This window comes from Lepisosteus oculatus, chromosome 2 (assembly GCF_040954835.1).
Source record: "Lepisosteus oculatus isolate fLepOcu1 chromosome 2, fLepOcu1.hap2, whole genome shotgun sequence".
In the NCBI taxonomy this organism is placed as follows: domain Eukaryota; kingdom Metazoa; phylum Chordata; class Actinopteri; order Semionotiformes; family Lepisosteidae; genus Lepisosteus; species Lepisosteus oculatus.
In genome coordinates, this window is record NC_090697.1 from 5,569,314 (window position 1) to 5,713,492 (window position 144,179).

Genomic DNA, 144,179 nt, shown 5'->3' on the forward strand with positions numbered 1-144,179 from the left:
AAATTCACATGTTTGAATTATATATGTTAAATTCTATATTCATTAAGATGACAATTTTAACCGCTTTAATACGTTATTTTTATTGCTTCTTTTTTATATCCGACGTAGAGAAATGGATACATATTTATTTCATTTCATCCGAACTGGCCAAATAATTTCCTTTGTGAAATCTATCAGAACACACACTGTTTCTTCAAGACATTACTTCTGACCTTCGTGGCCCTAAACTGAAATTCATTCGACACACATTAATGTGAGTGTGAGGTGAACGTGTGTCCGAGTCTGTAATGTTTTTTTAGAAAACACAGATAAAAATCTCAAATGTTGCTTAATCTATTCAAACTAGTTAAGAAAGCATTCCTTGTCTACTGTGGTTTAATGGGTATCCATCTATAAATATTTCAAACAGGAACTTTTGAAAGAAATCCTGTAACAAAATTGCTAGTTTTATTGTGAGCACTTACAGTACACCACATTAAGATATAATAGCACCTTTCTCTGTCTCTACTTAGCAAACAAACAACGACAGCTATCACTAGTATTAAACAGAACAGACAAATACTATACATATGGTCTGAGATTTTCTATAGAATATGGAGAGAGAGAATGATGTCTGTTTAACGTTGACGGATACTAGCCTACTTTCAATAATGAATTTCCAAATTAACTAAAAGACGGTTCTTATTGCTCTCGCAGGCCGTTTCTTAGTTGTCAGATACTTTCGGATCACATCAGGATTGTGAAAAGGAATAGTAAACATACACAACAAAGAACAAACTATCAGAAAGTACACCAAGCAAACTGCTTCTCCATCACAAATAAAATGCACACAGTTTAAGCTTTGTAAGAATTGTGTAGTCAAAACTCTTCTGCTGGGATAAAATAAACTCATTTATTATAATGAGTATTATTTTGCAGGAATTTATCAAAACTACTTAATGGTTATGCAAGCAAGGCATCATGTTTCTGTTGAAATGGAAAACTCACCACTCAGACTGTGAAAAATAATTTTTAAAGTATGTTAAGAATGCCAAGGACATAAAACACCAGCTAGAGAAAAGCAAGTTGTGATTTCATGTGAGAGGAGCCAAAAGGAAAACTGGAATAAAGGGGATTGGTGGGATGGTTTTAAATCTAATTTTAGTGCAGGATATGTCAAACATCTCATTGCTATTAACTGCTATCTCTTATGTTTGTGAAGTTTACCAAAGTGCGAAGCATACTGTACATCTGTGTAGGTAAACTGGAGAACTGTCAGTCTTTCCCCTCATGTTTGGTGTTTTTCATAAGTTTAAGGTCTCAGTTTATTAACCCTGTAATGCAAGAAACATTTATAAACACCTGAAAACATCTTCTGGATGCTTTAATCCATGCAGTAATTTGTAGCTAAATGTCACATGACATTCTCTTCTTAATCCATCTACTCATTTCTGCTGTGTTCAGTTGGGTTAAAGAATGTTTTGTACTGTGGGCCCTGTCAGCGACAGTGACTTATTTACTGTATTTAAATGATGTGCATTTTGTATTTACTTTATGTATTATTGCAGGGAAAGGGTAAGTCCAGGCCGTCCGCTAAGCAAATAATTATAACTGGTGTGATTGTCTTCCTGCAGTCCTCACAATCTGAATTACTTGTGCAGAATGTCTGACACTGTGCTTATAGAAACAGTTTCCCAAAATAACCGAGTCCTGTCTGAGAAAACAAACCTCAGGATAGTGTCAAATTAATGTTGTTCACACATGTCTGGAAACAACTAGTTTAAATGTCAGTGCCTTTCTGCATTCACTCACCCTTTTTGTAATTCTATAAAAAATAACTCAATTTTAGTCCTCAGACAGAATACCACGTATGTACTGCTGCTTCCCTTCTTCAATGATGCGTGCAGTTGTTCTTATTTTCTATGCTTTTTTAAATAATACGGTATTAAAATTCCAGATGAATCTAATCACACCAGTAGTCTCCGTTTAGAATAGTTTCACTTCAGAAGTACATTTTTACATTGGACATTTGTGAATGTCAATCCTCAGCAGTTACAGAGAAAGGAGCAATACTTTTCACTGGGTGTAAAAAGACTGGAAAGCCACATACTGTACAGACGAGGGGCAGAATGGGGAAAAAACATTTTTTGAAGTATGCTTCTGTAGTTGTTGCATAACACTCTAGTAGTTAAAGGGAACAGTGAGCAATTCAGAGAATTTATTTTTGGAAAAGGAGCACAGATTTGACAGCAGTGTTAACAAGCCAACTGATGACACTGAAAGGCAGCCAAGATGCAAAAAGCAAAACTATACAAACAAACAAGTAATAGGTTTATTCCATGCTGAAAAAAAGAAGAAAGAGAACACAATGTTTTAGCCGTGGAGCCTTCTTCAGGTTCTTCACTATACAAACGTCTAATGATCATTCAGGTGATCTGCAGAGTGCACAGGAAAAGGTGAAACTGCTCAAAACTCCAGTCTACATGCAAAACACGTGTAAATAATCTGTTTTGATTGACTGCAATATTGTACTGCAGCACCTTATAAAAACAGTTTAACCAACCAGAAAAAGCAAAGATACTGCCGGCACGATGGTGTGTTTGCTGTAATTCTCGAAGAGATGCAATCCTCTGAGGATGTACTGTACAGTATGTGGCAGCTTACTGAAAACTGAGAGTCAGCAGCGCTCGGCCGCTTTTCAAAAAGAACTATTTGCAAGTCTGAATTTGTGTGCGGAGGAAAGGTGTGTTTAGATTGGAGACAGAGGAGAGCTTTGTGCACTTTCACATCTCATACATATCAGCTCCTCTCTCTTGACACCTCACTGCCTACCTCCCTCCCTCCGTCCCTCTCTCACAGTTTCCAGACTTCTCTCACAGGGAGCACAGATATGATGCTGGGGTTCCTCTCCAATATCTTTCTCCTCATTTTGGCACAACAGGTAAGATCCACAGCTCCATCTTTTCTCGAACACATTCAACAGAAAAGCAGTGTTCCCAGGGTATATTCTTGGAAGGCAACACTTCCCTGCTCGTGTTCTCACGACAACCTGATTTTATATTCATGAAACCAGAAAAAACAGTTTAAACAAATGAAACCGTTTCTCCACTATGTTCCACATAAAAATGCGCAAGGCCGTGGGTGAGTAGTTTAATTTGTTGTTTTTTTTTCAGGATGGCCCTGCAAAAAATACTCACAGTATTAAGTTATAACTCATTAAATGACTTATTGAAGCAGAAGTGTGACTTTTCAGTGCTTATGTGAAAACTAGTCATGAAACGACACACTCAGTTGCTTAGTTTCAGAGATCACTGTGGGGTGAATGGCTGACTCTGCAAATTGTATGTGCCTGAAAATGCTCAAGAAATCCATGCATATTCATGGAATTGTTGAATTTAGCCAAATTATTGAGATACTGTACAGTGCAGCTATCATACTGTGTGATTGTAGCTCTTATTACAGTACGTAATGCTGAAAAGCTGGGCGTTTCTGAGCTACAACTATGTTTTTTTACGGAGTTTTGGTTAGGAAAGAAATACACCAAAGCTAGAAGACTATCTTATCTTTAATCATTCCTTAAATTCACCCACATGCAGATGAAATGAAGTGCCTCTGCCTGTAAACACGACAGAAGGGCTTAAGATTTTTATTCACAACCTACAGACCTTTGGCCGTGCCGGGGAGCTGTGGGAGTTTAGTGCAGGAGAGTCGCAAGTGTCTTGGTATTTTCAATCTGAAACTCCTCACTTTCACAACTGAGCGCTAAACACAGCAGTGCTGTCTTCACATTCAAATAAACCTAAATCTGAAATCGCTGTTTGTGAAGTGTTATTGTGGCGTTACTCTACTGGTGTCACTGAGATACAGTAGATTTTAATGGAAAATACGGAATAAGTGATTTCCTCATCCTCAACGCTGAACTATACATTTCTGGACCTTGTCCCTGTAAGAAATATTTTATTGCATGGGGTGCAAGAGACAGAATTCAGCAGCTTTTGAAAAGAGCTGTTTTTGTAGCCTTATGATCATAGGATTTTAAGGGATGTTTCTGAAGTTTTGACTGTTTACTTCAGAAAACAGACTCACAATTTAGATGATTGCATGGATTGTTTAATTTTAATAGCAGAAAGTACACACTTGAAATACTGTGTATGGTTGCCTTGAAAAACAAAATTGAGAACTTCATGATTTTCTCTGTTTTACCTTACTTGCTTGTGGTTAAACTGCACTGTGATATCATTCATTTTGTTTTACTTCAGCTTTCCTGTTTGCACTTTACATTCTTGTATCGCGTAATGGAAAACTTAATTGGCGATGGAATTTTTAGCAATAATCAGTAGGAAAAGACACTCAGCATGAGTACAAAGTGGGGTAATTGCCTCTGCTTTATTTTTTTCTCTCTAAAGCCTTTGCTTTGGTGGTCCATCAATCAACAAAAGCCCCAGCCCCTCTCCCACAAAGCTTCTCATCACCAGACCAGCTCAGAGACCACTGAAGTCCAGTGTATGGGAGGACTGGTGGTAAAAAATAGCATTAAAAATGTGCATATCATTTTTCAAGGCGACACCTTTGCAGGATTTATTTAATAATGTAATTTGAGTCCCACTGTTTTCAGAAGAAATGGATTACAGGTGCAATCATCACAGATGCTTCCCTCTGTCATTGCTTGATGGGGTAGCACAATCACAGGACATGCACAGTTAACACAGCCTTGTGCTTTGCGGAGCACAGCAAAATCCTGTCGTTTTTGCCCTTTGTCCTGGCTGCCCTGGGCGCTTGTGAGTTTGTTCAACAAAGCGATCCAAAATCAAACCCGCTGAAATCGGGTTTTGCTTTTAAAGATGGTTACTTGCTCCTGAAATTACATTAAAAACGGGTAACAAAAGTCTTCTGTGGTCATAACCCAGAAAAAACATTGTGATCCGAGACTGATGGTGGCCCAACCAGGACGATTACTGGTGACTGTGTCCAGACAGTGTCAGAGTCACGCTTATCGTACACTGGGGCATAAGTAAAGAAAGCACTCCTGTTCTTAGTTTTATATTATACCTCAAGTTTTTCTACAGGGCTCAGAGCAATGGTCAATTAGCAGCTCCGAGGACCGGGGCAGGAGGCCCCGAGCGCAGGCAGTTCTGTCACTGGCCATGCAGATGTCGCAGCAAGCCCCCGTGTGCCCCAGGGGTCAGCCTGGTCAAAGACGGTTGCGGGTGCTGCCCGACCTGCGCCAAGCAGGCTGGGGAAGCCTGCAATGAAGCCGACGTCTGCGATCCTCACAAGGGGATGTACTGCGACTACGCTGCCGACAGCCCTCGCTTCGAGGTGGGAGTCTGTGCCTGTAAGTGACCACACTCTGTAGCGGCTTCTTACCGTATGTTCATTCACACACATCGACAACACAAAACCAGCTCGGAACCGTGTCTTTGTTAACCGAGTTCACGATAAAGCCAGTAACTTGTGACACATTAGTTAGAGATCAAGCCCAGTTTTAAGGGGTCAATCCTCAGTAGGTTTCTTGTTCTGTCAATACCACGATATGGTTCTGAGATCAGGGCTTACTGATGCTTCTGTAACATTATCTTTCAAGTCAAGCATGTCATGTAAACTTTCATACACGTCTCAGTATATACATTTGAATATTAAGTACCGTTATTCAGTTTTATTATAAATGCCTTACTAATATAATGTTGCCATAACAAAATGGCTAGTTGCTTTACATTAACTCTTCAGATATTTGTAGCTTGCATATAACTGAACCCGATCATAAGCAACATGGGTCTGTACAGTGCAGTATTAGTAGGTGCTTTTATTATGACTACTGTATCTGTCTCTCTTTGACCCTTGGATCTGCAAACTGTGCAATCAACAGAATCATTCATCGCCCACCAAATGATCACTTGCACTGCGCCCTCTTTCCCTTGGTTGTACGTCGAACGTCACCCCAGCAGGGACCTTCTCTCACTTTCTCCAGACATGATGGCCGTCGGCTGCGAGCTCAACGGGGTTTTCTACAACAACGGCCAGGCGTTTCAGCCCAGCCCCTCGTACAAGTGCATCTGTGTGGCCGGGGCGATTGGCTGCACGCCAGCCTTCACTCGGAAGCCTGCCGCCCTGGAACGAACTGCCCCCACCGGTGGAGGAGGGCCAAGCCCGTTCAGAGGTGCCAAGGACTCAAGGAAGCACCAACAAGATACAACTTACAGAGCCATGCCAGGTGTGTATTTGGAGCAGATACAAGTAGAAAGCAATGCTTGTATCGCCAGGAATGATAATTGCTGTAAAGAAAATGGAGCTGTATAATTACCTTGGCAAAGGAATACAGGGATAAAGTGATAAAAATCGTCTTCAATGTGTAGCTGAGCACAGATCACTTAGGGCAGCAATTCTCAGTCAAATGTCTCGTTTTCATTTTGAAGTTGGAGAGATGTTTTCTTAACACTGCGTTTTAAAAATGAAAAAATAAAAAATACATTTCCGCAAAAGAACACAGAACTTCAATCTGTCGCAAGAAACTTTAGTAGCCAAATGATAAAAATGTTACGCCATTCCCTTTAACTGCAATACTGATAGCTTACAGGAATCACCCTTTAGCATGGAAAAAGAACTGCCTCATCCAGACCACAGCATGGAGCCCCTGTTCCAAATCCTGTGGGATGGGCATCTCGGTCAGGGTCAACAACGACAACAGCAAATGTGAAATGAGAAAGGACCGCAGACTGTGCATACTGAGGCCTTGTGATGCAAATATACTCCAAAATGTAATGGTAGGTAATTGATTTCTTGCAAAAATGTGTTACTATTAAAACAATAAGTAATTTTCTTACTTCACTTAACTCCACTGTCTTTCAGAATAAGGTATGGGTCCTAAAATGAGCTGCACTGCTCTGTGCCAGTTTTATCCTTAAATTCATTCCGTTGATCACAGCTGTAAGTTTTTCAAATTCCTGTTAAAAGCGCAGTTATTTGAAAGTTTCTTTCACCCACCCTGTTTGAACAAACAGTAATTATACGAAATGCTAATGCATGCATCTAGAAATAAAACCCCCCAAAAAAGTGCAAAAACAAGGTGATAAATAAATTCTACACATTACTACTTACACTTCAAATGAGATATATCTCACATTTATTTCTAGATACCAAGGGGAAAAACCTGTCAGCCGAAGTTCCAGTTAAAGAAGCCAGAGAAGCTGACTCTGTCGGGCTGCTCCAGTACTCGGAGCTACAGGCCTGCTTACTGTGGGGTTTGCAGTGACAAGCGCTGTTGTACCCCCAGCACATCCAGAATGATCACGGTCCAGTTTGACTGCGCCGACGGGGCCCGGGTGAAGTGGAAGATGCTGTGGATTTCCTCCTGTGTGTGCCAAAGGAATTGCAGAGATCCCGGCGACATCTTCTCTGAACTGACCCTTCTCTAGTCTTTGAAGCGCTATTACATCAGAACCAAGTTCTCAAAAACATATCAATAATCAAGATGGAAAGTGGTATAAAAAAAGTCCTGGAAACAAATGCCCAATTTCTTGCCGATAGCGTTGACTACACTTGTAGTTCTGGGTGGTATTTCAGTATTTGATAAAGTAGACAAGAAAATGATTTGCTGGAGAAGCACTGATAATTCTTTGGCAAATGACAGCTAATGATTATGTCACCACAAATTCACCATCAGGAAAACACACATTGAAACACAAAAATATCAATGGACATTTGAAGCACAAAGGTATTTTTCTGATTGGTTTGTTTTCATGACGCAATGGGGTAACATAACCTGGATTATTTTACATGTATGTGTTGTTTTAACGTTTAAGTTGCTTGTCTCTGACTTTAGATTACATATACTGTTACATTTTTATAACCAGGATTTTAAAGTGCAAATAAGGACAAAACAATGGTGTGCGTAGCTTCTGTTTATAAACGCTTGATAAGCAGTCATTCAAAATTGAAAACACACTCTTTTACTATAAATATTACATCAAAAGCAACACAGATTCCTGTATTATTTTCAACTAGCAGAAATGGTGAACAATTACCCATCATTTTTCAAATAAATCTAAATCTAGAGACAGGAAGATTAACTATTGTCCTTGAATTATTTAGCTTGTTAACTCCTGTCCAATTCTATTTGTTTTTAAAGATGATACACGTCTTGAGCCACACTAAACAAAGAAATAGTATTCAGTTTTAGAAAAACTATAACTGCTACAGCATGAAACAATTTTATTATGCCTTATAACACGTTTAATAGTGCAGTTTGTTTTATGTTATCGATTTGAGCCAGACCTCAAGGAGGGCTGTGGCAGATCAGAGCCTATCCCCTAAGTATAGGCTGCATGGGGGGACTGAGAGCAAGTAACTGCTCATCATGTGAAACGGGACATCTGTCTAGCTCAGAGTCCTTCCTCCATAGTCCATTTAGGCCTATTCTCATAGCCTTTTTTAGATAGAAACACAATAATCTGCACCCAGATTTCTGCTACTTCTCATTTTGGTGAAGGTAAACATTTTCTTCCTGTGGTCAACAACCATATGTATTCATATTACCACTACAAAATACACTTATACTTTTATTTATGACCAATAACTATAGATGAGCAATTGTCTAACCAGTGAACTAGGCAGAATATCCATGATGGCTTTCTGTACAAATGGTCCTGGACATTTACAAAATGCTTATATAGTAATCTTTGGGAAACGATAACAACATTTACAGCAGTATACTGTATAATTAAAATATTACTACCCCTTCTGTAGCGGTCTTTGAATCTTAGACTCTAATGGTGTCATTAGTCTGGATGTGAACTACAACATAATATTTAACACAAAAAACAGATATTTTAATTCTTTACATAAATGTTCATTACATTGTTAGAATATATGTTTAATATAATGTCACTTGAAAGAGCATTTTTTGATTGAATTAAAAATATGAATTACTTTACATACATGTACAAAAAGATTATTATAACAAAGTGCAATTAGATGTATGTCCTATTTATGATCATTATTATAATAAAAGAGCATGAAAACCTTTGCCTATGTTGTTATTTAGAAAGGATCGATTAAAAGTAATTTATACAGCTATGTTGAGTCGCGGTGCTTCTGCTGCTAGCAAACCCTTTGTTGCATCAAGCTGTTCATATTCCCCTATCAGTGAAGTCAAGGATGAGACAGCTTCTGTGAAACAAGCCTGCTCCATCCCATCTACATTTAAATAGTGGTGGAGATGAGCCTGCAAACAAAACACCCACCATTAAAAACATACATCCAGTAAGTAAGATGAGAACAAAACGTCATTTGCAACGATGACCTGGGGAATACCCACTTATACAGGAAGGATCCGTCGGAGGGCTTAAGGGTACAAAAGGAATGCTTCACCCAGAACCTGTCACATTTCAGCTACATGGCCAGCCACTACCGCACACTCCAGAAATCTGGCATATTCATGTGTGAAGCAGGAAAATGTTTTGCCATATAGTCCCTCAGTGCGGCTGCCACCTTTTTCAGACCATCACAAACCGAGGCGCTGGACTACATAACTATGCCTGGGGATCTCATCTGCTTCTAGAGGAATGTTGATGAGGTTAAACGACAACTGTATAATCACACGCTAGTAATTGATGCACAGAGGTGCACTGTATAAATGACTGATGTAAGTACTCATTCTTGTAATAGCCTGACGATCAGTCAATTATCTGAGTTGAGAGGGGTTCCTAAAGAAAAAAAACAGCTTGATATGAAAACGAAATGCTTGTATTTAGTACAAAAGCAACGATCACTTACTATTGTTAAGAAGTGCACCATTAACATAAATTGACATAAGGCACGTGATGTGATTTGAGTTTACAGGCTGGAGTTAAAGAGTAAAATAACCATTTCAGACGTGTGTCAGCGACACTTACCTTCTTCCTGTAGAGCCTCATGAACCTGTCCTTGAGCTCAACGAGTGTTGGCTTGATGCAGGTGTTGTTGGCCAGGGCCAGTAAGGAATGGGAGTGCCCCACTGGGGGAACCGAGCACAGACCGGTCTTCCAGCCTTCTTGGTTCCAAGACACAAACTGAAGAGAAGGCTTCAGCCTGGAGGAAGGTGAAGCAAAGCCAGTAAACATATATACTGTACACACACACATATATATTAAAAAAACATATTTTACCACCATTAATTTTATATAAAATGCAGTGTAGCAAAGTAGAACGTGACAATGGTTGAAAGGCTGCTGTTACTCAGGACAGAGTACCATATAAGAACATAAGTGAGGCTGTAAACGAGAGGAGGCCATTCGGCCCATCTAGCTTGCTTGGTAGTTAGGCAGTAACGGATCCTCGGCGACACAGCGCTCTCACGCAGCTGCGTCTTGAAAGACCAGGGATTCGCCTTCAACAACATGGCGGGGAGCAGGTTCCACAGCACCACAATCCTTTCGGTGCAGAGGTGCCTCTGGTACTCGGTTTTAAAAGATAAAACTTTCTGTCTGATTCCCTTAATATTTTTAAAATAGAAATTGCCTATTAAAATGATCTACCAGTAAAGGGATTCTCCGTTACTTCTTCATTCAGTATCCCAAGTTTCATTTCCCAGGAATAATTACTCTACATGAGTCACTCCCCTGGATCAACCTGCAGGTTATTTGCCCTGCTCAACATTCCAATGAAATATCTTTATTTTCCAAAGCTATTTTTTTCTTTTAAATTAGTTAGGGTGGCTGACTGTCTAAACAAAAACAGAACACACAAAATGTATACGGTGCCCTCCAGATGAATCCATACCACAGGGAAATAGGAACACAAAATATCAGAAACAGATAGGTCCTTCAGACACCATATCTGTGTTCATGTGGATGTATCCCTTGAATCGCTGGAAAAGTCTAATTTAGGCCAAGCTTGAGGTTCTTGGCAGGAGGAATCAGGTGTTTGGCTTAAATGTCCTGGTACGTGTTGGAGTTTATGATTACTGCTCCAAGACCCGAAGATGTGAAACAACCCCAGGAGTCTCCCTCACCTTTTTTTAAAGCAAGCTTGAGGGTTTTCTCAGCATGGGGTTTGCCTTTTTTTACACCAAACATGGTTCTGAGACACATCTCCAAAGACCTTAAAACATTGTGCCAAAATTCATTCAGATGCAGTTTAACCTATCTGAGTCACCTTCTGTGCACACACTGTGTACGCATTTTGATGTTGATGTTGACGTTTTGACTGAATGTTTTTGCAGTAGATTAAGAGAAATAGTCTGACTGGCCTCTTACCTTTCAATGTTCCTTCTAAGGTCAGACACTTGTACGTTGCCACGGACCATGAGGGCACAAGCCAAGTATAAGCTGTGCTTTGGGTCCGCGTGGATCAGCTGATGATCTCTACTGAAAGCATCAGTAAACATCTGATCCAGCCTGATTTACAAGAGCAGGTCGAGAAACACAATAAGAACATTAACAGTAGGCCACAGTTACTGTACAAGCAGTATACCAAGCATTGTATATGAATAAAGAAAACACGACAATCTGGTGAACTCAAGTGGATTGTACATTCGCACTGCTGGTGATTTAAAATGCATACAGCAAGACCTTAATGAGCCAAAAGACTTGCAGTTTATTCTATTATTTCTGCGTTTGTTGCTTTGGATTTCATTTTCAGGCAGAGGTTTCAGGGTTCTGCTCTTGACTGTCTCTAGGTGGCTCGATCTCTCTTTATCACGCAGTGCAAATGACCCCATGTGTATAAATTTCCCCCTCGGGGTTTACACGTAGTTGAAAAATTGCCTTCACAGTAAGGAGTCAGTGACGTACAGCACTGCACACATATCATATGCATTCCTCTCACGGCACAGGGTTTAGTCACTTTCAAAACTTGAAACCCTGCCAAAGAGTTCAACGGCAAGTAGTGTACACAAACAAGAATGGAGCTCTCCAAATGTAGTCTCAGAATCCAGTAACACTGCCCTCTTGCCATTAAATACCTATTCAGAATTTGACCGGTTCTGGTTTCTGCTAAACAAAACAAGACCAAAACAAAGTTAAATTGAATATTTTGTAGCAGGTTAAGATTTGGTTTAAATTGACTCAACCATCAGTGGAATTTAATACAGACGAATTGAAGGCAAATTCTTTACTAAAAGAATTCTCTCATTCATAGCAGCTGAAAGGGCTCTTTATGGGCGCCCATGGAAGAGCTCCAGACTCAAACTTAATATCCTGAGCTGCTGAAAGTACAAACAAACAGTGCAGCAGTAAAAATAGCTCAAGAGTGCACTGTACCTCCTTGAAGGAATATTTACATCCGCCAGTGTGTACAGAGGAGTTAAACTGGGTACCAGGTAGTGCAGCCGTGGAAATGGAACAAGGTTCATAGCAATTTCATTGAGGTCCATGTTGAGGGACCCCTCAAAACGTGCAGAGCTATAAAAAAAACAAAACATTTTGTCTGTGGATCTTAAAACAATCTTCCGCAGCTGCATAATTTACTCTGCTTTCTTATTCCTCACTGGGAGATGCTTCCTTACATTTAATACTAATGTTTCACAAGGAAATGCTAACAGGTTAAACTCTGCCCATCTTAAACAGCAGTGGGGGAGAAATAAAAAAAAATAATTTTTAGAACTAGGCACATTTATAAGGTGCAGTAGAAAAAAAGATGTTCCACACTAAAGGGCTTCTAATGTTTGAACATACTGTACCTGGTTAAGTTTAGCAGTAGATTAGCTACGATGTTGTTCATGGCATCAAAAGGCTTCTCCAAACTACTGACTCCTCCGCGGCCAGAAATGATGGTGCTGTCCTGTTTAATTACAGCTCCAGGCTTTCCTGAATAGGCCATCTGCTTAATTTTGTTGACTATGTCAACTAAAGACTGCAATAATTAATAAGAAATAATAAAAGGAAAGACAAAATATCAATGAATGTCAAGTATCAATGTCTTACATCTTTAAATACCAATTAGCTGGATGTTAGATTGTTTTGTACTGGCTTTACATCTTTCAAATTGCCCTTTTTCTTCAGTTCTGAAAAATAAATAGCTTTTTAAAGGGGATTACTTTGAAATATGCAACCAAAAGATTGTAACTCTGTGAAAAAGAAAAGAACATAACAGAAAAAGAAAACTTCCAAACAGAAGGAAACACACTAATATACTATATTAATAATATCAGAGAAGGTCAACAAAAGTAATTAGGCTGAAACATATTTAATAATAATCAGTCGTATCAAACAATGAAAGGAATAGCAACTACGGACATCAAATTGAATTTTATTTTTGGAAGGTTTTATTTAGTTAAAATTCTGGGGCAATCTCCGATATAATGCAAATTCTCTTTTTTTGCCCCCCACCACTGTCTTCCAGACTCACTTGATTTTCTATGGGAAGAACACAGTCTGCATGCTCGGTCAGCTCTCGCATTGCCAGGACACTGTTATAGGGGGAAGTGATGACATCGTCTTCAGCAGAAGGGTACACTGAAGTGACTATCCTGTAAACCTCAGGGAATTCATCCTCAAGCAGGTTCAGAACAAAAGTCCCCAAACCAGACCCAGTCCCTAAAAGGCATTAATAAAATCAGATTACCATTAGTAATATCATCCTAATCTTTACAGAACACTGCAGAAATTGTTGAATGTGTCTTTAAAATGTCATGAGCCAGGGATTTTCACATTTCTCCTTCTGCAAAGGAATAAAGGCATGCCTTTTCCTACAGGTGTCATCTTTCCTTCATGAGCAGAAAGAAGTCTATGATCTTGTACAGAAAAGTTGGGGCCTCCTCATACAGAAAATGTATTTTTAACAATTATTTACCTATTATTGTTAGATTGACACTTACACCCAAAGTGTCTTACAGTTGCGTCCATTTATAGAGCTGGACATTTTATCTAAGTACCTTGTTCAGGGGTACAATAGCAATGGCCCACACTGTAGCCACACCTTTCCAGCTCTGAGTCCAGTCCTAACCACAAAGCTACACAACTAGTAGGCAAGCTTTATAATCATAGAAATTAGCCACAAATGAAAGGCTATGGAAATCCACAGCTCACCTCCCCCCATAGAGTGTATAACAAAGAAGCACTGCAGGCAGTCACAGTGCTCTGCAGCCTTTCTCAGATTCTCCACAATCTGCTCTCGGTAAGTGCAGCCGTATACCTTGTGTCCTACAGCCCTATAGAAAAAAAAAAACAGAACATGGGTGTCTTTGTAAAATAGTGGCTCAGCCAAACACCAAATTAGCAATGAACAAAAGCTTTCATCAACAATATCCCTTACTACACAAAAGACACCTTACTGTGGACTGCAAGATGACCGAAAAGATTTAATCTTGATTTTGAAGCAAAAAGATTCTCTTAGAAAACATCTTCAAAATAAAGTGGATAGTAATAGGCTGAAGGAATCCACAAATGAAAAAGCATCCAAACCAGTCGTAATCACAAAGATGCTTCTTTCGTTAAATCATAAAGGCCGATAAAACTGTTAAACTCTCTTGGGTTTTAAGTGGCGATTCCTGATGTTGAGTTCTTACCAGTTGTTGCCGGATCCTGAGACATCTGTAATGAGCTGCTTACTGTCAAACACTTCTCTCAGTGGTCCCTGGAGTATTTCATTGACAACACCTTCCTCCATGTCAATGAGAACAGCCTGGAGAAAAGGCGATTGCAGAAACTATGTGAGAACCCTGGTCACAAAATACACCGGGCATTAAAACACTACAGATAAAAAAAGAAAGGATGATTTTACCCTAGCTTTTAGAGAACTGATTTTTCCTCCACGAATACCTTCTCCGGCACTTGTCCTAGATACAGTATACACACAATCAATATTAGATTAGATAACCTTTATTAGCCCAAACTTGGGAATTTCTTTTGGCAATATTGCTTCACAACTTTCACCAATAAAAAAAAAAACATGCATTACAAGTGCAAAACAATACCATACATGTTACTCAAACATATGAAGTACTTCGAACTATGGACATTTTTTAAATGACAATAAGGGCTAGAATTAAAATTATACTGACTGAAGAACAAATGAAAAATAAGACAAATGCAAATGTAGAAGCAAGCTGTACAGTGAACGGGAAAACACATTTTAAAGTAAAATGATAAAAAAAACCTACCTGGTATCCACGTTCCTAAAGAAACTACTTAAGGCTTCATCATAAATCCCTTTCTAAAAAAAGAAAGATGTTCCTTAAAACACAAAGGCAATTGATATCATGACTACAAATTACATACATTTCAAAATGCAAAATATATTATTGATTTTTTTAGGTCATGCAGAAGAGGGAGATGAGATTTTAACACAACAGAGTTCTACTGCTTTCTCATATTCTCATAATATTTGGTAGATGCACTGAAAACTCAAGACTCCAAGTGTGACATAGTGTTTGGCAGGTCAGATACGAGCAGCTAATTATCATATATTCTTTAAATAGGTACTAGAGCTTTGTAATGTATACCGTACAAAGTCAAAAATGTACCCCACGTTCTTTAAACAGAAAAAGCTATTTGCACAAGTGTTATTCTGTGATTATTCTTCTATACAACAAATGACAGTACTTTCGTTGGAACAGGTTTCCAGAAGTAAAAGTACTGTTTTGTGTTCCTGGTTAGATTAGGAAGTGTGCAGTGCTGCAAAGCATTTGACAGCTACAGTACCTCCTAGTGAAGGCCTTGTTCATAATAACTGAGTGGCTTTTTACCTACTTATATTAATAAAAGAAATCTGGCTGCACAGTGATATGAGTTTTGACAAAAGTACATTTTAAACTGTGAGCACGTCTTTAACACACTATCTCCACTACATCTGCTTGCACACCAAGAATGCATTAAAGCTAAAGATGCAGTTATTTACCTTGTTCTGAAATTGAAATTAAGTACAAAATACACCTGTATCATCACAGAGATTAGATCAAATATTTCGATTATATTAGAAAGACACTAAATGTCAGGGTGCTGATAGCAGTAGTGAAAAGGAGGTGGATGCTGCACACTGGTGGTGGTGGTGGAGGAGGGGAGTCCCCATTACCTGTAAAGCGCTATATAAGTGTAAGCAATTATTATTATTATTATTATTATTATTATTATTATTATTACAATTGTACATTTTCACTGCTAATTAAGCAGCACCATATTGTTTCGAATATCGAAGAGATAGAAATCTCTATCTCACTAAATGTCAAAAAATAAAATCAACCACTGATCAGGATGACCACTAATCGTTTTTTAAAATTAGTTTTTTAAAATAAATTACACAAACTCCATGTGCATGTCTTTATACTTACTTTATTTACATGTGCGTGTTCCCGTAGAGCCAGGTCCCAAAATCTGCACCCCACCTGATTGCCACACTGTCCCACTGGAGGAAGAAATAAACACTGTAATTAACGAACAATCCAAGAATTAGCATAATAACTACAATTAGCCTGGGGACAGGGTTCGTAGAAGAATTGTAAATTTTACTACAAATCTAAAATCTTAAAGCCACTCGAAGCTGAAACTGATAAAAGGTGTAAATCAATTATGTTGTATTTGCTTCAGTCTCCCATAACTGAAGATGACGTCTGTGGAAAGCTTTTGAGGAAAACACTTGTTAAAAGCTGAATATTTGACCTACATGATTTAACGGTTAAATATTCCATGAGTGTGACTGGGAGTAAAGCTAGCATAATTAAACACTGTGAGCTAAACGTTATTCAAAATTGAAAATATGAAATATATACGTAGCGTTTATTGAAATCGCAGTACGATAATTTCATAACAGTAGTAGTTACTGTAGGACGACTAACAGTACTTTCCTTCGATTAGAAAAAAATAATAGCTACTTACCTTGCACTACAATAGACTGTGTCATCTTGGGTGAACTATTCACATGCACACACAAACAGAAAATAAACACATAATGATTAAATTTCTTCTACTTTATATCTACCGGTGAGGTACCCCTAAACTGAACGGCTTTGGTGTCAATCCTGGGTCAGATTATAGGACTACACGGAGTTTCTTTACAATATAATAACGTAAGCGCCAACACCGCTTTCTCGTTGCATTAAATCATATTCAATCTCGATTTACTTTACGAAACAGGGAGGCGAAAAACATTCAGTTAAAGTTTCGGCGCCTCTGCACCTCTTCGAAAAAAAGTTTGTTGGTCGCTTCCTGATGACGTCTCCCTTAGAAACGAGAGACGCCACATTTCTTTCCGTTAGCCTTGGCGACGGCGCGAGATCGGAAGAAGAGAATGCATAGCAATTTCTTCAACTCCCTCGATAGTTCCGTCACTATCTTCCCACGCTTACTTTCCTGATGCTTAACACTGATATCTGGATGAATTTAGCATTCCCTTTTCTTGAATCAGAACTGAACAGAAATAGATCCGAGGCATGCTGCTGTACAGAACGTCGTGTGATGGTTCACAGTCACATCCCGCCAGATATGTGAGCAGCATAGACGGAGTGTATATTTAAATACACCGATCTAGACTGTATGCAGTGCACAAGTCCAGGTGAGGGCAGCTACAGTACATAAAACGTTATTATTTTAATACCATGGCGGTTATAAGACATTGCCCCACAACAGTTGCCTTTTAGAGATTTTGTTTTAGTATACTTTTCATAAGAACAGACGGGAGATTCATGCCTTGGGCATCATATGCTATTTTTTATATAAAAAAGGGATGGTTATGTTCATCCTGGTCTTCTGGACCTGGAGTGTCTGCGAATTTTCTGCGAATTTGTCCTCAAAGCACGAGCCCCAGCCCCACTGCACTGAGATCAGGTAGAGAAATAAGACATTCCTTTACTAAGGAACGAGTAATAGGTTTATTCCATGCTGAAAAGAGAAGAAAGTTATATTCTGGACTTTCTTCTCTTTTCAGCAGGGAATAAACCTGTTACTTGTTCCTATGCAGCCTACGCATGCTGACACAGCTGCCCACCTGAACTATTCCTTCACTAATTCATTCAAGGGGGTGCAAGCCCAGACTGGATTTTATCTGGGACACCAGGGCTAATACTCATGGTGTGATGTACAATGCCGTGGGATTTTTAATGATCTGATGTTTCATTTCATAGATGGTGTCTCCTACAGCACAGAGTCCCTAGTCACCATGTTAGGATGTTGGTTTTGATATTCTGGTCCAGAGAAAAGAGTGCAACCAACTGTTCCAGCACCACATACAGCAAAACGGGTGTTCCTTGGCAATCTGCTGTTCCAGTACTGACCAGACCCAGCTTTGCTCACTTATTGATATCTGAAGTGACCAGGTAAGAAAGTGTCTCCTTTCCTGTCAACATACCCGAACTGTCCATTTCCACTGTTTCACCTCAACTGTTAAGGTAGCCTTACAAAGCTTCTTCCCTTTATATGCTGCATTTGCAGAGTCTTACTTAGGCGTGTAATGATCACTCTAGCTCCCACAGCACCACGGCCAGAAGTCAATCAACCAACCTACTGTACCAACCTCCCACTCAATCACCCAATGTGCTCGTTCCCTTGACAACACGATCAGGTGGGTTGTCAATACCGCCCATCCAGTTCATCCCCACTTTGCCGACGTTGTTGTGTTCCATCTTGTGCTGTTCATTTGATAACGTTCAGGATCTTTGGATTCCTCTTTTGTTGTTCACTTCTGAGCTCTTGTTAAGTCCAAAGCCACACTCAGCCTCCTGCTGTCTTACTTTGTCTGTGATTCGGAAGTCATTCTAAATGCAGAACCACGAGGTTCTGCTGTCTTGCAAAGGCAGCAGGACATTTAATCTACACTTGTTTTGGCTCCTTAATCCCACCTTTCTTTTCCCACTTATGTGGTGCATATTAGTGGGACTTTGTTTGATAGCAGACAGAGAACAATGGGAATCCTTTACTTCCTGCTTCCATATAATCACTTGGCCAGTTGCCTTCCTTTGACTAGTCACAGGGTCGCATTGCCCACACCCTTCTAGGGAATGCTCGCCTTTCAGATGAGATTCGATTCGATTTGATTCAAGCTTTATTATCCAATGTGGGGACATTTGTTTTACAGCACACTCCCAACATAACAACACAATGGCAGACAGAATTGTACCAACCAAGACTTCTGTGCAACACTGTTACAGCAAGAGAAGGGAGAAGATAGTTCCGATACATTGTTTGAAAGAGATATTGCAGTGGGGGTGAAAGATTTCCCGTGTCTGTTAGTGTTACACCTGGGGACGCAGAGGGAGAACCCAGATGGAAGAAGTGTGAACTCGTGTTGGAGGGGGTGGGAGACACAATCCACAATACACTTTGCTTTCTTTGCCACCCTCTGTTTGTAGAGTACATTCAAGTTGATTTGATTTGCCCCAATTAATTTGCTACGTGTTTTGACGTTTCTGAATTTCCGCAGCCTACAATCAATGTTACTGATGTTATCAAACCAGCAAATGAGACAGTATGTTAAGACATGTTTAATAAAAGACTTGCAGAAAAGTGTTAGGATGCTTCTACCTTGCAATAGCTTGGTTTCCTTGGAAAAGAGTTGTCCTTTTTATAAATGGTGTTGCAGCATCCTCCATCTTGTTTGAACCTAGTGTCCTCCTAGAAAAGCTATCTAGTTACTCATGGTATGACTCCACTATACAGTATACTTGATTTACTGCTCAAAGTCAGCTAGTCCAGTTGATGAGCACTGTGATTAATTGTGATTAATTGCACTAATCAACTTTGACTTTATTTCTGTGAATCAGAATTAGCAGTCTATTTAGGTTTTCTCTTTTCAGTATTGTGAATTGGTAAGAGGTCATTAACATGCATTCCCCTTAATTCATCCCAATCTAGAAATATATTTGGTTGTCCAGATTGTGATGCCGCCTGTAATTCGTACATAGCATACCAAAAAAACAGTAACAAAAGGTGTAGTGGATTATAAAACATCGCTCTGCAGCTTTTCCCAAAATTAACCACTTACTTGTCAAGGGAAGTTTCTGAAAACATTTGATTTCCACTTGTTATCCATGATTATGAGTTGCTAAAGGATGCTCTATGCAATCAAATTACATAGTGCACAACTGGAAAACTATTTCTGCTATATACAATGTTGTAGTCCAAGGCAATTTAATCTTCCCCATCTAATCACCTGTTGGCCATAAATTCTCCAGGATTTCATGTGTTCCTTTTTGTCACGCCTATTGGTGATGAAGAAATGATGCTACCACTTGTTACATATCTCTGATTAAAATGAGACATACTGTACTGACATAATATAAAAAAGACATACTGAATCACATGGACATTAACCAGTAGGGTTGAGAGAGCCTTGTTTGGACAGCAATTCCTAAATGAGAGGTCCCGGTAATGACAATTTTCTGAATTAAAAAATACAACCATGTTGGCAAAATGTTCTGTGCAGAAATATGCAGCCTATATTGCAGATATTAGAGCACAAACATAAGGCCTGAAGAAAGAATGTGAGACACTATCAGCAGAGTGTTTGAAATGTGTGCAAGTAAACAGCTCACAAAGACAAGTGAGCTCTTCTTGCTGACACTACAACTTAAGTGTAATGTTTTCCTCTGTAATTAAAATTTAGTTGAATTTATACATATAGTAATATGAAATACTAGAATAATAGGATCTGTATCTGCTGTCAGTGCAGATGAACTTGTGCTTTGTGTACACAGAAAGGACGAGTCTTGTTAGATAACTTAGCTTGGTAGAGGTAGTACTACCTGAAAACTGAATGGGAAAGTCAGATCAGTCATCTGTACCAGACAGCTGTATGCCTACTGACTGCCCTTCTTTGGAGATCTAAAATTATACTGGTGTCTGCAAGGCTTAACACAGTGAGCCTTAAATGAGAACAAATGGAACATTTTCTCTCCAAGTCGATGCTTACAAATCAGTTTTTTGTTTATAAATGCTTTTTTCTCCCAGTTTTTTTATACAATTATGCAGCACACAATAGAAATGAAATGCTATTCTTTTTATTGTCCACACAAATGATAGGTTTAGCATATCTTTAAAGCAAAAATGACTGCATATAAATTTGCCTGGTGTTAACAGTAATACAGTGTGACAAAAGACATATTCAAAACACATAAAGGGTCTTCCCGTGTTTTCATTTTAAGTAAAAAGGGCCGTGGCATTTTTGCTTTATATTGTGATTTTAAGTGATGATGCTGGATCTGCACTTATTTTAAAGAAAAGAAAATCTAGCTCTCACTGCAGCACCAGTAAAAATGGAAGATTTTTGCAAGGGAATATAGTAAGAAATTCATGATGTAGTAATGGCCATGAAGGAGAAATTAAAGTTACCCAATTAATCAGTGTATTGAAACTCAAAAGATCTACAACAACTTTTAAAAAAAAATAATCTATGGCATGTTTTCCACTGATAAACCTGTATAGAAACATCTCTGAGCGTCACGAAAAAGAAATGTCTCCTCCCCCTGAAGGAAATTAGGGATCTTTTACAGTTTTCTTTTTAAATTACAAAGACTCGACAGCCAGATTATGAGAATTACAAAATGATTATTCAGGATGATAGGCTGCGCTCTGAGAGCCAGAAGTCTTTGGTATTCTTTAATCGATGCAGGCGTAGGGAACACGTGCAGTGAAGATGCCATTTTATTCTCTTGCTCAGGGAGACAGTAGAGAGATAGTAAGACCACACAGGTCTGGCTGTGCCTTGTGGCCGCAGTGCTGTGGGCCTTCTGCTACTCCGCTGGACAGGAGCCGACACCGACAGCTCCGCTGACGAGGGCAGCTTTGCCGAAGCTCACTGGTGTCTCGTTGACTGCCAGGCTCCTCATGCAGCCTGTGTACGGCCGGTGGGTGACCAGGCTTTGTGGAAGCAGAGATGCTGGAACACAAGAACGTGTACAGTAACACAGTTTTAATGCGCAAAAACCGTGTGGAATACTACTGCATATTATCATAACAGAGAGCAGCAGTATAAACACAGACTGTTAGGAAAAAGTAGTCAAAGGCGTGTTATTGAGGTTAATTTATTCTTGTGCTCAGCTACATTTTTACTTTTATTGGGGAGTCGTAGATCAATTATTTTTTAAGTAAGGCCTCACTCCTCATTTGTACTAGTTCACATACAGTTTGTTTATAATTTTGTATTAGCTTTAGCCAGTGTGTATTTTATCATTCTATATGATATTTCTCAAAATGACTGTATAACTGCAGAACTCAGTACTTCATGTTGGTATATTTAGTCACGTAGTTGGAAGAGAATTATATTATTGCTGCACCGAACAATTTATTTCACAATTGATAATATTCCTTTGCCTGGAATTCTTCAAAATATACTCTAGCTGTTTTTCCAAAACGAAAGCTTTCCATCTTCTGCATGTTTAGCAGATAGTGTGTCATGTTTCAAGGACAAAAATATTAGCGATCTACATGTATTTGGTGTTACAATAGTTTAATCTGTTCTGAAAGTTGGACATCAGTAACATCCTGACAACCAGACAACACTAAGCCTGATTCAAGGGAGCTGCAGCTCAGTGATAAGTTGCACATGGACAAAAGTGTGGCACTGTGAACTGACCTGGTGCTCCTCCGATAAACACTGGGGTTCTGCTGTCAACTGCTCTGTGGTTGAGAGGTCCGACCACGTGGTTCACCTCAGAGTCCACATCCAGCTGCACCACGTTGGCATCTCTGATAACTAAAGGGACAGCGTTGTGGCATTTAGCACAAATATAGAAAGAATCTATAAGGAGAAACGGGAGGCACTGTGGCATGATAGTCAGGAGGTGAGCTGTGGCCTCTCAGCTTCTGGGCTCAATGTTGGATGAGCTTATCTTGCCTGTGGAGTTTACAGATCCTCCACATGGCCACATGGTTGCTCTCTGGGTTCTCCAGTTTCTTCCCGTCGTGTTCAGGTTAACTGGCATCTCCAAATTCTGCCTCACTGTGACCCTGCACTGGGCAGGCATAACACTGACATCCACTCACAGCACATTTCTGGATCTCATGATCCTCAGTGATTGCCTTCCACTCTTTTATTTCTTCCCACGCGTGTTTGTGGTTCTACCTCTGCCTGTTTGTATTTTTCCAAACGCCTCATCCCCGCGATCAAGATGTCATTTCCCTCACCTGCAATCCTGTGCCATCGGCCATCACAGAGGCTTTGCTTCGGAGTCACACGAGTTGCAAATTCCCGGATTCCGTTGTTGACTTGAACAACAACCTGAAGAACCAAAACCAAACGCTAGAAGTTAGTGTCTACTGATATTTCCCTAGAATAACTCCACAAAACATGAAATAAAAATTAATTTCCCACTAATTTAATTAAATAAGGTAATAACTAAAGAAAATGGACCAAAGATACACATTATTATTTATTAGTACTAACAATTATAAAGGAAGATAAATACATACAGTACATTAAAAAACATATAACCACTTATATATAATAATACATGAATAGCCGTGGGCTGAACTACTTGTTTAACAGTAAAACTTTTCTTATTAAAACAAACATAAATTACAATGTTACAAATGACTGAAAAATGAAAAAGAAAATAATACGGCTCTATAGAACATCGACAGGTGATGATAAACTGTATTATAGTAGGAATGAGTGACGAAATAATAATGTTATCAGGATTTGAGGCAGATGACTGAGGATGCATAGAAGACAAGCTATTATGATATAAAATTCAGAAATTGACTAAAGATCTGAACAGGCTACAATAAAGATCTGAACAGGCTACTGTACACAACAAACAAGACGACAATACGACACGCAGGACTGGCAATACACACGTGGTTTGACAGGCTTTAGTTGATGTGAAAATTCATGAAATGTACAGGAAAAGGGTATTCATTTTTCTAATGATTAAAGAAGAAAACTAACATTAATCTAACATTCCTAAGACACCAAGCTGTTTACAGTATACTCATAATAACCCACAGTTGTGGCAACAGTTGTTGATAATGTTCTGTGTGGCCAATAGCCTACCCCAAGACCCTATTTCATGTATTTTATGCAGACATTTATTAAGAAATATGAAACAAAACTTTCCCCTTTATAGAGAATTAAGGTACAATCATAACTAATTATAATAATGACGACCTTTACAAGTTTACTTCATGATGTGTTCACAGTAAAATGGTCTTTCCAGGATGTTTGCAGAGCATTCATCAATTTGTGATACAAACAGAGCTAATAATCACTGGGTTTAAGAGTAGGTGCTCAGTCCCCTTAGCAGATAAACCTAATCAAAGGGTAAAAGATCCTGCATGATAAAATCTGATGTGTGGTTCAGCTTTATGTGTACATTGTGTACAGAACTGATGCGATTTATCTTTTAGTTCATGTAAAAGGAGGATTGTGCATCACTGCAAGCATGTTGCTGATAACAGACTGACTCAATTTTTGGCAAATCTCACTTGACACCATGGTAATCGGTGAAACCATATAACCATCTCCCTGTTATTCATAACACAGCAATTGCAGAAAACATATATCACCACACAACTGACAACCCACTGAAGCTCTGCAGGTGTGAGCCTGGTCGGTACCTGGATGGGAGTCTCCTAGGAAAGCTAAGGCTGCTGCTGGAAGAGGTGTTAGTGGGGCCAGCAGGGGACGCTCACCCTGAGGTCTGTGTGAGTCCTAATGCCCCAGTATAGTGACAGGACACTATACTGTAAACAGGCGCCATCCTTCAGATGTGACGTAAAACCAAGGTCCTGACTCTCTGTGGTCATTAAAAATCCCAGGGTGTTTCTCGAACAGAATAGGGGTGTCACCCCAGCATCCAGGCCAAATTTCCCTCTCCCCTTTACCAATCATGGCCTCCAAATAATCCCCATCTCTACACTGGCTTCATCACTCTGCTCTCCTCCCCACTAATAGCTGTTGTGTGGGGAGCGTTCTGGCGCACTATGGCTGCCGTCACATCATCCAGGTGGGGCTGCACACTGGTGGTGGTGGAGGGGAGACCCCATGACCTGTAAAGCGCTTTGAGTGGAGTGTCCAGAAAAGTTGTAAAGAATTATTATTATAACAAAGTGCACTTTGTTAAGCCATTCCCGCTCTTTTGCATCGACTGTATGTGAAGGCGGAGTCTGTGCTCTTACCTGCCCTTGGTGAAGGTGCATGTTGAGGTAGTGTCCTTCAGCAGTGTACAAGTGCAGGAGCACCCCTGAAGGAGCTCGGGGACGCACTTCGAATACCAGCTCAAACCTCAGTCCCAGGTTGTAGGAGTCATCTGGAGCAGAGGAAAATAATATCATGAAAAAAATACACCTCTGTGATTGTCTGGAATTCTGTCTCTAACGAAGAAAGAGCAGCATATCTGGAAGAAACAGTATGCAACCATGAAAAAGAAAAGCACGGACAGTGTTCTGTGTTTGTTTCAAGGATTTATCTCTTCATCATTTGGAGGTTCAAGTCTCTGGTGCAAGACTATGACTTAAATAATGTCCACTTTTCTAAGGAGGTGTTTAGAAAAGTTCACTCCATCTAATTTAGAATATATAGAAGTGCAAAATTAACGTTGTGTAAATTCTCCAAAAACAGAAAACTGTTACTAACACCTAATTAATTACAGTGAGGGCTCACATAGTCTATCCCAGCAGAACACATCCACTCTGCCAACCTCTCCGTCAGACTGACAAGTTTATTTAAACGAAAGGAATAGATTCATTTTTGGTTATATTCACAGTTTTGTGTATATTAAACAGGTTTATGTTTTCACGAGATAGTGTGAAAAGCTTACTTTAGCACTGAACTAAAGCTGCGCATTACCCAAAACTAAGTATCCCCCATCCTCTGAGAAATACGTTCCGGATTCAGAAGGTTCCTCAAAACAAGGTGTGACGCCAAATGTCTGTGTGATTGAAGACATCCATTCTCCATTCAGCTGGAAGTCCTTTATACAGCCAGTGAAGCTGTATACAGAGCTTTTCTGAAAGACAGCAACGCAGAGTAGAAGTCGTTCAATGTGCACATTATACCCTTGCTTACAAAATTATAGTGTTTCAGGTTCTGCTGTTTTAAGATTTTAATGTTTGTTCTTCTGTTTTTGTAGTAGGGTATACCCCGTCTAAAAACATAGCTTTCATTTAAATAAGCCATTCTGCAATAAAGAATAAAGAGCACCATTTACGAGAAAATGTTCAAGAAATGTTTATCTTAATGTACATTTAAAATTCTGGAAGAGCCTTGCTGGCACAAAAGAAAAAATACTTCATGTGTATCTTGTTATTATGACACAGTAAATATGTCAATTGATAGTAATAAGACAATTCGCTACCTTGTAATAACAAGATAATTTTCTTGTAATTACAAGATACACGTGCAATATTTTTTCCCTCGATGGCAGCAATGCTCTTCTGTCTACCATGGACCCTAACAAATTAGATTTGAGTTTCCGCACTTAAAAAAAAACATCTCTTTAAAAAAAGAAAATGACTTAATGTTAATATCTGAATATTCAACATTCACGAACAAACATCTGTTGAATCCACCTACGTACTGAGTTACATTTTTATTTTCTCAGTCTTCTCCCCCCTCTACAATGACCTTTTAAATGACTGAGGAAGAAATACTCGTTCCGGAATGAAACTAACGCTCTTTTGATACCAACAGAAAAAGTAGAATCTTTCATCTTTAATTGGCTAATTTTGTTTTGGAATAACCAGAATCGCTGCTTATGATCATAATTAGTACGACTAAAGAACACTTCTACAGTAGTTTTGGTGTTGGAATGTGAAATATCACAAGCAGAATGCCACGTGCTCTGCCCGATACGCTGGACTGTTGTCTTGCTGGATAAACAGTACCTGTATGTTCTTCAGCGATTTCCCAGGTGGGACCCCCCCCACATAAAACGGGCCAGCGACGCGCCAGAGGGTGTCAGCTGTAGGGATGCGCTCCTCCAGCACTCTGAGACCATCAATAATTAAACGCCCTTCATTTCCACTGCGGGTAAAAATAACCTGCGGGATGAATCACAGTAATGGGGAGGAAAGAGATTATGTCCACTGACCTGCGCAGAAGGAAATCCATCATTCCCAATGCATTCCATTTAATATTAAAATGTATTAAATATAGATAATCCATCAAAGATACCCAATCTATCTACTTTAGACCTATTAAGTCATTTGCTGGTGGTAGAATCTCTGCCAATGAATATTCAGGGAGATTGGCTTACGTTGTGCCACATGCCATCGTTGTATTTCTCCTGGCTTTTGATTTTCAGCTTAGAGCTTCCAGCGTTGAAGGTGTAAATTAATTTCCCGTGAGCGAGGAACAGAGCCATGTAGTTGTCCTCCGCCTCGTCTGACACATAGAAGATCAGCCCAAAGGAGGAGTGAGTTCTCAGGCTGAGGGAGAAGTGGGACCTACAGGCCAGAACACAGGAATATCAGCAAGTCATTACCCATGCAAACAACAGATCTTCTGGGTTTTGCCCACAGATTAAGGAGAGTTCCCCAGAGTTGCCAGAAAGCAAAGGGGGTGTATATCATGAGACAGCCCCCTTTCTCAAGTATTTCCTTGTTTACAGCCTTTTCATTCCATTGCTTGAAGTACAGACGACAATGCCGCATTGCATTTTAAGGCACATCTTTCCTACAAGCGACAAGCTGTCGCAACAACCTGATAATGCTTAGTGGAAACTCTGGGGTATAAATGAGAAGGGGTTTTAAAATGATAAAGTGTCCAAGCCATCTGGTCAGACCGGAGCGGTTCTGTGGCAGAAACACAGTCACCTTTCATTGAAGAACTGAGGAATGCGGCCATACTCCTGGCGGCTGTTTGCTATTCCTCCATAGTGATGAGCGTGAAGGGTGGCTCTAGGCTGGCTTGACAGATAGCAGTGTGTCTTCTCTGACCCGGGGTGTTCTTCTGGGCTGATCTTCAAGCTGATGGGATCGTGTGGAATGCTCAATTTGTCTCTACCCACCTTTTAAAAAAAAACACATTCAGTAAGCATTGAAATTCCATGGCTGTTTAATTCCTTTTTCATTTTTGTAGTTGCCAATTACTTGTTTTATCATACCTGTTTTATTCTAAATTTGGAATCACAAATTTTGTATTGATGTCTCGGCCCTCTGGAATGACCTCTGTAGCCCAAAAGACCAGAGAATGAGAGAGCCACTTGTCTTTTGTTATACTGCAAGCTTTACTGCAATATGCAGAAGGTACAGCGACAACTGGAAAAGACGTGTGTTGCTCTTGATGTCACTGCAAGCCTGTAGGTGCCTGGCAAATCGCAGGGGTCATTAGGGTACCTTTTGTAGCTTCTCCTCTAGAAAAAGGACGAGAAAGCGGGTCCTAATAAGAGCTGCGGAAATGCACTCCTGTCTCCATCCAAGTCCGTGATGACCCTCTGGTAATAATCACTTCCTTGTCAGGTGATCACTAGGAACCTGCAGACTGAGCTGCTCCCATTGCGATTAGCTGCTTGCCAAGGGACTTGGAAAAAGTGGTGAGGATGGAGGATTGTGGAGAAAGGAGATCTTGTATTGTGGAGAATGGAGAATTGAGAATTGAGATGGACACCAAAGCAGCCGGAGGACTAAACCTGCTGCAGCTACAGAAAATCCATTGAAATATTCCTGATGGTACATCCTTTTTTTTACCAGTTCTGCCGCTAACAGCTTGGTTGCCACAGCCCTCTTTGCTAACCTAAGCAGTTACTGGACCGAACTAGTCATTCACCCTGTGGATGCTGACTACCCGTTTCTGTAGCTAAGGATGTGGGATTGGACTCTGAAACCCATTCAATCCATTAGTAGTACAGTATCTCCATTAGATTAGATAGACCAGAAATCCTACAACAGATAAACGTACGATATGTTAGTACAAGCTGGTGGTGATATCTGTTTTTACCTTCTTTGTCTTGCCCTTCTTTGATCTGGAAGTATTTCTTCCTTGTTTCAAATGCAGTGCAGCAGGGGGTTTCTCAATTGGACACCCATACAGTGAAGTCTGGACTTTCTCGGTATACTTGAGAAAATCTTCGACTTCTATATCTCTGTCATGCCTACAAGGTAGAGAGCACTGTTATGCTCTGGTAATTATCTTAAACACAACAGCTTCGTTTCCAAGGCAACATTCCCAGCATTTAAAGCAAATAAGCCTGCATTCTTAGCCACATCATTATCTGCATAATTCATCAAATCCAACTAAAAAAACATATTTAGTCATTACTGAGATGCAAACCATTCAAGCCAATCTGGTCCACTGCTGTAAACATTTATTTTACTTTTGTTATTCATAAATAAAACCCCTATTTTTTTAACATATGAGGGTTGTGATGTAAAAACTATCTACTGTATAATGTGCTCAATGATTCATGAACCACATACCTGCTAAAGTATGCATTGCTAATGCAGCCCGTGAAATTCAAGAACTGACTGCTTGGTGTCCCTCCAAAATAGAATTTGTTTGGTGCTGAGGCTGCTGACTGTGAGGAACCTGCATGACTTCTGGCTTGTTTATCTTTGTCATCAACTATCAACTGATACCTAAAAAAGATGCAATTATAAAACAAGACAAATAATCATTTAAATAAAAACAGCAACACTGACAATGACAACAGCAGTTGTTGAGAAACAGTCGTTGTTGAAGTAGTGTTAAGTGGGTAAAACATAAAAATAATGCAAGGCTTACTTTTCAGGTGTGACTGATGCTACAAGAAAATGAGTCTTCCCATCACTGTAATGCTTCTCATCAGACTGTACTTTGACTCCTTTGGAATTAAGAATGATTGCTCCGTTTTCCAATGAGATGGCAAATTCATCAGGCTAGCAAAGAATTATATAAAGTTGCTTTGGTTTATTTTCACAAGGAATACATACAGTATAAGACTTTTCTGAGTAAATATTTGCATGTTGAACTCCTATTATACATATATTGCTGGTTCAAGCATGAGCCGAATGAGCACTGCGTAGGGTTGGGCGAGCTTAAATCGGTCTTCTGTCTGCCTCACAAGAGCAAAGCCCTGTGACTTTCAGGGGACCTGGGAGCTTGCCATGCAGCCACTGAATCCTGCATCATGCATCCAACTGATGCTAAATGTCGTGCACGGCACTCTGAAGCTGCTCTAGTGCAAACCAGCATATGCCTTTGAAAAGATGCCTGTTTAAGTGTATAGTGTGCAGTGTCATGTGATGGCTTGAGAGTGTACCGCAATATTCAGCCCAGCCCATGGTAAAGCATTGAGACTAAAATGGCACTGGAACAGTAGAGGGATGTTGAGAAGAAAAAGTGACGTACCCCGTTACTGTGGTAGAAAAGAAGCCCATCGGACTGCAGGGTTCTGAAATTAAAGCCTCCTTCAAAACTGTGAAATGGAGAAATTTTTGCACTGGAGCTCAAGAAGCTTTCCCCTTTGAAATATGCTTGATGGGACATCTGTCAAAGATTAGAAATAACAGAAATAGCAACATGAAACAACATTAAAACAACCTCTCTTTAAAGCCTTGAAAATAGGCCACAAGAAAAACTTCAATTTTTGAATAGTGATCTATTAACAGAACGTTATAAACAATATCCTGCTCCTGACTGTAGTTAATGGCAAAGCCAATAGTAAATAGTAAAGTAATAGTAAAGTACAAAAACAGTAAAAAACAATAAAAGAAAATCAAATTATTACATTTTCCTCCAGCTTCTAAAGCTTATAATGTGAGCATCTGTAACAATGTAAAACTCTGTATTTGAAATACCTGTCTCTTTTGCTCAACAAAGCTTAATACCTGTAGGTGTCATTTAAGAATGGCTTCCAAAATCCAATCCAAACAGAAATTTGGTTTAATTTGCATAAAATCTCGGCTACTTTAGGCAGACAGAACTATTTTAAAAGTTTTTTGTAAGTTACTTATTTAAAGCATTTTAAAATACTGTCTCACTTTTTGGTTTGGTAACATCATCACCATTAATTGTAATCGTCTAGGAAGAATAGTGAATGTACTGTAAGCTGCAAAATCAATGGGGCAGATCAAATTAACCTAAATGTCCTCTGCAGACACTGGGGCCTAAAAAGGCCAAGAGCATTATTGGAGTGTGAGGTACACCATCTCCACTGTGAATTTACACTGCTCTTACACTGTGAGAGATGCCTCTCTGTCCCCAGGTATAAAGGTAATAGACACAGGGAATCTTTTATTCTCTCCAATCTCAGTCTCAAACAATGTAAAGCAATGCTTATCTCCTGAAACACTCTTGTGCTATATAATTTGTTGATGATGTTTGTCTGTTTTTGTTTTATAGCTGTGTAGGACTCTGCTGTAAAACAAATTTCCCCCAGGGGAAAATAAAGCTTTAATTGAATTGAATTAATACATAATGGGGCATGCAGTTTAGGACTGAGAGGATATTTAGGACAACTGAAACAATATTTTTGTTCTTCCTTCGGTGCCGCAGAGAACGTGCTCCGGGATAAAGGACAGAGCTGATTTCAGGAGAGTGGCGTTGCTTGATTTTATTATTGGGAACATTTGGTTAAGTATTCGGTGACCATGGTGTGCATCTGTTTTGTGTGTGTGTCTCTTGCGGAAACTTTTCCTCTAATAATATTTTAGTTCTCTGAAATTGTAAGCTACAATGGTGAGGTTCTGACTCTCCTGTGCTGGCCTGTGGGTGCACTGGTGGTGCTGTGGGATACAAAGAACCTGTTGTGTGTAGAAGATTCCTAGCTCCTTAAAATTGCTAGATAGTGTAGTTGGCTGGAAGTATTCTCCTAATTGTGGTGGTCACCTATGAGATCCCATATACTGTATATGTGTATGTGTGCGATATAGCTGTGACTCCTCATACAGTCTATGCAACACTAATATTATTGGACACACGTACAAATAATTCCTCTGGACACCCATAGCTGATTCCAATGCTGCCTGGCTCCTCCAGCAAGTTGAAGTCCTTCTTCTGGAACTGGAAGCCTCTGAGACAACCTTTCAGGCCCACAAGCGCAGCTAGTTCAGGTCTGGGGCAAGAATAGCAATCGAAGCAGAAACGTGAAGCGCAGCATAGAAATAACAACCTGACATTTTGAAAGCAGTGTGTTAGACTGGGCTTCCTGCCACAGGCTTGCTTGGGAGAACTTGGCACACCCTTCTGAGTCCCGTGGAGTCATGTGACGCTTTTCCCACATTAAGCCCAGCAAGCCCACGGGACAGATAGTGCTGAGTTCACCATGTCCTGATGACACTCGATGATCAGTTTGGTGCCACCACTCAGGCCATCCTGGCCACTGTTGGCTACACTCACATGACCAAGGATGGGCAACTGAACTCTGAACAAGTTCACCTTTACCACAGGTGACACTCAAGAGCACTGCCTCCCTAGCTTGATCAATCACTTCTACTCAAGTAATTTAAAAAGCCAAGTCCGTTACGTTCCGGTTCCGCGCGGGCTCGTGCCCTCTGCCGCCCGTTTCGTCCTGCAACACCTGGGGCGCGAACCCGGGTCTTCGGCGTAACGCAACAGGGAACCAGCCGCGTGAGCTAAAGGAGACCCCCCCCAGTCCAGGCGGCTGAGCACCCTGCTACGTGCAGGGAGGGCGATGACGTCACCGTGCCCGAACGAGCTCCGCTACATACTCTTCAGAGCACTTGAAATCTTGCTCTCAGCACAAACCAAATTACTGGACAGGTCCCTTCCCTTTGTCAGCTGTTCAATACAATTAAAACTCATGACACAGCTAACCAGGCACAGGAAAACATTTCAGTTCTGTATATTGCTCTCGAAATACATTACCAGAATTTACAAAGGATTTTAATTGTGAAATGCTTTTCACTTGAAATATCATTAACACGGGTAAGTGAAAATAGTTCTAATGAAGCATGTACGGATAGACAGATACTGTATTGATCTGCTCGCGTGAGGGACAATAGAAAGCATTGATGACTCTGCTCTCTGCTGAGTGGCTTTCTAAGATGCAGTTTGAAAAAGGTTTACCTGGACATTAAGATGCTGGAGGGAGCTCCTCCAATATAGATATCTGAGAAAGGCATTTGCTTCTGCTCACTCTCCAAAGTTTTTATATGGCTTCTGTCCACCAGTAAAATAACTTTCTTTGACTGATGATAAATGACAGAAATCTGAAAGAGAACAGGGTGGTTTCATTCATTATGAAGCCAGCGTGCTATGCTATACATAGTACGTACATCCTACATACAGTACAGTATGTACTGTACAATATTAACCTTTAAACACAAATGCATTACTTCAACGAGACTGAAGACATTGCATAAAGCACTGAATATATGATACTTATGTCTTTATACAACACATGTGTCAAAATGACAACTTGGACATAATGTTCTAAATTACCTCGTGAGATCTTGCATCATTAATTCGCAGTTTTGTTGAGTTGCTTTCCAGGGTAACAGGGCCCTTGCTGAACCCAAAGTCATAAACAAGGCTCAGGAGGCCATCTTTTATCTCAAGTATGAAGAAATTGGTCTGGAAAAACAATAGGAGAGACTTGACATTGGTTTTTTAACAGTTCCCAGCTGTATTTCCTGGAGCTGCTTTCTAGCAGAGCCAGACTAAGGTCCTTACAGCCTCTCTAGCAGAAGCATTTTCATGGGTGTAGAGATTTCAATCGGTAGATGGGTGATCAAAATGATCTTGAATATTATTTTTCAGATAGCATATCCTTGCTTTACATATATTTATTCAAGATGAGATCTTTGTTACAGCTTGTATCATAAAACAAAAACATTGTTAGATTTTGTTCTTATTTTTTCCATGAAACCTACTTTGCCTATTGGGCGATACAGTCCATTCTGTTAGTAAATACAGTAAATGTTAAATGTATAAGTATTTTTTTCAAAAGCAAAAAGTTTACAGTGAAGAGAGGTTCACAGGAAACTTTTATTTCATGAATTCCTTTCCTAAAACAGGCACAGCCTTTCATCTCGGTTTACATCCCATTACGTGACCATAGTAAAAATGAGAACAAAGTATCTGGCATTGCACTTACCCCATTGACCATCAACAAGAGAAGACCATTGTCCACCACGGTTCTCACTTCAAAGTCAAATCGTGTTACAGCTCCAAATTTTCCCCTTCTTCCAATATTGTTGATAAGAGCAAAGCCAGTTCCGTCAAAAAGGTAGCTGGTTATTTTGCTCTGTGCAAAAGCAAGTTTGTTTCTGCCAGAACAGAAATGGAAAGAAAAGTACAGTAGGTATGATCAGTAGGAAGACAAGACAACTTCAGGGCTTTGTTTTCATAGATGGTGGTATAACTGAAGGTTTTTTTTTTCCTCTGATGAAAGAACAGAGAAAAATCAAATGAAACGGTATTTGATTTACCTGGGACAAGGAGGCGTGGCTGTGGTGTCAACATTGTGTGTTTGCTTGAAGTGGTACAGGCTGACCACCTCATTGTTCATGGTGCCCAACTCAATGCATCCAACAAAAGCGGGAAGGTTCAGACTGGATGGCAGCTAAACACAGAGAAAGAAAAACTATTCATGCTTGCAGTTGTGAGTGAGGTGAATGTTGCGGCCGTTGAGGAAGATAACTGCCGAGAAGCAGTGATTGCAAGCTTTGAATTAATTAGCACCTTCTTGGGCACTGAAAATGCTGTGACTAGCCTGGAGCTTTCCTGAGAATACTGTAGGCTTTCTTTTGGCACACCGTTAACCTATAAATTCCTCAAGAAAAGCAGAAAAACCTCACCTTTGATGCTAGTAAAATATGCTCAAAATAGACTGATCCTTTAACACATGCTATCAGAATCCATAGATGCTTTGACTCTGAGTTCAGGCTGTACTGTACAGGTACATACTGTGCTGTACATGTCTTTGATGTACAATATATACCACACAAATGTCTTGAAGGTACAGCATTTTTTTAAAAAGGAAGCAGCAAGAGTGAAATGTCCTAAGTATGTGTTTAAAGGATCAAACAAAATAACAGTCAACTTTTTAGTGGAAGAACATCTGCACAATTTAAAGTACAGTATTGCTTTATACAACCATATGCAACAGAATCAAAAAGATTTTAAAGATATTTGAAAAAGATGTTATCATTGTTGTTGTTGTTGTTGTTGTTGTGTTGGTGGTGGTGGTAAATAATAAAGTGTGAAATTGTGTATGATGTGTGTGCCCCAATGCCAAGCCGGACCGACACTCGGGGACACAGAGGGGCCTTCTGTCCTGTGATTATACAGTATCTGGGTGTGAAGAGGCCCAGCCGCACTGCAGGTGGAGCAACAGCTGTACCCTGAAGTCTGGAGGAACGCCCCCGACAAAGAGGACCGTGTTGTCAGGGTCCAGGTCAAACAGAGACTCCACCCCAGGAGCTTCCCCCTTCTGAATGAACTTCTGCTCGGCCGTGCTCCTGACGGTGCTCGGTACAGTGAAGAACACCTTCCCATGTCTGCCGAGCCTGCCGGAAGACCAAGAGTGTTGTCACGATCTGTCAGAGTCTCACCCTTATCAATCTGGCACCTCTTCTTGTTGACAAAGGGGGGTGTGTCCTAGAGCTACTTTGGTCTACCCAAGACAAGAGTGAAAGAGAGAAGCTGGGGGTCTTACAAATCTAGCACAGTACACAGAACTGCACTGGGAAGCTCTGGAGACGGACTTATACAGTACTTAACAAGAACAGCTAAAAACAACAGGACGCCATTCAGCCCAGCTACCTGTAGGTCATTTGATCATAAGTATCTCATTCATCCAAAATTCACGTCTGGTTATTTGTTGAAAGAAGCTAAGGAATTGGCTTGTTTCAAACTCCCACCACTGTTGGTGTAAAGATGTGCGGCACTTCCCTGTCGATTTCACGTGTATCCTCTCGTTGGGCAAGAAAGATAAAATTAGCATTACATAAAGATACAGCATACTTAGCCTTGATCTTGAGTATTGAAGTTTCTGAACAGCCTTTTCAGTAATACCTTTCCCAGATGTTAAAAACAGTATAATAGCTATATACTGTATATTAGTCTTTTTTGGAACTATACCCATATATGCTTTACCCAGACCTAGTGGAAATTCAATAAAAACAAAGATTTTACGGAATCTCTGGCACATGATAAAAATCAATACACTTACCTTTCCACTTTCACAAGGTTGAAAGAAGGGGGCCAAGTACTGACAGGCTTCGAACTCAAGGGGATTTCGATATCACCACCTCCAAGATTGTAGATGTAGACCAGGTTATTGTTCTTGATAGCAAGGCCCATATAGTCCTTTCTGCCCTGTGAAAAGAAAAGGTAACGGGCTTCCAGCATGAATTTTTCCTATGATTTGTTCATAGGTAACAGAATTGCAAGCATCAGGATGGAATATTTACTGATCTTCTTAAATTATGAATCCTATAATCTACAAAGTGGTCACTGAAATTTGAGTTTACAGTATGATTATTGATATTTGTACCCCATGTTTATGCACAGTAATGCATTTTTCCCGTGACCAGTGTATTCTAACACAAACTGCAGCAAATAACCTTAGAATTAGCTTGGAGAGGTATGAGTAATTAATTACAATGTATCCCAATTTCATCCAGGGGTTGGGGTGCATTAGCTTCCAAACTCATAACAACACAACTCCCCTGCTCAGTCACATGCAGGCTTAGAATGCACCATTTGAACTGTTTCCTGCGATACACTGTGAAGCCTGCAGTGTGTCAGGAGATGAATGACTGGCAGGCAGGAGGTGTTGGGGGAGCATGTCTGCAGGGCCTCAAAGGTCAGGGTCTAAAGCTAATATTGCAATGTAATGGACAGCCTGCTCGACAATCTCCTCCTCATGTGGGCTGTTCTGACCTGAGCTCACAGAGATTTATTTGATACGATCAATCACAAAATTGCCCAATTAATTTAAAGGTATGTTTGCTGCCTCACAGCGCTGGGGCCCTGGGTTCAATCCCAGAACTGGGGTTCTGCCTGTGGGGAGTTTGCATGTTCTCCCTGTGTTTGCGTGCTCCAGTTTCCTCCCTGTCCAAAGACATGCTGGTAGATGAATTGGCTCCTGGTGTGAGTGTTTGTGTCTGTATTTGTGTCAGCCCACTCTATGATGGACTGGTGTCCCATCCAGGGTGTACCCTGCCTTGCAACTGTTGCTTGCTGGGATAGGCTCCAGCACCCCCGCAAGCCTGTATTGGTTAAAGGGGTTAAATGTTTATATATAATACATGTAAAATAAATTGGATAGAAAAAGATAAAATTGTAGATTAAAGAGGCAAAAATTAAGATTATTGCATTTGTTGAGAGGTACTGTCTCAAAGTCTTTGCATTGGGATACTTTTAAATGGGTTCCTAGATACCGTACAAAGAACATGTATTTGTTGCTTTACTGTGACTACACGTTGTGAAGGTCCATAATCAAGTGAAACTTTACACGTCTGTGAAAGACCTTTTAAGTTGAGACTTACATTTTTATTACCCAGATAGAAGATGAATCTGTTTTGCACAGGCTCCTTTTCAGTTTCTATCTTCATGTATAAACTTATGGAAGTGACAGTCTTCAGCTCTTCAAGGTTTGTCTGAGGGTGGACTTCAACAGCTGTCTGACCATCAAACTTCATGGAGACCTGGACCTGATTTACAAAGAAGGAGAAAACATTGTAATGTTGGCAATGTTTCTCCAAAAGGCAATGGCTGTTTATCCCTAACTGCCAATTACCTTACAATATATCTGATTCAATATATATATTACATTTAATTTCACCTCCACCAAAAGTTGTCTCTTTATTAGCATGGTGACATTTACAAAGCCCACTACACTGAACTAATGGTGAAGACTGAGCAAGACCCGTGTAACCTATGAATTTTCAAAAGTAAATTTTAAAGTTTCCATGCACTCTGTGTAGACGATATAGCTTTTCAGGGGGTTGTAATAAAAAAAAGGAACAAATAAAAATTCATTTCACACTGATTTTGGCTGTTGAGCCTTCTTCAGGTGTGTCAGCAGGCAAAACTTTGCCTTGCTTCCTTCGACTTTTCGGTGTGGAATTAACCTTTACTTGTTCCTTTGCAGCCAACACACGCTGACACAGCTCCTCACTCCAACATCTAGAATTGATCAGTGAGAATGTTTTGCTTTTGTTGTTTTGCAGCTGGGATATGATGCTGGCACGATGGTTAGCATTGATGTGTTGCTGCACTAGAGCCATAGGCTCAAGTCCACACCTGGGTTACTATCCGTGTGGAGTTTCCATGTTCATGATCAGCTGGGTTTCCTCCAGGACCTCTGGATTCCTTCCACAGTCAAACGACAAGCCATTAGGTTAACTGGCTTCTGTAAAATTGGCCTTGGTGTGTGTGTGTGCGTGCCTTGCGATTAATTGTCGTCCTGTCCAGGGTGTATCCTGCTTCTTGGGATGCGCTCTGGGCCACGGAAAAGCGATGGGATGTTTTGTAGCTTACCTTCCTGGCTACACTCCTGGCCTGGGCAATGAGCTCTCTGATTCTCATGATGTTGGTGGAAATATTTTTCACGGGCTTTTTCTCTTCCACTACTCGCAGTTTATCCAGCAGTTCGGGGACTATCTCCGTTAGGCTTTCCACTATAATCAAGATGGCAGGTGAGCATGGGTTCCAATAAAGAAGAAGAAAAGCCTCAAACATGATTTACTCATTTTAAACTCCCAGGTTGCTAAGAGAGAGTGAACAGCTCTTGATATTCAGAGACACTAATCTGATTTTTAGTGCGTACTTCTAATTCCTTTTCAGGAACAGCAGGAACAGTGACAGATCAAATAGTCAGAATTGTAACATTTAGAATATATCTGTGATGTAATGAATCACAAACAGTGCTTATACATCTGTATTGACTGAAACAACAATGTTCCTCCGTCATGTGACAATATGATTCTATTATAATGGCAGAAGACAATTCAGGTATATTAGGTCAAAAGTTTTCTGTAATGTCCGTCAAAACACTTCACGGAAATCTGTGAAAGTAAAAGCACACAAAGTCTTTAATTTCTTTTGATATTTTCTACCTATACTGTAGTTTTCAATGAACAAATACCGAAAAGGAGAACTGATTATTCTTGTCAAGAACACATCATCTATCCCCATTTTATCACTAAAGACTTAAACCATACGGAAAACAGGGTTTCTACTCATACAGTACATATTTTGTAGAGCAGTACAATTAAACACAGCAGTACAATTAACTTATCTGTTACTTTTTACAACTACTGTAAGTCTTTGCCACAGTTACAAATATGGAGAAGATAGAGGTACTGTACCTGCTTCCCCTGCTGTGTTCACTGCCAGCTTGTATGCAGAGGTGTCATATTCCGAATTGTTCAGGTTTCTCGCCCATTCCTGGACTTCCGCATTGACGGGACTGATACTCTGCAGGACCTGAGCTGTGTTGTTCAGGGTACTCTCCGCAACCCCTCTTGCAAACGTCAGGCGCTGTGCCGTATTAACTGTCATTCCAAAAAAAAGTTTTGCTTCAGCTATAAATTAATGCCACAGACATAACACCCTGGGTTCCAGCGTGTACTGTACGCTTGTCTTACTCCTTTCCTAAAATGAGTGAGATGAAGCCCATTACAGTATGCCCGAGCATCTGAACTAAAAATTAAAACTGAGAAACTGCTTCAGTTCAGTGTTGAACAACATGCCAGTTAAAGCTAAAAACGTTTAAGATTAATGTAATAAGGTAATGAAAATGAATGAAGGAAGTCTCGTGCTCTTTGAAGAGCTTTCACATGTGATGGTAATGTTTATATTATATATATTGTCAGCAGCCGTATCACCCTGCAACTCACAACTGGCAGCCCACTGAAGCTCAGCAGGTGTGAGCCTGGTCAGTACCTGGATGGGAGACCTCCTGGGAAAAACTATGGTTGCTGCTGGAAGAGATGTTACCGCAGCCAGTAGGGGGCGCTCACTCTGCAGTCTATGTGGGTCCTAATGCCCCAGTATAGTGACGGGGGCGCTATATTGTAAAAAGACGCCATCCTTCAGATGAGACATAAAACTGAGGTCCTGACTCACAGTGGTCATTAAAAATCCTAGGGCGTTTCTCGAAAAGAGTAGGGGTATAACCCTGTCGTCCTGGCCAAAATTTCCCATTGGCCTTTACCAATCATGGCCTCCTAATAACCCCCATCGATGAATTGTCTTCATCACTCTTGCTCTCCTCCCCAGTGAGAGCTGGTGTGTGGGGAGTGTACTGGTGCACTCTGGCTGCTGTCACATCATCCAGGTGGGGCTGCACACTGGTGGTGGAGGGGATCCCCATTACCTGTAAAGAGCTTTGAGTGGAGTGTCCAGAAAAGCGCTACATAACTGTAATTATGATGTTGATTCAGAACCTTAAATAAGTGATTATGTTAATCCCATTGTGTTAATAGTGTCCTCTTTGAATACATTTATACTTTGGAGATTTCCATTCTGGTGTAGATGTTACTTTAATGTCCACATATACTACATATGACCAATAATGTCCAAACATTCATTGCACTATGGGGAGAAAATACACAAACTCCACACTGTAAGCACTCCAGCCTTGGTTAAACTATTAGAACTTAAGTTCTAACGTAGTATTTCGAACCCAAGACCCATGGCGTATGAGTGCTAATTGCTACACCCCCGTGGCACCTCTTCATTTTACCCCCAACTCACTCTTAACAGCCCTGAATAGTAACACAATAATAACACTTCACCCTGCTGACAAATTGAAGACAGTGGCAGTGCTGTTGCTTTTTGTAGTTATTCATTTTCAAAGAGCACATACTGTACATTTCGCAATGTGCTAACATATCCATGACAGATCTTGTAAAAACTATGACTCTGAGATAGACTGGTGTCCCACCCAGGGCTCTACCATGTGCCCTATGCTTCCAGGACAGGCTCTGGGCTCTGGTGCCCTAGCCAGGAATAACAAGCTTTCTGATGATAGATGATTCCGAACTTGTATGAGCTATTAAATTATCCCTTTGGGATGAAAAACATTCTATAAATGCAAGGAACTTTATTATATTTCTAACACTTTTTTCCCAATTTTAATTTCACTTTTCGTCACAAAACATAATAGAATAGTACAGTATTCCTGTAGTTGCTGGACAGCATTTGGAAGAAACTATAATCCAACACCCCTTACCTTTATCAATGGTATTGAGTCGACTTAAAGCTTCTGACAGTTTTTGTCTAACTTCACTCATTGTCTCCTTTGTTTCATCTACATATTTCCTGTTGTCACTCAGTGAAGCTTCTGACTCTGAGAAAGCGATACATGTAAGAGGTATTTAATACAGTCAACAGGGTGAGATAGAAAGAGCTAACAAAAAACAATCTTATGCTGTCACTTCAGCGAATAGGCACAAATGAAACATTCACTGTCTATTCAGGAATAATGATTTTAAATAAACATGCCTTAAAACAATAACATAAACATCATGTGTATAACATAAAAGTCTAAAACGGAAATTACCATCTTGTCTTGTCTGTACGTTAGTGGCTCCTACAAAGACCTCACGGCTTTTTTGCTTATTGAAGCCGACCTCAGCTGTGATTCCCGATATTGCCTTTAAAACAGGGAAGATCATGTGAAGAAAAAGTACAACAACATTCATGGCAGCAGCCTGTGATAGCTCCGGTCCCGATTCCTTCTCTTAGTATAGAAACCGCAGAAACGCTCTGCTGAGTGTAAAGGTGTCAAGATGTACAGATCTGTTTTTGTTTGTGAGGAGCTGAGAAATTAAGCATGAACCGTGCTAGAACATGGACGTGAAGTAGTTTAAATGGAGTTTATAACGAAAGTTCGGGGGGGATGACAACAGCCAAGTTCAATTAGACTCTGTTGTCAGAAATACGTAGCTGCTCCTGACATGTCTCCTCACCTAAAACAGCAGAAATACTATAACCCCCTTCTCTTCCTTGCATGTCTTTCTGCCTCATACCCCCCCCACCTCCCCCTCTGCAGCTGCCTCTGGGTCACCCCTCACTCTGCAGGGGGTCCCCAGCCTCCTCGTCTTCTGGCCAGGAGGTCAGCCCTCGGCCAAGCGGGTTAAGACAACTTTTCTTGACTGAAACACTTCATGATCCTTTCAGTATGATTGATTCTTCAGTGTTGTTATTCCTAGTGAAACAGTTTTACAGCATCTACTCTGAAGGAATCTCACATCCTGAAATACGCACTGTAGGTTAATAGAGACAGTGTTGGCAACCTTCAGACACTTACATCATCAGCCCTCTGCGCAAAGTTAAGTGTAGTTTCTGCGGTAGCGTTTGCTTCCTCTATATACTTGACAATGTTTTCATACACATTGGAAGCGTTTACTGCTTTCTGAACAAACCCATTGGCATCGATGTTTTTCAGATTACTAAGGGAAGAAGAAAAAGAAACGTACATTTTCCATTATTTCCAATGCACCCATCTACATTTGAGGATGGTTCAGTGTTTGTGAGAGAAAAACAGCCATTAGAAAATAAACAGGAGTAAAATATACTGGTTCCCCTTTTTTCCTGCCAGTTCATGAGACAAATACCTTTTGGAAAATGTTAGCCTTTGAGCCAAGCTGCTGCAACAGTTCCAAGTCTCTTCAGAAATCAAATAATAATTTCAAGTACTGCACTCCACATCCTCTGCCATTTTTGACTAGATTGAAATGTTCTTGTGTTTTTGTGCTTAGCGTTTCCACAATATTATAAATATAGGGAGATATATTTATATGCTTCTATATGAGGAGACTCTCGCGGGTTCCCCTTTGCCAAGAGCAAAGCAGAGGTGCACCAGCTCACGTGAACAAGCCGACGGAAGGAACATAACTTCAGCACACGGAGAATCTGTGGGCTGGGAGCGAGGCTGGGCCACCGCCGACCACCGGCAGCTGGACGTCCAGAACAGCTCACCTCAGCTTCGGCCGCCACCCAGGCTTTCCGCTGTTCTCCGGACCCCTGTCCGTGGTTCGACCTGCAGGCGCGTCTCAGTTTTCCGTGAGCGCGGCGGGGACTGTGGCCTGGGTTTTGACTAGCAGGCTCGTTCCCATTTTGCGGTCTCCACCCCTGAGTTGGCCCCCCTGACTTTGGCCGATCATCTCGTTAGAACTCTCTCCAGTGTAATATGTGTCACGCAGTGACAGAATTTGGATGTGGGGCCACAGGTGTTGGGAACCATATTGATTTTGATGAATATATTGACTTTTATTGACTTATCAACCATATTTGACAAGAATGGCCAGTGTGTCCCTAAGGGGCTGATGTGTTTCTCTTCTTGTTGCTTGAGCTCCTCCTTCTGTCAAAGGTCCTCCTAGTGCAGCCGCCTGGGACACAGTTCAGAAGTTGCATGGGGTTGCATGACCGGTTTCCAACTGTGCCTGTGACCGATAGTGCATTTTTACTCCCGGCTTTTTTGCATTTAGTTGTTTTGCTAATTAGGCCCGAGCCCTTAGCTGTGCCCACACTCATGACAAAAACGCTAGTCATGACTTGAGATATCGGACAGAGAAGAATATGGTGGGACACAGACGGCCTCGCTGCACACAGGAGAGAACTTGGGCACCAGAGAAGAGACCTGTGAGGACAGGACTCAGAGAAACACAGTAGGGGGGGAGCAGAGAGGACCATATTGTTTGGGTTGGCCACAGTGGAAGAGGATGCCTAAGGCCACCCGAAGAACTACGCAGAGTTTCTTTGCTGTGGTGGAAGAGGGCTTCCAGGTCACTGACTAGTGTGGGGTTTGGAGAACAGGAATTCTGTACTGCTCCTTTGGGACAGTGTCTTTCGCGTAAGTGGGATCCCTGGAGTTCATATCGTCTGTGAGTGTGTGTCTCCTGTGTCATGGGTTCTGTGCGATAGTCAGATTGTTAGACTGTAATAAAAAGAGAAATTGTTGAATGTAGGATAATTGTCTTTTCTGATCTGTGGATGCACTAGTTGCATGGGAAAAAGGGTTCTTGAACTCTTAAAATTGCTAGGCCAAGTAGTTGACTACAAAGTTTAAAAGATCAAAGTTGCGGGATTTAGGAGTCACCATCCATGACAATATCTTCCTCCAGGATGGCCATTTCCAGTGCACGGTCCAGATTTCTGGGCTCTGAGAGGGCACCCTAGTGACAGCAGTTGGAAGGTGGCAGAGTCCAGAGGCAAAGCTCAAAATTCAGCTCCCTGTTAGCTTCGGCACCCCTTCTATTTGGTGAGGTTCATCACACTTCTGCCACAAAATATCCAAGGAACTCCCTTTCCAGCTCCCTCCACTCAGGTAAATGTTGTCAGCAAAATACAGGCCGCTTTGTACTGCACAAGCCAGGTTCGAGGGCTTTGCAAAGGCCGCAGACCAATGTTGCTCTCTGTCTAAATCTACGAGCACCTGCCCTGCAGACCTTCGTAACTCCACTCTCACGTGGACAGCGTACGTCACCGAGTCCCGCCAGTTCAGACTGATCCCAGAGTGCTGCAGGAGAGCGATGGTGGAGATCTTCACGGTTGTGCTGTGGGAGGACTCCCTCCGCGGAGTGGTGGCTGGTGTTCAGGTCCTCCCTGGTCCTGGCTTGCAAGCACGGGTAAGAAATTGCTTACTGCCGGACCAAGGCGTCCACTAGAGAAACTGCTGTCCCCACCCCAGCTGTCATTCAGTGATGTTCATAGAGGTTGTACACTAGGAAAGGATCTTCTGTTTTCCATCGCCGCTGCCAGGCTGTGCTTCCAGATGCTGCTGTGTTTCTCTGTTGTTCCTGACTACATCTTCTCTCACGTCGTTTCTCTGGAGCCGAGACAGAAGTGTTGCTGCCTCATTCCTCCTTTTTAGCACTACTCATTGTAATAATTCAGTTCTACGTAACTTTTCAGATGACAGTATGTAATCACAGGACTTGTGTATGCGGAGTCTGTGGTCCTTCCACACTTTACATTCACATTAGTTGTTGTGGTTGTTCGTGCCCACTGAGATGCCCATCCCATATCTCCCCACCCTCTCCCACCCTTCCTGCCATCCCTCTTCCTCAAGCCTTCAGGATGTCAAGTAACAAAGTAGAAGTACTTTGCTACACTACTCAATTACATTCTTTTCCCGAGATCTAGGCCAAGTAGTTGACTACAAAGTTTAAGATCTTGCTTAAGTTTTACATTTTCAGGATACTATGACTTTTACTCAGGCACGTTAGTTTAGAAAAGACGGTACTTTTACTCCAAGATATTTCCCAGAAATTTCGCTCTGGGGCAGTGACGTTTAAACGGGCTGGGATTCTGATTGGGTAGAGCACTGATCACTACTGAGGTGCGTGAATTGGACCACAGCCCGGAGCCCAATGCATTTTCCCACTGTTTTCAATTTAGTCGCGATTTGTGATTTTTCAAAACGGAGAGAAAGGGAACAGAGCTCACTATTCCAGATCCAGAGCCAGCCTCTGCAGCTCCCTGGCGTGCTCCGCGGCCCGGTGCACCAGGTCTCCCTCCGCCCTGGAAAGATTGTCCGCCTTCTGCTTCAGGAGTCCGCCCGCCCCGTCCACTGCGGCGTGGAACTCGGACACGTTCTGGGCGGAGCAAATTTAGACACACGTCACGTCACATCACTGCTGCTGTTCCACACACCATGTACGGGTAGCATCAGCATTTCAGCTGAGTCTTGAGGATCCCAAAAAAAACCCCAACGGCTGCTTCAGTACAGAAGCGCATTGCTGCCACTAAGAAAAATAAGATCGGCCCCTTATCTCGTAATTACGAGATAGCAGTGATCACTTCAGTGTATGTGCAACCTGTAACATTGTGCGCTGAACGCTTGTACGGTAGACGCTACCGTGAACTTGGCTGGCACTTTCGGTTTAATGATCGTGTCAATGTCCAGCGCTGCAGGATTTGTACGGATTTACTTTCAACTGGGGTTTAATTCTAATGAAATCGTGCAATTATTAGCAAGTATGAACAGAATCATTAAAATGTAACGCATTCGGCCGACATGCGAGCCAGCTTGCCAGCGCGATGACGTCAACCCCCTTCCCTGTGAATAGCAGGGACCTCAGCCAACGGGATGAGGAGAGATCTCCCTTTAGCTCAGCTGGCTGGTTCCCTGTTGAGTGATGCCGGAGGCCTGGGTTTGAGTCCCCAGTGGTGGAGGACTGACTACAATAAGCATGAGGACCAGTTTTGTGGGATTTAGAGATCAAGACAATGATGGTTCCGTTAAGAACAGTTGTATGTGCAATCAGTTCCACTGCTTAAAACTACGTCTGCTAGTTGTATGTAGCATGTATGGCATGTAGTGCTATAGGTATTATATGACAGTTGCGCTGTCGCACGATCACATAAAGTATGCGAGAATTACTATCTCGTAATTACGAGTTCATTTTGTCATAATCACGAGATAAGGGGGAGGATTTTTTTTTCCTTGGTGGCGGTAATGTGCTTCTGTACTACAGAACTGGGTACAGAACACATTTTTGCTTTTTCACACTATTATCTCACTATATACCCTACATGGCTGTGCTACGGTCTTACACGCTATACTGTATGTTAAGATTTGTATGTTTTAAGTATCAAACATTTTCTCAATTTTCTACTATTACTGATACTGTTAGTTTGGGTCAGAAAAAAATAGCCACCTGGGCACACTTGAGATCAGATCAGAATTTTCAGAAACATGATCACAGCAGCTCAAGGTGAGTTACACAAGGTGAAGTGTTGTAATACCATTGACTAATTGTGTTGATACCAACTCGCTGTCAGGTGTCCCTCGTCACATTGTTGGCTTAAAACAAAAAGGCAGCAAAGTCAATATAAAAAATATAAAAATCTTCAATTGCAGCAGGTTTAATCTTACCACTGAGAATGTGGAATAAATGTGGACATAGTATTCTCCAATGTGTTCCCCGGCCCTCATACAACATTACAGAAAAGTGCTGCTATCCTTGCAAGGGAAAGATGCATTAAATACTTAAAACGGGTGCTAATAATTGTGGCATTAGATTAAAAAAAATAAATGTATACGTTTTCAGAAATGTGTAATTTTGGTTAATTCCATTTACCTTTATGAGAGTGTCCAACTCGGCAGCAATCAGACCTGTATCAGTGATCACATCTCCCGCCAGCTGTAGGGTCTCATTCACCATGCCATAATTTTCCATCAGAGCGTCCCGCAAATCCTGAAAAACAGCATGGTCAGTTTTTGTTTTGTATTAAAAATGTTTAACACAAGGCGAATAAACCTTTGCTTGCTCCTTTCCAGATTCTTGGATGCAGCGTCTCCTTTTTCGTACCGCTAGAGGCCGCTATTGTCTTAAACTTTAACTTAAGTGTAATATAAGTCCATAGACTGGCGAATCAATAATAAAACGTGTCTTTTTATACTGTGTATCTGTTGCAATCATGAAGATATATTTTACTGTTAATACTATGCACGGCTTTTCAGAGGCAGAAAGCAGCTCTCTATGCTATGAAGTCTTGCAGGCCCATCAGATTAAACAGGTGTAGGAGCCACACCTGTTGAAAACAGCCAACAGCCTGAGTGATGGCTCCTGCTTATGCTGGAACCTCACTTCAGCTCAGGTTAGAAACATCCTGAAGACAAAGGCTATACAGGCAGTACAGTAGGTAAAACGTGTATTGTGTTTTATATTGTAATATTTCAGCATCAGCTGCTGAGCAACAGACATCAGTATAGAGATTTCCTAACTTCAGCTCTACTTAATAGAGGTCAGAAAGCTGGACAGGTACTGTAGATGGACAGACAGAAAATGCCATTCTTAGATTAGTTATCCAGTGCATTACTAGCTGTATGCAAGTCAACAATTAAGACATACATCAAAGCAAAGTTTGAATTTTGAAATGAATTTAAAAAAATATGTGTTTCAAAAAATGTTATGTAGATTCTGATTGAGGAAACATGATACAAGCTATCCAACCATGTTGTTGAAATGCATGCACATTTACAGTAATTAAAAGTGCCCCCTTTGTGTTTGTAAGCATACTCGTATTCTTATTTTTTTAGATCCATGGTGTGGTTTTTATTATTAAAAGCAGTGCAGTCCTCTTGGCAGGAAAGTGAATGTTTTATGAACGTGGCCCAACACCTGTTAATTTATACCTCCCATAACTATTTTAGCATTCATAAAGTTCAAGTTATTGTTTTGCCACACCATATTGGTTTGGGGCAAATGGAGGACAAAAAGGGACAAAAAGGAGTGTTTTGTATAAGAATAGAACAATTGCCAGTTGCATTTATAGAGGGTCAGTTCCATTGGTGAGTAATATTCAGGTTAATAAAAATAAAAATAACTAAAAAATGTCCAAATGACAAAGATGAAGCGCTGATAACTCTTTTTCAGCAGAGTGGTAACACTGCCAAGTATGGAAGGACTTTTAATGAGAAACCCCCTTTGTTTAAAAGGCATGTTAATCAATTAATTTATAAAAAGTTCAGTTCCTAATTATGGAGATTTAAAAACTACTGAAATTCGGCATAGCCTATAGCTAAAAGACCCAGCAGTCCAACTGTCAGTTAATAAAGATGTAACGGCCAACACAGAAATCCCAAGAGTGCCTTCAAATGCAGGATAAAGGATGGGAAGGAGGGGAGCATTTTGGTTTTCTGAGCAATGAAGTAAAATATATACTGAAAATAAGCTTGTAATTGTTTAATTGTCAGAAAGGAATGTTTGAAGGCAGTAATTATAGTGGTTTCTTAATAATCAGTAGACTCATTTTCTAACTAAATGCCGGGGTCTTACTGTATGTAAATTAAATAAATGCTTAGTTTAGAAACTAACACATTTGGGAGCAGCAGCAGCTCCTGAGCTTCACTCAGTCCACACCTTTCACTGCCTGCTGGTGACTGTCAGCTTTTAACCTGCTTGTAAATAAAAGCTTCGCGTTTTTGTGGAAAGGGCCGACGAGTATGATTTGCACTTCACAATCCTTTTGGAGAAGTCTGTGATACTGTATTCAGAGACACAAAGTATGGAGATAAATATACACAGAAAGAGGGAAGAATTGTTTTTTTTTAATGAAATGCTATAGACTGAATAACGCTTGAAAACATGCTGCATGATTTTTCCCGTGGTGGAGCTGAAGGGAGATTCTTGCTATTTTGCCTGGTTGGGCTGAGATAGAGATGAGAGGAATGACACTAAGTGCTCCTGCATCACAGCTCCAGGGTCCTGTGTTTGATTCCAGCCTCCATTGTCTGTCTGTGGGCAATTTTGGCTGACTCCCAAACCCATGCTGCCTGTATTTGACAAGCCACCTTAAAAACTCCTTTTCCCTTGTAGGCCTGCCTGGCCCAGCACTGTGCCTCGTGCTTCTGGAATAGGCTGAGGCGTCCTGGGGAATCGTGTGCGGAGCATTATTGTTTCTTACTGCTGCTGGAGACATGACATAATCCGCACAAGAATGGGGTGGGGTTTCTGAACTGAGAGGCTCTTGTGATTGAACAGACACTTGCCTTCATTGACACAGGCTTGGAGGAGAGTAGGCACGGGTGGAGGTCAGACATGAGAAGTACTGTATGCTGAATAGATGTCTGTTAGTTGCAGTGTGTGTCAAATTTAAGTGCATTAAATCAGATTCAGGCTGCAGTGTGCAGAATGTAAATGTGTTGATTGCAACTCTAAGATGATCAGATAAGGTAAATCGTTAACAAAATTCATATGCAAAGCGGGGCTGTGTGTGTATCCATCAATATTCTTACACCTCTACAAACAGGCAGCTGGCATTGCTTGCCAGAAGTGCTGGGACATCCTAAAGTCTCAGACGTACTGTTATGGAGTTAACGGAGTTATGGGAGGAGACTGAGGAGATGTGTTGGATAGTAGCTTTTTTGAAAAACCTGTTAAAAAACTATTTTACTTCCACTGATCTAGAAAAGAGAAACATGTTCATGTGGGAAAACTCTTTCCCTGTGAAAGGATGTTATTTAATATATTGGCAGAGCTGGATGGAAGAAACACAGCCCATTTCGTTGCTTAAACAAATGTGGTACATATGCTCAGCATTTCCTGAAAGGCATCTGCTGTTCTTATTGCTTTACTGTATATGTACAAAAAGCGAGCACTGACTTATCGAGCACTCTGGCCTTCGTTACTTCACACTGCGGCAGAAACGGAAAGCCCTGTCTGAGACATCTTCACTGTCAGGGGAACACTCAGCACAATGAAACCTAATTTTAAAAAGTTCCACATCAGTACAACTCTGTGTACTTTGACCTTCACATGACCGTTGAATTTCCAGCCTTAAATATTGCAAATGAGCTCTTTACGAAAACTCTTTCTTAGAATGCTGCATTGATCAGACTGTGATGAGAAACTGATATGCTCATTGTTCTCACTCGGGAACTAGCCTTGCAGCGCGCTTGTCTTTGGGCTTGGGCCGCTGCACATTATTGTTACCTCATTCCTCTGGAATTTGACAAGATTGTCTTTGTTCTTCTCCACAGTGCTGTGGGTGGTTCTCACGGCCTCCCCGAGAAATTCCCTCGAGTCAGACAGCTTGCGGCTGAAGTCGGAGATCTGGTTTCGTATGGGTGAAATCTGTCCCACAGTGCTGTTTAGCCTCTTCCCTAGTTGGAGGACCTTCCTGCGAACTAAAAAGACCAGTTTTCACTCTGCATCAGTTTGTGTAATGTTTGAGACATAGTATAAAACCCCTGTGATTCATGATCATAGGACAACACATACAGTAGGTCAATACAGAAGGCCAACAAATAAATAATAATTTTGGAATATGTTTAGATCAGGACTTAATAGGATTGCAGGATTGTTTTCAGATAGAGAAAAAAAATATTTTATAGAAGAGCAGCCCAGGTTCTCCTGAAATAGACAAATAACAGATGAATCAGGAGAGAAAATACAACTGCACTTTATCATTGTGCATTGCAAAATCTATAAAGTCTTGAGACACAGTGATCAATTGCATCAGGAGAGCAAAAGCAACTGCAATAAAGCCAGAGTGCATCTTTGGTATTCCCTTTACTCTGGTAAGGGTGAGATGGTAAACCATCCGAATTGAGAAAATAAAATTGCATTTGGATTGTGAAATGAGTTGCAGGGTACTATTACACCACATTGAACAAAAGCTCACATAATAATCACACAATGACCAAACTACACTGCTCTGATGTATGCCTTGTTTCTTTTACACAGTATATTGAAAAATACATATATGTTAGGTTTTATGTGGTGTACAGTTTATACTGCATATACAGTAATATACTAAATATGAAATAATATACTGTATTAAAACATTTAGAATAATTATCTCCCTATAGCATTCACAACTGTGAGCAGGGATGAAGTAGTGATTACAGCTCTTATCTCCTTACAGCAGGATCATGGAGTCAAATTCCAGAAAGGGAGAACTATAGCCATAATATCAAAGATATTTTACATTAAATTGCTCCAGCAACCCCACTGTATTAATGTGGCTCAGTCTTGGACTGTATAAAAGATGTAATTGTGAAGCCCGCAAGCCACTTAGCATAATATTATCAGAAAATGATTGAAAAATTATATATATACACTGTATATACAGGTATGTCTGTACATATTATTGCCCGGTGTACTGTAATTGACTTCCTCAGCAGGCATCTTGAATTAAGCAGCTATGTAATTAGGAAGGTTACCTATTTGAAATGAACAGTCTGGGGCTCCCCTAGTGATAAATGGGAGCCTAGCAGTTGGTTAACATAGTACTGCTTAACCCAGAGAGTAAGCCCGCAATGCACACTAATTGACCTTCGCACAGCTTTTTTTCCAATGTTAAATGAATTTACAGACACAAACAAATCTTCCAGTATGCTCTCAGTATGTGTCTTGCCTGGTGGTGTGTGTATCGTGATTAATATTGCTTGACTAATATCATGACTTAGGTGTATCCCTTCACACCTAACACAAATATTTTTATTAAAATGCAATGGTTGTACTGTATACCGAACCACAGAAGGCTAATCTCACTCACGTTCCTGGGCTTTGACAGCCTCCTCTTTTGCGGTAGGTTCTTGCGAGGGGAAATCTATTTTTCTCATGTTCTCCACCATATACTCAGACTCTGAGATCCTCTGGGAGACTTCCTCCAGAGTCAGGTCGTGCACCACACTGTAGAAAGCCCAGTCGCTTACAATATCTGGTAAAGGCAAAGCAAATATGAAACAAGAAAATGAGTACAGAAAATCTCTCAACAAGAGGAAGTTGTAGATGAGAAGGAGGAGTGAAAAAAGAAGATAAAAAGGTATGGAAAAGGAGAGAAGAGTCTGTCCACCTCCATTTTCCAAACTTCTCATATGCTGCATCTGAAGCACTTTCAGTTAACATTACCTTGGAGTATTTAACCGCACGCTAATAAAACACAGAAATCTGAGTCAATCAAGACACAATGCTGATAATATACTTCTAATACCATGACATGCACATTGACAAAGAATATGCAGATTATGTAAAATAAATGAAAAAACGATGCATGGTAATGTTGTTTTATTTATGGTTTAGAAGAATGTTTTTTATGCTGAAGCAAAAGCAGATGTTACCTTGAATTTGGCTTCCAAGTGAGAACAGATTCCTTTTCAGCTGATCAGCATGTAGATAAATGTCTCTGGTTTCCTGGTCCACTTTCTTTCCCTGAAACACTGCTGAACTCTCCTAGTGAACAGCAACCTCTTGTTTCAGTGCCATTTCTTCAATATAAAGGCCCAGTAAACCTCCATCATAATGGAGTCGAAGGACTGTTTTTCATATTTATTTTTGATATAGTTAGGTAAGACAGAATTAGATTTTTATGTTTTGGCCACAAAGATGAAAAAATGTCACCATCTACTATGTAAACAATCAACTGCTGATTTTCATGTTTAGTTTGGAATGCAGTTTTTAACATTCTTTTAATTAAAAGACATTTATCTTCTTTTAAACAACATCAGACATTTAATTTCACCATAAAAGGTTTTGTAGTTAAACACTTTAAACGTTAAACATTAAGCAAAAACAATTATTAAAACTGTAATAGAGCTGCATATTGTATGGATGGAAGAGATCATTATACATAATTGTTTCAAGAAAGTAAACTGTATTGAACTCCCTGTCTTGCTTTTGTGTTCTATGTATCGTATTCAGTGTGTCAAGTGGCTGGGGCGGTGGTGTAGGTGTTACTTCTATGCTGGTCTAGATAATCACTTATTTTGTAACAATCGAAGATCACAGATTCTGCCACTCTTTGGCAACAAAATATTAATAGGCTGTTAATGATCCTCCCCACCCCCTTCTGCAATCAAAACAGTTGCTTCCTCCCTCCCTGTTGTTTTTGTAGTTTCTCGTTTGTTTCATTTTAATGCTGTTGATCTAACAGCTTTGGTAACTAAAACGAGACCTGCTACCTGTGTCCTGGACTGGTTTCCTATACCTATACCTTTACACAAAGCTAGTTTCTCAGCTCTTTGTCCATGTCTTACTAACCTCACCAGTAAGCTCCTGGGATCTCCTTTTGCATCTGATGAGTTCTATCAAACTTTGAAACAGGGTTTTGACAAAGGCATGACTGACATGCACAGTATCACTGCTATTCATTCAACTCCAAATGAATTTGATGCAGTTGAATTAAATTAGTAAATCTGATGATTTGTGATGCCCAGCGATTTAAAATGCATCCTGTCAGACCCACTTGTAGACACAGTGATTCATTTAGTCTGGAATGAGCAGGTATAAACTTTATAATTAACTTTAGAACTAAAATTATAATATGCAGAATAAGAATTTTGACAGTACTGTGGTATCTAATAATTGCCAAGTCATGATGGTGGAGGTACAGTATACCTTTTCTTCCAGCTTCTCCAGGTTTGTCTGGACAACGAGCGCAGCATCCTTCACAACTGCTGTTTGAGTTTTGATAATGTCAGATTGATTTCTCCACTTCCGAAACTGACTCTGTTTTCAACAAAAAAAACAAAAGATTGGTTAGTCACTCATCCTTTAAGATAATATTTGAACAATCATTACTTCTATGTATAACATTAGGATGAGATATCTGCATTGATCTGAGTCTGGCTTCCAAATAGATAAAATATTCTGTGGATTCATTAGTACTGATAATTTCAAATTTAATCGTTACCGAATGGGCAGATATCTTGTAAAAATAAATACATCTACTGTAATTAAAAAAAAAAACAAGAATGAAACAAGAATGTTTAACGGAGGATAATACTATATGTTGCTTTCTTTTTCTTAGTGTTGAGAAATCAATATGATTTATGATATCAGGAGAAATTACCAAATAAACCGATCAATGTGCAAGTCTGCACACAGAATAAAACTGTCCCAGTGAAATGAAACTCTTGCTGTGCAGTACCTGCAGGTGCAGGATTGTGGCATTGATTTGACTAAGATGACTGTTGGCCACTGCTCCAGTAGAGATGTTTATGATGTTTGCTTTGACTTCCTGCAATGTCTTGTTTGATGACAGGATGTCATCGATTAAATACCAGATGCATTCATCGCAGCCTGTCGAAAACAAGAAGTCATGTCCATTATCATTCCAGCATCAAAACAGTTCTTGGAAATCAGTCTTTGTTTTCCAGGCAGAATATTTGATGCCAAACCAAACCAACTCATAGAACTGTGTGTTTTTGTGTGATCACTGATAAAAGTGTGGAAATTAACAGAATGTTTGAACAATGTTACAGTATATATAATGGTCGGACCCTACAGACACAGGCTTTCTTATAGCTGTTAGTTTAGGGTGAAATCAGTGATGAGTTGTGAATGTGCTGTTTTTTAAATATTGTATTAATTTGTGTTGTAATAGTCTGCTTCCTCTCTTGAGATATAAATACATAAAAGATTTATCAACACAGCACCTCAAGTCATTTCTGTTTGACAGGCCTTTAATTAATTTGGATACATGCCAAAGAAAACGAGCAGGACCTTAGCGTATTGTTCATCTTATTCCTGCTTTTCTCATACTTCAGTGCAATTTAAATGTCAAAAACAGGTACCTCGGGTTGTTTATGGAAGCTATCCAGGTCCCACTGCCTTGTGAAAGAAGTGCTTTAAACGCCTTAATTACAGGAGCCTTTTCGTACATATAAAAGGTCGAGAATTTTAGATGTGATGGTTATTATCTTTTTTTCTGGAAGATCTTCAATGCTGTGTAGCCCTGGAGTACGACATATGAGCACCTCAACTAAAAGGCTTTCTTCTATATTCAGGCAACTTACTGATGTTGCAGACCTTTGGGGGTACAGAGGGCTCCGGGAGGCACTCCCCAGTCCGGCTGTCACACGGTCCTCCATCACAGTCACACTCTGGACACAGCACAGCGACACATAGTTAGGGATAACGCTCATTTTGAAAAAAAAAACAGCACTGGAATTAATAGAGCAAAGCTTCTTAAAATAGCACCACATGCAAAAAGGTGTTGAAGTCTGCCATTTCATAGTTGACTTGGGATCAATGCAATATTATCAGAGTTCTTACCTTTATTATGAACAGTATAATATCATATACCCATACTGAGTATTCCCTGTGAGATCATTTGTATGAACATATATGTTTCTATGAGAAATACAGTGTAATGTGTAATATTCACAACAGAATTATACCGTGTTTCCAAGTAGTCTGGCAGTGATCTCCGAGGAGGATGCCCTCCCTATGTGTAATTATCACTGGATGTTGGATCAGGAAGGGGTATTCAATCCTGCATTTTTCACCTCAGTTCTTATTTAACACGAACAGTGGACAGCAGTGAAAAGCGGTTACAGAATGCTCCAATGCACTGAACAACGCATCCAGTACTTTTGTCCAACTGAGCAATCTTGCTTTTATAAAATATACCAACTTTTTAATGTTTAAGGATTAACATGCTGTAATACACAGTTTAAAATTAAAAGTCTAAAGAGTATACAACTTAAATTCTTAATTGGATAAAGACTGTCCCTCAGCAGTGATCGGGACTCAAAGCCGGGTGTTTTCTGGTGACAGCTCAAGTGACAGTTTTACAAAGTGATTCTGGAGACTATTAACAGAACCTGATTTACATGCAGTAAAATGCGGTAGGACGTGATATGACGCATTGTGATGTGACACGCCCGCCGCGTTGTACCGCAGCGTACCTCACTCCTTTTGAACGGCTGCATCCGTATCGATCAAATGACTTGGAATTGAAGATGGGTCATTTGTTCTGTACTTGTTCCATTATGCCAAGGACGTTTAACAAAAGTCAGTGTCGGGAGTCTTTCGTGCTAATTCTGTTCAGAAGAAAAGCTGTCGATTAGCACATTTCACTCACCCTGGCAGCCTGAAGGCCCGTACTTCCAGTAGCCACTGCTGCAGTGTTCACAGTGCTGTCCAGTGGCACCAGGCTGGCATTCACAAGCCTGAGTCAGCGGATTACAGGCGCGCCGGACAGAGGCCAAAGCACACTCACACTTCCTGCATCCCAGGCAGCTCGTGAATCCAGAGTAGCCAGCCTACACAGAAAAAAAAAAACTGAAATAAGAAATATAGTGGAGAAATAGGATTGTTTTGCGGATGTGTGCTATGTAAGCTCCGCACTGTTGTTTTCAATGACTTTTTATTAATATAAAACATTGTTGCTCATTTAATTAATCCCACGATGTACACAAAGTAAGGGTCCTTTACAAGACAAAAGTGTAACACGGCAGTAATGTATGGAAGATTCTGTTAGAAATTACAGTATATAGGAAAGTATACATTGGATATACAGTAGGGGATCTGCATTGAGTTTTAGTATGCATTCTAGACGCTGTATAACTGTACTAAACTTCCAGATGTAGGTTATCTATATGTATAAGGTTACCAAAAGCAAAATGCCTATTTTTATAACTTTCCAATTTTGTTTTCCCTAAGTAGTGAAATATTAAAGAATAACACAAATGTACATCTTTGTTCACGTGAGATATTATATTCTCTAAAATATTTATTTATACAACTTTATAAAACTGATAAATAATCCCTTGTGTAGTATTTTCTTATGAAAGCTTTCTTAAATATTAAGTATTGTATTATTAGCCCTAGCAGTGGTATAATTCACACCAGTGTTATAAATTCTTGAAAATCAGGCTGAATGTCATCCTTCCCTATTTCTGTTTTTAGCTAGGTTTACTTTATTACTGATAAATGTCTCGGGTTAATTATTATAAAGGTCAAGTGTGTTTTTTTTTACCTCACATCTGTCACATAATGGTCCTGTAACTCCCGGTTTACAATGACACCTTCCTGTCCTGTCATCACAAGACTGTGTGCCACACTTATTACAGGGACATTCTGCAGATAAGAGAAATACATACAAGGCCAATCAGCCTGTGACACATTTACCTCTGCGTTGTGTTAGTTCAGGAAATTCTGATTAATTCTACACATATTAATCAGGTTAATGACAATACAAACCACCACGTTTGTAATGCAGAGGCAGGTTGCAGTCCAAGATAGGGCAATGGACTGAACTCAGATTATTGGTACTGCTGGTAGCTTCATGGTTGCATTATAGTTAATAAAGAATATGTAGTACATCTGCCATTTTCTGTTAAGCTTCAGTAAATCTTGGAAGATCTCTATGGTCATGATGGGGCTCGCATAATACTGACAAATGCATGAAGGTTGAAGGTGAAAATAAATCTGATTTTTGTCATCTTTCAGACACCACTAGCCTTCACATTTGCAATCTGAATAAGACACTTCATCCCTACCCCCTCCTTGTTATTGTACGTTGATTAACATTTCAAATTCTAGGGAAAATGAGGAAAATCTTAGGTCTGAGGAAAAGGCGCAGTGTGTATGTACAGTAAAGAGAAGACTGGAGAGATGATTGAGCACAGCTGTTTTTCTCCTTTTCTCCGTTTTTTTTTACGTGACTGACCTCACTCTCAGATGACAAGAAGCAGAATTAGATAGCATTTAAAAAAATGTTTAGGGAACGTTTCAGAATCTTAAACATAGGTGTGTACAATGTCGATATCCACCTCTGCAATTCTTAGCGCTGATGGCATCTCCGAAGAACCCCGGAGCGCATCGCTCGCAGTTGACGCCGGCTGTATTGCGCCAGCAGGTCTGGCAGTGGCCGGTCACGTTGTGGCAGTCGCTGAATATGAGGTTCGGATCCGTGTTGCCGTTGCAGTCGCATTTCTTACAGGTGTCGCCAACTCGTAAGGGGTTTCCATAGTAACCCGGAGCACATCTGTCGATTAGAGCGCAAGTCGTGATCATATTTTACTTTTACTAAACATTTGACTTTTACTGCAATATATTGAAGTTTTGTACTCCTTGTAAAGACAAGCAGTACTGATAGCACCGTATTTGAAAAACTGTAAGTTCACCATTAACCAAAGAAAAATGTAAGAGCAATTGATAATAATAATAATAATAATAATAATAATAATAATAATAATAATAATAATAATAATAATAATAATAATAATAATAATAATAATTTAAAAGGTTATAAGGAATGAGCTATGAACATTCTACATTATATAATAATAGTGAGATATTCCGCTGCCGTTTGATTAACGCAATACCATATTGCCCTGGGGCACGTACTGTACTTCACTCCAAGACACTGACCGTTCGCAAATGGGGCCCGCGTAGCCCTCCTGGCACATACAGCGCTCTGTTTTCCCCCGCTTTTCACAGGACACTGCAAAACTGGCAGAGGGCAAAATGTGGAAAACAGACATTGGGTGGGTAAAAAAGTACAGCGTTAGACACTTTTTCCAATCAAGCTACGGAGAATCGTCACTTAGAACTGCTGCCGATTTGCAGAGTTCCCCTCAGGAAATGTTTTTTTTATAGCAGGTGAAGAGACGTGTCCTATGCAGATTTGTTACGCTGATCAACATTTGAAATCGATAGTGTTGATCAACAGGGGCTCCTCTGTGGATGTTAAAGGCTAGTAACATATGTGGTCACCTCTGGAAGCACTGCATCTGCCACTCATGCTTTGTACCTAATTACGGATGTTTTTGTGTGGGAGTGTGTCCTATTGCTCCAGTAGTGGCTGGAAAAGCATGTGTCTGCTCACTGGCCTCTGAACCCTAGATGTCACGTGACGTTACGATTCATCCAACAAAGTGGAAGGAAGCTCAGATCTGCAAAGTCCATGACATAAATATGACACTCATTTCACAGGAAAACTGACGTGGTCATGTCAGGATGAGCCCACAGGGTGTCGTTGCTCACTGGAAATGGATTTTTGCAGTGACTAGACACTGGGAAGATGAACACACCCTCCATCCTCCATCAAGACCTCTCCATCCGTCTTGACAAATTGTCATTACTGTAAATAAATGAAGGATCATATTTGGCTGCAACAATTTTGCCCATGTTCTCTTGAAACGTGGGATATTTTGTTTCTTTCTTGATTTTCTTCTGCAAGGTCCCTTCATGGTGTTTTTGAAGGCTTCTAACATTTTGGACAATGACTGGGATCAAGGCAGCGAAAGAAAACAAATTTCGATCCAGAATCTGCCATTTTTCCTCTTAATTTGAAATTGCTGCCATTAAAACCTGTAGGTGAATGAAAGCACTGTACAGTATATTCCACGTGACAAATCTTCGACTTACTTGTTTGAAATGAGTGGAAGGGGACAGGCACAAGGCCAACAAATATGGTCTCCCCCTGCTGTGATTTCGACAGTGAATCCATCATGGCACTCTTCACAAAAATCCCCTTTAGTGTTGTTCTGGCAGTCCTGTAACAGGAGGCAAAAACATTCACCTTTCTCTACTAGGATATGCTTTATACAGTATATTGAAGTGTAATTTACTGTATATGGTGAACCGACAGCAGCACACCTACTACTTATATCAAAGAAGCAGCATAGAACTTACAATACAAATCCCTGTTATGTCTTCACAGTTGATGGAGTGTCCTCCACAGTTACAAGGCAAGCACTTGCTTAATTTGCTGAGGAAATATCCTTTCCCACAAACCTAGAAAGCAAGAAAGGAATGACAGATTTTTAAAACATACTGTACAAAACACAAGAAAACCCCAAAACACTGGACTTGGTGACTGCATGTGTGTCAATGAAGTTTGAAATAATCTAATCATTTCACATTTTTTCACATTGCTTATTCATATTAGAACAGCATTTCTATTGCCATTTTCCTAACGCAGTATACTTCTGTGACTTGTGAAATATATCATCTCACAGCCTCAAGGCTCAAAAGAAGGAAAAGGGTATTATTTTGTTCCCTTCTTCCTTGCTGTCCTCCTGCGTTCATCAGAAAAGAATGTGTAAATTATGCTCACTAGGATCCAATGTTGCCCAGGTGCTGAGAAATTGCCAGGCTTGAAACATTCCATACCAAAGCTTTTAATGAGAGGCAGTAATAAAGGAGCCAATTACAGTATATAACAAAATAGCCCGCGCACCTGGGAGTGCTTAACGAAAGTATTCATAGTTCAGCTTCCGATGGGAAAACATTGACAATCTTCAAAATATTCAAAGTGCACTGCAAAGCATGACAATGAAATAATTGTTATTTGTATCTGAAATAATAAGAAGCTTATAAAATGCATCTTGAGTTTTCATTTTAATGAAAATGCAGTTACTTGTGTTTTGAAATTGCTGTTCCCTTTCTGCTAAGTAATCATACTGTACAACTTTAATTATCGCAGACTTTCCAAAATCAAGTCAGTAATACTTATCATCCGTTCATTATTTTTTTTTCTTTTGAGTGGGAGTAGATCAGTATGACCTGTTTATTGTGCTTTAGTTACCTTATGGTATTATAAACCTAAAAAAGCCTGGTTTCTGGAAGAACACTGTGTTCTTTGGCTTTTGCTGTAATTGAGGTTTTAATCACAAGCTAATGTATTTCAGTTTTCTCTTAAAAGGTCAAAGGGGATCATTTATAATTGGTATTATAAATTATCTGGACTACTCTCAATCAGGTGTGGTGCCTCAAACATAACCAACTGGACCTCTTCAGAAGGAACACATGCTCAGTGTGGGAACAGCATCCCCACCTGTGTCTGTCCACTACCAATTAATAAACTAGTAAGAGCTGTCAGCAACAAGAAAAAGAGACACAGAGTAAAATTTTGTAGGTTTTGGTACCAGTATCCCTGAAGCAGGGGATTTTTGACATTGAAGTCTATACAAACAATCAGATTAAGTGCTTATTTAGCACTGTAAATTAAGAGCTCACCTTGAATGGAAACTATCAGATTGTTACTCCAGGGCCAGAGTTGGGAACTACTGGCTTGTACCATAAATGTTCTACTAGGGATTGTGATGATCCATCAAAAATATTGATTTTTATGCTCTCAACCTTTGAGTCATTGAGTCAGATGCATGAGTCATATTGCTGTCACTCTTGTTTTGTTTCTAATCACATTTTTTATTTATTCAATAAAATAAGATAGGATATAAAAACAACTACCTCACATAACTCCTGCTCACCCATCCAGTTCAGTGCTACTTATTCTTCATGTCTCTGCCCATTTTCACAAGCTATTGTTATATACTGTACAGTGTATTCTTTGGAACCCTTTCTGTCTCCCACAGAACCATTGCAGATATGATTAAGGTCTTGTTTACTTTCCTTCATTAATATTGCCCTCCTATTTTTAAATGTGCACCAGGTTATCAGGTTTCATGTCACCTGTTATGCTGTAGAAAAATGAGAATGCAGCAGTCTGGTTCACACCAAAGATCTTTTGGCACATGCATGACAATATTCACGTTTTAAATTGTTAGCAGATTGCATTTGCATTTGTAGAATGGGGAGTTTTCTCATCTGCAAAGAGCCAAACAGAGGTTCATCCAATATTGAAAGAGTCAGTAAAATTCACATCCTTTCTCCTCTCTTCTTCACCCACTCGGGGGGCACCCCTCTGCTGTATTTTACCAGTTCTCTTTCATTTTCATTGGGGAATTAATCTTTACTCATTCCTTCACAGGAACAGCTCCCACTTCTAACAGACCATTTTGCTTTCCTTTTTTACAGATAGGTTGGCTGATTGCTGAAGTAATATTGTTCCTTGAGGTAACAAGGAACAATACCGAGCTCAGGCCATGTGAATGAAAAACTGTAGAGCTCAACATTCAGTATGCAAATTGAGTTAAAAGTGTTCAAATAAGTTGACTAACAACCCATATAGTCTATCTGTGGACACGCATTTGTCATGAATGACCTGCTGAGCAAACGGGAGGACGGACCCTGTGCGGTACCTTAGGTGGTCAGTAGACAAGAAGGTAGCTTCCAGAGTAAATGAGGGCTAGGCAAGAGACATGGTCAAAGGCAAGTTCCATGGTTTGTAATGAGAAAAGCAAGAAGGTTTCAAAAACAAAGGTAAGAGCTCCAAAGAACAACCAATACCAGGCCAAGACCAGAGGGTTCTGGAGGGTTTAAGTGTTGCGCGAGGAGGAAGGTGCGCTGATTGATGAAGTGTCGTGGTTGGCTGATTGGCAGGAGCGGTGTCGTTCAGCAGTGCTCGGGGCTGGAGTGTGATTAGTGCGGGTGCTCTTCCGTGTGAGAATGTGGTGGGATGAGGGCGTGACAGTATTTAATTACTGCATGAACAGCAGAGGACCTGACCACTCCACGCTTGAGTAATGGAAACAACCAGACTGCTATTGGCATTACTGAAGGCATCCTGTCTGTGAGAGAGAAAATGCCCACAGAATGAAGTACTGTATTGTGCTTCATTAAAAGCAGACTAGTGCACAAAAAACCGGGAGACACACCCTGGAAGGCAGATGGTCACTGTGCATGGCCAGGGCACCCCATCACCCAGAACAATCTGCAGAACCATTCTCAGACTCCAATCGCTACAGTATGGCAAATTCAATAACTTGAAGAAAGTTGTTGTTTGCTATTTGCTTGAGAAGGATTTTCTTGTTCAGATGCCATGCAGTGGTAACACTGACACCTAAGAAATGAAATGCCTGTATTTTATTATTGGAGAACATCTGATCCAGCAGTGGGGTAGTGGAGAGTGATAATGTACTGTATGCAGGAATCTCCTTCAACAAAAAATATTCTGTGCTCCCCTGCTGCTCAGCAATACACCGAAGCTCAGGAGCCTCTGAACCAACAACCAACAAATTTCTTATTCTTGCAAACCAATCTAGAACTTTCATCTTTTTCAATAGGATAATGCAAGACCACGCATGGCTAGCATTACAAAACGGCGACTTCAAGAAAAAAAACAACACTGAAATATTGCCGTGGACAGCCTTTTCTCTCGATGTGAGTCAGACAGAAGATCTATGGGAGCAGCTCAAGAATGCCAGCAACTGCAAACAGCCATGACCAGACAAACCGATAGCTGACTCTTCAGCTGCACAGGTAGAACAGTGGAAGATCCCACAGTAGTCTATTCAAAGGCAGATCAGTACTGTGCATCAGCGCTGCCAGTATTAAATTAATGCTTCAGCAGCTCATAGTCAGTAATAACCTTTTAATGTTTCCATTTGCACATTGACATTGCAGTACTCCTGGTGTGGGGTCATATAAGTAAAAACATTGATAGACCAGGCAGTGTACAACAGACACCAAGCAGCCATAGAGAACAGTGCTCTTTTATTTGCAGTGAGCAGGAAAATGTTCAAAAACCAAAATGTAGGCTCTTTGAGTTACTAATTAGTCTTCTTTAGTCCCTGTGGGTAGCTGCATCAGCATACATAGGCTGCAAAGGAACAGATAAAGGTTAATTCCATGCTAAAAAGAAAGGAGACACAACATTGTGTGTTTCTTAATCCCTAGCTAACAGTAACAGGACAGCTGAGCTACCTACTAGATTCCTTCAAAAACTTCAGAATTCAAAACTCACAAGATGTTGATCAATCATTCACTCCTTCTGGTGTAACTCGCATAACAGAGGACCTGTCCTCTGTCTTCTAACAACAGATGACGACTGACACTGGAAGCCTTTGCTTCCTGCTTTATAAATTGTCATCCGACCATTTGTGTCTGTGTGTGCCCCACAACGGACAAGCATCCCGATTCATGCAACAGGCATTTATCCTGCCTTGCTTTCTGGCTTAGCAAATGTATGCATAAATACTGTGCATTTCATCATATACTATACAGCAATTTAACACAAAATAAAATACACACTAAGTAATAAAAATAATAAAATCTCTTGGGTGTTTCCCTTTCCTGATTTCTGTACAGGTCACTCGCAAATTTCAGTGAAAAAGAGCCAGATAAACAGCTGAAGTTGCCACATGTGAGGAAAAGCAAAGTGAGACTGAATTGTAAAATGGGGCCCTTGTGGAGACCGCATTACACTTACTGTACTCCACACTATTCATCCATGAAGGGAACCTGCCACACTCCTTATTCTGTTCACACTGCATGTGATGTGATCTCTCCTTCCCTTGAACATTTTATCATGGAGCCCGTGGGAGTTTCTTATGTAAAAGTAAAATTAAAGACAAGTCAAGACTCAATTAAACCAGGGCAGATGGTGTATACTGTATCTATGCTTACGTAGCGGAGCTGGTGTGGTGACGTCAGCGCCCTCACTGCACGTAGCAGGGTCCTCAGCTGCCTGAGCTGGGGGTGGTCTCCTTTAGCTCACGCTGTTGGTTCCCTGTTGTGTTACGCCGGAGACCTGGGTTCGAGCCCCAGGTGTGGGGGACGGAACGGGTGGCGGGGGGCACGGAACCGCGACGATCACATTTAGATCCATAGGATCTGAGTGTTGTGCTTCTTTTGTGCCTCAGCGCATCAGTATTACAAAGTGATGAAAGAATCAATACATGACTTGTGCGTGATTTGAAGGATCTATGTGAAAACACTTACATGAATCATGTGAGCGCCGTGGGCTTACTCACGTCAGGTGTTTCTGGTTTGCTTCATGCTGTACTCACTTTCCTGTGAAGGCCATCACATGATCAGTACACATCTGGTGCTGTATAGTGGGTGTGGCTGTGCTACTTTTTGCCCTAATAAATGCTTAATATGTGGCCATCGTTAGATCTGCTCACTCCTGGGAAGGGTCAGCCTATTTTTCAAGCACAGAGCACTGTGCAGAGCCATCCCCTGGAAGAGACCCCTGTCCGTCACAGGATATGTAAACAAACACTGGCACACTGAGACCACGTGGAGGCTTCTCATAACATAGCCGATATAGCTTTTGAAGGTGGGAAGTAACCAGGACACCCACAGACAACTTCAGTGAACCAAAGAGAACGTGCACACTCCACACAGAAGGTGCCACAGCTGGGAATCAAGCCCAGAACCCAAGAGCTGTGATATAGCTGCACTCACCACCACCACTCTACTCCTTTAATATATGATCATATTTCACTCATGGTCCTGTACTTGAATTGATAACCCTGAAAGAGCTTGAATGGCAAAAACTCCAGATAGATAGCACATACAAACGAGAGTACATTACCAGCCACAACTGGTAGGTAATCCTTAAAATTGTGATCTAAACCTTTTGAAGCACATTGGTTCAAACCTCATACTTGTGCACAAAGGTCTTGCATCAAGATCATTCATTTTTGAAAACGGAGCCAATGAATGTCTTCATATAGTTCATTTTTCATTCATTTTTAAGTGCCTGTTTGATAATGTACAGGCGTTCACTGCCTCACTGCAATTTCCATTGCCAAAACAACTGGCGTATACAGCAGTCAGCCCTGTAATGGGACATGACACAAGTCATCTTTGGAAAAGTAATGTAAAGGTTTTGTACATTATGTGCATGTCACTATTCCATGTCAGCTAGTTTGTAAAGAAATTGTTCTCTTCCACTTAATCATATACAACTCCTAATAATGCATTTGTTTACTAAAATATTGGTATTTTCTTCTTCACTTCATGATGAATGGGAGTGTGAACCTTAATGTCATACTTTCTCAAAGTGTGAAGGTAAAAAGTGATTTCAAGAGTGAAAAACCTAGTATTATCCTACTACAGTAGGCTTGCCCATAGAGTCTCCATTCAATTGATTTAGTTCTGCTTTTCTATTGCTGGGTTCATAACATAATAAAGAGGCATATGTTTGATGCCTAAATGTAACAACAGTACACTACACATACTCCAGAAATGAAAAAAAAAAACTTTCATCCTTCAATACGGCATTGTTCTTCGTCAGCCACTTTAATTCAGTCTTGCCCTTCCGTTTCAAACCTTAATTGTACATTTATTCAGTCCTGAGAAGCAGTTGCAGGCACATTCCTAACATATGTGCCCAGTCCTGATGCATATTTTCCCTTGATTTATTTTCTCACAAACTGAAACACAAGGATATGCCTCTTCTGTGAACTAATGTGAAACATCCCGTGAACAGTACAGCTTTTATAGCCTGGCTCAGAGGCAGCTCCGATCTTCCTGTGAGCCTTTTTAGCCTTCTTGTTATAAACCCAGAAAGACAGTATGGAAAAATCTTGGTGAAATACAAGTACTGTTCATGCGTTCGGTATAACTTTTCAATTTCTTATTGCAGCTGTCTGTGACCAATACTGTAAATAAGAACACATTTCCCTTTATATAAGACTGCTATTCAACAAGCTTGCCCGGTAACATCATTCTAGAGAAGCATAAAGCAGTCAAATACTTGATTATATTTGTTTTTTTTTCCAATTAAAACACTTAAATTATATTGTTACGCTATTATTACAGTATATTGGGCAGCCAGAGCTTCAGGAGCAGGGCAGGGGGCACCCTGGATGGGACCCCAGTCCAACCTGAGCCACGCAGAGACACAGACACACTCCGTCACTATCTCTTTGGACCGTGGGAGGAAAGCAGAGCACCCAGAGGAAACCTCTACAAACCGGGAAAAACATACAAACTCCACACTAATAGCACCTCATGTGCAGGGTCCCAGATCTGCAGGGCAGCAGTGTTGACAACTGCGCCACCCATATTATTCTTATTCTTATTCTTATTCTTATTCTTATTCTTATTCTTATTCTTATTCTTATTCTTATTCTTATTCTTATTGTTGCAGATTTGGCCTCAATGTTCATACCCTGGCCTGGACTGTCCCTTCCTCCAGCATTATGATACAATACATGTAGTGTACGAATTACCAGAGAAATATTGCAAATGGAGGATTGCGCATAATCCTTTATGGAAGATTCAGACGTATAGACGTATAACCTGTCTCAGGATGATCCAAACTCACGTTCCTTATCAATGGTGAACAATCCAACACTTGATGAATTGTGCTTCGCAATGATAGAAAGATCAGGCACTGAATATTTACCCACTTTTCACCCATGACGAATTCCTAATGCAAGAAATTGTATATGGCTAATAAAGTGATCTTATTTACGTATCATAAACACTTGTCCCCCACTGTATTTATGACTGACCATATACAGTATGCTTACAATTTCTTTTATACCATCTCTTACAGATTTCTTGTCGATCAGCCAAATCTACAAACAGTTCATGCTGTTATTTAAAAGCCAGAGGATCCAACACGAACAAGGCAATGGTTTTAAGGGGACAAACAAACGTATCCTGCAATTCTTGAGGCATGCAAGTGTTCGGTTACATTTTCCTTTTATAGAGAGACTGAGGCAGCTGCTTCATTGTAAGTCACCTTTGCTTACAGATGACTTCAGGACCCTGGGGGTGCTGTGACTTTCAGCTGTAAATTCCTCAGCGTACTCCACTTCCGACATTAAAGGACTAGCATCCAAAAGGATTTGGATTCACTTTTTTTTTTCAACACATTGCAAGATAAGATCATTCAGAAATTTTTAGAATCAATCAACTACATCAACGTTTCTCAGGGTATTCAACTATTACTTAACAGGATGTCTTCTGTGAGCGAAAGTTAAATAAACAGTAAACTGCCGTTTTCCTAATACAGTAAATAAGAATACTTGCAGAACATGCAGTATTTCTGAAGTGAGTGCTGGACCTGCTTTGAACCACACATTGGTTACTTTGCTCAACACTGATATGAAGCTCTTTTTGCCCAGAATTTGGATTGGATTAAAAAAAAACTCATCAAAATCCATACTCATGGAGAAATGCTGTAATCTCACACAAGAGAATACACCTGTATCCCTTAAAAGTGTCACCATTCTTTCTTTATGTCCAGCTTATTACTTCTTTCCTTTACTTTCTTTCCTTTATAGTGTCACTCGACGCTGCTCAAGGCCCTTTGACTCACTACAGACTGTTTTCATTTTGACTTTAATGAGCCTGTGACAGAACATCTGCTGATCAACTCATCCAGCTGCAACACATTGAAATAATCAACAGTCCAGTTAATCATGGAAAGGAAGATGTACACAAGACATTTTTCTAGTATCCATATACCTCTTGTATAGCCATTTTTTCCTGAGAGCTCTGGAAATATTTCTCAGTTTACAAAAATGGATTAACTAGCTTCCGAAATTCCTGTTGCACTTTTGATTGCATAAGCTAGCATTGCACTGGTAGAACAACTTCAAGGGCCCCTGCACATCAAAACACACGTTTCACACATTGTCTGGTTCGGTCATTTCCTTGGTCATTTCATTTTCCTTATGTTAAACTGCACAAAAACCCGTGTAGATGAGAAAAGAGCTTACTTTTAACACAGGAGCTTGCTGTCCCCCGTAGCTGGAGCCAAATGCTGGACAGATAAGTCCCAGGAAGATGGAAAACCAGCAAAGGGAGGGGAGAACAGTTAAAGCCATTTCCCCTTCTTCATCCAAAGTTGCTCGCCTGGCTTCTGGTTATCGTCACGCCAACGCGGGTGTCAGCTCCCTTCGGCTTGCTGGCTCCGTTGTTTTGACTCTTCAGCTGCCTGCAGCCCCCCAGATGTGGTTGCTGCTCACGCCAGCCCAGCTGAAGTCCTGCGAAACAAACTGCAGGCGGCTTCCTTCCCTCGCAGCCCGTCCTCCCTCTCCCCGGAGTCTTCCCTGAAATCGCACGCAGATGGGCAGTCGGCAGGAGGAAGAGGGGGAGAGAGATTACACCCGTGTCAGAGAGGGCTGGTGTAGCAGGGAGCCCCTGCATCCAGGCCACATTAGCTCCTCCTCATCAGGATGCAGGCGGGGTGTGTGTTGGGAATCTGGCTTCCACACTGTACCAAAGCCTCTAGTTCCCATCCTGGCTCGACAGCCTGAAAGACAGAGCCTGTCTCCCACTCCCTCCTCACCCCCCCCGGCAGCTCCCCTTTGCTTGTTTTCTTAGGTCATACTCTCAACCAAGGTGCCAAATTTATTAAAACCATGCTAGAGGCCCGCATCCCTCTCGTCCTGTCAGAAGGGGAAGCTGGGATTCCAGCACAAAAGAGATTTTGTTCGGATTTAGGCCCAGATGTTAAGCAAGAAGACAGCACTGTGCTTACTTGTCCCCGCTGTTTTGTTTATGATTTTTGCAATGCTTCTGACTAAAGAGAGACATGCGCTTGCAATCTCTTTCGAGTTCTAATTCAGGGCTTGTCAGTGGATCGAAAGTGTTTTTTTTTTCCTTTGCACAAAGAGTATCTTGTTTGCACTGTAGCCCAGACTCGTTAAGATAACCATAGGAAGATATTACTCTCAGATGACCAATAAAAATGGCATCCAGAATGTTTTATGGAAGGTATTACTAGGGGTCTTTAGCATTAATACCTAATTAAAATAAATAAGGTATTTTGTATGAAATGGGCAATATTCAGTCAGTAACAGGTTGCGTGCCTTTAACATAGAAATGAAAATGGGAAGATTCTGCTTTTGATGACACATTTGACAAAGTATTAGTATTTTATTAAATCATGCCCTAAGACATACCGTATATAGCCTTAGGAAATAAGATTAAAACAATGATGTTGTAGGCCAACAATATACTGTCACTTATACATTTGGGTGTTTGCAGTAAACTACAGTAGGGAGTTCCATCCATCCATTGTCTAACTGCTTCTTCCAAATCGGGGTCACAGGGGAATCCTGACAAATAACAGGCGGGAGGAAAGGTACAGTACACCCTGGACAGCACTCCAGTCCATCACAGAACAAACTGACACAAGCACACGGTCACCCCAGGGCCAGTTTTCCTTCAAGCCAATTAACTTGCCGGCATGTCTCTGGACCTTGGGAGGAACCCCATGCAAGCGCAGGGAGAACATGCAGACTCCACACAGACAGCAGCTCAGAACTGAACCCGGGCCCCCAGAGCTGTGAGGCAGCAATGTTAACAACTGCATCACCACGCGGTTCCTTATTGTTTTCACTAATCATAGAAAAACTTCGGTGCGTTTGTCAGGGTGCAGTCCCAAGACAGCTGAAAAAACAAATCTAGAGGAAAAGAAGGAGACAAGTTGAAAATAGTTCATCTTTGATGCATGTCACAAAACTAAACTTCATAGAACTATAGTTCCCACAGTAGTAGTTGAGATATGGGATATTAAGAGTTTATTCACCCTCTTTTTCCATGACGGACTTAAACTTTAATCATTCCACCTTTTGTTTTAATCAATTTGATAATAATTACACTTTTTTAAAAGGCTTTATTTTGATGTAGCACTTGGTATTTTACCAGAGCTATAACACTCCTTATATGGTACTTCAATTTTTCCCGTGTGAACATTTATGTTCTTCAATTCGCGTCAAATATCACAGTTCAATTCTCCTTTGGACACTTGCAGTTTGACATACAGTATGGGCAAAATATTTTCCTCTTGGTCTAAAAATTCTCAGTTTTTTTAGTTCAGATGTTTCTGCACAGTAGGAATATTTCTTTCTTACATACCCCTTGGAAAAGGCCAGGAAAATTGTTTTTGGTGGGACAACATATGCAATTAAAATTGAAATCTGATATGATGTAGTTCTGTATATGTTATGGTATCTAAGAAGAGAACGAGAGATCTCAAATGTATTGATATAACCTTCTTGACATACAGCTGTGCCGTGCCTTCTGTGATCTCTCTCACACAGTGGGGGTTGTTAGTAATGCCAGTGAGTCTGTCGCCATTCATTTCAATACTGCAGACCTTGGACACCTTAGGTCACATTTGGTTCTTTAAGTGGTATTTTGAGTGTTACACATTACCATTTCAGTACCAGTTTCTTCCTCTTCGATCAATGAGTCTAACCAAGAAAGGAAGAGCCGGCAAAAGGAATATTAATCTGATAACCTTCTTTTATTTGAAAAACCAACTCAGTATTATGAAAGTGCACCAGCTCAGCGAGGTTATGCATTTCATACAGTATGTGTATTGCTCTGTTGCCTTAAATTTTTTGCCTTTGCAGGTGAAGAGATGTTTTTTTCCCCACAGAATGTTTTGAATTGTCATCCAGATTCCTTTGTAACCTGGTTAAGTGCACATTGAACATTCATATTATTCAGCTGTCGTTGGCCTCCCTCACCAGTTTGCTCCTTGCCCAGCTGCTCGGTTTGGAGGGACCTGGAGAGACTCACCAGCAGAAAGCTTTGCTGCTGGAGCCAGGCACTCAGGGCTGTAGAATTCCTTAGACTTTGTTTGTTGAGAACATGGTGAAGGATGACTCACCTGTCCAGGTCACAGTTCTCCACTGTCTAGTAGTCTATTGCCTGTGTCCTTTGCTCTTCTGGACATCCAAACATTCAGTGTGAGGGGTGATTTGTGCATTTTTGATCTGCTTGTGTTGAACTTTGCTGTCAATTGATCTGTAGTTGTGTGTCTGTTTTTTTATACATGACCCTAAGCATTCTGGGATTGACTGTTCAATTAATGCATGAGCTATACCTGTGTGAAAGCCCTTGCTTTCAATATACATGGCCCCCCATTTACTATGGTATTTCCATTTTGTCCTAATTTAGAGTTGAGTGGCTAAGATGGGAGAAATTATACACCAGTCAACAATATCCAGAGCACTTCAGTACTCCAGCTAGCATGGCAGGGAAGCTAAAAAGGAAGCTTTTATTAAAAAAAACAGCCATTTCAAAGCCCACATGGAGTTTACAGCAAAGAACGTGGGTGACCTTGAACAAAACTGTGGCATAAGAGACCAAATTGGAAATTTATGGTTAAAATTCCAAGTGTCTTATTTGGCACATCTCCCTGCAGCCCACACCACACCATCTCTGCAGTCGAACATGATGATGGCAACATCATACTGCGTGGATGTTTCTCCTTAGCAGGGACTTGAAAGCTTGTTAAGACTGAAGGACAAATGGACAGAACAAACTACAGGCAAAGCAGGAAAAACTGCTTCAGACTCACTGTAAAACCATGTCAGATATTTACCTTTCAGCTGGAAAAGGACCAAAAGTACAATGTCAAAGCTATACTGAAGTGGCTTAAGAATGAGAAAGCGAATGTCCTTCGGTAGCCCAGTAAAAATCCTGATTTTAATCATTTTGAGAATCTGTGAAAAGACTTTAAATTTGCTGTCCACAAGCGATCCCCAAGGAATTTAAGAGACCTTGAGAAACTCTGCCGAGAAGAATGAACAATAATTGCATCAAGCCAGTGTACAAAGTTGGAAGAAACTTACTCAGAAGGCCTTATGACTTTATTTGCTCATAAATGTTCTTCCACCAAATATTGAGCTCATGGGTACAAATACTCATGTAATCTATATATTTAATTTTTCTCTTTAGTTTTTGCTGATGTTTACTGCAACTTATGTTACTCTTAGAAGTCTTCACTCTGAGCATTTAGGTTTTGAATACATTTTTTGAATAATTTTGGGAATTCACCATAGGAAGTGGGACACCATAGGTGTCTGAATACTTTTGCACTGTCCAGACAGTTTTTCACACTACTGTGTAAACTGATGGTTGTTCTTAAAATTAACATTTCACATTTTTTTGGTGTTCAGGTTTAATTGTCTCTGAGCAGGTTTTTTACAACCATGCCAATAGAATTAGTTTTTAATGACCTTTCAACAAAAACTGGGGAAGGATGACTATAACCAAGTTCTCTTTCAACTTAGCTGCCCTATAGTAACTTGTATCATTGCTGTCATAATATATTTAATTCAATTAAAACCATATATAAGCCTCTCTTCCTTGCATTCATCTCATACACTGTATATTAAAAATTGTTTTATTGCAAAGGAACAAGTAACAGGTTTATTCCATATAGAAAGGAGAGAAAGAAAACACAACGTTTTGGCTGTGGAGCCTTCTTCTTCTTCACCACACCCGAAACGTTGTGTTTTCTTTCTTCTCCTTCTCAGCAGGGAATAAACCTTTACTTTTTCCTACACATGCTGATGCAGCTCCCCACCTGAACTATTAAAAATTGTGCTGCCATATTGGATTACTTCTTACTTGTTCTTCACCATCACATCTGCTGTTTAAAACTTTTCTTCACTTAGAATATGCAGATCTGTTGCTCCCACAGGAATTTACTTGGATCCAGATCTTCGTGTTACTTTTCTGACTCCAGATGATCAGTTTTCTGCTACATCCTCCTTGGCAGCTGTTTTACCTCCCAAGTCAGCTGCTTCTCATTCCCAGCCAGCGTCACCACCTGGTCAGCCCTCTCTCGCCATCTCTTAACAGTTTTGCCTTCAGACCCTGGCTCTGACTGATATGATGTGCTGTATGCTCTGAGTTGCTTGCTCTGCATGAGTCAGACAGACTCCTGATAACGCCACATTTGTTTTTTGAAAGAAATATTCCACAGATACTTTATTTTACCCAGGATTGTCAGTCGTACCTGTTTGGGTACCGTGGTGGCAGATGCAAGCACAAAACCCGAAAGGTTTAACTAAAGTGTGGCTTGGTTTACAATGCAAAATGCAAAACAAATGAAGGGTTACACGGTGGTTCCCTGTTGTAGAATTCTTGCCTCTCTGGGCAGTGTGTTCAATTCCATAGCTGGGGGTTATCTGTGTGGAGTTTGTATTCTCTCCTAGTGTTTGTGTGGGTTTCCACTGGGAGCTCTGGTTTCCTCTCCATACTGGTGGGTTAATTGGCTACTGGGGAAATTGGCCCTGCTGTGAGAGTGTGCATGTCTGTGTCCCAGGGTATATCCTGCATTGTGACCACTGGATGGGCTCAGACTCTCCCTGTGACGCTGCAATGGAAGAAGTGATTAGAAAATGGAAACAAATTAACAAAAAAGCTGAGTAATTATGAAAGAAAATAAAAAAATACAGCAGCGAGGGCAAGCCCCAATCTGCCAGCATCCTTCCGTATTTGGTGAGACAGTGGACTCCTACTATAATGACTCACATTACAATATAATATATATATATCATATAGAGTATATATATATAGCTTTATATTCAGCTCTAATTCAAGACAAAGATGCTGACTTTCATAAGCACAAGTGCCAGGATATACACTCTCAATAACTTTTCTGTCTCACCCTGATAGGCAGGGCAAGACTGTAACCCGGACAGGGTCAAAGAGTGTAAACCAAAACACGGTGAATGACAAGCAAATAGGACAGAGAGTAAGACAGATCAACTGCATGACACAGCACAGTACATAGAAGACAGAAACAAGGGCAACAATACGAAGGAAAAAGAGAAGTGTATAACCATCGACCACGCGAGTAGGGATGTGTTATGGTGTGTGTGCTTTCTGTGTCTGTCCTCACAGAGGCCATGAGAGGAAGCTACAGTCTTCATTACATTATCTTCTGAAAAGAGATTGCCTGCTGTCCAAATCACTTTCATGACTGGGCCTTTCTCAGATTTCAGCAGCATTTGGTCTCTCTCTTGTCACACAAGCATTAGAAACGTGTTTAGAGATCTCCCAAGGAGTACATCTTAAAGTTAAAGCTCTTAAAGCTCTTGGTAGACCCTTTTTCCCAGCTTAGATATGAATCTCCTCCTGGACTGTCATTTTTGTTTTGCATTTTCCTCCTTTGGAAAGAAGAGAGCTTGTCAGCCCCAATCTTTAATGGGCCAAGAGATGGTGAATCCCTTCGCTTGCTTGTTATCCTCCATTACTGCTACATCAGGCCTTGTGCATAGAGTTCTTTGTGTCTCCTGGCAAAGTCGATTACTTCTCATTGCACAGTACCTTAACTCATGCTCACCATCTCTCCCATAGTTACATTCCCTGAAGTTACATATTCTTTTATGTCGGAATTCCCTTTTCCATGAGCAGATCCCCTGAAATGTCCTTTTGGGACCTTCATGCCATGCATCACCTGTCTCCTATCCCCAGCAGACAGGATACTTACTTGTGACCCTCATGTGACTCTCCAGGGCTCCCTATTCTGTAACCAGATTCCCTAGAATTCCGCACTGCTAAGGACCTCACCCCAGACCTCTTACCCCCAGCGGGGATCACATTTCAGTGTGACCATTGCAGAACCTCTGTGGACCCTCCCAGTGTCACACTGTACGTCTTTCTTATCTCTCCCTCACCTCTCCCATTGCTTAGTAATATCTGTGATCTTGCAGCCCCTTTACAGAATGAAGGGATAAACATCCCAGCAACCAGATGGAAGTGTGGAAGTCTGTGAGGCTGTGTCAAGGCATTTATAGCAATGCTGCTGTTTGAGATAACACAGACGTTGCAATGCTTCATACTGTATGAATCATACAATGTGTTTACATTAAGGATCAAATATGATATAGGACACATTGAGCCCATAAGAAAAACACACAGCATTCACCCAGATCCAAGGCTGGCCTCAAACCCTACACTACCATTTTTGTGTACTTTTGAAAGATAGTTTTGTCAGTTATTCTACAAAGTTATAATGCAAACATATCCGTACACTTGCATATCTCCTCCATCTATAATATGTGAATTTCAGCAAAAATACTTTTCTCTTAATGATTTTATGGATATTTATCAGGTCTTTGTTTTATTAAAAACATGAGGAGTGTATGCTCTGTCAGACACCGTGGAATTCAATTACTTACTGTAATTCCTGTCCGCTGAATATCAAACACCACCTGTGGCTTCTTAGTGTAATTTGTAAGACAGCTGCTGGTTTTCAACACTGCATGAAGCCATACCCTTGTACTTTCATTCATGGCATGTAGTTTTATCCAACCAGAGGAAATGATCTGAGAGAAGAAATGCTATTGTAAGCAGTAAAGAGGGTATAGCTTAGTGTGGCCTGTAAACGTTAATACTCTACTGTCAGGCAAAGAGAGACAAGGCAAAGTCTTGTTATAGACTTTAAACTTTGTACTGTACATATTTTGAGTACAAGATATATTTAAAGTCTTCCCTTGTTTTGTGAAGGAATTAACCGAAAATGTTTATAAGCAATAAAGCCAAAAAAGATAAGTACTGTAGTCACGGGCCATTCATTATTTAGTAATGGCAAATACTGTAGGTACTGTATATGAATATTCTTTGTAGTCTAGATCAAATACAACAAGAACCTACAAGTTAGCATGGTTTTATTTTATTGAATATGTATTTGCAGTGCACATCAGAACCAAGCTACTGTAGATCACCATCAACTGCAAAGCAAAAAAGCAAAGACATTGATTTTTAAACTTGTCAAATACCAGTTCAACTGGAGGAATAACTGCAAATTAAATATGGATAAATGCAAACATTGGATATAAATAATAAAAATTAAAGGATCCAATGAATGTAGTATTATCCGCTTCAAAATAGGTGATGGTGTTTTTTGGATCCATGTTTTCTAAACTGAAAGCTATGCAGACAAAGCAAAGTTCTTCTCATGATAATATCTTCACTACTTGATTTGGGTCTTTTTGTGCTGGATTGGGTCTCAAAGCTGCACAAAAAATCATATTGTCTCAGTAGAGGTTCAATATAATGTAGAGGGATGAACGGTTTTTATTGTCCATTTTATAAGTTTTCAGATTCTTTCAGTTTGTCTAACATATCCCCATAGCCTGGTGTACAGACTGATACTCGTAGGATCTGGGATTGCTGGAAGACTGAAACCAACGTGATTAAAAACAGATGCCGTGAGGGGGTTGTGTGAGAACAGGCTTTAAAAGGGCTGGTAGAGACTGTACTGTCAGGGGAGTATGACTCATTCCAGCTTGTTTCTTTGGGAACTGTTCTATGTTGAAGAATGATACCAAGGGAAAGTTTAATCTGCTTTACCACAGAAGCAAACAAGAAAATGCTGTTGATCTGATGTTAACTGCATTGTACAGTGTAGAGAAGATTATTTTTAAGTGTTTATGCATTCTATGTATGCATGTTATATCCCCAATAGATCCACAATTATGTGAAGGGTGTAGGTTCTCTAAACAGATGTACTGTAACTGTTTTAGTTTGCATACAATAGTGCAGTTTGTTATCTTAAAATGAACATGGAGTGGTCACATAGTCTGCTTGTAATATGAAACTGAAGCATCATTAGAGTTCATCAAAATCTGCTTCAGCCACAGCTCAAACAGCTGCATGTATTCGGCTGTGCTTTCTTCACACGGTTAGGCACTGCACTGCAGCACATTGCAACCATCACCCCTGTAAAACACATTCCCTTGAAGTCTCATGTTGAGGAAAGGTTCCAGACTTGTTATTGCAGAGTTTCTTATGCAGCTTCAAAGGCACTGAAATGATCCCGATGATTGCATGTAACGTAGAATGTTGTTGAGTAATAAATCTGATACTGTACCAAATGTTTCTGATATTTTTCCTTCTTTCAAATATATTTGGTATTTTTTTTATTACATTTCCTACTATGCACTGTGAAAGGATTGAATCAATATGCACTTCATTTTCAGGATAAACAAATATATATTTTTCTCTATAACACTAATCCACTTTTCTTTTGACTAGTCTTTATGGCATTGGGTTTTCTTGTGAAAACAAGTCCGACAATCTTACCTTGCTTAAGTTCCTGAACACGTCCTTACTCTTTCCCTTTAAATGAAGACAGTATTCAATCTCACTAGTGAGGAAGCTGCCTAGTTAGGAAGAGATTGTGCCTTGAACATGTCTGCATTCATATCTCTTTTTCTCTTTCTGCCTGACTATTTTCCTGGCCATTCCTACTCGTAGAATTTTCAAAACTGCAGATTTTACTCCACGTCATGTTTTTAGTCAGTATTAACTTTCCATCCCAGGATAATGTGCTGTGTAAAGATTGATTATATAGTAGATACATGATCATTTTATTTCATATCCTCTCTTGGAAGCATTAAAAGTCATTTGCGATACACTCCTCTACTGTGTTTGAGATTTTGTGTCCCCATTTAATGCAATCAGTAGGTGACCGGGCACCCTATCATCTTGAGTCATATCCCAGATTTAAAGATGCCTCGATGGTCTCAAATAGTTCTAAAACTTGCCTTCACCTGTCTGTCTCAAAAGAAAATATATAGTCCAGTACAAGAGTCAATACTTTCATCATAATTTATTGGTTAAAATATCTTTAAAATAAATAGGTAGTATATTACTGCATTTTATTATCAAATGTAAATCAAACATTTAGCACACTTTTCTCTGTAGTAGCTTTGTGGCTCAGGGTAAGAAAGTTTAGAAAGAGCATGTGTCTGCTGGCAGATATAGTGACTGACAAAGCAAGCTTTTTGTTTGAAGTAACAATAACCCCAGGAACTTTCAATTTAATGCATGAGATCTGATACCAAAATCTTTCCTGGAATAAACAAGGAAATGGAAAAATCCCCTTTAAATGATCAGTTTCTTTTACTGAATTAGGCAACACTCTTCAATTCGTGACACATGTTTTTAATGGCATACTGTTGATTGATTGGTTGTCAGAACAAGGTGATATGCTTAGAGGGTTTCATGATTACAGACTAGACAGGGCTCTTTAAATCTGACCTGCAGTGCATTAGCACCTGTCAGCCTTATTCAACATGCATTTTTAGGAGTAAATGTTCTGGGTGTGATTCTTCACATGTGCCAGTACTGTAGGATCATGCCACTAGGAAGAAATTCCGTTCACTTTCAAGATTTGCACAAGTATTTCACTGTACTTACTCTGCTGAAGTGTACAAAGCACATTACTACAGTATACTGTAACTGCCCAAATGTGAAACAAAAATGAAATAATGGCAATAACAACATACTGTATGTAGAGCTTCTACAAATAATTTTACAAAAAATTCAAAACACTAGAAATGTGAATGATTGTTTCTAGTGCACAGAATAAAATATAATAATATTTTCCTACATTGCGAGATCTGTGTACATTACCGTTAGCTGCACTTGTGTGACACAAGTCAGGCTCTGGAAACCTGCAGTGACACTATGTGTTGATGTACTTTAGCCCCTATCTATAAGAGGAACAGGATCCTGCTGTCAAGGTCCTGAGAGCTGGGAGAGAAATGAATGACAGCAACAGATCCAATGGGTTTGTTTTCTTTTCACTACTCAGCATTAGTTACTGATTTCTAATTACTGTTACTATTTTTACAAGTTAAGAGATCCTAAAATCTATGTTTTGTTTAATGTGTAAATAAAAGACCTAGCTGTAGGTGGGCAGGGAAACAAAGGGTCAAAGGAATTTTTTTGGTGAATTACTGCAGTTAATTAACTCCTTAGGAAATCAAATTTATTTTAATTACTTCTTTTTTCTTCTCTGTTGATTTTAAATGCATGTTAAGTACATATGACTCATGACTTACTGTATGCCTTGAAAGAATCTTTCTGTGCGTGAAACTGTTTCGCCTTCATTGGCTGTTTTTTGTCCACTAATTCAAAAGTATTCCATCAGTCCTAGAGCACAGCACAAAACGACAGAGAATAGTATACGTTTTATGCAAATGTCCTATTACATGTATGTGTTTGTACTGTGAATGTATGTTGATGTTGTGTTGATTGTACATGCTTTGGGAAAACTGTAATTCATTAGTAATGCCAAGAAAGCTTGTTGAATTGAATTAAATTAAGAAGATGTAGGAGAGGGCAGGGGATATCCAAGTTATCAGAGATTTAGCACTGGGTTATATCCTGTCATTTAGGACACAGGGTGTTTGTCTTGTTGGCCTGTCTAGGTGTTTGCATGATGTCACAGGTTACAGGGTTGGCATTCTTGCTTTAAGCTGTTTGTAGAGCATCTCTGAGTTGCCATATTTTGGAATGAGTGTAATAGTTACTGTTACCTGTTGTATGATGTTTTGTGTGGTCTTTAAGAAACATTTGTTTGTGTTTGCATCTGTTTTATTACTGTTTCAGCCGAGCTCTGTCAGAGAAGAAAGAAGATGTGTGCCTCACATTATACCTGTCTTTTGAGTTTTCAGGTTGATTTCAAATAACTACTTTTAATTTAATTGAAAAATTGTTGTTTTATTTCCTGCTCTATTTTCCTGACACCACCAGTGTTCGTAACACTGCCATTGCGTGAACATTGAAAGTTGCAATTAATAAGTGACCATGCAGTGATTTTCATTGTAACAGATTACGAATCCTCATAAGTACTGTATTTTATAAATATTGGGCATTGTATACCATTGGAACAAGTAATAGGTTTATTCCATGCTGAAAAAAAGAAGAAAGAGAACACAACGTTTCGGCCGTGGAGCCTTCTTCAGGTGTGAGAGAGACAGGGCAGTAGGCAAAGGTAAAGTAGCGGGAGAACAAAGGTTGAGAGGGAGGAGGAGTGAGAGGCGGGAGCAGGGGACAGACAGAGAGGCCAATCAAGAGGTGTGAAGTCAGAATGGGTGCAGAGAGGTGTGAAATGTCATTTCCCAGAGGTCAAGGTATGAAGAAACGTCATGAACAATGGTCAGGACTGTAAACTATTGCTGGGTCATTATTGTAGAACACAATTCTCATAAAGTCATCGGGGGCTGGAAAAAAAAACATTCACAAAAACAGCAAAAACGGTTAAAACTAAAGGTTACAGCAAAATCTTATGATCTACTGATAAAATTATCTGAGGAACAAAGTACCAGAAAAAAGCACAATGACATGGTTACTAAACATAATGCTGTTTAATCACTATTGACAAACAAAGAAGAACAAGACAGACTGCAATTAGCCCCAGCTGCCCAAGAACAAACAAGGTTTCTGCGAAATATGGGAGAACAATTACTCATGCAAGCCTGGAAAATCCTCAAGAGATCTGTAATTGTATACTTTTTTTATGGACAATACAGAAAATAAAGCAATTGGAGTTTTCAATTGAAGAATGATTTTATTAACCAAATCTCATAGTCAGACAAATCTAATGCAAAACCCTTTTCACTGAGAGAGCAGAAGAATTTGAAGAAATGTTCTCCATGCCTAAAGCTGAACCTGTAGGAGGTTGTGTGACTGTATATTAACCTGCTCATGGAAATACATCTGTTGATTGTTGGTTATCATAAGGATACAGTACAACTGCTGAGCTGTGTATATCTACTATGTTGAGGAAAACACATTGATAGTGAATCCTGTTGATTTTAGCCAAATCTGTTTTCAGAAACAGCTCTTTGTATTCCCTGAAGTAATTCATTTTAAGGAAAAGGGATTTCATAAGCTATTTACTGTGTTTACTGTATATCAGAATTATAGCAGCCATATCACTCTGCAACTCAAATGTGGCAACTTACTGAAGCTAAGCAGGTGTGAGCCTGGTTAGTACCTGGATGGGAGACCTCCTGGGAAAAGCTAAGGCTGCTGCTGGAAGAGGTGTTAGTGGGGCCAGCAGGGGGCGCTCAACCTGTGATCCATGTGGGTCCTAATGCCCCAGTATAGTGAGGGGGACACTATACTGTAAACAGGTGCCGTCCTTCGGATGAGATGTAAAACCAAGGTCCTGACGCTCTGTGGTCATTAAAAATCCCAGGGCATTCGAAAATGCCAAATGGCCAAATTTCCCCCTGGTGTTTACCAATCATGGCTTCATAATAATCCCCATCTCTGAACTGGCTTCATCACTGAGAGCTGGTGTGTGGTGAGCAGACTGGCGCACTCTGGCTACTGTTGTATCATCCAGGTGGGGCTGCACATTGGTGGTGGTGGAGGGGAGTCCCCATTACCTGTAAAGCGCTTTGAGTAGAGTTTTCAGAAAAGCGCTATATAAGTTTAAGCTAAAACCTTCAAAGAATGTGAATGTCATAGTACAGACTTCATTGTGCATGCAGACATGTAGTTTATTCGTTCCTTTCATTCAGCCATGACTGAATCACATTCTTTCTTCGTTTCTTAGTTCAACCGATTTCTCCACCACGCTTACTGTACATCAGTACATTAGTTGAACTGGTAGCAGTTTCGTAGAGCCTAAAATTTGAATGAAGTTTTCGTATTCCAATTACAGCAGAGACCCCTGCTGTCGTGTTGTGGTATTGCACTCCAAAACTGGATTGTCTTTGAATTCCGGTCTTCGATTTACAGCATGTCTAATAAGCTCAATAGCAGGCTAGCATGTAATATACAGTACTCTAGTGGTTAAAATTATGAATCTATTTACATATTTTATTTAATGACTGTTAATATTCCTCCCACAAATCCTCGCACAAAAACTGCTGGCTTCTGCAAAGTTTAGTATCCACTTGAGAACAAATTGCCTACAGAAACATTATCCACAAAATCTTTGTAATGGAAAAAATAACTTTTCTCTCAGTTTTTAATCAGAAAGCTATATGTTATTGTTTTGCTTCTGAATTGAAGTCTAGCCTTATACCATATATACTGTATATAAAGAACATTTATTTTCATGCATATTTTTACTTTGTCTTCTCTAAAATTTGCTAGCTCACAGTAAATGATTGCCTGGTTTTCAAATTTATAAAAGAACGAAGTGGTGGTATTTTATTGATGTTTAGGCATCTTGTGTAATGCTACAGCATGTGCCTCTGTATTTTTGCTATTTAGATATTCAGTACATCTACAACCGATACTGCATATCTATATCTCCCTAGATAGTACAGTTTACATGTACAACTACAGTATATATACATGTACAACGGTACAGACAGAGGAAAGATTCGTATGGAAAGCCCAACACCATCTCCTGTTCCCCACAGCCCTGAATTGGAAGAAGCAGCTGGAGATCGGATGGACAGAATGATGCTTCTGCTGTGTTCATCCACTTACAAAATAACCTCTTTCTTTTTCCCACTGTGCCTGTCTGCCTGTTTGAGACCTTGTTACCTTCAACCTGACTCTAAAACACAGCAATTGTACAATGAAAAGTAAATGAGGTAAAATTCTGATAAACAAGAGCAAACAGATTTTTACAAATGCAGGCAATCAGACGTAGACTTCGGTAAAATGATAAGTTTTAAGTCTGGATTTGAAGAGAGATACAGTGATTGTAACCGACTGAGAGACTCACGGTAAGCATACAGTACAGTAGGAGTGATATGCTGCCAGGGTCTGGTGTGAGTTCGTAGTCTAGCTGCAGAGTTAACAGGTAATTTGACATATTGTCCAGATCATTTGTTTAATTATTCCATTATGTACAAGATTGAAACGAAGAGCAGAGGACCTCCGGGCCCTCAAAGACTGGAATGGCCCTTCCCTGATCTAGAGAGCTTTGAAATTCAATTTATTAAGAACACAGATACATTCAAGTCTACTGCTTCTCACCTGAAAACAGTAGTTCTCTCACCCAGTGGAACCTCTGTGACAACGGCTATTAATCAAAACTGAGCTGGTTTTCTATAAAAAGGCGAAGGACTTCAGCACTGACAGTGACTAGCCCTTGAGAGGTCTGGGGAGACAGGAGAGATGAATTAACCTCTTTGCACAGGCCAGCCAGGTAATACCTCTGTGACAGAGCAACTACAGATGTCCCTGTAAACTCAGCTTTGGTTATTGATCGATTTTAACTTTGGGCCAGGCCATTGCTTGTCTACAGTTTGACAAAATGGTGAAAGCAAAAGCATTCAGCAATTAAAGGAATTAAATATTAAGTTTCTGGAACACCAGGTGTCTGGAGTGTTAACCAATGGGCTCTTGAAAAACTTAGAACTGCTCACATTGAAGCATGTGATACAGGGCGATTTTCACATTTGTTTTTGTCAGATCATTTGTCAGATCATTAATTAATTTAATTAATTTGAGTTAATTAATTAAACAAAAAAATTGTTCAGTGAGCCACTGTCTAAAACTATGTATTAAGAGGTCATTTGCTACAAGACCAAAATAAACACAGGTTCCAAAGCTGGTACAGCTATAAGGCTAAACAGGGTTATGGGACTCTGGAACGTGCTACCAAGCCTTACTATCACAACCGATACTATTACCTCATCACCTAGAAAGAAAGATGTACTAAGTCATAGTAGGCCACATTGTTTTTCCAACACATTTGCTGCAGAAGACTCATACCAGCAGCCGTTTCATAGCTGGAATTAATTAGAATAAGAAGTGAAGATAGGAAACTGCACTACTGATATGAAATCCAGAATTATGGACAAAGCCTCTACAAATACAAAGACAGAAGCTGGTGAAATACCTAAATATGGCCCAATAATTTTATTTTGATGTCTGTCCTCTCACCTGTGCTAATACTGTAGGTGCTAAATCACTGTCATCTTCCACTGTTACCAGTGTTGCATGAAAGCCTTCAGTCTGTAGTTCAGCTTGGGCGTATGTGATCAGCAGGGGTTTTCTATACCCAACTATGAAGGGCACTGTGTATAACTGAAAATATGCTCATTGGACACAGGGTTTTTGACTTACAGGTTTATTATACACTCAGCATTTAAAACTGACAAAATGACGTCACAGAGACACAGAACCCAGCTTAGACGCATTGTCTTTCATGAGGTGAACTTTTCCCTGTGGAAAGAGAGGATGTACTGTAGCGTATTTCTCTTGCTGGCCCATCGATGTGTTGCATAGTGTTTCAGGTGACAGGGCTAGCACTGTACTGTTTCCAGTCTGTAGGATATAGGCCACCACTTGTCTTGCACATAGTGTAATGTCTATTCTTACATGTTGGATAGATTGATTTGAGTTGTTTAGTTATTATTTTTGTTAATATTTTTTTTCGGTCCAGCCTTTTACTCTGATTTATTACTTCTTTTGCCAGAGCTGTGACAGAGAAAACTAACTGAAATTGTACCGGCTGCTGAGGTTTGTTTTATGAACTGTATTTATTTTAATTGTTTCTTCTCTCTTCTATAGTGATCTTAAATGCAGGCTTAGTAAATGTGACTCATCACTTCATGTATGTCTAAAAGGAATCACCTCCTCTGCATGAATCTGTTTTGCCTATTTTGGCTGTTTATTGTCCAAAGGTTCAAAAGTGTTGTTCAGACTTCGTTTGTTCTTACAAGACACGTGCTGAATTTCCTCTCTGAAATCATTGTGCAGTGCAGTTCTTCCAGTTTAACGACTGGTATTTCATACACATAATTCATAGCCTAGAAGTATTTTCTGAGCAGTGACTACTATCTGAAAAAGTAATTCTCATTCCCATCTTCTCTCCAATTGTAATCTAAAGGCGTTTAAAATGCACCAAGTACAAATAAACACAACCAATAGCAAGAAAGGGGAGTGACTAATATTAGAATGACCAAAATAATACGTCTTAAATGTCTTAAGAAAAATGTAATTAAAATAGTTACATCACCCTGGTGAAGTTCTCACATCAAGAGAAGTTTACAAAATTAGAACCAGCCTAGGATAGTGTTCAACAGAAATAAATAGCACAGGAGAGTTTTTTTAAGACTTGAGCCTGGGGTGAAACATGAGCTATATTATCAGCAATTGCTCATGACAACTGTTCTGTTGGTTCCAGCTGTTGTTTCACTTAATACAGTACACACATTATCTAGCTCTTATACTGTAGCAATGGCCTTTCAACAGCTGCTTTGTTTTTTTTTTAATGAACATTGAAAGTTCAGATAGAAGACAGTGAAGAGAAGTTATATTGTATTTAGTTTAGATCGTCTGAAATGCAAGGTTAAAAGTTCATAACTGCAAATTTACTCCTTTATAACCTACAGTCTTAAATGGCTAAATGACTGTTCACACTCAAGCTGTAAAAATATTAAGTCTATTTGAGCAAATAAGGTCTATGATGTAGACTCTTTCTATACACGTATTGTACATGTAAAGGGGGTGTAGCTATGATATGATCAGTTTAAGCTCCAGAAGCAATATTTTTTGCATTGTGTATTTTCAATATTGGACCACGTATTGCCCCATGTTGTCAGAATGGTTCTGTGGTTTTGTTCATACAGTAAGTGACTCAGAACCAATGCTCAAACAGAGTGAAACAGTGAAATAACAGCAATAATACAGTACTGTATGTGTTATATGCCATACTGTAGTACCTTTCATATCACATTGTTTTATAGTAGAGGCAACAAATTAACATCACATGGTTAGAAATGACAAGTTGGGACAGAGGAAAAAGTAAAAACATTTATGTGCTGAAATACAGGAAGTGCTCATTTGCAGAAATGCAGTTTTAAATGTCTTTCGCATACAGAAACAATGATGTTTGGACCATATATAGAGCATTCTGCAGTTTAGACAAAGTCCTCTCACCCAGTGTATGGTACCTTGTCATGGGGACATATAGTCAGTCAGAATTTAAGGGACGGAGCTGTCGATTTTTTGATGTAGGAAGTTTTCTGTGCTCTTTAGGGGACTGAAAACTTTATTTTTCGTGGACTAAAAAACTACAGTTATATTACGTGGGACAACTGTCTTGTGCTGATCTGTGGGTGCATCGGTGGCTCTGGAGAATACAGCAATCATCGTGTGGGATGAAGGGTCCTGGCATCCTTAACTTTGCTAGGTGGAGTAGTCGGCTACACGTTCCTGCATGTAGTGATCTGTGACACCCCATAACCTGCAATGGTCATCCTAATGTCACAGAATGCTTTCAATCAGAGAACTAGGAGCCAATCCACCTCAGGGCAACAACAGAACGATGCCACTTTAAGTCTCTAAGCTATGATTAACAGTGCCAAAGACATCACTAGGGTCCAGCAGAAGAAGTACGGACAACACGCTTGTCTAAAATGGAATCTGAAAAAGCATGAAATGATTATTAATCGCCTTGACAGGTATGGAACTGTTGAGAAGGCTTGCTTCTCATTCAATAGTCTTTCTGTTGAGATGTTACTACACACTCTTGAACACCGACCGGGAAAGGATGGATTAAACACGGAAGGTCACCAGATTTCCAGATACACAGCAACTGCAGTAAGCGTGAGCGAAGATAACATTCCACAAACACGACAGTTTGTTTATTGCTGTTGCTGTAGCTGGGCCAACACAGTAGTGGGACAGGAATGGAGGCAATGTGTTATAAAGCGTATTTTATTCACCCTGCCAGCCACTGCAGGACTGAAATACTATCAAAACAGGTGATCGGCATCTCATGATGTTCCATCTAAAACAATTATACAAATATTCTGGGCCAGTGGGAAAAAATGCTTTCTGATATTGTTTACTTTCTTCTGGGAGAATAGCAAAAACACATTGCATTGCTCACCCCAAGTGGACAAAGTAGACCTGAATTCCTGTTTACAGTTCAGAAACGTTGTCCACAATGACCTTGGCCATTCTGGATAAGGTTAAAGAAAAACAATGATCTTGCAGAAGCTAAAGCTGTCCTATCTGCATTTCGACTCAGAATAGCAACCTTCGCTCTGGTGACAGTTGTGTGATCATCTGTAAAGTATAAATATGCTATATACTGTAGTTGCAGAAAATAACTAAAATGTGTGACAGCATGTAGAAACCTAACGACTTCACACGTACAAATAGAAAATAAAATGATTAATATGCTGCAGTGATTGTCCTGTCTCTACATGATTATTTAACACGAATGGAAGCAGATGGAAATTCCTCTAAGGTCTTCCTAGAAGGTTTGTGGATTTTAGTTTCAGTCCTTTGTCTTTCCTGTCTGTTCCTCTGCTCAGGGGCTGGCTCCAGCCTGTTCAGCACCCCACCCACACTATCTCATGTGTCACCCGTGGCTGTGTGGTCACTGGTGGTTGTCTAGACAAACAGTGTGTCTTTCAATTCCTCGTCCCCTGCTGCAATGTTTGCGCTAGCAAGGCTAAGGGAAACAAAATAAGAAAAAAAACCTTGGCCTTAATTTGGATAACAAAAGGAAATATGGCTCCCAAACCACTGCCCTTCACCTGCTTTTGTCAACCATTCCTTTGAAATAAGCGCCAGAGTTTTTTTTCTGCAATTTCCCTCACGGGATCAATAAAGTATCTATCTATGACCTCAATATCTTGCATTTACTTTATATAACAGCTGACCAAATCTTTCACCATTCTATAGCATAATTGTCAGAGAAGTATTCTGGACTATTCAGATTTCTTTGGCTTTTCAGTAAAACACACGTTAGCGTTTCATCACAGCATGCGGTATCATCACTGTGACAGGCAGCATGTTTGTCCCACTTATTAACAGGCGCTGTAATACTGCGACAGACACTCTAGATGGCAGTGTTGATCACTTCTTTTTCTTTTATTCAATGCGATTATTCCCATAGGCCATTAGTAGTAGGAGGAGTAGTAGTATCAGCAGTAGTAGTATTTTTTTCGATGGCCGCAAAACAAAACCTTTACTCGTGGGTTTTGATGTGTTATATGTGGTAGTATCAACAAATAATATTAGGCCAATATACCACTGTTAACAGTGATGCAAATCAACTGCTTGTGTTTTTTAAACAAATTTAACATTTTTGTATGCTGAAATGACAGTACATAAAACCTTCAGTAGTTGCTTGTACTGTACTGTATGTTCTGACAACACTGCGAGCACATCAACATTATCACACTGTGGAGTGAATGTAGAGATGGAAGATAAAATAGGTCAAAGAGATACTGATATATATTTAAAACTCCCACCTAAATTACAGTTCCAGCAGTGTAGCAAGTTACTGTACATGATCTTGCAGACAAAGATAAATGCTGGTTGCTAAAACAGAACACAGTTAGTAAGAATAAATTACAAAAATATCAATAAGCATTAATACAGTCTTGAGCTTAATTACAATGTCTGGACCAAGTCCAAAGCAGAAAGTCCACAGCCATGCCAGAGTAGTATAGTCTATCCTTTCATCTCATTTCTCAATCCTGTGATTTTCAATTGCGCAGTTAAATACCATTCCTCAATACAGTTCCTCTCTGGTGACTTTATATTAACTGAATGCAAAGTGAGCATGTTGAAGATGGGAGATATGGTTTGTATGTGTGCAGCATGTGGCTCGTTGCCAGAGTAGGGCAGATCACTGAAATCTGTTGTGTTGCAGACTGGACTGAATTCCTTTTAGATGCCTTTTCGCATATGAACAAAATGCAAGTGTGTAAATCTGAATAAACCAGTCCTATAATTATTAATTAGAGGAGCTTTTATTATATTGTGTCTCTTTTCTGTTTCAAACCTGTTCCTTTGCACAATAAATATTAATCTATCATTTATTAAAAAAAGATTTTTGAAACTTCATCTTATTCTTTAAAAATATTTAAAATAGTGCATGTTGCTGGTATATCTAGTTTGTCATGGTAGCTTCTCTGTCACGCTCGTAAACCCCTCCTCTTAAGGACGCTCCAGCCCTTCCTTGTTCTGTACTCATCCCCTGCACCTGCCTCCGGTTCCTGCCCCCCGTCCTATAAAGGCCTGGCGTTCCTGCCAATCGGGGCTCAGCTTTGGAAGATGGACACCCGCAAGCCCGCCTACTGGCTTCATCATGGCGTCCTGACCTTCTGGGTCCGGCATTAGGGAGCGTCTGGTCCCTTTACCCCCTTTTATTCCCCCGACCATCAGCCGGATCACTCTCTGGCTTTTAACTCTGTTTGTCTGCGTCTGAATGGACTTCCTGGTTTTGGACCTTGGAACATTCCTGGATTTGTCTCGGACACCTTGGACTGTTTGCCTCGGCCACACCTCCCTCGAACACCAGCGCACCATGGACACGCCCCCTGTTTTCCTTCCAGCCCCTAGCATGCCTCTTTCCCTGGGTTCTCCTCCCCGGATTTTGCTGTCTGCATAGGGTCCTGAAAGAGCGCTTCGTGACATTCTCACTCTCCAGAGATTGCATTTAGTCTTAAATTAGTCTTCTGTGTATCTCTGATTCTGTAGACATTAGGCCCTGCAGAACAACATGGCCCTGTTTCTATTCCAGTGCAGTTTATTTCCATGTTTGTTTTTGTCTTTTTAGGATTTGCCCATCCTATGCCATCAGTAGCACTTCAATCTGTTTTTAAGAAAAAAAAATCTATAAAAAGATTTTATAGAGCAGAAAAATGGATTGGCTCAGAAGAAAGAGATTTGGTCCCCAAAGCATTCTTCATCTTCTATATAATCAAAAGCAGTAACAATAAGAGCAATTATCATCGTACCAGCTTTTATCCCAAAATAAATTAAGCATTCTACATCCAGGAGGTGACACACATCCTCTACCATTACAGTGCAGAAGTTGAGCCCACACGGGTGACACACATCACCGAGAAGCATCACTACCACAGGTCAGGCGGAGAGGTGATTCCATTAATCAGGTCCGACTGCATCAATAATTTCTTCAACAGTTACGTTACATAACATTAAACTAGCCTTGTGTCCACTTATCATAAAATACTGCTCTGCTTAGTCTGGTCAATTTTACTTGCATATGATCATTTTCTTTAGAATGAATATTTTTTTCAAAAACATCCAGCAATCAATGTACTTTAGCATAGCTCTCTCGAGAGGTGACAAGAGTTGCTTTACTTGTAGAACCAAATTACAGCCAGTAAAGACCAAACACAATCCAGGCGAATACAAGAGCTACTAAAATAGAAATGTAAATGACTCTCTCCAATAGCCACATTCATGTCTCCTAGTAATGCCCACCAATCTTTCAATTTCTCAGGAAGAAACTCTATTTACAGTACAGTACAGTATATCACATCTTGAACTTTGACATTCCATTCTCTTCAGTTCTTTGCTGAACTTGAAATCACTCATCCACTAATTCATCCTTCAAATATTCCTAATTCTTACTTTTCACACTCAACAATAGAAATCTTACTGAATTAGAAGAATAGGCCATAGTCCATTAACCAATAGTTTAGGCTAATGACAGAAGCCATCTCTTTTAAAACTCACTGTGTCTCTTCAGAAAGGAATGAATGAATCTGACACTATCGGGAAGCCTTTTTAAACATTTCAATGATCAAATTTTAGGTACTTATTTAATTTTTCTGAGAACATATTATCATAATAAAGGTTAGAAATGAGAGGAGGCCATGTGGCCCATTAATCTTATTTAACTGCCCACATACTGTACAAAGCCTTGCTATAGTATTCAGTCCTTACCAATGATGTTAATGCCTTGCCATTTAGTTGAATTAAAAACCATGCACATACAGTACATTTCTACAAGCAAGTATTTCTAAAAAAAACAACTGAAAGCTCAAACTGAACAAATTTATAGATGAAAGCAGATTAATGTAATCAAAAACTGTAAAAAAATCAAAATTAGAAAACGCTTTTTGCATATGTATTCACCCCATCTGCTAAGCCAAACCTAAATTAGTTAATTGCACAAAAAAGTCATGCAAATAGTTTAATGGCCCCTGTGTGCATTACTAGTGGTTCACATTATTTTAGAATGATATACACGTGTCTCTGTCTCTGTGAGGTCTCTAGGTCAGTTAGTTAAATGCAACCAAAGATTCAACCATGAAGACTATTGAGTCCAAACCACTTAAACATAAAGTTATACCAAGGTGAAGGGTATAAAAAGTTTCCCTTAATATCCCTTTGAGCATTGTGAAGTTGTACCCTTTAAACACTTACTGTATATTGCTGACATCACTCTGTTCCCTTCTCAAATAATAATAATAATAATAATAATAATAATACCTTACACTTATAAAGCACTTTTCTGTAATGTACCTGTAAACTTTTACAGGTAATGGGGACTCCTCTCCACCACCACCAGTGTGCAGCCCCACCTGGATGATACAACAGTAGCCAGAGTGCGCCAGTCTGCTCACCACACATCAGCTCTCAGTGGGGAGGAGAGCAGAGTGATGAAGCCAGTTCAGAGATGGGGATTATTAGGAGGCCATGATTGGTAAACGCCAGGGGGAAATTTGGCCAGGACGCCAGGGTAACACTGCTACTCTTTTCGAGAAACACCCTGGGATTTTTAATGACCACAGAGAGTCAGGACCTCAGTTTCACGTCTCATCTGAAGGACGGCACAGTTTTGACAGTATAGTGTCCCACATAGACCGCGGGGTGAGCACCCCCTGCTGGCCCCACTAACACCTCTTCCAGCAGCAACCTTAGTTTTTCCCAGGAGGTCTCCCATCCAGGTACTGACCAGGCTCACACCTGCTTAGCTTCAGTGTGCTGCCAGCTGTGAGTTGCAGGGTGATATGGCTGCTGGCAATGGAGGTCGCAACAAAGCATTTAAATGATATATTTGGACACAAGCCTTTGTGGACCCTGTGAGCCCCAATTTGAAATTTCAGTTCTAAATGCAAAGCATTACATCTGGTGCAAACCCAACACAGCACCTCACCCAATCTTCACCCTCCCTCCAGTCAAGCCAGCTGGTGACAACATTATGTGACAGGACCACTTCTCATCATCCGAGGCTGGAAAGCTTGTTAAGACTGAGGGGGAAAAGCAGAAGCAAAAGTCACACAAATCGTAGAGGAAAACCTGGTCTGGTCCTGAAGACTTAAAACTAAGGGACAAAACCTCAACTTTCAGCAGGACAGTAACCCAAATAACAATGCCAAACGTGAGTGGCTTAAAAAGACGAAAGTGTACAGTATCTCTTCCAGTTGCCCAGTCAAAGTGCTGACTTGACTCTGATTATAAATCTGTGAAAAAATTGATGTCCATTAAAGATGCCCAACCAATCTGACTGAGCCAGAGCTAGTTTGCAAAGAAGAATGCTTTCTCGATGGGTGGATTTTTACCATCTCTGTGCCCAAAGTTGTTAGACACTTGTCGATTCATTATTTGTGTATATGCATATGATCATGTCATTATCTACAGTACAAAAACATGCCACTTTAAAAAACAACCAGGTTTGTTCTGAAATGTAATTACGTTATGATTTATTAGTATCTAAAATCTCAAAAAGACCAATTATTGACCGAAAACAAGAAGCGTTGTATACTGTACACTGACATGCACACATTATATTTCTATTGTACTCCCATTCAGCTATTTTCTAACTGCCCCTTCCAAATTAAGGGTCACAGGAGAACCAGAGTCTTTCCCAGAAAGAAACACGCTTGCTGGACAGGACCCCAGTCCGTCACAGAGCAGACTAGTACCAGGGCTAATTTCCCCAGAACCCAATTATCTTTCCAGTGTGTTTTCAGGGGAAACCCATGTGAACACAGAGAGAACATACAAACTCCAGGCAGACAGCACCTCATGTCTGCAACTGAAGCCAGGCATCCAGCACTGCAAGACAGCAATGTCCACCACTGTGCCACCTTCTAGTGTACTTTACTACCATTAGCATTTGGAGTACATACTGTATTACCTTAATGCTATGTAAATTGAATTTATGTTATACTATTATTAAATACAACAGAGAGAGATTAAAATACTATTGTACTTGTTCCATTACTTATCTGTTACATTTATAAAGCTTTTCATTATAAATTATAATTCAAATGCAGGTATCTATATGCAAATGTGTTTAAATAGATTTCAATATAAAATGATAAATATGAATATTTCTCCTAAAATAAATTGAATGCTCCAAACCTGTAAGTACTTGATTCTGATAATGTCTTTAGGAGACGTCATTCTGGGGGAAAGACCACTGCAGAACAGTTCTTTAATAAGTCATGAGGAAAATTACAGCTCAGGTGTAAAGGAGATGCAATGCATTTCCTTAAACAAGTGGTATATGAGTGTGATTTAAAACTTTATGTATCTGTCTAGTATCATTTCAATGTATGCCAGGAGGTGTACTGTACCAATTTATATATATATTCTTGATAAAAATTTGAACGTGTAATCAGTCAAGTTATTTCTTAAAGGTCGATGAATATAGGTGGCAGATACAGGATTTTTGTGGAAGAAGGGTGTTGTCGAGGGCTCCTGTTTTTCTAGAGTAAAGACAGACTTTAGAGGCTCACAGACCAACTTGAGGGGAAAATGGAAGGAGCTGTTGTTCTGTGACTGCTCACAGATGGGACCATCACAGAACATATCATATTAAAGAGGGCAGCTAGCAGGGGAACATCTTTCTCAAGCAGAACAAAAAAACCTTTGAAAAGCTTTTGGATTCATCACCAATCTGATGTGCCAATGCGCTGTAATACAGTGAGCGCTTAATGAGCTCTCAAAATTCCCTCTGCTGTGCTTCAGTTCTCATGGGTGGGACAAAGGCATCTAAATGAGAATAAAAGTAAAATCTCTATGGATACTGTACCAGCCAGGTATTGAACTACCCGTGTCTTGATTTTGTTAAACATCAGGCTGTATAGAGCACATCCTGTGAAAGAAATGCTTAAAATGTGTTTTCATGGTTCTTGAACTTCAAGCAATAGATGTACAAAAAGGTATAATGTAACAGCTTTTTTGACAAAAATTAGTATCTTACAGAAGAAAACCAGTCCTGGACACATATTCTGTAGACGACTTCAAATCATCTGATAATCATCAGATTAATGTTGAAGCAATTATTAAAACTGGAGATTACACAGATAAAGAATTTCCAATGATGTGAGGACAAATATCTTGAGAATGCAGCATCACTAAGTGTACTACTGCACACTTGTCTCTGTCTAGGAAGTCTAGATACGGATCATTTAAAAATGGATGGATCTAAAATTCATCCGTTATATTAGATTTAATATACAGTAATATAAAGAAATAGTGTGTGGAAAGACTATATGATTATATATATACTACATTCCGTTTCTTTCTGTGTGATGTTCAAACATGCTTGTGTCTACATTGCATTCTGAATTAGTTTGAGATGTGCAACTCTGGGGTAGTATTGACAGCAATACAGTGGATATTCTCAATAGAATTAAGTTTACAATTAAATAATGTAGAATTAACATTGGTGAATGCTTAATAATTGTACAGAAAATTAACAAAACATGCATCAAATTATTAGGACACAATTTGTATCCTAAATTCTTGAACAAATTAAAGGGATTCTGTTGAAATATTAAAACATTAACACATATAAAGTAAGCATGTATTTGTACATATCAGGCATACTTACTGATTACTTACTCAAAATGCCTATTGTATTAATCCTGCATGCCTTCTTTATCACTTCCAAAAGGTACTTCACAGAGAGCTAAAATCTTTCAATTTTGGTTGTTTTCCAAAAACAGTAAATTGGAAGAACAGTTTGAAAAAATAATACAGCACCTAACTGTCTGGTTTTATGACGTTGGTGAATTGGAGGTGGTGTGAGGTAGAGTCAGTCACAGCTTGCAGCTTGGAATTGCATTCCTGTGGTTTTTATATGGACAATTTACCTCCTGAAGCACGTTCACAAACAGCAAAAACAACACAAACATTATGTCTAGAAAGGGATTCAGCATATCAGACCTGGCTTTTGGTGTCTCCTTGCTTCTGTGATGGTTACTATTAGCAACTGATAAACTGTGTTAGTTTATGGCATCTATAAACAAAAGAAATGTGACTAATTGCTTGCTGCCCTTTAGTTCAAACAGGGAAATCATTAAATGTCAGGATTTAAATAGATGATTTCATATTGGACTTTTAATAAACCACCACTTCCTATTAATAATTTCATATTAAACAACATGAACTTTATCAAAATCATTTTACAATAACACAGAGATTTTTATTTCATCCAATGGACCTGGCATTGTAGTGTACCTGGCATTTTCTAAGGCCATATGATTTGTGAAGTTAAGTATATATAATACAATAACTTCATTAATGCTGAATTATTGACATATTTGAATGCTACTGAATTACAGATGGCAGTTCCTGTGGCTGAGAAACTGCTTTCACTTTGATTTGAGATAAGGGTCAGATTTTGTTCTGTTTTCTTGGGGGGGCTGATTTTAATGGTTTCCCGGATCTCAACAGCTCACACATCAGCAGTTCAACTTTAAGGAGGCGGCTTAACAGTTGTTGCTTGCAGGGCACTATAGATACTCTGTCACAGGGGCTCATTGCACACCAGTGTTCATCAACACAACAGAAAAGTGTAAGCAAAGGCTTCTTCAGGGATAAACCAAGTTATGGTGTAGCTGTCACATATCGCACACGCGCACGTAAGCGCTCCCGCATTCCCACGAGCTCTTCTCTCCCCAAACTTTCACGCACCAATCTTCTCTGCGCTATTTAAACCCTCACCAGTCTTCCTTTCCTCATTCATGATTGAGGTCTCCTCCCTGAGCTCCGTACTTGTAGGTTCCCAACCCGCATTTACTAGTATTAGACTCCCGGCATTTTGGCTCTATGCTTCCCTCAGACTACGCCTTCGCCTCCTGATTTGGTACCGACGCTCCCTGGACACCTTCTCCAAACACCATCTCTACTCCAAACCTTCCTCTCTGAAGAGCCTCGTATAGGATCCCCATCCTCCAAAGTCCGGTCCCCCGTGACAGTAGCCCAACGTGGTGAATGTGTGGTGCAGAATGATACACTATCTGAATTACCCAGCAGACGAATTGATGGTGCGGTCGAAGAATGAAGGTCTGGGTGGGAGTTTCTCACAGCTACAGAGCTGCTCTTATAGTGAATGACAACTGGTGATCCATGTCAACTTGACTGGACAGTGCTGGATTGATCTAGTTCTGGGACCTCACTTGCTCCCTCATTCAGACATAACGACATCCCATCAGGAAGCTACTGAATCTGTGAAATGAATTAACTTTGCAGATGATACTACCCTGGCGGGTCTATTAACAACAATCAATGAATCTCTGTGCAAGAAGGAGGTCACTGCTTTGGTGAGCTGGTGCAGTCAAAACAATCGCCAGATCAATATAAGTAAAACCAAACAGGTTTTGGTTTAATTTCAGATGTGACAGGAATGAATTACAACTTTAACATCTTACAACTTCTTGTGACTGATGGTCAGATAGTGGAGAGGGTAGATGCCTTTAGGTTTCTTGACCCAACAATCTCTTCTATCTTAAGATGGGAAGCCAATGTTTACCAGAAAGTGAGAAAAGCTCACTAGAGACTCTGTTTTGACAGGCAGCTCAGGAGGTTTGGTGTGTCTCCGGAAGTCTTGGCTCATTTCTATGAGAAAACAACTGAGAGCATGCTAAGCTTTTCTGTTACGGTCTGGTTTGGGGATTTAGCCTCTCAACAGAGAAAACAGCTGGGTAGAGAGACCCACACAGTTCCTAAAATATTTGCCAGTGACTTCACATCTGTTTCTTCCATATACTGTACAGTATGCAATACGTTTAAGTGGGGAAACTCTGTAGATTGAAGTGAGCACCCCCACCCAGCTTCTCCCTTGACTGAGCTCCTTTCCTCAGGAAGAACACCAAAGATAAATCAAATTAGAACAGAGTGGTTCTGGAGGAACGATTTTTCTGAAGCTGTTATGTCTCTGAATTCCACACTGTAACAATTTTGCATATGCTGTAATTTGTTGTAATTTTGCACAAGACCTTTATGACGCACCTGACAGCTAGCAACGTATCCTGCAATAGAATGAATGGGCTGTAGTATATTCTGTGTACGATTGCTGTGCGTTATTCACGCTTGTTTTCTTTCCCTTTTATGTATCTTTGTCCTTTTCTATCTCTGTTATTTTTCAAAGCCCCACCACAAATTCCTAACAGCCAGAGGGCTGGTTTGGCAATAAAGCTGACTTTGACTTTGAAAATGCACATCCTCATGCGACTCTTGTAACGTTGTGCTTCTTGCAGGATGAGAATGTGACAGTTCTGCTGTGGATGTCCTATTTACCCAACTTCAACTGCATTGAACATATGTGGGATGAGCTGGTACAGTATGTTGTGGCATCAATGGCTCAAAGACCAATGAGCAGGCAAAAGATTGTTTGGACTTTACTTGGAACAGATTCCACAAGTCAGCCCTAGCATCCTGATGCATTGCTTACAGTAAGTACAGCTTATATTGCTTCCAGCAGTGTCTGTAAACCTGGTTCAGGTGTGAAAGGATATACTGTAGGCGGCTGAGACTCACAGAGCTGGTTTTAGAAGTCCTCCTGTTTTAGAAGATGGGACAATAGCCATCTTCTACTCGAAAACCTGGGACTTCTGGTTAGAGAGTGCCACGCTTAGAGAGTGCTGGGGGCCAAAACCAGCCCAAATGTTAAAGTTTTGGTTCCTCAAATTACAACAAATTACAACATATGCTTAACTGTAACAGTGTGGAATCTCCCCATGGGGTGTTCTGGTCAGTTGCCATGTACACATCGAATGGCCAGGTGTCTTTTTGACTCCGTTTGCTTGCTTTTGAATGCTTTCCAGTCCCACGAGGCTTACAGCATTCTTTGAGTACACCAGCACTGAAGCCCTTTGACTATAAAATGGAGGGGCTAGGCTTGACAGTTTTAAGCAAGTACCTGGATTAATTCAAAATGTTTCATCATCCAGCCAGTCATTAACTGTAAGCCCAGTACATGACTGGAGGATTTCTCTTGAACAGAAGCAAGAAGCCTCTGGAAAGCCAAAGGCCATCGCCAAGTACTGGGTTTGTAGTTCACAGTTGATAAACTGTGATTTTCCCGGCCAATATCAGTCAAGAGCATGAAAAGGCAGGTATATAGGTTATTATATCCTTACCTTTTATACCATATAGGTACTTTCTTAGTACTTTAAACATGCTGGATCCTAGCTATGTCAATTGTATTATTTGTACTTAATAAGCAATTTGTTTGTCTTCTCGAAGTCTGGGCTGGTTATTACTCTGTTATCAAGTTGTGCTGAAGGATATACTGCAGAACACACAAGCCATGTAATACTCTGTCCCTTACTTTACTGGGGGAAATTATGAATCACTATTATTTGCGTGCATAGCAAGGTAATGTCAGGACCCAGTTCTGTGTTTTTTTAAATGAATAACCTCCCTAATTTGTACCTTTATAACACTGTCCATTTTGTCACAATATCATATTTTACTAAGGCGATAAGGTGTGAATATTGCATGCTGTATAAAAATGGGATTTTCATTTTTAATCTTGTTGCACCAATAAATATATATTTCTGATTTGTCACTGTTTAGTTGCAAGGAATTTAGTTACAACGTGATGCCACCAAAACAAGGGATAAATGATGGAGGAGGGAGGTCAGAGGGGAAAGAGGCAGTAATGTAGATCTACAGTATATCGCAAATATACTGCCACTGTGAGACAAGAGTGAGCAGGTCTCTAACACAATAAAACATTTTTACGTCTGCTTTTAAGCTTTTTAACATATTTTTTAGAAACACAGTATACCTGCGAAAAATCACTTTGCCTCCTGCTGTTATCAGCAGCCTGGTTTCCCACAGCTCTCACAGCTGGACACAGCTGCATGGCAGTCCAGACCACTGCCCCTTACGCAGGGCACTGTTAGCTGCAGTGTGCTGCTTCTGAAGAATTCATGAGTGGGCACAAAAAGAATTAAGCAAGACAAAAAGGCGTGTACTGTCAGATACAGATTTATGGGCATTGGAGCACGTGTGAGACGTGTGTAAGACATGACAAAAAAAAACAGAAGAGTGAGAACTGTGAGACTGAGGAACAGATCAAAATTCTGCCATCAAGAAATCATCAATGATGTTCAGTCCTGGAATGATTTATTATTTTGTTAAAATGGCATCAGCAGTTATTTTTCTCTTTACCATAACAACTTGGAATTTGTCATTTTTAAGGAATTTGGTTCAGGCTTGGAGCCCACAGTGACTTACAGGAGGACTGTTATCAACTAGAAAGGGAACAGAGGGCTCTTAAGTGTCTGGAAAGTCACCAGGTTGCCTAGAAAGACACTACACACGGAGTGACTTGGACTGAGAATTTAACGTTTCACAGCATTTAACACTTTAAGTGTGTTTACTATCATTTTGTTGATATTTAAAATTTTCTGTTATTTTTCTTACATTTTATGCCCTTCAAATTGGACATGCAGTTTTTTATTCAGTGTGATGTAATAATAACAACAATAATAATTCTTTACACACGCGTAGCACTTTTCTGGAGACTTCTCTCAAAGCCCTTTACAGATAATGGGGATCCCCTCCACCACCACCAATGTGCAGTCCCACCTGGATGATGCGACGGCAGCCATAGTGCGCCAGTCCGCTCACCACACATCAGCTCTCAGTGGGGAGGAGAGCAGAGTGATAAATTCAGTTCAGAGATGAGATGTTGATTATTAGGAGGCCATGATTGGTAAAGGCCAGGGGGGTGAGATAGCACCCGCTAAAACTGCCTAGGATTTTTAATGACCACAGAGAGTCAGGACCTTGGGTTGACATCTCCTCAGAAGGATAGCACCTTTTTTATTACAGTATAGTGTCCCCGTCACTGGGGCATTAGGACGTCCACACACTGCAGGGTGAGCGCCCCCTACTGGCCCCGCTATCATCTCTGCCAGCAGCAAACTTAGTTTGTCCCAGGAGGTCTCCCATCCAGGTACTGACCAGGCTCACTGCTGCTGAGCTTCAGTGGGCTGCCAGGGATGAGTTGGAGGATGACACAGCTGCTAGCTACTTGCTTGTGCACTCCCCAGGCTGGAAGACAGTCAGCCTTCACATGCTCTGAGCGACACAAACAGCAGCTCGTTGGTTTCTCCTGGGCTGCAGGCTGTAAACATGGACAGCACAGCACTGGCTTCAGGAAGAATACAAAGATACCAAATGAAAGGAAAACTGGGTGAAATTTTCTTTAAATATATTACCATATGAAATGCAACTCTGAAGCATTTGGAGGACACTAAACTTTAATTCCAAAATAAAGGCCTGTATTTTTCTTGTTGCTGTTTTTTGTTTATCACATCAAATTTATTTGATCCTCAAAAATCCATATGACCACAAGAAAGTTGAAATGCATTTCATATTACACACATTCATTCAAATTCAAGTGTTTGAATGAATGCACATAGAAATGTTAATTATTTCTTTTTGTCAACAGCAAAGACACTCATGTTCCACAACTCTGCCCAAAGCTGGATCCCAATAACTTTCTGTAGCTCCCTCAAAACCAGCCATTGAAACTGAAAATCAGGTTCCATCTGTCGTAACCAATCTACATGAATTACTACAAATCTGCACAATACTCTATACTGTACCGGGTAATCATGAACCTATGCCTAAAGAAGCATTCTCCATTCTAAATTAGTTACCTTTTTTATCCATTTGTGACCCTATGTCCTTGTTTCCGTACTGACTGTGAAACCCTGCTCGATTAATAGTGTTCATTTTTATAAATGTGTGCTCATCAACTTGAATTCAAAATTCAACAAGTTTGGAAATCCAGATAATTGTCTGTTTAAGCAGGATAACATTGTGATAAAACGAGATATAGACTAATGTATTAATATCTCTCAATATATGTGCAATAATATTGCCCCATGCAAAGTAGCACTGTCTTTAACAACACACTTGTCATTGTGCGAATGAATTAATCTAAAGCAGCCCATGTAGTGTCTTTTGTGTACATGAAGTAGAACTCCCTATGATTGGGCATTCCTGTGTTAAACACCTCTGTGAGAAGCTGAAATGACACGGCTTTACAAATGCATTTTATTCTTCACGTGAAACTGCAGAAACATACACTGTACATCGGTTTTTGCCTCATCTTTAAACGTGAAATGCTATACTTGACAGTAAGACCTGTAACTACTATTGGCTTACTGTTACTGTTATTGTTCGTCGATCGTTGAATCTTTAAGCACAAAAACCTCAAAACCCTTTAGCTTTTGATGACATCAAATACATTTGAATTTGGAATAACACAGCAAAATACGGGAAGTGTGTCATTAGAAGGGAAAAGAAACAGACAGTATTGCTGTGCTGGTTTGCACAGACATGAATATAAGGAGAGATGGGAATTGCAGGAAACAATTGCAGGAAGGCACACAAGGCTTAGCCAGCAGAGTGATACAATTACCAAGAGAGTCTTGTTGCTGGTTATGTGTTAGTAGCACTATCTCATGTATTGCAAGTATCTCATTTAAATGCAAAATTATCTCATTTAAATGCATTTGTTTTTCTCGGTGGAGCTCATAAACTTCCATACTATAAGCAGATAACACTGTTAGTTTAAGAACTCAATTGAGACGGCAGCACAGGACAGGATCTCCTGTCTCAGCCTGTGGAACAGTAAGCCTGTCTCTCATGTTGTGTGCTGTACAGTATGTGTTTGTATTGTAAATGTCTGTAGATGTTGAATTAATTGCACTGCATATGTCTTGGCAACACTGCAATTCATTGGTCATGCCAATAAATCTGATTGAATTGAATTAAGAACACAATTGTCTAAGAGTGACTGTAGAATATAACTGGGAACTGATGAAGTCTAAGACCCTCTTTAAATGCCATTATTTTTTATTTGTTTAGATTTAAATTTACAGTAGTTTCTATATCTTTACTGGCAATACAAGTAAGACTGATAGTGTCCTCGCCGGCTGTGTCTCCCTTTTTATAAATTACAGTACAGTATATTTCCTGTTCTCGATACTGTACCATAGTTATAGCTTTTTAAACTTTACTGAGAACCACAGTATAATATCTTAGCCAGGGCCCTATGGATAACAACCCTCAATTCCTTAACTACAACTGAGAAAGTACTGCCTGTCAAGGCCATTTATGAGTTTTAAGCTAACTTTAAGCTCCTTCTTTCTATTACATGGGACATGCCTTGTTCTGTAAGAACCTACTGTATGTAAAATGTCTGTTTAGCATGTACTGTATTGTATTGCATTCCTGGAAAAAAACCTGACCTCAGCCTGATCCCAGAATGCAATATTCTTTCCTATCTCCCTTGGCAATTCCAATAACTTTTTTCTTCTATGCCTTTATCTGTATTCTTCTATCTTTGAATTCGAGACCCTTATATGCAGTCTATAAGATGTTTCCTTCCTGATGATTTTTTAAGATTTCACAGTTAACATAATCTAAACCATTTAACTAATACATTCCTCAACTTGCACTTATTTGTTTTAGAGATAAGAGAGATTCCCTTATTACTCTGTGAAAGCAGTGGTTAGTGTTATTCATCATCGGCACTCTACCTCTGCTTGAAGTATCTGTTTTCAACTGTTGAAAAAACTATGTTTTTTCTTGGCCGGGTGGCTATTTACTTTTCCCCAGCTTTAAGGTAATGGTGTTCCTTGGACAGCCTACTGTCCTGTGCTGTGATTTTGCCAACAGGAAGCTTGGGTCTGGAGTGTCTACGTTCCGAAAGCAGATGTTCTAGAAAGAAAAATATTTTCACAGCTGAACGGGAAGAGAGAAAATGTGTATCTCACAACATGTCACACTGACAGTGGGAAATATAAAGATACAATGCAATATCCAAAATCTTTTACCCTCCTGCATAAAGTATGTAAAATAGCATGTTTTCTTACTTTGCTTTTAAGGAAAACTATAACTATGTTGATGATCACTATAATATGAATTGTTTTATATAAAAACAAATATCATAAAAATTGTTATGCATTATATTTAATATACATTATATTTCTTAGAATAATATAACTATGTTCTAGTTGTAGTAGACGTGAATATTTTAAGAAAGACCTAGCAGTATAACCTTTGGCAATAAATTGCAAAAGTTGAAAAATATTATAAGATCTTCTGCATGGCACAATGACTTAAGGGTAACACTTGAAGAAACTTTGTGTTTTCTTTCTTCTCTTTTCAGCATGGAATAAACCTATTACTACATAATATATTATATTTAGATTTTCAAAAACCTTATAATTAAGTTAGTCATCGTATTTTTCTTAAATTGCACTCACTAGGTATTCTAGATAATGCATGTTTTTGGACTGAGTGCAAGTAAATGGGCAGAAAAAGAGCACATATGAGAGGTGAATGCTAATATTTTGGGTGATTTAATTAGTGGAGTAATAACAAGGATCTGTGCTGTGCTCTTCCTCATTTATATCTGCATTTTCAATTCTAAAGATAAGATAAGATCATTTTTAAATACTTTCCTTGACTGCTTCTAACTGCCTAATTAATGTTGATTTTATTGCAGTCTCACCCAGAGTGCCGCTGCTTTATGGATGTTGTGGCAATCTGTTCAGCTCCAGTATTTAGATCATGTTGATCATGTGGTTCATGCACAGCATTTGATGTATTTGTGTTTGAAGTACAATTCCGTACAATGTACTTTGTACGTTGTGTTTAGGGTTGCCATGTTTATTTATGTATTTTTAATCACATTACTGATTTTAAATTATATTGAGCTCAGTTTCTTCATTAAAACCACAGAAATCTGTAAGTTATAGAACCAGGTAAATAGCACATAATTTCATGTCCTAGTGAGCATGTAATGGTTCATGTTATTATTTAGATGCTGGGCTGTCAAAAGATGTAACTAATTTGCATTTAACTAAGATTTCATTCCTCCACTTCTTGTACCTATTTTAGCCCACTAAATATCTGCATAAGGAAATAAGATGGTCCAAATGACAATTTACTCATCTTAGGATCTTAGCTGCTTCTTGGGTCACTGCCTTTCAATTTTGCCCTTATCAGCTGGTTTGGGAATCAGGGGAGTCTTGTCAGACTGTCAGAAAATCATTGGTGTTGATCCGTTGACCTTACCAAAGTCTACCAGTTATGAGCTTGATATGAAGCTTAGTCCATCCTAGAGGACCCTTCACACACTTTGTTCAATGGATTCCAACTACATCCAACGAATGGATGCAACAAAATGTTTAGCATCTTTGTTGAACTTTGTTAAGAGTGAAGATATTTGTGAAGCACAAAGATGGGCAGTGGCTCTGTGGCTAAGGATCTGTGCCTGTGGCTGGAAGGTTGTCAGTTCAAATGCCATGGCCAGTAGAGGAATCCTACTCCGTTGGGCCCCTGAGCAAGGCCCTTAACCCCAACTGCTCCAGGGTTGCTATACACTGGCTGACCCAGTGCTCCGACCCCCAGCTTCTCTCCCTGTCTGTGTGTCTCATGGAGAGCAAGTTGGGGTATGCAAAAAGACAAACTCCTTATACAAGAAATTGTATATGGCCAATAAAGTGATCTTATCTTAGATTGTATATTTATCAGCTCTTCTTATCAGTGCCACAACTGTGTGAGCGTTAGCTCAGGTCTTAACTAAAACTAAAATGTACAAAAAACACTCTATGTTTCAAAGCTCAGTACAATTGAGATTAAAAAGAATATAAATGAAAGTAAAAGGTCAGTGTGGACCAGCATTTACTTCTTTAGCACATCAGTCTTCCTGCCCTAAAGGCAGTAAAAGACTCTACAAACTTCATAAATCTGTCCATTCATTTTAATTTCTTTAAAAATATTTTCAGAAAGAGCAGAGTTGCAAACGGAGTGTGCAGTTGTTTTCATCCTTTCTTACATTTCTAAAAAAGCAGTTCTTTATATGGTGCTCCTTGTGAACTTTGTTGTCCTATTTTACTGATTCTATTAAAAAGAAGACAAAATAATTTTATACACATGAGCAGGAAAGCTGATGTGTCATAGAAATTAAGAATGATTCATACACTAACACACCTTTGGCTTTCCTTAAAAACTAAAATGTCTTAGTGTCTCTGCTTGTTATTGCACTGACTTCCTGTGGAGTTCAGAATAAATTATACTGTTGTTTACGCTTAAGAGCACGAATGGTTTGGCTCTTGACTACAGTCCTGAGTGAAGTGCTGATTCCCTATGCACTTACAGTACACATCGTCTGTGGTAATTCTGGACTTCTTGCAGTTCCCATAACTAATATCCATATCTTGGGGGAGACTGGCTACAAGGCTGTGGTATGACTTCCCCATTCATATTAGTCAACAGTCTTCAAATAAGTCAACACTTATAAATCCATTAACTTACATTCACAGATTGTCTTTAATTCCAATTTACAATTCCAATTTACCTGAATATACAATTTTCGTTTAAATTGCCTCTTTTAGATGTTCTGTACAGAGCCTCGTTTCTCGTGATGCTTTTCTTAGTTGAACTGTTAAACCATTTACACTGTTGTTTTTCTTCACTTTACTGACTTTGGATATATTCCTTTTGTGCCTCAGGCAGTTATTGTTTTCATCACTAGTTGAATGGTATTAGCTGACAAATGTCACTTCAGTATAAATAACCTTTTGCTCTGTTCATAAATCAAAATATATTTTTTTTTAAAGATTTGCAGCAAGCATTGCAAAAAACATATATTTAGATTTTAAAGATCTTTTCAGATTTTACAAAATGAATACTACAGTTTAACCATGGAATAATATCGCTATGCAATCATGACAGTGGTTTTCTTTCAATTGATTGAAATTGCTAGGGGAAGATTTATGAGTATCTGTATCCTGTAGTTTAAATGCTGTTTTAGTGTAATAACTACTAGTCAGATTATTATAAAATGGGTGTATTTGTAAGGGGAACTATTTTAGTGCAATTTTCTCACAACAAAATTAGAGAGGGGTTAAAATGATCAAAATCATCAGCCCGGATGGATTCACCAATTTTACTTCATCACTGTAAGCAATTCTGAAATACTGCCAGGTTTAGTTTGACTGTGACAGTAACTTCCACAAAGGAATGAAATGTGTGGGGGCCAACGTCTTGTTGCACACTGCCGGTTCTTTTCAATGAAACACAGACTAGCACAATGAGAACTTTCCAGCAGAAAGGAGGGGATTAAGACAGTGACTGGCAAAGACAAAGGGCTACATTGCGTCTTTTCCTCTGGGAACCCCCGGTCACACAATAAACTTGGACAATGGGATGATGTGTTCTTTCGACCCTTGTTGGAAATGTCATCTCGCACTACTGTGCAGAACTTCCCAGCATTGTCTGCGATTCTCCGCCATTGGACAGAATTATAATAATACCTTGCAGATATTTCACACTTTATGAATGCTTTCACTGCAAAAACGGCCTGGTCCTTACAGGCTCCCACCAGGCAGGAAGAACAGGAGGAACAGGAGGCAAACCAATTTATTGTGCGAGAGCTGCTTAATTTTAGGCTACACTGTGACTCCTGTGGCTAATAAAACTGGTGAACTGAGCTAAACTCCCCAGGTACAATGAGGACATTTACAGAGTCTGCCCATTCTGTCCACCACCTACCCTACACAATATCCATTCCAGGCCCGGTATTCGCAGACCTTAACTATTATAAGTTCCCCTTGGCTGGTCTCCCTGCCAGCGCTCATGCAGAATACCAATTGTCTTGACTTTTCTCAAGACACTCCATTACCCAGTGCAGCATGCTTTTAACTCAGCACCAGAGCTGTCAGCTGCTGTACCTCTGTCTCTACCTGTTAACTCTCACCTTCCTTCACTCTGGTGTCTGTTTCTACCTCAGGCTTGCTCCCTCTATTCTTCCTGTTCTGCCAGTCTTTCTGTCTGTTCCCCCACTTCCACAACCCACTCATTCTCACTGTGGAGCTTCTCACGGGGAGCAGAACTGCCAGGTTCCTGACCAGCTAGCTCCCAGGGCTTGCTCAAGTCACATCTGTGTAGACAGCATCTGTGATCTTACAGATCCCAACAACATCCTTCAGTAGCTCTTACACTGGATTGCACCACTGTTTTTAATTCTCTAAATGGGTATGTACTCAACCACTGTAAACACAGAATACATGCTAGCAGCCTGTTTACATTACTGCTACAATATGTATTGCATACACAATCTGTATATGGCTTAAGCTCTTACTATTTCATTTTTTCCCCACAATTCTTGCAATAACTCTTGCAACTCTTGCACTATAGCTTGTGTTAGCCCAATTTTTGTTTATTGATTATCATATATTGAATTTACAAAGTTAATCTTTGTACTTAAAAAGACTTTATTATAGCACGCCTAGCAACATAATTGTAATTTGTTTTCTGCTGAGTCAAGACCACCTGCGTGTCTGTGAATGTACTGTAGATACTAATAGCCCAGCTCTGTTATCTACGATTGGTCTGACTAGATGAAATTCACCTGTTTTTAATAACGTTGATACACAAATGGCAAATTTGCTTCATATTTGGTTTTCAAAACACTTGAGAGGAGAAAATGAACCTTAAAATAAATTGCTGTTTGAGTTGCCAGCTCTCAGAGAAAGGGTTTAACACTGATGTTAAAATACACTCTACCACTTAGATAAACTGGGGGCCTGTGCAACTACATTCTCAGATGATACGGCTGTGCTTGGCTCATCTGTATACATGTCAGAAATCCAAAGGTTTGTGCAATGGTGTGACAACAGGAGCCTAATTCTGAATGTTAAAGAAACAAAAGAAATAGTTTTTGATCCCAGAGCAGTAGGTGATCACTCACATGTAGTAATCCACAACGAACCTATCACTCAGGTTGATTCATATAAGTACTTAGGAGTACACATAGACCGTAACCTGTGCTGGTCTACTCATGTTGAGAGTGTTTGCTCCAAAGTTCAGCAGCACTTATATTTCCTGCGAAGACTAAGAGTGTTTGGGGTTCAACAGGAAGTAATGCTACTCTTTTACCATGCTGTAATTGAGAGAATTATCAGATATGGTATTTCAGTGTGGTTTGGTCATCTATCAGTTCGTTTAAAATCGCAAATTACCCACCTCATCCCGACAGCTTTGAAGGTCATGGGAGTGAAACAGCACCTCTCTCTGCAGAAAATCTTTGAAAAATCCCTAATCAAACAGGCAGGAAAAATGATAACAGATACTTCCCACATCCTCAATTCTGAATATCAACTTCTTCCTTCTGGCAAACGTTTTATGTTTCCCAAATGTAGGTCAAACAGATACAAACATTTCTTTGTTCCACTATCCATTAAAGCTGTGAACGCAAATATCAAGGATAAACACAATTTTGACTCTTTCAACCCACTTGAATCAAATATTCTTCGCATCACAAAATGTGCCACGTTAGCCAGCCCGTTGCAAACAGCAACAGAATGTGGGCATCTCAAGCAGCTGATATGCCGTTGTTGATGACAGTATAACTGAACATAAAAAATATAATTATTGGAGGACCTCATTGTGATTCACAGTAAACATGGGCAGAAAATATGTGTTACACATTAAAAAAGATTAGAAATACTTTGATGTGCAAAATGTGCTCAAATATTACAAGACTGGACAGCAAAGTATATCTTTAAATAGTTGGAAAATGAGGCCTTTAACCACTTGCAAACTTGAATATGTTGTTCATGGATTACTGAATAACTCGTTTCCAAAAGGTATTTAAACCAAAGGCAACCAGGTTGTTTGACTAAAGCATATTTTAAGAGTTGGTTTACAGTATTTCACTTTCCTACACAAATTCTACTCTAAAAGTAAAATGGCTTTTTTTTATTATAAGGCAAAGAAGAAACAACAAAAAATAGAATAAACTGAATTTAAAATAATATATTTAAAAATGATTTGATAGAGTTAAATGTTGAGAGGGTAGCTTTTTCTGAAAAGATATTAATATTTTATATAACATATATACAGTAAGTAAACACTGTCACAAAAATCAATGTCCAAGGCACACGGTATTTGGAGCATTCCCACTGCCACCTAATATTTTAATTATTGCTGAAAACATTTTACTGTAAACATAAAATTAATTGTGCCTTCCCTTATGCTGATTTTCTTACTATTAAGTGATTTTCGCAGGCTAACTCAGTGGATAGAATACAATATAGTGCTTACTGTACAAATACTGGCAAACTACGATGACCAGTGCTTCATCTGATATCTGATCCATGAACAATGCTTTGGAAAACATCTTAAGAGCTGAAGCACATTGTAATGATTGTACTGTAAATACCTTCAGTGTAATACCCATATGGAGTAGAATATATCCCAGTAAGAATCAGCAAAGTGTGGATGGGGCAGATTTATGAGGGTGAAGTTAATATATTTTTATTGTTCTTGCCATCTTTTACTTTCACAGGGATTTCAGTTTGAAAGAGCATAATACTACCTACAGCAGCTCTGCCAGGCCTACAGGTTTATCGGAAATCAATACTTCCACAGGGAAAACAAATCTTATTTGCTTTGCTTTGGTACACCTGGCAGCTCTTTGTGTGGTTAATATAACTTTGTGACAAGCTAACCTTTTAGACCATCTCTGGTTAAGAGTGATTCAAGGTTGCCAGGTCTCTCCCATGGTAATGTAATATGCTGCAGACTATCTCAGGCACTTTCAAAGCAGATGTAATTATTGCCTTCCAACCGAGGTTATTGAGGATTTACTGCCTCAACCAGTGTGCCGTTAGCTCATAATCACATATTGTATGAAATACGTATGATGCATTATATACAGTAGATGTATTGTATAATAAAATCCATGTATAGGGCCCATTCCTGAACCTCTGTATTACAGTATGTTTTCTTACACTTGACTTTATGGGTTGAACACTTTTTCAAATCTGTTCTCTTACACCATCTGAGAGTTTAATGTATTTAAAATATAGTGCATTTACAGCCATTAGATATACAGTAACAACTCTCTTGCAAAATCAACCCTATACGGGACAATGTATTTAAGGCAATTAAACAAAACAGGCATCTAAAATGTGTAGTTATACTTCTCCAGTTATAATGTGTAATTGAGATATTTTGTTTTCACGAAATCTCACATAACTCCTCACCAAAGCAGCTTGCTGTAGTTCACAAGTGATATACAGTATGTACAGTATATACTGTACATATAACAAATTATATTCCTTAATTTTGACATAACAGACATAGCATTTTCGTGCTGGGTGGGCCAGCCTCTTAAACACGATTTCCTAATGAGAAAAAGAACAGCACAAAACAAGGCAGTTATCTCAAGAGATACCCCACGATCTGTAAATGATCATTCTTAAGAAAGCTTAAATTAACGACTCATGACACCAGTATCTGAACCTACACATTGTTTATTATTTTTAGGAAAAAGAAGTATCCAACCTCTTTGGAATGCATAGTATCTTGAAACTTATTTATTGTAAATTATATCTCTTTTATTGCATGATACTGTATTTGTGTGTGTGTGCTTGGTTTCTATGAGCTGTATATTATTTGAGAACATTGGAAAAATATATCAGTTTTCATGTTTCTGTTAAATGTAGATGTGATACTAAAAATCTAATAACTGATAATATTCTTTGGTAACATAAAACATACTGTAATAGCCTGAGCAACTGAAGCTTGCTCCTACTTGCAGCCCTTCCTACAGTATGTTCTCACAGTATATTTGACTGAAAATGTGCTGTTACAGAAGCCCAGATAGGCAGCACTTTGATCTGTTCATTACTGTCCCAGCACTTGACAAACAATGCTGCTTAAACAGAGATTCTGCTGACAGGTGGGTTCCTAAATCTGACTCTCTCTCTCAACACGAGCGTTTTCTAATACCGCTTGGTAACAACACCGGGTTGAGGCAGGAGCTGTTGTTTCACTGCTACAGATGTCGGGATGTCTAAAGTACAAAATAAACTGATAAGAGGGAAATATATTTTTCTGGAAGCAAAAGAGAACCTTGAAATGTGATTTTATTTGCGTCTTTTGCCGTTGTCAATTTTATGTAATATTAAAATGTTGAAACCTATTAGGAGCTTGAATCTGAATTCTCAAAAGGAAAACTGAAGTGAACCCATGTATTTACATTGTTCATACATTGTTAATTGTTAATACAATTAGTCAAACTAATTAAGGTTATTAAATAATGTCATGGACATTGCTGACCACATTTCAGAAATCTTGTTCACATAGCAAAATGCAATAACACTTTCCTAAATACAATACTATAGTATAATAAATGGCAGAAATGTTTCTTTCTTCTCTTTTCAGCATGGAATAAACCTATTACTTGTTCCATAATAAATTAATATTAAATTAGACATTTCATAATACCTAAATAATTAATAAAATTGTTTATTCAGATTACCATTCAAAGTGGTTTAATTTCCTGCACATTTATTGTTATTATTATCATTTGTTTTCAGTTTCCTCTCTGAATTCTGGAAGACATTTCATCCTTTTTCCTTTGCCTTATCTCCTGGTTACAGTGACCATGGAAACTGAGGACTGGAACGAGCAGCTAGCAGGAAAAGATGCTGTGAGGAGCTCATCCTCCTTTTCTCAAAAAGTACTAAAACAAACAAAGTAAAAAGGGGAAAAAGTTCTAAACGAGGCCACAGGATTTCCAACGAGAAGGCGTTACGTGTTTGTTTAAAGCTGCTGAATGTTTTGATTTTCTTTTTCCTGAGCGTAGGCGAATTCACTCAGGGGACGTGAAAGATGCGCTCTCGCTGTGTTTACCGGTATACTTCAGTAATTTACAGTTTTGCCGAGAAAATACAAAATAGGTATAGCGTTTACTTTTATAAGCCTTGGCACGCTGCCTGTCAAATGATAATGGCATCGCTGCTCATTCAGGATTATTGCTCTGAACACTCTTGCTGACAGCCATCTTAAATCCATTCAGAGATCTCAGGGGAGCATTCTTCTGCATACCCAATACACCCCCAGCTACCACCAGCCTCCACCGTTACCATGGAGACAGCGAACCACCTCTGGCTGCTCCTGCATCTGCCGGCCCTCCCCCACTCAAAGATACACCGCCCAAATCCATGTGTGAGAGCAGCACCATTTCACATGGAGTCTACACGTAATGGCTTTACACATTGTGGGCCCGCGTGTGTAAAAAACGTAATGCTGACAGCAGTTCATGTTCGCTGAGCGTAATAACGTACTATTAACTGTCACATACTGGGTCCTGCGCTCAGACTTCCCTGCGTAAGACCAGCCTTCTCTATTAAGTCAATTCGGTCACACAGCGATTATTCTTTTTTTTTTACATGCTTCTGACAATGAACCACTAAAGTGAAGTCAATAAACTTCATTCTCAGACACATGCAGGCGTTTGGAGCGCGGTCTCCCCGACACATCCGATCCGCGTTGCCACAGAGAGACCTGAAGAGGGCGCACTTGATCTTTGATTGTGCGGTACTGCTGACTTCTCTTCACCAGAGAGCTACCCCGGCTTTCTTTGTAAACCTGCTGTGTCACAACATGGTGCCAGGGTCCAGGACCACCCACCTAGTGGCAGCAGCAGAATCTGAAAAGTTCCTCTTAGCGATCTGAGCCCTGGTAATACTAAGGCCTCCTCATACAGTAGATCTGCCTGGGTTCAGGGCAAGCAGAGTGGTTCCCCAGCTTACAGTGTGTGTCGCTTGCGGTTCTCAATGCTTTCTCCTATCTCCGCACTTTCCAAAGGAGAAATGATATGATGCATAGTCAACTGCAGTGAATGCGTCCATTCTTCCCCATCCCCCTCTTCTTTTGTGAAAGATTTCACCCCATTGTAGGGGAGAAAGCCCCCCCCCCTCCCAAAGCCAACCCCCGGCTGGCCTACACTGAAATCCACACACAGGACAAAAAGAAAAGAGAGGGTGGATGGGGAGTGGGGGGATGGGCATATCTCAGTTGTAATCCACAGTTGTTACAGTCTGCAGCCTAGCCACACCGTCACCATCACAAATTGATTTAACCATCAATGGCAGCATCCTTTTTTAAAAGCCACTCGAAGTCCCGACCGGGCAGATGAAATTCAGCTGAATGTGAAATGAGCTTCTCAACTCCTGTTTCCCACCATCTCATATCAAAGCCCATTGTGTCCCTTATAAAGTGGAGGGGTCATGGGTTCACCCTGTGGTTCAACAATGGGCAGAGGCAGAGAGAAAGCTCCTTTTACTCATTTTAGAGTCAGCAGAGGCACAGACACTGTGCCCTCCCCTCATATACAGATAACTAGCCCCCTTATGTCAAGGGAATTATTAAGTGCCACTGGCACAAATATTTGGAATTCTAGGTACAGTACTGTATGTGACTCTTCTTACAATATACAAGTTCCTTTTTTTCCCGTCTTCCCTTCATACATGCTGCTTTGTTCCTTGGGGGAACATTGACTGGATTCTTTCTGATAATTAATTTAAATTGCTTTTTTTTAACTCTGTGAGGTACCATAACTTGAATGACACACAGTTGAACTCAACGTTAGTTGCATTTTTTTCTTTCCGCATTTCTGCCAGTTGTGCTGTATCGAGAGATGCATTCTTTGTACTGTGTGTCTTGTGTTCTGCCCCCACCCATATAAAAAGAGCCACAGTGACGCATGCATACTTGTAATGCCTGCACAGCCTTAAATGTTCATGGACTGGACAGCAGTGTTTGAAATTCTGATTGATTCGCCTTTTCATCACAGAAAGAGAGCTTCAAAAAACATTTGAATTGCAAGTTATTTGAAACCAAGAGATTCAGCACCTGTTGATTTATCTGTTTTCTAGAGCTTGTTTTTTTATAAAAAAACCTTGGGAAATTCCTATTCTTTGACTGGCAGGGAGAATTAGAATAAAACAGTAATGTGTGGCCTGGGCAGATGGGCTCTCACTGATGTTGAGAGAAGGTTCTCAGAGGATGTGTGCTTTGATGCATCTGAGTGTGTCTGAGTCCAGGCTAGAATATGCACTGGTATAGTGCACCCAGCAATTTGTAACGATTGCATGTTTTTACAAACTAAAAACAACATTTATCATTTTTAGAATGGTTAATTTGGTTTTCTGTCATGGAAGGGTGAATACAACCTAGCAGAGTGAATTATTAAACCTTTTAGAATTTACTTTTTATTCCTGGAATAAGTCATTTAATCATCATTGTTATTACGATATATATCCATAGATATAGGATATGATACTTAATACTATATTTGTTTACCAATTTATCACAATTTTTTTACATACTACAACTTCCCAATATATTGCAATATATTATTTTAGCAATAAATAGAAATGTAACAAACTGTAAAATAGTGGTATCAACAGCTGATTTTACTTCTCCCTTTGTTCATCTGTAGCTGATGTTAGTAATGCATTAAACTTTGTAACAGAAGTTATCTCGCCACAATATGCTAAAGTGTACATCAAAACGAAACATCGTTTAAGTGAATTTGCATTTACATACTTTTTATTATGAAACTACATGCAGTATTTACAGTGATATACATTTTTCAGTATATGTTGCCCCTTGATAGACAGAGAACCCGATCAGAGGTCCTCAGTTCAGTAGTGCAGTAATACCGTACCTTCGGCAAAGCTCCATTGCTTATTTGTGATTCTAATTCCCTTGCGTTTGAATGTTCCAGATTGAGAAGACTTTGATTTAAATGTCACTGTTGTGGCTGAATTATTTTAGCTAATGAATGTGACTGCCCCACTCTGTATAAATCCAGATATCCAAAAACACCACAACACACAGGAAGCTGAGAAATTAAATATAATCTATATTACGGCATTTTACTTTTGCTGATATTTTGATTATTTTGTACTTCATGAATGGGGTAATAATCCAATATCTGTCTGGACATGTCACATTCGCTTGACAAAAATAGCATGTTACTTCTTTTTCTTGGAATAGACCAAACAACAAAAAATAAGGAACAAATAAACACAGACAATGCATCAGTTCAATCTATTGAAGTCAGTCATTCATAGGGAAATGGCTTCGACTTTTAATAACATTTTAAATAAACGAGTCATCTCTGACAGTTGGCATTCAAGGTTTTAATACATTTACATATCATACATTTTGTCTGATCAAACTTTAATTCAAATGATTATCATAACAGTTTTCAAAGATAGCCAACAGTTCATTGATCCTAAAACAACAATCACAGGCCCCACAAGGGAAATCTGCTTATATCTTGTGAGACAGTATTGTAGCTGTTTTAGACCTCAATACAAAAATAAAATCTTTTAAGGAAAAAGAAATAGCGATGCACATGGCCCACTGACCATGAGGATGAGGATGAAAAAATCCTAGACACTTCCTAGTTAAAGGAACCCTGAAATAAAACCAGAATTGACACAAGAGTTTTGGTCTCAACAACATGGCTGGGTAGCCACACCCCCCTTTTGATAAGAACATACACTAACACGTTGTTTGTTTATATTGATAACAAAGGGTGCATTTCTTGAACAGTAGTGTTCTGTGCCTATGGTGTGTATTTTAAAGAGAATATTTGTGTGGGGGAGGGGTATGGATTGGAGGTTGGCTGAAACTGAGGGCTGGTTGAAATACCAGCTGAAGACAGAAAAAAAATCCAACCTCATCAAAAAGGATTCTCTGGAATTAATTTTCAGTTAACAGTGTTCTGACTGTTACATCATCAGTATCATCAAAGATGTATTCTGTGTTTCTCAACTTGTAAAATGGAAACTGACATTTTCTGTTTAAAATTCCAAGACGAAGTTTATCAATTCACAGAGAACAGGTCTTCCATTTTATTCTTAGTCTGAGTTACTTATTTTTTTATTTTTTAATTCCAGCCTGGATTAACCATTCTAAAAGATTCCTAGATTTCCCTAGAGCTCCTTGTTTGCTAATTTTGGCATTTAAAACCCGTACAAACGTTGACTGCTGACATCAATCAGGGAGGTAGCATAGTCTTTGTTGGCAGGGGTAATTTAAAATGAATAGCAAAAATGCATGTTTTAATATTTTTCTGCATGCAGAAACAAATTAATGGCATGAGATGCAGTGTGCTTGAAATATTTTTTTTTTAGATTAGGTGAAATTACATCATGTATATATTATATTATATTATATAATATTTAATATCCAGACAATTAAGCCTGAATCAATTTACTTCCTGCCAGTAAATCAGGGAAACACAGAAACATCTTTCGAAAGCATTCAATAAATGACACTGAAATAACTTAATTCAGTTTAGAAGAATAATGTAATTTCTCATCACATGAAAAGAAGTGTTCAACTCCCATGTTTTGTACTGTACACAGCCTGTACTGTGTATAAAGTTCCCCAGGTGATGTCACAAGGCACTGCTTACATAAACATACAGTAGGAAGTGCAAGCCAGCTAGGTTTTAATAATTAAAATCTGTACTTTTCAGTTTGATAATTAGAAAACTGTACTTTAGATTCCCAAAACCACAGAGATGTGCATTCAGCTGTGGATGTACATTAGGGTTCACTTAAAAAAAAAGTATGTTATCCTCAAATCCCCTTTTACTGACTTTTGCAATGAAATGCAATTGTTTTTCAAGTCTGTTACACTCTTCAGAATTTGTTATGAAGTTTACCTCCCTGGTAAGTGCTGTTGCAAGCATGGGTCCATACAAAGAATAATGAGGTATTCAAAATTTTTAATACACCCGTTTATAAATAAATAATTGTATTGCTTTTTGTTTGGCATTTTAAAAATATTTCAAAGCCAAAATAAACACGTCAAATGGCGCCCAACGAGAATCTGCACCATTCCAGCAGGTTTGCCATTTGTGGTTGTTCAAAAGGCTGTGTCAGTCCTGCTTGCCTCGTGGAATTCCTTTCTATTGATTACTGAGTCAGTTGTTTCTCCTAATTGTCGGGGAAAAGAGCCTTTAAAGGAATTTGCACTCTCGACTGAGCTTTCAAGCTCACACGGAAGAAAAAGAAATCTCAATCTGCGAGGTAGCCTTGGGAGGCAGCAAATATGCATAAAACATCTTTCAGCCGGGATATGCACCAGAATGCAAATGAGGCTCCCTTTCACTGCACCCCCCTCTCCACAAAGAGGGGGGTGCCACAAAGAATATCACTCTCTGTCACCCAGAGAAGCTGCTGCTCCCAGTCCCTTTATTTCAGTTTTGCTCACATTGTTGCCATGGAGACCCGGGCACTATTCAGTCCTTGCAAGAGACGTGCCGTTGCAGGTGCCTCTGCTCTGACGTGAAGAATGTTACAAATAGAATTCCTTGAAGCAAATTGCATGAAGACCGAAGGTTTCTACAGCTTCCCTTTGTTTTGCTTTCCTTCCGTCTCGAGGCTGGCGGATTCCCTCGATAAATAGTGAGTTCCTACATTTTCGCTGCGTGCAAACACTGAGTCTAGAGAAAGCGAGAAACGAGAAACCTAGACTCTGACGTCCGTCAGTTTTAAAAATGAAATTGCACCGGGTGAGGTGCAAACTGTGAGTACGAACGCTTCTTGAAGGTGAGGAGCATACGAAACAAACCGTGCTAAGAATTTTGCTGTTCGGTTTTCATCCATTTTGGACTCGCGTGCAGCAGAAATCTGCAGGATGCAATGAAACATGGCATAAAAAAGAAATCATGAGAAACACAGGCCTTCCAAAGGGGCCCCTTGTGACAGCAGTATCTAAAATTCAAAATGAAACTGAGGAGAGTGCCGAAGCACTAGTTTTGTCATCTCTCTAGAACATTGATCATTGCTAGCCATTCAACACCTTATTAAACACTGAGCATTAGGCCTACATGCACAGAAATTAGGTAGTTTATAAATCGTGGTACAGATATTTATTAACAATCGGCTTACAACTTACACCTTAATTAACTTGCTCATATATATGACAGAGGTTGGGGTGAGAAAGTAGTAATGAGATTCCGATCACTTGGAGAGAATTCTATGCTGTGCTTGTAGCTGAGTAACAGGTTGTCATGGCAACTGCATCTCCTAGAGCTGCTCCTTCAGTGGTATTTGATCTTCACTACTGTAGATCTTAAGTGGCTTTTATCAAGGTTTAAGATAAGCACAAGACAAAGCTATTCCATGTTCATACACATAAAAATAAATCATCCTGACCCCTTTCGGCCAGTTTGCAAGCCTGCGGAACTCTTGATGGATCAATATGTTATGGTTCTGGTCAATGTCTCCATTTAAAGACATCCAAGCTGCAGGAACTGCACTAAAATAAGGCAGATCAGCTATGACTACTTTATTCTATATACTGTAGCACCGAGGAGGAAAACAAGAAATTTAAGCTAATTGTTGTTGGAACACTTTGTAATGTCTTTGCTAAGTGGCAAGGTAGGTGCAAAGAGAAAACATCTTAATGAATGACTATAGGAAAGGTTAGACATGAGAGGAAACCACCTGGCTCATCCATCATTTGGTAGCTAGTGGATAATCAATCTATGAATCTCCCCCAGCTGCTCCTTGAAGAAGCCAGGGTGTCACTCTGATGTGACAACATGTCAAAGGGAACATGTTCCAAGCTGTCGCTGCCTTTTTGTGTAAAGAAGCAAAGCTTGCTGTCATTTTTAAAACATCCATCGCCTTCGACATCCATCCTTCCATTTCATAACCACTTCATCCAGTTCAGCGGGACAGCCAGAGCCAGAGCCGGTCTCAGCAAGCAATGGGCGCAAGGCGGGGTCCAGCCTGGACAGAGCTCCAGTCCCTCACGGGGCACACACACACGGAAACACACATGCACTCACTCCCAGACCAGTCCTCCCAGAAGCCAGTTATCCTACCAGCTTGTCTTTGGACTGTGGCAGGAAACCAGAGCACCCACAGGAATCCTGTGGAAACGCAGAGAGCACCCCAAGTCCAGAAGTGAACCCAGGGCCCCAGTGCTGCGAGGCCTTTGATATCCATTTGAGTAATCTACATTTTTGCCATTAGGCATGGTAAATTTATAACGCTTTGTACAGACAATTATTATTATTGTTATTATTATTATTATTATTATTATGATGATTATTATTATTATTAATAATAATAATAATAATTGCTTACACTTATATACCGCTTTTCTGGACACTCCACTCAAAGTGCTTTACAGGTAATGGGGATCCCCTCCACCACCAGTGTGCAGCCCCACCTGGATGATGTGACAGCAGCCATAGTGCGCCAGAACATGTCTTTTGATGGAAACCTTCTCTGTCTAACACATCATGATATTCTGATTCATGGACACCAATTCCATCATTTGAGCTTCTGAGCCTCATCTATACCTTTGGCACCTGAAAAGACAAAGGAAAGTACAGGGGATGAGACCACATGCCAGATTAAGAATGAGCACTACAAGGAAAAATACTCCCTCCTTTAGATGACCTAGCTTCAAAATGTTATTGCAAGTTCCAGTTGTAATGTTTTTCTCTGTAGTATGTAGTAATTCAAAGAAAGTTGTATGCATTCTGACTTTGATGAAAAATACTGTACAAAGACATTGATATTATGAGGGGGGAAAAATCCTAGACAGTTCAATTTAAATCCTTCCCATAAATTTATTTTACAATGCCATTTATTTGTTTTCATTCATCGATTGTCATTCCAGATACAAGCATATCTCTTAATACCTACTGACTGCAGATTTGAGAATTAATCTTTTATGATTAACTTTATGAAAATATTTAGGAAAATCTAAATGCCTGTTTCATATAGTACATGCAGTTTTATATCTATTACGGTTGTTTGTGTTCACATAAGTATAACGTCACTTCAAGCAAGATCTACAGTGTGTTTTCTAAATCCATGTTGACTAACCCTAAGAAACCTATTGACATTCAGATTCTAATCAGGCTTAATCGTAATTATTGATTCCATAACCTTCCAGATAATAGAAGGAAGACTTACTGGTCAGTAAGTACTTGATTTGTATAGATCTTTTATGGATGGGTGGTATATAAGGAATTTTTTAGTCGACAAATATTACCCCTGTCATTGTTGGAAGAATTTTGTTACCCATCTATGAATATCATCTCTTGTTTACTTAATTACAATAGGCAAAATCCAATCAGACCCTGGATATATGTTTATCATATGTACTTCTAGAATTAAGAATGGTAACCAGGAGGCCACAGGCACAGGAAATAAGTATTCTTGCATCATGATTAATAAAGGACCTTTAAATGGCTCCAATCTCTAGACAGGTACACACCGTACATGAGCAACATGTACCAACATATGAAATATTAAGTAAATATGCTTCAGTCCATAAACAGTTCATTAACCTTTAGTCCAAGGACCTGCACAAATTCTTTGCTTTGAAGGAAGAGGGTCTTTTGTGGCCAGAAAATCAACATCCAGACCGGCTGAGGTTCCTGAGTGCGAAACAAGACAGAGCCCAAGACAATTTTGTTTTGGTACGATTTCGATACTCAGTCTCTTATCAATATTTAGAATTAGGTTATGTGTATCCATGACATGCAAAAATGTAAGAAGGGACCAATTAAGACTATGATACAGGTGATATAGTAAATGAGTAAATCTAGTAGGTTAAATCACTAATATTAATATTGGGTTATTATGCTTCAACAACAAGGCTGTGTAGCCTGTTCTAGATTCCCAAATCAACTTTTTCCAAGTGTTCTGATTCCATATATACATGTATTTAAGAACCCCTACTCAAAGATAATTTGGGGTCATACTGGGGGCCAAGTCAAAGAAGGCTCAAGCTAATCCTCAAGGCTTTCTTGACTTCGGAGATTGGTGGGGGGAGGGCAGGTGGAGTCTGGCTCCATGGCTCCACCAACCACCCACCCATTATTGGAAAAGTAAAGACCAAGGCAGCATGGAACCGAACGCACAGGGTGTAAGACAGAACTATACCCTTATACTGGGCCAGAGGCTCATCCATCACCAGGCACCAGGCATAATCAAACATACTGTACAAGTGCTATCCAAAGACACCAGTGAGTTAATTTAACAACACCGAGTAATACATTGGGTTTCTTTTCTTCTCTTTTCAGCATGGAATAAACCTTTACTTGTTCTTTTGCAAACAAAATAAATATTAATATGTAGGTAAATATATAATGACATTGTGAAAACTGTCAAAGACAAGGCAAGACAAGGCAAAAATGCTGTGCAAAGCAAAAATCTAAATAATAAAAATAATTGCTTACATTTATATAACGTAAGTATAACTCCACTCAAGGCGCTTGAAAGGTAACGGGGACTCCCCTCCACCACCACCAGTGTGCAGCCCCACGTGGATGATGTGATGGCAGCCATAGTGCACCAGTACACTCGCCACACACCAGCTCTCAGTGGGGAGGAGAACAGAGTGATGAAGCCAATTCATAGATGGAGATTATTAAGAGGCCATGATGGGTAAAGCCTAGGCATGAATTTGGCCAGGATGCTGGGGTTACACCCCTACTCTTTTTTGATAAAAGCCCCGGGATTTTTAATGACAACAGAGAGTCAAGACCTTGGTTTTATGTCTCATCCGGAAGACAGCGGCTATTTTATAGTATAATGTCCACATCACTATACTGGGGCATTAGGACTCACACAGAACGCAGGGTGAGCGCCCCCTGCTGGCCCCACTAACACCTCTTCCAGTAGCAGCCTCAGCTTTCCCAGGAGGTCTCCCACGCAGGTACTGACCAGGCTCACACCTGCTGAGCTCCAGTGGGGCTGCCAGCTGTGAGCTGCAGGGTGATATGGCTGCTGGCTAGAATGGACTAGGAGGGCCAGACAGAAGTTGAGGAAGGTGACCAACACGGAGCTGACACACAGTATGGAGGTGTGTGAGAAAATGGGGAAGCAAAACTTTTCAAAATGAAACATAACAGTGAAAATGCCTCACTATTTGATTAACACTAAACAAGCCTGGGATAATTCTGTCGACAGGCTTAAACAGTACAGTTGTATGAATGAGATAAAAGATGCTTGCACAATCAAATATCGGAATGTCTCGGAGAGATGATATGTCTCATGGACTTCTCAGTCAGTTTGGAGAAGGGTTATTGGACACTTTGCGAGACAGGCTTGTACAGTATATTGATAAAGATGACAATTTATAACGTTATAATGACAAATATATAACGTTAAATGATCACTTTATTTTATACAGCACCTTCAAAAATCCAAAGGATTCAATAATAAAACAACAAAAAAAGCGTGTCTCCTGCAAAGATTTGAAAGCACAAAACATCTTTTGAGATAGTGTTCTAGAGCTTTGAAGCACAGCAACAAGAGGTCCTATCAAACACAGAGTGTAGACAAACGCTGGGAACACATGGATTGAGGTCACATGGATGGGACTACTGTATATAGATAATACACTGAGTAATTACTGAGGAGCTATAGTATTCTAATCTTAAACAGAAACACTAGCATCATGAGATCAGCTCCTGTTAAACCTGACAGGAAGGCAAAAACTACAGATCAGGAGTGATGTGAACATTTGCACATGACCCAGTCAGAATTCTGTTTGCTTAATTCACAACATATTATACCTTGTAAAGTGCACTTTTACACAATCCAGCAAGTAGGGAATTATAATAATCAGTTCTAGAAAGACTAGAACTGATTATAAGGTTCTATACGTTTATTCTTAGAACTGATTAGATTAGGTTTATCCTCTACAGGCAGATAAAGGATAGACTGGTGTCAGGCAATATTAATGGAAAAAACATATATTAGCAATATCTGAACATGAAGCTAAAAAGCCAAAACTAACACCTAGTATTCCTAATTTTGGATTAAATCTTAAATACAGCATCATTATGTGACAAGATTATAGCATTGATTTTACATACTGTAAATTAACAATAGCTAACAATAAAAATGTCGTTCAAACTTTTATACAGTAGTAGAAGTGCATTACTTCCGCATGACTTAAATGTGGACAAAGATTTGAGAATCGTGTGTTACCACATAATAAACTGGTATTGACCTTACTTGGTGATTATAGAAAAAAAAAGAAAAATCTTGCTCTTCCAGGTCACCAGAGAACGTTTCCAGACAGCCAAGATGTAATGAGGAACATACCCTACGAAACAAGACATGTCCAACAAGTAACTAAAGAAATGTAGGGGAAGATAGGTGTCACTGTGAATGAGAAAATAGACACATGAGAAACTAACCTTCAATGAAATCCCAGATCCCAACACAGACTTGAGCTGACACATCCACAAGCAAGCAAACATCAAGGGAATGCAGCAACAAGTAAACAATACGATAAGCCGACAGCATGTAAGCCCGATCTTACCTACGTGCATAGTCACACAAGAAGATAGTAAGTTTATTGTTCCAACTGATCTGATGCCTTCCTCTCACAGGCTAGGAGAACTGAATCTTTTTAGTTTTGAACAGAGAGAAGGGAATATCTTTTTATAAGGGGAAGTGCTTGCAAACCTGAGATTAGGCGGCACTTCTTTCAACGAACAGGGCTCGGGGAGTCTGGTTGAAGCTACTTAGCCATATTTTTGAAGATGATAACATGGCTTCTTTAAAGAAACTGTTGGATAAGATCCTTGGCTCACTACCTACTAGTCTGGCTAGTCTGGCTAGGTTGAACAGCCTCATCTGTCGTTGCAAACTACAGTATATTTGCTTTTTTGGCACACCCACAGAAGATGTGACGTAAGAGCAAACGTTTAAGAGTGATCCTTGTAAACACTCACTCAAAAAGCAGTTTTATTTAAAGTGAGAGAGTAAACCAAAACTTCAAAACAAAACCTTAGATCTGTCTGAGCTCTTCCTAAATTTTTCAAAGACCTTCTATATAAACAGTCAGGCAGCGAAGGCACTTGCTGGCTCCACAACAGAAAAACAAGTCCCTTTCACAGGAAAAACAAAATCTCACTCCGAGCACTCAGCACGTCAGCTCTGGTTGCTTCTTCGCTCATTTCTTCCTCTGGTGTAGAGAGTAGTGGACTCTTCACACTATCAGGCTGGCGGCCTACCTGGACCCCTCTGCTTCCTGTTGTCTTCCTCCAGCTGGGCAGATTAATCACATCTGAAAGAATCCCAACACCGGCATACATGAAGGAACGAAGATATCTCTTTTGTTCCCTCTTTCCTGTCAAGGGTGCTGTGTATGCAAGTTGAATATTGCTCGTATACTGTGGATGCTTGAATAATCATCTTTGGTGACCAGTAGAGTGTAGCAGGTTTATTGGGTAAAACTACGCCAAAATGCTAAGAAAATAAATCATAGGCTTTATGAATCATTACCTACTCGAGACTCATCTCTTTTAACTCTACGTTTAGTTTGTTTGATTTCTTGTTGCAATATCTGCGCTTCATATTTCTAGGTTTTGTTTCAGCTACCAATGGATGTCCTTTTAGAGCCTCGTATTTCCGTAATTTTGCACCATTACACTAGAATACACGAATCCAGTGGTTTCCAGCCCTGGTCCTAAGAGACCATTGAGATTTGGGCAATGTAACATGATTTCTCAGCATTCAATACCTCTCTTTGGTTGCAGAAAGGAGATCAGAGTCTAGAAAACACAGGCAGTATATTGATACTGTATAAAAGGAATTTTAGGCCTTAAAAGTAAGCCCCAGTACTTTAAATTACACTCTGAATTCCATATGAAGGAATCTAAAGGAATCATACTGTATGTTCTGACAACTGTTCTTGTGATCACTGATAATAATAATAATTAATAATTGCTTACACTTATATAGCGCTTTTCTGGACACTCCACTCAAAGCGCTTTACAGGTAATGGGGACTCCCCTCCACCACCACCAGTGTGCAGCCCCACCTGGATGATGCGACGGCAGCCATAGTGCACCAGAACGCTCACCCCACATCAATCATCAGTGGGGAGGAGAGCAGAGTGATGAAGCCAATTAGGAGGTCATGATTGGTAAGGGCCAATGGGAAATTTGGCCAGGATGCCGGGGTTACACCCCTACTCTTCTCGAGAAACGCCCTGGGATTTTTAATGACCACAGAGAGTCAGGACCTCGGTTTTACGTCTCATCTGAAGGACGGCGCCTGTTTACAGTATAGTGTCCCCGTCACTATACTGGGGCATTAGGACCCACACAGACCGCAGGGTGAGCGCCCCCTGCTGGCCCCACTAACACCTCTTCCAGGAGCAACCTTAGTTTTTCCCAGGAGGTCTCCCATCCAGGTACTGACCAGGCTCAGACCTGCTGGGCTCCAGTGGGTTGCCAGTTGTGAGTTGCAGGGTGATATGGCTGCTGGCTGATGTTAGCTACTTTAGAGTTAAGGAATTCCGTGCACATGTTTGTAAATTCTTAGATAGTGTGTTATTAACTGGACATATATAAGAGATAATGGATTGTGGTTATTGGGATTCTGGGATAATTTAGAACTCAAAATGGACTTAGGAAGCAGACATGAAACCTGAAATAACATTACACAATAGAACACGTACAGTAGATGTGTGCAAATAGACAGCACAAGTCCTAGATTCATTGTACAGATGAAAAGTACCCAGTGTCATAACTGATTTGCAAACCACAGGTGGTGACAAAGACCGTGATACAGGTAAATTGACATGTTGAAGAAACACTTTGGATCAGCCACTTTCCTTAGTTTTATACGTCTCTACCCACTGCTACACAGGCAGGTGGCTTCCTTCCGGAAAGGGCTGGAAGAGATCCTGTGATCAACAAGCTGCTAAGAACCAAACAGGCCAGACAGGCTGAACGACCTCCCCTCGTTTGTCTCCTTTCTTTCGTTTTTATGTTCTTCAGGATCGTCTTCCTGATGTATTTTTCCACCATCCTAATCCTCTAAGCACGAAAACGATATATTCTATCAACCAAAATGAAACGCTTCACTGTTGTGTTTGTGTGAAAAACGAATCGCTACAGTATATTAGAAGACTTCACCTGATATATTAAAAGGCAGGATCGGAGGATAAGAGAACTGCAATAACTTTTAAGATTTTTCCCTTGTGCTATTTAGAATACAGATGGTATTGGTGATACATTTGACGTGATTGTGCCTATGCATGCACAACGTTCACTATACTCCAGATTTCTAATTAGAGGTTAGAATAGCTTTCAGGGTGGTCTGAGCTTATACTGTTAGATTTTTACAAGATTGCATATGGATATAACTGAAAGTGCATGTTCACATCTTAATGCCATTTATTTAGAAATTGTATGGTATCACAAAAAAGATTTATTATACCTCAGATGTCAGTGCTTGTTAAAAATCTAAAAATACTAATTATTCTATTACGATTCATGGTACAGAGAAATAATAGCATGTTAAATAATCAAGCCATCTTTTATTTTGTGTTACCCTGATCATCATCATTAATATACAGTACTCTATGTTTCTCACATAATTTATAAAGTTTATGACATCATGCCTTTTAAATTTTAATAGACACATCTGGTAAAAATCTTCAGGACCACATACCGTACAAGACTTTATATAGCATTATTACAAAATAGCTGATCCGGAAATAACCAAACAATAAGTAAAATGCTAAGAAAATACTGTAAGTCACCAAATGCTAAGAAATAGCATTTTAATTTTTTAGAATTTCAGACACAGCTCTTTTGAGAGAGTGATAAATTAGGCCCTGGACATGACAAACCAATATTTACGAACAATAAATAACACAATTATACAATGTTATACATCGCATACTGGCTATTTGCAATCTATGTATTTCAGAAGCCTGCATTTTAGAACCTAGCAAGTCTATGCCTGTAATCCATAAAATTTAACAACGCCTTAACAGACCAAAAAGAGAACATCCTTTCTGCATTTCCCTTCCTACAACATGGAGGTTCAAAAGTGAATGGGAGTCGATTATTTTATTCAAACAATTAAGCAAACTAAAAATGTTTTTATTTCAGTCTGAGTATTAGAACAGTAAGCTCTCTAAAACAGGGCTCTGATTGCTTAGGGAGAATCTGGTCTCCAAGAGTGATTGCAACAAGGTGCTTTCACATGGCATAAGCTCAAGAAAGAAAGCTCTTCTTTCTTTCCCTTCTCTGTTCTCTTCCTCTTTTTCTATTCTGTGTTGCCTCAGTGTCAGATGTTTATTTTTCAATATGACTGTTCAAATGACCTAACTTTGAAGTTAATCCACCACAATAAATCAACGGAATCACCCCTTGGCTACCAGTGTTTACTTGCCTCTTACCCCATACTGTATGCTGCTGGCCCATCACTTCAAAACCACGTCCTTGGAAGAGTTTGGATCCTGCTGAGAAAACAAACATAATTTAAGGTTGCTGCCTCTCCTGGTCATAACAATGGTTTTAAAGGGTCTCTACGATATACAGGGCCTTGCAAAAGCTGTATTAAACACAAAGTTGCATCAAAGTTGAAATCATGACACATGGATGAAGCCTGCATGATGTTGTCAAATGGGTGTAAATGCTATGTTTAGCAGAAAACCAACATAGCACATTTCCAGCCATTCCAAACACCAATCACCATTAAACCATTCAGTTTAATAATAATGTAACACTTCAAATCAGGGGTTAAATCTGATGATAGCCAACCTGAATACACCCATGCTGACCAAAGAATGCAAAGACAGTTTTTAAAAAGGGACCAGGGTCAGCAGAAGGCAGTGCAGCACAGGCGAGGAATAATTCAAGAACAAAGATTCAATGGCAGTGGCAGCTGTGGATGTTGCACAAATGTTCTTGAACTGAAGTGCAAGTTCAGCGCACGAGGCAGGCTACAGGAACTGCAACAAGGTAGGCCATTTTGCTACAGTGTGCAAATCTGTGAGAAAAGTAGACAAGATTGTCCCTGCTGAAGACTATAAACACCACAGCAGAGGCAAACATGGCACTAGGAGCTGGCAAATATAAAAGCAAATATGCTTCAGACAGTACCTATTTTGCAAGGTCTCCCAGTCCTACAATTCCTGTGACACAAAGCTTTGGCTGTGGAGTCTTCTTCAGGTGTGAGGGACAGAGGGAAACCGGCAGCAGACAAAGCAGGGGAGGCCTAGCAGAGAGGGAGTGGGGAGCAGGGGAGAAGGAGTATCGACATTCAGGGAGAAGAGGGCTATGAAGTTAAAACCTGCACATGAAAAGAGAGGATTAGAAGGAGTCTGTAATCTGAAGGGGGAAAGGTGTGATCCTAGTGTCAGGATCATTTTGGTTTCGGGTGTCTTTCTGCAGTAGGAGTTCCTAAACCCCTCTGTGGGGATGCAGACAGAGAGATATGTCTGTAGATTTTATTTTACTTTTATTTTTGTTCTGTTTCGTGTTAATTGTATTATTTTTTCTTGCTTTGGCAACACTGATTGTACCCATCGGTCATGCTAATAAAACGCCTTGAACTGAATTGAATTGATCAGTGTGATCATGGCTGTTAGAGGTGGAACAGGAAGATCTTTGATCCTCAGCGCCCTGACATGCTCCCTGAAATGGTCTCCCAGTCTCCTTCCTGTCTCACCAATGTAAACAGGTGTGCATTCTACCTTAGAATGTACTTTTAGAGGAACTTCACCTGTTGCTTTGCTGCCTTCACATGCTGACACAGCTACCGACTTGACTTCTTCATAAAATTCTTGTTATTTCGTTAGGTTTTGCAGCGCTGATGGATTTTCACCTGGTCCGAGATATGGAAAGCAAATGTCTTCAAAGGCCTTCGTATGGAGGGAAATTTCCGAGGAGGGGAATTTTTAGTGATGCCCATGTGAGGTGGAACATGGAAAAAAGTTTTCATTTGGTACTATCTAAACATACTGTAAAAGACTAATCCCAGTAGCCCCTTTTAAAAATTACATTAAAAATTAAAATCCAGTGTCTTTTTTAACATTATAAATGTTGCATAAACTTCATGAAAGTGCAAGAGACCTAAAAAAGAATATCTACTGTAATTAAACAGTTACACTGACTCAGTCAACAAACTATGCCGGTAAATCATTTTCAGTCCAGGCAATAGCAGCACAAAAATACAGTATATTCAGTCTCCAGCAGGGGTCAACTGCAAATAGAGTGGAAATAATCTCTCAATAAGCAGGAATCTGTGTCAGGACTTTGGCTGACAGCAAAGAACACTCTCTGGCATAGCAGGTCAAATTTGTAACAGCAGAAAACACTTAGTGTGCTGCCTCTATTTTTGAATAATTAATATAGAATTGTGAAAAATGTATTTTGAATTCAATGCCACCCTCTGGTCTTCTACAATTAGCCCAGACATTAACATGGACACAAGGTGCTGCTTGCCATCTGTATACTAAAGCTCCTCAATTAATTTTAACCTGTAATGGATATTTTTGTAGTCCATTCATCAATAAACGCTTGTCACCAATTGAGTTGATTATACAGTATGCTTCCGGATTTATCAGTACATCAGTAAATATACTTAATCACTCTGTGATACCATGAAAGCCTGATTAATCAAAGAGTTGCATCAACTGTCATATTTCCCTTAAAAACGTGTTTTATTAAACAGTCATATTACCTTTCAGTTGTTCAAATACTCTTCACAACTGTAGAATTATAAAAACTCATCATTTCTGCTTCAGTTACAAATTCACCCTATATGTGCTTCTATGTCCTTTTTGACAATAAATATAAAAAAGATTAGAAACTCATGGCATCTGAGTTTGTTTTACTATAACACCATGTACTGTATTTATCCTGGGTGGAACAGATATGCATTGTTTTGATTTCCATTTTTGATTAACATTGAACTGATCTCAGTTTTACTCCAATAAATTATCAATTTTACTCCAATAAATTTAAACAATTTTCAAAATTCCCTCTGAGGGTCTGCTTACTTCTTGTCTCCCCAAAATTTCCTAGTGTATAACATGACTTTTAACATTTTTTTGCAGTGGAAAAAAAACACGGGCTAATGCATTCACAAGAGGTTTAAGCTTTTTCTTGAATGTAAGTGCGGCAAGGCTCTCCAATGCTGATAACTGAATTTGCAGTGTTACAGTAGAAGACTTCTTCAGGAAAATATCAGAGGAAAAAAGTGCTTTGAACTTCATGGGGTAAGGTGTCTGCAAACACATGATGTCATATTCACTAAATATGGAGCTGCTACTAATATACACATTAAAGAGTTTGCTTTAATAGTCTGGGGTATCATAAATCAGAATAAGATGTACACTGAAAGTATAAAAACAGGGATGAGAACAGCACAAAACTTGTTTAGGGGGTTTCACTAACATTAACAAGGAAACGGTTCATCTAAGATAAAAATGCCCAAATTCTATTTGTGGTTCCCTAACGATTAGTTTAGTTAATCAAGAACTTGAACCGTTGATCCAATATAAACAAATATCTCAGTAATGTCCAGTATTGATTTACCTTGCTTGGGGCCATATGTCTTTAGTGGGATACTTAACAGATCAAAAGGAAGTGGAGATGACCATGGGCAATTGTGTTTTCTCAGCAGCTCGGTGGCGAAAATCTTTCCTGTAGTTGCAGGACGCCATGAGTAGGGACCGGGATGACAACTAGGCAGAATTTTGTTCTGGGATTCCCAGTTGTGTATTCAGACCTCACACAGACTCTAATGTGATAAATTATGGTTCAGATCAGAGCTTTGTTAAAAGTATGAATGCAGTCACTGAAAGACTGATAGTTGCAATGGATATTCTTTTTGATGTTTAAATATTTAAAGATTTTCAGCTTTTTTCACTCATAGAAATACACTAAGACATGTTCCCATTGACAAGTAAATAAATGTGCTCAACATAAAAAATAAAATACAACTGAAGCCAGAATCCACATATTAATTGTTGAGAATCATGTAGTCATGCATATTTCTGCCTACACTTATACAGCACTTTCCTGGACACTCCACAGATTATGCTTCGGCACCACCAATGTGTAGCACCTACCAAGATGATGTGAAAGCAGCCAGAATGTGCCAGAATGCTCCCCACACACCAGCTTTCAGTGAGGTAGAAAACAGAGTGATGAAGCCAGTTCAGAGATGGGGATCATCAGGAGACCATGCTTGGCATAGGCCAGGGGGAAATTTGGCCAGGACACCCCTACTTTTTTGAGAAACGCTCTGGGATTTTTAATGACCACAGAGAGTCAGGACCTCAGTTTTACATCTCATCCATAAGAGGGCACCTTTTTTACAGTACAGTGTCCCTGTCACTATACTGGGGCATTATGACCCACACAGACTGTAGGGTGAGCAACCCCAACTGGTACCACTAACACCTCTTCCAGCAGCAACCTCAGCTTTCCCAGGAGGTCTGCCATCCAGGTACTGACCAAGCTCACACTGCTGAGCTTCAGTGGGGCTGCCAGCTGTGAGTTGCAGAGTGATAAAGTTGCTCACAAATATGAGTGTACAGTGATTCACAGAAATTTGTCATTTAGTTTTTTAATGTTTGGATTTAATTTTTAGTATTGTTAAATACCATACCAACGAAAAAGGCAGAGAGGTGAGTCTGTCAATGAGGATGTGGCAGGGCAGACACAGTGATACTGTGGTACTGTAGTTGCAGCTGACCTAACAGTAGAGTTTTGTAGACTCAGATGGGGTGTGATGTTTAATTGATAGTTTGTGAAGGGCAAAGAGCCATTTCTTCTCAAACAGGGATAGATTAAGAGTATTTAGAATATAAAGAGCCCTGGAATGCTTATTTACAGGGTAAGATTTATGTGTGAACTGAGAATTTTGCCAAATAAAGTTTTACACTGTAATTTTGCAGTCTGTTGTGAGTTTCATATGCCCAGGGCTCATGAGACATGCATTCTAATCTCATCGGAGTTTCTGTAATGGGGTCCCCTCTTTTACACAGCTTGTAGGTGGTCATTAAGCTAGTTGGCTTGTTAAAACAGCTGAGCCATGAACACAAACACTATGCCTCAGAACAATGCAGTCTGCTACGTTATGAGGCTATGGGAAACATGCCCATAGAACACAATTTAAGGTCACTAACGCATCCTGGAAACATGCAAATAAAGGAAGAAGTCAAATAAATTACTGGCTTGAATAAAAAAGCGATTAACAACTTCAAATGGAAGTACAAAAACGCAATACCCCACTGTGAGCATGTAGGCATTCTGTCATACAAACTAAAACATATTTATACTTATTGTGCTCTTGATTTTTACTCAGTTTTATCCAATGTTTCAATGAGGATAACACACATTATTATTTCTTTTTTATGTTGTGGGTAATTTAGTTAGCATGTCTGGACATTTGGGCATGGCATGTCGTCATTTTCTTTCTTCCAAAATCATATTCCTCTTGAATTGCAATTACTGTCTATGAAAAACAACTATTGCTCAGTGTACTGTATGTGTGTTTTTAGAAACAAATGAAGTGTACCCATTTGGGATATCAAATGTTTCGACATACTTTTGATTAATTGATCATTGCTTTGTTTCTCAGGAAAAAGACATGAGTTCATGCGATCAGTACATTGGAGCAATACATCAGATGAAGTCACCGGCAACAGTGCCAAGTCCTCTGGAGTGATAAATCAAGGTTTTGTGTAGACCAGTCTGGAGACATTAATGAGTGGAGCGCAGGTGTACAAAATGATACAGTAATTGTTCTTTACAAGAGAACAATTGATGGTCTAAGATTGGCCACACGTGTTATTTGAGGCTGTGGGTTTTGCAATAGATCCTTCGTTGATCAACCATGTTGGTGACATATGGTCAATTTGTTTTAATCTTGAACAGAGAAGACAATGCAGGCGCATGATTCAAATACTCAGTGTCTCAAAGGTTTGGACAAGTGGAGATCAAGTGGAAACTGTGTATTTAAAACAAAGAATGGGAGGCACGTCTTTTCAAAAAGGGAAACTGTAGGGAGTGGCTGAAGACAGACTTTCAGTATATGGCTGAATGAGATCCTCAGATAAATTAGATACTCTTTGCCTAACAGGCTAGATGTGCAAATGGCCGGCTCTTCATTTGTACTCTTTCTTACGATCTCATGTTCAGGCGTAATAACTCATTTAATGCCTATTCCCCTTTGCTGTGTTTTCTATTTCCCAATTGAAACAACAGCTGAGTGTTATTATTATTTTAGGAAAGATACTTGCTTAATATTAATATATGAGGCACCAATATATTTACTGTTGGTGCACATACAGTATGACAAAGAGCATTTCAAAACAAATTTAACCATTTCAGACTGTGATAAAGTTTACAAGCAAATTAGGTTATAGAAATGATTGAGAAAACATACTTAGTGATTATGTAAGACATATGTAAGTAGTCAGAGTTTTAAGTGGCAAAGGGACCTTTAAGTACTATTAGTATAAAATATGTCTAAAAAGAAAACAGTCTTAAAGAGGTTGGCCCTTTTACCGGAGGTACTGTATGCTTTTGGTAAGAAGATTACGTTCTCTCAGGAGATAAAAGAAACAATCTCATGGAATTTAGCCAGTACACTGTTTAAGACACCCCTGCGCAAAGCTGCTTCATCAGTGTGGTGTCTTGACTTCTTTTTTTTCCCCCATTTTTGTGGTGGCAGCAGTTATGTGATTAGCAGACCTACACAGCAAGTACTCTGGTGAAGCAATAAATCAAGATCCCAGCTGCACCCATGGATCAAACAGAAGACAAATAAGCTTTTGTAATGCTTAACCAATTTTCCAGGGAGTGCGCCCGACTCAAGTCTGACTCACTGGCTTTTGTTAAGAGAAAGCAGTGCTGTTGCAGCACAATGTTCTCTTTACACCACATGTCTGTTTTGCTCTCCCAGGGACCAGCTCATCAACTACAAACTGGCAAAGATACAGATCCCAGGAGGATCTGATTTACAATATCTAACTTTCCTTGTTTTGTCTTTCAGGAGAGAGAAGTGTGTTTAATAATGCATGCGGTGCCAAAGCCCTCTCCAATATCCCTCATTTTTTATACAGTTTAATTCAACAAATTAAATTTTAACAGGAAGTAGAAACCCTGAGGTATTTTGAACTCAAAGCACATATTTTCCTAAAGAACGAACTAATGAATTCATGAGCAGAAAATTGTAGACTATCCACTTGAAAATGAGTACACAAGGCATATACTGTACACTCTTGATTACAATCCCTGACATAATTTGGGCTCACAACTGCTACACTCTGCTTTGGAGTGTGTGAAAAATACTTAACTCCTGAAAGCCCAAGACATTAAGAAACAAAATGCTTCCACACTGATCATGATAATGAGGCTGAGGTATTAGTTAACTTCACTAGGCTTCACTAGGATGTGAAGCTACAGTACAGTAGGTGCACACTTTGTTCTTCTTAGCCAGCAAACAACTAGCTGTTCGGGGGCTGTCTCCAACTATAAAAGGCCTGCCAAAGCAGCTTTGCTTCAGTTTAGTGTCAAGTTTGAGTAAGTGGGGTTTTTTCCCCATTGTGAGTTGTAGCTTTATAGTAATGTCCTTTGGTCTTTTCCCAGCATTCAGGGAAATGCAAAAATGTCTCCCAGATGTTCAGCTGTACCTTCATCTCATTTTACACCCATGCTTTTATTTTCATTTCACTGCATTAGTGATTACATTTTATAATGTTTTACAGTGTGAAACCAAATTAGCAGTACAAAGAAGCAGTATGGTTTTATTTGTTCTTTACTGAGCAGCCTTGACAGGAATCTCCTTCCTTTGTAACTGTCAAGAAATAGACACAGATAAATAATTGCAGGCACTATCAGAATTGGTAGAGTGTTGTAATTTTGTGGGAAACATCTACAGTAGGTTCACAGTTTTTTAAAAAAAATAATGACTTGTAGTTGTTACATTTTCTAAAAAGTACCTAAAAAGTCTTCCGTTATGACTTTTAATGGCAAATGTATTTGGCCTCTTATTGACCTTATAATACACATACTCCACTGTCACAATATTCTATTTTCCACAGTTTATGATACTGTAACGACCGCAGAGTACGGTACGGAATGGAGCAGGCGTAGGACTCAGGAAAAGGGGCTGAACAACACATTTATTCACCAGGACCGGTGAAGGTACACACGCAGGGACAGGGGTTACAGCGCTGCACCTACACTACTACAGACACGGGAGGGAAGAGCCCGCCTCACTGACTCCGCCCCCTTACAGTCCAGTCCCCCCAAGCCCCGCCCCTCAGGCGCTGTTCCCAGCCTGCACTGCATGCTCTTCATGCCTTGATATAGGTGAACTTGATATTTGGTGGAAGCAACTTTGGCAGCAACTACAGCTGAAGCTTTTACAAACTTTGCACTCTGGTTTAGTGCACTTTTTGCCCATTCTTCTTGATAGACTAGTTCAAGCTCTCTTAAGCTTAGTAATCGCTGTTGAACGTGTGTTTTCAAGTTATTCACAGATTCTTTGGCCACTCAAGGACATTCACTATCTTATTCTTAACCCACTGCACTGAACTGTAGCTTTGGCCTTGTGCTTTGGGTCATTGTTTTGCTGAAAGGTGAATTTTCATCCCAGTTTTTAACAGATTTAAATATGTTTTGCTCTAGGAACAAATATGAATTGCCTTTAAACCTTTAAGCAACCAGATGTCAGAACTCTACAAGAGCGTGAATACTTCACAAGGGATTATAACAGTGTTGCAGAGTAAGGATTATAATCATTGCTTTATTGTATTCTTGCTTTTGGATCTGTTTAAGCAAAGTTATTTTGTAGAACCTGTGCTACAGGGAACAAAATTGATAAGAGAATTCAAATTTAATGACTTGACAATTTTAGTCGAACACTTTGTGCGGAAAAAAAGAAACAGCAGACAATAATTGATTAATGAATTGTGCCTGCTCAGGCAGAATTAATTCAAAATAAATTACATCAGCATAAAAAAAAACAAATTCTCTCTTGAAAGCTGTTAAAGGAGTGTCAAATAGTTATTCTTTATCATTACATTGTGTACACAGTTTAAGGTAATGAAATGCTTTGAGCTGTGAAATTAAATGCAGTGTCTTTTTGACTTCCTGCTAAAGAACACCACTTTAGTCAATCTAAAAATCTCAATGACATTTAACCAGCAAGTAAATGAATGAAATTTGCATTAATCTAACTTTCATCAGCCGAAGATCTACGTGTGCTCCTTTAAATGCCGGTTTAAATTTTCTAGAGATCAGTTTACATGAAAACAAAGTACATTTATCAGTATTTATTTCTTACCCACAATTTAAAAAAAAAAATCCTCCTGGTATACACGAAATGATGGAAATTCAGGAGCAAAATAATTGGGGAGAAACAACAACCTTTTATTAATTTTGTATTAAAATTATGCAACAATAATGATTTCAATACATGTAAGAGATCATTACTTTCATCTTCTTCATTCTGCCGATGGGTGGGAGTAGCCTCAGGTTTCTTGCTTTAGCTGTTCCGAGTCGACGAAGGCTGCTCTAAGTTACTGGCAACACAATGGTATGTCTGCCATTCAGGTGGTTTATGGCTTTCCTCCAACTGACATTACTGTCCATCTCTTTCTAAAGTCTCTTCTTGTCTAATCACGTGTCTGAAATACGATTGTTTCTTCTTCATCACTGCGTCCAACAATATTTTTTTTCGTTATTTCCTCCGTTAGAACCTGTTGGTTGATCACCTTTGCTGTCGAGGGCTCTTGCAACATTTTCTTCAGGCGTCTCATCTCGAAAGCATCTACTGTATTCTTCCTCCCTCTTCTTTGTATATGCCAAACAGTCATCTGTTACCCTGGGCATGCAAGCACATTTACCATGTATTTTCTCTGAAATAATAACGTCTGTCTTCTCCATCTTGCTAGCCTAGTGGAGCCAATGCCAGTCTTGTGTTTATTTTCTTACACATTCTGTATCTCCAGTTATCCCTAGCCCAGATATGCGCATACTCTTATTTATTACAACCTTAGGCTGTTTAGTTCATGACTTTGGTTTTGTCAGTATGTAAGCTTAGTTCTTCACCCATTTTTACAAGCTTGTTAAACTCTGCGTAAGAGTATTTACTCTTGAGTATTTACTTGGAGCCACGCTTGTCTTAAATTCTCTCTTTCCCTTGTTCCCTGCTTGGTGCTTGCCTTGGATTTTCATCCCAGCTCCAACTTGCCTCGTCTCTTGGATTGCCCCTTTTGCTTTGTACTCTGTTCCCCGGCTTTGAACCCTGCTTCAATTCTGATTTGTGTTTCCCTGTACTTTTGCTTGTCTCTCTGTTGCATGGTTACGAGCCCTGCTACGTATTCGGACCACTTCCCAGAACCTTGTTTTGCCTGTCTGTTTCCATGTGAACCGCGCCTGCCTGTGCACTCAACACAGTTCGGTCCCTGTCAGCACGCCGCCAGAGTTACCTTGTTTCGTTTCTCTCTCTCTCGTCCACCGTGTGGGTTCATCTCACATCTCACGGACCACCTCAAGCGCAGGGATCTCACACTAACAACACTTAGGTTTCAAATATGCAAACTAAATGAAAATCCTAAAGGGTTCAGAAGCGTTTGTTTGGCTTTGTAAGCAGCTGTGGACCTTGTGTATGTATGTGCCTCTCAATTTACAGCTGCACTGATGCACTTATGGGGTCTGACACACAGTTCCAGAAAGTCCTAATCGTTCCAAAGACATGTTTCTCTTTTCACTCTGTGGACTTGTGATATATTGCTGGAACCCCATTTCTGATGAAAACGTTTTCACTGGATGAAACGACAAGTGCTGAGAAAGTTATGGAAAGCCTTGCTATTTCTACTGTATGTGCAATAGCATGAAAAAAAGTCTAGAATCTGTAGGCATGTGTTTTGCTTCCTCATGAGCAAATCCATCCAAATGCTCTGCTCGGTGTGTTCTGGTTTTGCTGCGAACAGTGTTTCTCATTGTGCGAATCATTTTGATGGAACTGGATCATGTTGTGGCAAATCTGACCCACTTGCTATGTCTCTGTTATCTGTTGGTAATGTTGCTTAGACGACATCAATGAAGACATTTCCTTCTAGCTGTAGATCTTCTGCTGTAGGCACACAGATGATGTGTGGCTTCTTGTATAGATCATGATCAAAATATCTGAGATGTCTCAGATGGAATCACAGTGTTTGCAGCAGCAGCTGATCAATGATGGTAGAGGTTTTTGGTCTGGAAGAAAAGACACTCAGATTCCCAAGTGACTGCTAATGCCTCTGTTTCGATCTGAGCGTATCATTTTCCAGCATCTGTTGAGCTGTGTGAAATGTAGGTAAAAGGCCTCCACCTTCCATCTGTCAGATTCTGTATGAGCACTCTGCTAATGCCAAGTGACAGTGTAGTTTTGGCCACTTTGGTTTTGGTTTTAGCTTTAGGTGAGTGCTATGCTAACACTTTTTTTGGGTGAACTTAGCAGTGATTTCCATTGCCTGTATGAGAGAGTTTCCCCCCAGCACACGATCCTCTCGCACAAGAGTTCTTTTATTGGAGTGGCAGGGATTGAATTTGGCTAAATGATTTACTAGGCCTATAACGTAATGGACATTTGTGCCAGTAGACATATCACCCTGCAACTCACAACTGACAACCCACTGAAGCTCCATGGGTGTGAACCTGGTCAGTACCTGGATGGGAGACCTCTGGGGAAAGCTAAGGTTGCTACTTGAAGAGGTGTTAGTGGGGCCAGTAGGTCACCCAGCAGTCTACAGTATGTGAGTCCTAATGCCCCAGTATAGTGACAGGGACACTATACTGTAAAAAGGCACCGTGCTTTGGATGAGACGTAAAACCGAGGTCCTGACTCTCTGTGGTCATTAAAAATCCCAGGGGCGTTTCTCAAAAAGAGTAGGGGTATAACCCTGGTGTCCTGGCCAAATTTCCCATTGGCCCTTACCAATCATGGCCTCCTAATATTCCCCATCTCTGAACTGGCTTCATCACTCTGCTCTCCTCCCCACTGAGAGCTGGTGTGCGGTGAGCGTTCTGGCGCACTATGGCTGCTGTCACGTCATCCAGGTGTCACGAACACGGACTGAAATCCGTGTCAGATCTTATAGAAGACCCTATGCGATGCGGTAAGAGCTGGAGAAAACAGGAGGCGTGGTAAAAGGGAACACACAGGGGTTTAATAGTGCACAAAATAATAGTGACAGTCCGTGAGACAGTGTACGGGGAAGACAAAATGGCATCCAAATCCAAACGGGTCCAAGGGCAGGTCAAAGCACAGTCCAAGAGTCCATCCTGGGACGCGACAAAGTTAAAATCCCCGGGAGGGGGAGCACACGGACAAACAAAGCATGGAGGTCCAAGGGTGACGGGGCGAGATCCTCCAGACCCCGGGCTCAGGAAGCGGGAGATGTCGGGGATGAGGCCTATGCCCTCAGGAGACGGACTTAGGGTTTCCTGGTGCTAGGTGGGCCTCGCGACATCTTACCCTAATGATGAGCCCCGAGGACTGGAGGAGCTGGTTTTTAAATAATAAAGCTAAGGGGGTACACCTGGAGAGCTTAATCACAAGGACAATAATGGGAGCAGTGGAGCGCCCTCTAGGGAGGGATGTCGGGCGTGACACCAGGTGGGGCTGCACATTGATGGTGGTGGAGGGGAGTCCCCATTACCTGTAAAGTGCTTTGAGTGGAGTGTCCAGAAAAGAGCTATATTATTATTATATTCTTAGCCAAACTTGCTCTTTTCAATAAGTGTCAGTCCTTCATGCTGCTGTGATTGAAGAACCTTGTGCAGTCAATTGTTGCACACTTTTTTTCTATGTTTGAACACCAGGACGTCTTCGAGCATCCATAATTCCTGACAGTGGAAGTGTTCTGGTGCAAAGGAAATTCTGTCTGTTGAAACATTAGCAAACAAATGGTGTGATGACTGTAGAGAGTAAAGCAGGCTCATCTGCAGGTGATAATTGCCAAAATCTACAATGTGCATCTAGCTTAGTAAACACCCAACGCCTTCACGCCTTCACGCACAAGGATAGTCCTTCATTGAACCTTTGTAATATGCGTATTGCTGCTACAGATAATAAAGCCGTGAAAGTTGACCACTAGTGCATGTGGGCCTGTTGCATTGTGCTGGTCCTTTTTCCAGCTCTAATGCCTTTAAGGCATCTATGGAAGCGCAAGACCGTTTCCTGGTCCATAAAGTTCTTACTCTCGTATGACTCTTTCGACAGGGCTGGCTGTGACAGCAGCGCTGGAGTGGAGTCTGCCTTCCACTTCTTCTTCAATGAAGCTGGCACAGTGGTTAGCCTTGCTGCTTTGCGGCCTTGGAGTTCAACTCCCAGGGCACAATCTGAATGGAGTTTGTACTCCCTGTAGTCGAGTCAGATTCTTCTGGGTGCTCCTGTTCCCACAGTCCAGAAACGTACTGGTAGGTTAATGGATTTCTGGTGTGTGTGTGTGTTTGTGTCTCTGTGTGCCCTGAGGGGAACTGGCGTCCTGCCCAGGGTGTATCCTGCCTTGTGCCCATTGCTTGCTGGGTTAGGCTCCGACTCCACCACAACACTGAATTGGGAAAAGCAGTCAGGACATTGATGGATGAAAGTCATTTACTACAAGTGCAAACGTGCTGTTGTTCGTTTTCTGCTTTTTGCACATTGTGTGAAAGAAATTGATTCACTTTATCAATTTGTTTTTTTGACAATTAGGCTTATGGAGTTCGTTATCTGCCATTTTGTATTCATCATTCTTGCAATCCAATCCGAAGGCAGCGCTGCGCAGTTTTGTTTTTGCCTGCCCCTGCCCGTTCTGAAACACCATTGAAATCTTTCTGAGATTCCTTTGCTGCTTCCATTACATTGATGTCAATTACTGATTTAGTGACTCTGAAAATAGAGATCATATGTGGTCAGGAATAAAGAGCGTAAACAAATTAAATGACAGCACAAGATAAGGGCACAAGTCATCAGTGCACTTACCCTTTTTCTTTTAGTGGGTCAATGGTCATGCTTTAAGACTAACGAGTGACCTTTGCCCTGCGGACTCCATTACTCCTGAAAAGTCAATTTTCTGCACTTAAGGGTGGGATATGGACGGTTTTGGAATTTATTTAACCCTCGATCAAGCACAAAACAGAACTGTGAATCTCCCTGAAAAATACACCAGAATGTTTGAAAATCTGTAGGATGAACTTTTAGTGAGAAACATTGTCATGCATGTTGTAATATATAATTAACTAGTACTTTAACTTTTACTTTGCACTTACTTGACTGGTTAAAAAGGTTGAATTTACAGTATCTTGTGAAAGTATTCACTAGATGGCAGTGCAGTAGTCTGCTTCTGCTAACCATTTTATTGTTTTAACATTTTTATTATGCTATTAATAAAAAATGAACTTGAGGATACCGTTGTTATTAATTCAAAGTAATGCATTAACTGTAATAAGCACAGCACTTATTACAACTTTTTAAAAGTCAGCGTATTTGCAAATTACAAATCTTTAGGACATTTTTTCTGCAGTATTGCGTCTGCATCAAATATTGTTTCATATCAATGTGTTCATGTGACTGCTTTTTTATACTTCGCTTTTGTAACCTATATGTTTATATTATATTGTATGGTGGCTTGTAGCACTGTGGATTTTGATGTAATTTCTGGGCTGCTCTGTACATGGAGTTTGTATGTTCGTGTGAGTTTCCTCCAGGTGCTCCGTTTTCCCCCAGAGTCCCGAAACACGCTGGTAGGATACTTGACTTCTGGGAAACTTGGCCCTGATGTGTCTGTGTGTGACCTGTGATGGACTGGCGCCCTGTCCAGGGTCTACTCTGCCTTCTGTCCATTACGTGCCAATAGGCTCCTCCGTAAAAATGTATTGGATAAAGCAGTTAGAAAATGGATGGATCTTGATATTGTGTTTATGATATTATGAAAGTGAAGACATTTTATTTCATGGCTGAGTGATGTAAATTCACAAATTATCAGTACACAATGCAAATTCAACAGAAAATATATTTTATTATGTTAAGAAGTGAACGTGACGCTTCCAGTTCCACTGGAGACAGATACTTACTCATGGAGAGGGTTATATCCTGGAGTCAATCAGCTCCATCATTTGCTGGACACGCACAGATGAACAGAAGCAATTTATACATGTTGAGTAGCCAGAAAAGGAACTATAATGGCCAGAAAGAACATGCAGACTCCACACAGAGAGCACCCCAGGAATTAGAACCCAGGACCCCAGAGCTGTGATGTGGCAACACTAACAACCACAACACAGTGTCAATATTTAGACCATACATCCATTCCCAAGAGGAAGTTAAAGATAATATACCCATCAAAATTAAAAATTAAAATGTGAAATCAGCAATAAAATGTGAAACCAGCAATTCAGAAATATATATAAATACATTAATACAATTTATTGCACTAGGGTAATACTGCATGAGTGTGCAGCTGTCAGCTTCAGAAATAATTATACTATTAAATTCCTAGTGTTCTAACTCAGCAGGTGAATGATGATATTTTTATTTCTCACCAGGAAGACGTTGACCTTTGAGTAATTTGGTCACATTTTCCTCAGTTGTCTGATAAAAGGCTCTGCCTCTACTTTCCTATATATTACATTAACACACAAAAATGCATCCAAAATCCATTTTAATGCAATAGTTTAACTATAGTGATATATCGCATAGTGTTTTGATTATATGTGTTTCATTTATAGATTGTGTTTGTATTTTCTGAAATTAATTTTCCCCACAAAAATGTTTTTTAAGCTTCATGAAAAAGGAGGTGTTCTTTGGAATATGTTCTGCATTTTTCTTTCCCTTTCTATCAATTTTGTCAAATATTTATGAACTTTTCCGGATTCAGTTGTACTTCCAAGCAAACTGTGGTACTGTAGCACTGCAAAGATAATGTCATGGCCTGTACGTGCCCAGACGCCTAAAGAACAGATTTTAAAATGGAAAACAATTCACATAGTTTGAAAGACTCCACTGTAACTATTGAAACTACAATTAATCAAAGATGGTGAAATAGTATTGGAAATGTTAGAATAACAAATCAAAATGGGGAATACCCATATCAAATTTTCCCTCTTGGATGCTAATGGACTTAGGATTTCTCAATAGTGCTGAAATACACTGAACCGATATTAGTTTGTATTTTTGAGTAATGCTCAGTTTTACCTCCTTGGGTGCATCATGTCAGGTTCTATATACTGCATCTCTTTCACGTCGCTGTGCTAATTTGCCTGCTGTGCAGTGTCAGGTACAGGAGGCATTTCAGCTGCTGTGGCATCCTGCTAATTCCTTGCTTACATGCTCACTTACTTTGAAATAGGATGCTATGGTCCTAAACTTGATCAATACTCATTTAGGGAGCTTAGTTAGTAATAAAGATTGATCTGTTAGAGGGAATTTTAAATACTTACTGTAGTGGAAAAAATTTCCCCTTAGCTTGTTTTGCCGCCAATCTCAATAACGTCGTACTTAAAGGAAAAGGATATTAAAGAGACTAAATTTACATGCTGCACTGAGCACAGAGTTTTGCTACAAACACGTGTTTGGTTAATGCATACAGAAATACCCATATGTTTAATATAGCCATATGATCTTTTTGTTCTTCTTTTCAGTTTTGAAAGCTAAGTTGCAAATGCAGCCTATTTACAGTGCAGTTTTCATGTTAGTTTTTTTTCTTTTTACAGCTCACATAGTTAGTTATTGTATACAACACATTTATCTACAGTTCAAGAATGTTATCTGCTTCTTTAATTTAATTTGCCCAGCTGGGCACGACTCAGCATCGAGGACCATTCCTTTGATAGGAGTTATGGCTGATTTGTTTATGGGAATAAACAGATTTTCCTGTTCAGAGCCCAAAAGCAGTTTATCGTGCTTTGTAAAAGAGTAAGCAACAAATTAATTTAGCACATCAGGAACTACAACATATTTCACGATGTAAGAGAATCTCTTTGAGAAGACTGACAATTGGCAATATATGCTTTGTTTGTTCAAACGAAGGAGTACTTGTGAACTGAAGGCTATGAAATGTAAAGGGTATCATTCAATTCACGTTATTTACAGTAATTAAAATTATGTGTGACCATTTTCTTTACCAATCCATTTCGGCTTAATAAAATCACATACAGTACATTGAAAGACTGCCTGACATAAAAGAATAGTGTCAAGAACCGGTGCGTCTAGCTGATCTGCTTTTCAAGAGTAATACATTTTAATAATAAATAAATAAATTTTGCCAATGGATCCAATAACCATTTAACTATACTCACAACGTCATTTAACTCTACTCCTTTTTATTTTGGACATCTGTTTAATACTGTAAAGAACAGAGTGAGTCACTGTCATAGACATGAGCTAAAAGTAATGTGAGAAATGATGAACACACCATTGCCTGGCGGTCCCACCTCCT

General features: G+C 39.8%; 3 protein-coding genes across 4 annotated transcripts; 1 reads left to right on the forward strand and 2 right to left on the reverse strand.

Moving 5' to 3' along the window:
* Positions 1–2,812: 2,812 nt before the first annotated feature.
* On the forward strand, positions 2,813–7,391 carry ccn6 (cellular communication network factor 6). Its single transcript, XM_015353021.2, has 5 exons — positions 2,813–2,920; positions 5,035–5,314; positions 5,948–6,190; positions 6,547–6,740; positions 7,110–7,391. The coding sequence occupies exons 1-5, from the start codon at positions 2,870–2,872 to the stop codon at positions 7,389–7,391; spliced, it is 1,050 nt and encodes a 349-aa protein (XP_015208507.2). The 5' UTR covers positions 2,813–2,869.
* On the reverse strand, positions 7,071–17,118 carry tube1 (tubulin, epsilon 1). 2 transcript variants are annotated; one of them, XM_006626167.3, is made up of 12 exons: positions 16,767–17,118; positions 16,223–16,296; positions 15,056–15,108; positions 14,677–14,731; positions 14,462–14,577; positions 13,983–14,104; positions 13,303–13,490; positions 12,635–12,807; positions 12,216–12,356; positions 11,211–11,351; positions 9,870–10,044; positions 7,071–9,199 (listed from the first exon to the last, which is right to left on the reverse strand). In XM_006626167.3, exons 1-12 carry the CDS (start codon positions 16,789–16,791, stop codon positions 9,041–9,043), a joined length of 1,422 nt encoding a protein of 473 aa, XP_006626230.1. In that variant the 5' UTR covers positions 16,792–17,118; the 3' UTR covers positions 7,071–9,040. The 2 variants fall into 2 exon arrangements, with proteins under 2 accessions (XP_006626230.1, XP_069052333.1); XM_069196232.1 differs by lacking the exon at positions 16,767–17,118 and having other exon boundaries at positions 15,056–15,128; positions 16,223–16,291.
* A 3,743-nt stretch (positions 17,119–20,861) lies between these two features.
* On the reverse strand, positions 20,862–68,769 carry lama4 (laminin, alpha 4). The gene is made up of 40 exons (XM_015354949.2): positions 68,276–68,769; positions 59,601–59,702; positions 59,334–59,461; positions 58,335–58,415; positions 57,734–57,948; positions 56,938–57,038; positions 56,041–56,221; positions 54,971–55,057; positions 54,103–54,254; positions 53,571–53,681; positions 52,295–52,406; positions 51,730–51,894; positions 50,163–50,356; positions 46,806–46,922; positions 45,169–45,317; positions 42,029–42,170; positions 41,279–41,372; positions 40,949–41,065; positions 39,081–39,266; positions 38,251–38,390; positions 37,257–37,421; positions 35,936–36,081; positions 35,105–35,270; positions 34,191–34,324; positions 33,857–34,028; positions 33,202–33,333; positions 32,827–32,969; positions 31,723–31,852; positions 30,148–30,285; positions 29,542–29,675; positions 29,238–29,396; positions 28,759–28,912; positions 27,636–27,829; positions 27,077–27,266; positions 26,706–26,861; positions 25,669–25,828; positions 24,999–25,129; positions 23,007–23,100; positions 22,456–22,575; positions 20,862–21,759 (listed from the first exon to the last, which is right to left on the reverse strand). Exons 1-40 carry the CDS (start codon positions 68,381–68,383, stop codon positions 21,614–21,616), a joined length of 5,646 nt encoding a protein of 1,881 aa, XP_015210435.2. The 5' UTR covers positions 68,384–68,769; the 3' UTR covers positions 20,862–21,613.
* Between the last annotated feature and the right edge of the window lie 75,410 nt (positions 68,770–144,179).

What these genes read in the sequence shown, in the direction of transcription:
- tube1 (XM_006626167.3), bottom strand. Translation starts at nt 16,791, where the DNA reads ATGACACAGTCTATTGTAGTGCAAG. An exon ending in ACAGTCTATTGTAGTGCAAG is followed by an intron (nt 16,297 to 16,766) that starts GTAAGTAGCTAT and finishes TTCTTCCTCCAG; the next exon opens with TGGGACAGTGTGGCAATCAG. An exon ending in AACACGCACATGTAAATAAA is followed by an intron (nt 15,109 to 16,222) that starts GTAAGTATAAAG and finishes TTCTTTTTTTAG; the next exon opens with AAAGGGATTTATGATGAAGC.
- lama4 (XM_015354949.2), bottom strand. Translation starts at nt 68,383, where the DNA reads ATGGCTTTAACTGTTCTCCCCTCCCTTTGCTGGTTTTCCATCTTCCTG. An exon ending in CAGCGCTAAGAATTGCAGAG is followed by an intron (nt 57,039 to 57,733) that starts GTGGATATCGAC and finishes TCTTATCTGCAG; the next exon opens with AATGTCCCTGTAATAAGTGT. An exon ending in TGGAGAAGCTGGAAGAAAAG is followed by an intron (nt 52,407 to 53,570) that starts GTATACTGTACC and finishes GCTGTTCACTAG; the next exon opens with GAGAGTTCAGCAGTGTTTCA.
- ccn6 (XM_015353021.2), top strand. Translation starts at nt 2,870, where the DNA reads ATGATGCTGGGGTTCCTCTCCAATATCTTTCTCCTCATTTTGGCACAA. An exon ending in TCCTCATTTTGGCACAACAG is followed by an intron (nt 2,921 to 5,034) that starts GTAAGATCCACA and finishes TTATACCTCAAG; the next exon opens with TTTTTCTACAGGGCTCAGAG. An exon ending in CGAGGTGGGAGTCTGTGCCT is followed by an intron (nt 5,315 to 5,947) that starts GTAAGTGACCAC and finishes CACTTTCTCCAG; the next exon opens with ACATGATGGCCGTCGGCTGC.